At 30.9% G+C, this 144179-nt stretch overlaps 7 protein-coding genes, 6 long non-coding RNA genes and 1 pseudogene across 23 annotated transcripts in view; 7 read left to right on the forward strand and 7 right to left on the reverse strand.

Annotated features, from left to right (window-relative positions):
• The first annotated feature begins 1178 nt into the window (after positions 1 to 1178).
• Positions 1179 to 3217, forward strand: LOC126840037 (uncharacterized). Its single transcript, XR_007686021.1, has 3 exons — positions 1179 to 1421; positions 1750 to 2448; positions 3008 to 3217. It is a non-coding gene; the product is annotated as an uncharacterized LOC126840037 (long non-coding RNA).
• Positions 3218 to 6026: 2809 nt separating this feature from the next.
• On the forward strand, positions 6027 to 11343 carry LOC126839985 (glucosamine-6-phosphate isomerase-like). The gene is made up of 6 exons (XM_050575459.1): positions 6027 to 6150; positions 8407 to 8535; positions 8600 to 8701; positions 9853 to 10035; positions 10127 to 10311; positions 11269 to 11343. The coding sequence occupies exons 2-6, from the start codon at positions 8412 to 8414 to the stop codon at positions 11341 to 11343; spliced, it is 669 nt and encodes a 222-aa protein (XP_050431416.1). The 5' UTR covers positions 6027 to 6150; positions 8407 to 8411.
• Positions 6027 to 79512, forward strand: LOC126840032 (glucosamine-6-phosphate isomerase-like). 4 transcript variants are annotated; one of them, XM_050575526.1, is made up of 7 exons: positions 6027 to 6150; positions 75560 to 75688; positions 75753 to 75854; positions 77004 to 77186; positions 77278 to 77462; positions 78421 to 78594; positions 79330 to 79512. In XM_050575526.1, exons 2-7 carry the CDS (start codon positions 75565 to 75567, stop codon positions 79369 to 79371), a joined length of 810 nt encoding a protein of 269 aa, XP_050431483.1. In that variant the 5' UTR covers positions 6027 to 6150; positions 75560 to 75564; the 3' UTR covers positions 79372 to 79512. The 4 variants fall into 4 exon arrangements, with proteins under 4 accessions (XP_050431483.1, XP_050431481.1, XP_050431482.1 ...); XM_050575524.1 differs by lacking the exons at positions 6027 to 6150; positions 75560 to 75688; positions 75753 to 75854; positions 77004 to 77186; positions 77278 to 77462 and adding exons at positions 46340 to 46481; positions 48734 to 48862; positions 48927 to 49028; positions 50189 to 50371; positions 50463 to 50647; XM_050575525.1 differs by lacking the exon at positions 6027 to 6150 and adding an exon at positions 46342 to 46481.
• LOC126840039 (uncharacterized) lies at positions 16056 to 16740 on the reverse strand. The gene is made up of 3 exons (XR_007686023.1): positions 16618 to 16740; positions 16254 to 16358; positions 16056 to 16149 (listed from the first exon to the last, which is right to left on the reverse strand). It is a non-coding gene; the product is annotated as an uncharacterized LOC126840039 (long non-coding RNA).
• Positions 31383 to 40041, forward strand: LOC126840030 (uncharacterized). Of its 5 annotated transcripts, XM_050575519.1 has the most exons (11): positions 31383 to 31660; positions 31972 to 32075; positions 32147 to 32310; positions 34441 to 34597; positions 34704 to 34863; positions 35011 to 35223; positions 35301 to 35637; positions 35904 to 36104; positions 36971 to 37167; positions 38303 to 38442; positions 38696 to 40041. In XM_050575519.1, exons 5-11 carry the CDS (start codon positions 34811 to 34813, stop codon positions 39274 to 39276), a joined length of 1722 nt encoding a protein of 573 aa, XP_050431476.1. In that variant the 5' UTR covers positions 31383 to 31660; positions 31972 to 32075; positions 32147 to 32310; positions 34441 to 34597; positions 34704 to 34810; the 3' UTR covers positions 39277 to 40041. The 5 variants fall into 5 exon arrangements, with proteins under 5 accessions (XP_050431476.1, XP_050431473.1, XP_050431475.1 ...); XM_050575516.1 differs by having other exon boundaries at positions 34441 to 34863; XM_050575518.1 differs by lacking the exon at positions 35904 to 36104 and having other exon boundaries at positions 34441 to 34863; positions 38696 to 40040.
• Positions 51530 to 53100, reverse strand: LOC126840029 (signal recognition particle receptor subunit beta-like; annotated as a pseudogene).
• On the reverse strand, positions 55528 to 57071 carry LOC126840038 (uncharacterized). The gene is made up of 4 exons (XR_007686022.1): positions 56951 to 57071; positions 56587 to 56691; positions 56392 to 56482; positions 55528 to 55928 (listed from the first exon to the last, which is right to left on the reverse strand). It is a non-coding gene; the product is annotated as an uncharacterized LOC126840038 (long non-coding RNA).
• LOC126840035 (uncharacterized) lies at positions 57334 to 62632 on the forward strand. 3 transcript variants are annotated; one of them, XR_007686019.1, is made up of 7 exons: positions 57334 to 57517; positions 57635 to 58186; positions 59310 to 59507; positions 59595 to 59737; positions 59919 to 60082; positions 60961 to 61219; positions 62342 to 62632. It is a non-coding gene; the product is annotated as an uncharacterized LOC126840035 (long non-coding RNA). The 3 variants fall into 3 exon arrangements; XR_007686018.1 differs by lacking the exon at positions 57635 to 58186 and having other exon boundaries at positions 57336 to 57517; positions 59569 to 59737; positions 62342 to 62628; XR_007686017.1 differs by lacking the exon at positions 57635 to 58186 and having other exon boundaries at positions 57337 to 57517; positions 62342 to 62628.
• On the reverse strand, positions 57895 to 58656 carry LOC126840040 (uncharacterized). Its single transcript, XR_007686024.1, has 3 exons — positions 58629 to 58656; positions 58465 to 58536; positions 57895 to 58088 (listed from the first exon to the last, which is right to left on the reverse strand). It is a non-coding gene; the product is annotated as an uncharacterized LOC126840040 (long non-coding RNA).
• Positions 68450 to 69624, forward strand: LOC126840036 (uncharacterized). The gene is made up of 2 exons (XR_007686020.1): positions 68450 to 68600; positions 68929 to 69624. It is a non-coding gene; the product is annotated as an uncharacterized LOC126840036 (long non-coding RNA).
• A 4866-nt stretch (positions 79513 to 84378) lies between the features above and the next one.
• Positions 84379 to 94420, reverse strand: LOC126840002 (homeodomain-interacting protein kinase 2). 2 transcript variants are annotated; one of them, XM_050575479.1, is made up of 21 exons: positions 94042 to 94420; positions 91417 to 91767; positions 90783 to 91007; positions 90543 to 90635; positions 90224 to 90442; positions 89905 to 90079; positions 89602 to 89822; positions 89350 to 89538; positions 89054 to 89269; positions 88391 to 88594; positions 87659 to 87895; positions 87274 to 87574; positions 87117 to 87205; positions 86933 to 87036; positions 86648 to 86825; positions 86362 to 86510; positions 85660 to 85878; positions 85402 to 85572; positions 85099 to 85305; positions 84860 to 85033; positions 84379 to 84661 (listed from the first exon to the last, which is right to left on the reverse strand). In XM_050575479.1, exons 2-20 carry the CDS (start codon positions 91759 to 91761, stop codon positions 84874 to 84876), a joined length of 3702 nt encoding a protein of 1233 aa, XP_050431436.1. In that variant the 5' UTR covers positions 91762 to 91767; positions 94042 to 94420; the 3' UTR covers positions 84379 to 84661; positions 84860 to 84873. The 2 variants fall into 2 exon arrangements, with proteins under 2 accessions (XP_050431436.1, XP_050431437.1); XM_050575480.1 differs by having other exon boundaries at positions 84381 to 84661; positions 85660 to 85875; positions 94042 to 94419.
• A 4327-nt stretch (positions 94421 to 98747) lies between these two features.
• Positions 98748 to 100747, reverse strand: LOC126839994 (40S ribosomal protein S16). Its single transcript, XM_050575469.1, has 5 exons — positions 100576 to 100747; positions 100354 to 100398; positions 99324 to 99455; positions 99107 to 99221; positions 98748 to 99029 (listed from the first exon to the last, which is right to left on the reverse strand). Exons 1-5 carry the CDS (start codon positions 100612 to 100614, stop codon positions 98884 to 98886), a joined length of 477 nt encoding a protein of 158 aa, XP_050431426.1. The 5' UTR covers positions 100615 to 100747; the 3' UTR covers positions 98748 to 98883.
• Positions 100748 to 103781: 3034 nt separating this feature from the next.
• On the reverse strand, positions 103782 to 108714 carry LOC126839995 (ubiquitin carboxyl-terminal hydrolase 46). Its single transcript, XM_050575470.1, has 9 exons — positions 108446 to 108714; positions 108150 to 108230; positions 106616 to 106832; positions 106310 to 106390; positions 106058 to 106239; positions 105795 to 105950; positions 105583 to 105720; positions 105364 to 105507; positions 103782 to 105190 (listed from the first exon to the last, which is right to left on the reverse strand). Exons 1-9 carry the CDS (start codon positions 108488 to 108490, stop codon positions 105035 to 105037), a joined length of 1200 nt encoding a protein of 399 aa, XP_050431427.1. The 5' UTR covers positions 108491 to 108714; the 3' UTR covers positions 103782 to 105034.
• Positions 108715 to 109229: 515 nt separating this feature from the next.
• The window catches only part of LOC126839996 (protein inscuteable homolog), a 43135-nt gene continuing 8185 nt past the window's right edge, over positions 109230 to 144179 (forward strand). Inside the window, exons 1-2 of the mRNA XM_050575471.1 lie at positions 109230 to 109456; positions 123140 to 123205. The gene's annotated coding sequence lies outside the window, so the exon portion shown is untranslated. The remainder of the gene's footprint in view (positions 109457 to 123139; positions 123206 to 144179) is intronic.

The raw sequence follows: 144179 nt of genomic DNA on the forward strand, positions 1-144179 counted from the left end.
CTGCATGTGGACTTTTTTAAATTTCTTTCCTCCTCTACAACGGAACCGAAAGTAGTCTACGTGACCCTGAGAAATAGTATAAATCAAGAAAAATGACAGGATAGATTGAAGTTGGTGATTTTTAAAAAGTCAAACAATTTTCATAGAAATACATTAGTCTAATGAAATCTGTTTTTCTTTGAGACGCGAACTACTTGTATGCCATCTCTAAATGTTAACTTGTATTACAAATTTTTATGTTTTCGAAAACTTACTATAGTATTCATATAGTTTTTCTGAAATAGACTTACAAAATGGTTTTTGTGAAAACCTTGAACACCTATTTTTTGTATGGAAAGCAGTATTAATTACACAACAGAATTTTGCAGTAACTTGAGAATCTTTGAAAACGCTATTAATTATTGACATACATTTTAACGAGTCAGAAACACAGGCTTAGAGTTTGGACAGCGAGACACATTCATTATTTCATTGAAGAAATTTATATGAATGTTAAGTTATTTGCAGTATGGAGTTTGTAGTTTGGGATTGCACAAGGTTCACTATAATAGATTTAAATGTTTTTTTCAGGCAGTAAACTTATAGCATAGTTAAATAAATTCGCTATAGTCTATTCAGTGAATTCTTAAAAAATACCCTAGAGGAAGTTTCCAGTGTCAATTTAGTTAATTTACTAAAAAAAACTAGTGTATTCTTTACTACTGGGTCAAATGTATAAATGTATGACATCAAACGGCATATAACACAAGACAGTACCAAATGTATTAAAAGATCTTACAATTATTTAAAAATATCAAAAAATTGTTAAAATGAAACTCGAAATTCAAACAATTTTTATTCTTTAATCAACTAATAAGATAATATTCTATAGTGTAAATCATGTTTTTATTATCTATGATATTATCGCACCACCAGATGGCGATAAACATATATTTTCTATTCTGCACTCTCATTTTCCGGACTATTACGTTTCAGTGAATATATAATTACATTTTTTTTATATTTCCGTTATAATATTTTCGTTAAATTTATTTTCTATGTTTTAGTTTCTGGTACGATACTCTTCTGGATTTTTTTCATTTTCTATATTTCAACATTCTGGATACATACATTCTTGTTATTTTTTTTCTGGAAAATTGTATGCGTCCACCGATACGTGCGCCAACGTTATCACTTTTTGTTATCACTAAATAACAATCTTGCTGATAAAAAATACTAAATTGCTTGTAATACGAATACTACAAGAATTTTAAAATGGCAGTTGATTTTAACAACTGGTAAAATGTTATAATTAAATTTAAAACAATTATACCATTGCCTTGCTATACCGACTATTTACCGTCTTGTGGCCAAACCTAATTAAGGCGACGAAGTTTATGATGTACAGCTGCTGTCGAAAATTCAAACATGGAAAAATCTTGGTAGTAAAAATTACATTTTAAAATTGTCGTTTGAATCTCAGAAACTTTCAATAATAATCGATTTTTTACTTGTAACTTTGTAGATATTTAAATTCAAAGTCAATAGTCGTTTGGTTTTTAAAGACAAGTAGCGCAGAGATTTCCTATTAAACGATGTATATTAAATTAAACGAATAAATAATGTCTTAAAATATATCAAAAGAATAACGACAACAGTTTGGCAGAAAAATTAAAATCTTTACAACATTTATTATCGACTAGTTTTTCGTCTTCAACATGTTAATTAGTTAATAATTATTACTAATATATATTTTTTTTTTTTCTATAGATACCACAATTTCCATTGGTGTTTGCAACACCGTGTTTTCTATATCTTCCCTTGGTAATAAACTAAAGATATGGACTGTCAATTGAAATTGTCAAAGTCTTGGACTGTATCGCGCAAACCAAGCCCGAAGCCAATACGCAAACAGTCAATGCCGACGTCCAACCTACCGACCAAGCCAACAGAGATGCCGCCAAACCCATGGACGCACGAACAGTGGCTTTAAATTGGTTATTTTTGCACATTATTCAGTCGTGTCGTTTGATTTCTTCAATTTGTTGACTGTGTCCATTAGCTTTTATATTCATCTATTGTAGTTACTTTTTTATATATACTTCCTGTTAATCCTTACTCTTTCTTGTCAATTTATTTCTCGGCACTTTCCAAAGCCAATCATTTTTAATACTGTATGTTTTTTTATGTTTATCTATTATGTAATGTATTTTGTTATTTCAATCACCAACAACGTCGGCCGCCAAACACTAGGCCCTCTGGCCAGTCTCAACCGTCGGGTACGATCAATGGTTTCGAATGCGTGCAAGACCCTCAAAGACAATCTGCTGTCCGGAATGCATGAAGGCCTAGGCAGTACAGTCCCATTCGAAGCCACAGACGTCAATGCGGCCGGCCGAGCAACAGGAACGCGGTGGCCCGCTTCCGCCAAACCACTACCGCCATCGTGGACGGCGAGTATGAAGCCAGGTTAACGGCCATCGCTATGAGCTTGAGAAGAAGGCACGGACATATCCGGCTTGTACCTCCAGACCTATTTTGATTCATATTATTATTATTGTCATTTGTTTCTTGTTGATTGTTTTGTATAATTATTGTACTTGGCATTTTTACTATTTGTTAATTAATTTACTATATTATAAAATCAAATGTTGCAAATTGTTTTATCGTAACTATCGACTTGTTTGGTATTGTTTTCATGTTCTCTTATAAATCTTTATAAATCTTTGTGAATCTTTAATCAAAAATCAACTTTGCAATGGCTTTTGTGTACAATATTCTAAAATTTCACTGTGACTTGTTTTGTTTTATAAATCTTTATCTAATTAAAAATCAACTTTATCTCCAAAAGCAATGGCTCAACGGTTTCGAATGCGTGCAAGGCCCTCAAAGACAAACTGCTGTCCGGAATGCATGAAGGCCTAGGCTGTACGGTCCCATTTGAAGCCACAGACGTCAATGCGACTGGCCGAGCAGTGGCCCGCTTTGGCCAAGCCACCACCATCGTGGACGCCGAGTATAAAGCCAGGTTAACGGCTATCGCTATGAGCTAGAGAAGAAGGCCCGGACACGTCCAACGATAAAGGATTTCACTATTCGGGGTTTTTACATACCCTTGTGGCTTGTTGTTCTTGTTGATTATTTTGTATAATTATTGTACTTGGCATTTTTCCTATTTGTTAATTGTTTTTAAATCGTTTGTTACCATGTTATTCTGTGTAAATAAAAAAAAAAAATTTGTTAAATAAAATATTTTCCATTTCTTTATGATATGATTTATTTCTTTAGTATAAAACAGGATATTAAAAAAAAAAAAGACCATGTGTACAAAAATGTATACATACCTAGTAGTTTTCTGGAAATTTTTCACTGGATCCATGAAAAGTTTAATACATTTTGTTTTTTGTAAATAATCTAATGAGATACAACGCAGTAGTAATACTTGCCTATTTTAACACGGATGTGTTGACAAATCCTAAAAAAGTGTATATCTGATTCGACAGTACTGTCAACTTGTGATAAACCTAATCCCAGTATAACCTTAGATTTTCTATGCTATTATACAGCAAGCGCTTTCACAAACACAAAACATATATTATTAAATCAAATCCGAAGAAGAAATTCCGTTTTTGAGTATACTTTAGCTGAACCTTTATTATTTGTCTTTATTTAATCCATACACACATCAATCGGGCATTTATGGGTACAACGTATATTATGTCTAATATTTTAGCTGTAGAATTGGATTCAGAGTCATTGGCTTCTAGAAGGTTATACAACGACTTAGGTTTTATTCATAAATTAATAAATGGTAAATTATCCTGTCCAGAATTCCTAAGCAAAATAAACTTTAAAATTCCAACCTTTAATTTAAGAAATAATCGCCCGTTCTTAATACCACAATGCTACACAAACTTAATTAAATATAGTCCAGAGTATCGCATTTTAGATGCATGTGACAATGTACTTAATTTTGATTTTTCTTTTGATTCCCAAATTAAATTAAAAAATATTATATATTGAATAGTAATTAAGCTTACATGTGTTTATTGTGTATATATTTATTTGTTATTATTTCTATTTGTATACCTAATACCCAAGTTGTTGCTGTATATTCTTTTGTGAAACTTTTAATAACTGTACTCGTTACCCATTTGGGGTGTTAAGACTTTAGATAAACAAACAAATATAATAATAATATGTCTGGCTACTATATTATACAATCAAATGTTGCAAATAAACTAACGGTCGTCACGACGGCCGTTGTTTTTTTGTAACTATTGACTTGTCTAAAATTGTACTGTGTATCGTTTTCATGTTTTATATTTCTCTTGTTCTCTTTATCAAAAATAACCTTTTCTCCTAAAGCAATGTCTTTTTTGTACAATATTTTGAAGAACGGGCTGTCAATTGGCATTATGAAAGTGTTAGATCGTATGGCACCCACCAAGTCCAAAGCCGACCAAGCCGGCGAAGATGCCGCGGACGTGCGACAGGCTCTGGATGGGTTAAATTTTGCATGCCAATTAATTATGGTCTTTGTTCATTTATATCGTTTTATTTCTAGTATAAGTGCACTTCGCAATTTATTATTTATTATTTTTTCTTGGTATTCCGCCCACGTTGACTGTGTCCGTTATTTTTTATATTCCTCCATTTTGGTAACTTTTTTATATTTCCTAATAATCCTATGTCTTTCTTGTAAATTTATTCTAAAGCCAATCATTTTTTATACTATATGTTTTTTAATGTTTTTCTTTTATGTAATGTATTTTTATATTCTCATATATTTAATTGCTCTTATGAGTTACGTTATTTTTTCCACCGCATTGGTCTGTTATCATTGTTACAAGCTGTTCTCACATTGTAAAAAATTGTTTCCCGTAAACGCCAACGACGTCGGCCGCAAGAAGTCAGGCTGTCTGGCCACCAGTCTGAACCGCTGGGCACGGTCAACTGTTGCCGGTGCGTACAACGCCATTATTGACGCACTTCTGTACGAAGCCACCTAGGTCAAACCACCGACCATCGAAGCCCATAGCGGCGGCGACGACGTTGCCAGCGGCCCGTCCCAGGAACCCGCCGAAACGCGACCGGCCCAAGAACCCGTACGTAGGACACCGATCGTGGCGGCCCGCTTCGGCCAAAGCACCGCCACGGGGAACGCCGAATACAGAGCCAGGGTCGCGAGGGTAAAGACCCTGAGGCCAAGAGCCTTAGAAGCAAGCAACCGTACCCGGACAAGCCCGTCGACAGAGGATTTTATTATTCCGGTTTCTAACGTACCCTTGTGGCTTGCACCTTCTACCCCCCCCCTTCCCCCATATTTGTTATTTTTACTGTAAATATTTATTTGATTCTACTTAATACTGTTGCCTTTTCTTGCATTTTCAACCTATCCGTTTAATTTACTGTAAATACTTTTGATCGTTAATGTTATTGTAATAATTTATTTTTTTAATAATTGTTTTGTAAAATTATTGTGTTTCCTATATTTTGTTTATATTGTTTTCAAATCGTTACCATGTTATGTTGTTGTGTGTAAATAAACAAATCATTTTTCATGATATAATGAAATATGTTCCATTTCTTTATCGTTGAAAAATACAATAAAAAAAAGTGTACGGATGTTTGATACGTTTTTTAAGATACAGTAAAATAAATCAGATAAAACTATTATTTCAAAATGAAACGATATACCTAATCGTTATTATTTTCTTAGACAGAAATATTATTATATTGTATAATACCTAATATTTTCTTTTATTCGACATCCAATGCTTATAAACACGATAATATAGTATTAATACAATATTAATGTCGATATAATTAAGTAGTTTCTTTAGCGGGCGATAAAGAAAAATAACTTTTGTTCACATAAACGTGTTGCTGCACCGGATACAAAATAATTAGTAATTACTACTATATGGGCACATAGTACACAAACTAAAAAGATAATGACAGAGAAAATAAACATCAACAACCTTATCGGTCATAATAATATACATTGTATTACATATACGTATATAGAATATTACATGTGTTCCATGTCTACAGACAAAGCCGAGCTGAGTGTAGAAGCTAAATAGTTGCCATTTAAATAACACAAGCAGTGACACGCCCGCCTTGAATGCTGCACGTCGTATTGAATTGATATAAGAAATCAAATCGGTAAGAACACTTGAATGAATGCTATTATATTTTTTTTAACACAATAATTCGTAACACATGTAATAAATATGTAACACAAAACTAGAAACATTGATTTAAGGTATGAAAAAATTTCATTAAAACTGTACCTACCTCTTTTCGAAACGTCATTATACATCTTGATGATTATTACTTAACGATTATTACAACAATATCGTAATGTCTATTTCCTCTATTAATTAAACTAAATGTATCGATTAATATAATTATTTATAATTACTCGTCGATAGTTATTGAATCCTAATTACATGGTATACAATTTAGTTGGCTTACAAGTGAAATCCACTTAATCACCGTTTTAATTAAATTATTTTAGTAAATTTAAATTTAATTTCAGTGTAAAAAAAAAATAAAAATAAAAAGATTCAACTCCAAATAACTCATTAACAGCACAAGTCTGTTTAAAAAAAAAATGTTTATCTTTAAATTTGTCAAAACTTTATTCGATACGCTTTTAAGTGTAATGGACCTATAAAGGCTATATTAATTATTATAATGTGTGTTAATAAATTTGAAAGTGAGTAGATTTAATTTAAGGTTTATTTTAAAGTCATCGTTAAGATGTTTTGTATTTTTTTACAATGCTCAATTTTTGTTTAGTTTGAAAAAGCTGCTGTTTTTTAAAGGGGCGTTGTAAAAACGTTTCCTTGGGATACAAAATGTCTAAAATATATTAGATATAGTTGGTACAAAATGGAGTCTTAGTCAGGTTGACCGAGTAAAAATCAATAAACTATAATTTGTTTGCATGTAGAACTTGTTAAGAAAATAATTTTGGTAATTTTTACAGTAAACGCCGACACCAGGCCATATCTGCTATAATACTATGTAGTTAATATTGACCATTATTTTACTGAATTTCTCTTATGTAACATTGTTAGGTGTCAAATCGTTGATTTCTTTATCAAATCTTAGTACGTTACTGACTATTACTTATTTGTGTCTTAAAATAATAGAACAAATAGAAATATATTACACTAATACCTATTCTAACCTAACCTGACGATGCGCAAAATGGAAATTACACTATTTACCAACAATAACAGTATAGTAATTATTGTAATGAAACGTTATTACTTTTAATTATTGTCAAACATTTAAAATATACATATATTTTTTTTTCTAGAAAAAGATTTTAAAACTATTACCTAATATTTATATAAACGTCAAACATTTGTCTAGCTTGCCCATCAATTTTTACAATAGAATCAAATCCGTGTATTTACATTTTTAGAATTGTTTACTCAATTCAAAAGTTCATAGGCCATAATATATATATATATATATATAAAATGTGATACCTATTTTTTTAATCGACCGTTTTCTTTTTTTACAAAACTACTATATCTATATCGGACATTTATTATTTAAGTTTTTTATTAAGACCATTGGATATTATTATGCAGTTGGCCTCATGACACTTCCTCTTCCATATATACACACATATAAAGCACAGCTAGAGCAATTACCATTCACGGCCAGATCCTATGTCAAGTCATTAATAATTGTGTTTATTAACATTATATTTATACCATACCTATTGTTTTTACGATTGAGCTCGGACCCTGTGAGAAAATAAATTATGTAAAAAATTATTGTATACAAATAAATAAAAACTATGCCTAAAAAAGTTTAAAAAATATATTTTTGCATTCAACTACAAAAAAAAAAAACACCTAATTACCGGACTAATAAGTGCACATCACGGTTAAACCTTAAAATTAACATCTATACCTAACTCCTCAAGAAATGTCCATGAACACTTATTGTGCATGTATCGAGTTAGTTGTATAGTTTCATTTTAATTTAATAAACATTTATAATTGCATTATATTTTTACCTTCGATGCGTCGCTGAGTAGGTATTGTATTTACAATGACGTGTTTTTATTTTATTTTTCACATACCTACTATGATTTCAATGGTTGTGCAATTGACAATTAATACAAATATATAGCTCTTGCCAATACACAAATCCAACTAATTATTTGTTGTACGAGTACAACTCGAGAGAACCAAACAGTTAGTGAATTATCAAAGGAATAAGATGTGCATAAGATTAAGATTTTGGCAAAAAACTACCTTGACCTAACTCATCAATAAATAGGGCCTATGACATAGATAGGTACATGTTGCGTTGTTTTGAAATTGTTGACCTATTCCTGTATTATCTGGCTCGGTCACTGTATTTCACAACCTTTTATTTGTCTTTATGCAGCCAAAATGAGAATGATAATAACTGAAAATGCTGATAGAGTCTCGGAATGGGCGGCCAAGTATGTGACCAAGAGAATCAAAGACTTCAACCCGGGGCCCGACCGATACTTTGTCTTGGGTCTTCCTACGGGTAAGTATATAATAACGCACTTTCTTATTTACAAGCAAACCAATTAACTTCAGACCGACTTCAGGTGGAACTCCGCTAGGGATGTACAAGTACCTGATCAAGTACTACAGGGCCGGTGAAGTTTCTTTCAAGTACGTCAAGACTTTCAACATGGACGAGTACGTTGGTGAGTTTAAGTCCCAGTATTTCTTAAGTAGTCTTTCAGAGTCTCTTCATTCCCCATAAAATATCGTTCAGTATATTGATATTAACCCTTCACTGCACGTAAGTGCATAATATATGCATTAGGTTAATTTATATTGGTATTATTTATACAATACTTACAATACTTTCTACTGTGAGCTTAAGTTTATTGATGGCTGCACTGAATAGTGAATTCGTAGATGTGTTGGACCATCTTCTGAGGTTGTCCGTCCAAGACATTTGAGGTCTTCCACAGCTCCTTCTCCCAACTATTTTACCCTGGATTATTTATTGCAATACATATCGGTGGTATTGAAGTTTTCTCGTTTTTATGGTTTTTACTACTTCAAACATTACAATAACATAATACACATCTTAAAAATATGGCCATTTGATTTTTTTTTAATATTATATAACTACTGTCTTATGTTACTGTGTCAAGACTATTTTTTTTTTTGTTTACTATGGAAGCCCTCAAAAAGGAGAGAAATTACATTCTGACCGTTTATGTTTATTCCAGCTGTTATAATAATGGCCATTTCCATTCTTCCGCATTCTAAACTCAACTAAGACAATATTTTTAATTGACACCAAAAACAGTTTCGTTTTCGGTGAAATACATTTTTCACGTTTTCTGCTCAATTCGTCGTTGTGTTGATCTTTTATTGATCCTGCAAATGTTTCTTATGAAAATTATAATGAATAATCCAAAAATATCACTTGAAAAATAAAGGATACATTATTGCATTATAATATAATATATTTTATTGATAATCTCACACATGTCCACAATCTGCTTAACCGCATGAATTGACAATTGTATAAATAATATATTACAATAAAATAAACTTGTTTTAAAAGACCAATCCAATTTCGCGAATTAATTATTAAGTTAATATAATACATTATTAACAAAAAAAAAAAAAACGACACTCAACAACAATCAACGGCAGTTCAAAAAACGACTCTTCTTATAAATAATGTTGTACACCGCTGGACCAGTGTTACCAGCCCTAACAAATAATATTCCATTTTTTTGGAGGGATAATTTTTATCCTGCAATCTCCTACATGTAATAAAACAATACGAATATTGTAATGTTATTAATTTTTTGGACCGTGTCGTCCACGAAAGGCTTGCCCAGAAATCACCCGGAGAGCTACCACTGTTACATGATGACAAACTTCTTCACTCAAGTAGACATAGACCCGAAAAACGCACACATACTTAACGGCAATGCCGCCGACTTACAAGCCGAGTGCCAGAACTACGAACGGCTCATCGAGGAGGCCGGAGGCGTACACTTGTTCGTCGGTGGTAAGTACACACACAGACTTGAGAACTTTTTTTGCTTGATTCGACAACTTTCCGGATTTCCATATAATGTGTATACATCTACCTACCACAGGCATAGGTCCGGACGGTCACATAGCGTTCAACGAACCCGGTTCTTCCCTGGTGTCCAAGACACGGGTCAAGACGTTGGCACAAGAGACTTTGGAGGCCAATGCCAGATTTTTCGACAACGACATCGACAAGGTGCCCAAACAAGCTCTGACGGTCGGCGTGGGAACCGTCATGAGCGCCCAAACGGTAAGCGCGTACATTCAGAGTCCATAAAAATATATCTTAAGCCAGATAACTTTGGCACAACTAGAGGACGCCAAGGAAGTTCGGACTTCCCTGACCTTACGGCCTGAACGAGTTTCGAAAGGAAGTTGAAAACTTCCCTAGTATTATTAGAACGAAATAAACTTGTGTGAAAAAAACAATCCAATTTTGTATATTAATTAAATATGTACGTTATAAACAAAAGTCAACAACACTCAAAGGCAGTGTTCGAAACGACTCTTGGTATAATATTAATAATGTTGTACACTGGCGGCCCTGGTCACCAGTGTTACCAACGCTAACATTGCCAACACTAGCCTCCCCTAACCACCCTCAAGTTAAACACAGCAGGCCATTATATGACAATAGCACAGACAGCAGTTTAGACTATGATGTACAGTTTTTGTACATCTAATATTTAAAAAGTCGAGAAAGAAGTACTGTATTGACTTACTGTGTGTGGTTTTATTTTCTTCAAAATCTAGTACCAACTATACCAGCTAAAAGAAATTTAATGTGCAAGGCAATTATTAGCTCCTTCGTCCAGTAACAATAAAATTCCATTTCAACGGAAATCTAAGTTTATTACAGACAGGTCAGGCATACGAAGAACAAAATATAAACTGTCAAGGTGTAATTTTTGGGGGGTTTTCCTTAATAAAAAGTTTGACAGCAGATTTAATTTGTAAATGTTGCAACCTCTAGATGTACTTTTGGTCTGATTTTCAGACCTTAAGCCGTAAAACTTTACTGAAAAAAAACTTCCACCCAGTTTAGGGGAAAGGATTTAAGATATTTGTTTGGCACTGCTTGTGTCTAAAGACACAGTTTTTCTCCATTTGAATCAAGAAAATGGTGAACTTTTTAGCTCAATAAATAGCATTTATAAACTATAGTTATAATAAAGACATAATGGTTTCTTGAATCATCCGGTTCCAGGTGATGATACTGATCACGGGATCTCACAAGGCGTTGGCCCTTCATAGAGAGCCTATACAATTCTTTTTCGAGTAACGTCTTGATGACTTCCGAACCTTTGGCCATGAGTTTGTCTTGTTTATTACAAACGACTAATATTTTGCTTTTGTTCGAAACAATCGTGTCGTCGGTGATCACTCTGTACAACAGGCTAGCAACGCAAAAGACAGATTAGTTGAAATTTAAATCTCAAAAATTGTATTACACTTACTCTGCTACATCGCATACCGACGTCTGCACGTTTTCCGAATCGACGACGAAAATTATCCCTTAACAGCTCGTCTTGTAAACATCCCAAAATTTACCAAACGCTCGCTCGTGTCCAGGAATATCGACGACACGCAAACATTTCTAAAAACAAAAATTATAATTGTCACAATTAAATCACGTTCTCATAAGTCCGTTTACGTTCAATTGTTAGTGTACCTTGCTGTTTTTGAATTCGCCAATGTTTTCCACCTGCGACGTGAAGGTCTGGACGGCCTTGTTGAACAGCAAGTGCGAATAGAGAGCGGTCTTGCCCGAATCGCACAAGCCGACCAGCAAAACGTCGCGGTAAGTCTTGTTACTCTTTTTCCACAAATACAACAACACTGAAATGTGATTAAATCAAAAAATATATCCACAAAATATGATACAATTTTTGGTCAATATAAATTTGCAAATTTACAATTATCTCTTGATTTGAAAATGTCCTTGTTTGTTAGAAGATTGCATAGCCCATATTTTATTAATCTATGTACTTATTCATTTAATATGGCCATTTACTTAGTGAATAGTTAAATTAATAATTTATGAATAATTACACCAGAAATCGCATAATATGACAATTGATACACATTAATGCGAGCGTATCAAATACTCATCACATAAATGTTGATCTACCCTTGGTATGGTACAAAGATCTTAATTAAATAACTGCAAAACTTCTTCAAACGATTAAACTGTTCCATCCTTTATAAATTAGGTATGGTACCCTCGTGTTTAATATATATTTTTCTGTTCTAGGAACTTGCTTTCTGTTGTAGTTAAATAATTTTTGGATTAAGTCCTGCCGTTTTACGGTGGACAATATTGACATAAAGCTTTTTTTTAATTATTTTAATTAATACTCTGATAATCAGATAGTATAAAAATCTATTAGAAATTAGAATACCTACTTAGGTATATCCATATTTCATTTAGATCTTTTAAAATTATATTTTCATAGATCCATAGATTTATAAGAATTTTTGATATTGCACATTTCCAAACATAAGTAGAATTAAATGTCTAAAGTGATGCTGTAAGATACTAGTGAAAAGTAATAAAATATTTTTGTACAAGCCTGGCAAAGACTTGGCTAATTATCTTTTACCTCGATTGCCTTTATAGAAATACAATTATTATCAATTAGATTTGTTTCTTATAGAAGTGATATTATAACTTTTCTGTTATTAATTCTGCCTACATTCCATTTATTAAGAAATGTATACTTTTCTTATATTATAAAAAAAATAGAAATAATACATATTATAAAATAAATAGATACAATTGCAAGTTGCAGCATCTCATCATATTTATTTATCTCTTATCTCGTTCTCATCGAGATCTGCTGTTAAAGCTCTTTTTGCCCACAATAAGTTTAATAAGTTATAATAAGACTGATTTAAGTATGTTAATATTTACTTAAGATTGGTGAAGTTGTGAAAATTTAAATGATATAAACGTAGCTATGGACATATTTAATGTGAAAACTAATGAGGCTATTTCCAATTCCACTAATATGTATATAATAAAATTGTCAAATCAGAAATTAAAAAAATGAATATCAAGCGGTCAGGTTAACTCTATTTTAACTAAGTGAACATTTAAAAACATTAATAATTAACATTTATAATTGTGTTAGGAATATCTTATACCCCCATAATTTTGGTTAGAAATACTAGATTAAACTAGTAGAAGATAATTCTAACTTTATACTGTTAAACAGTTGTACTTAACTAAATTGTAGTTAACAATGAAAAGTATAAAAGTTGTAGGTATTTAATTTATCATTATTTTCAGGTAAGTGCCCCAATAGTTTTAACAAATGTGTCTTCATTCCTTTACACAAAACAGGAAATAAATAATTGTTCAGTAGTTATTATCTATTATTTCAGTCGGTAATTATAATTACTAGGGCTCTAGTTATAATTACTAGACTGTAGCCATTATAAACCAATATCGTTATCACTGTCTCTATCAAAAATATTTGAAAATCATTAAATCCCAAATAATGAAGTAATATAATATTTAGTTATTAAAACATATTTACATGGTTTTACGAGTTTTTATAGTTGAATTTGAATAAAACTGAACATATGGTTTTCAATATTCAAAACTATTTTAATCTAGATAACTTTAAGTTTAGAGGTCAAAACTGTGTAGAGCTACAAACTTGTGTTTCATGAATTATGATTCATATAAGATGTAACTGCGTTACTATTAAAAATAAAATAGTTGTATACTTTGATTCATTGATAACTGACTAAAATGAAAATATCAAAAATATTGAATATGTTATAAAACTATTCAATTATTATCAAGACATTATTTATATATATCTATAGTTATTAGATAATAGCAGGTATTGTTAAGGGTTAAACTTACTAAAGCTAATTTATTATTTAAATGTTGAATCTATAATTATTTACTACATTATACTATGCATATAAATAAAGATAACGGTATCTGGACTTTATAATACAATTTATATCGAACACATCATTGTATACTCAAAGAGAGTATTCAATATGTTAAACATCCTTCGTTTAAACGTATTATATAATATCACTTAATACAATACACAGATACAAATCACTCGTTATCGAGAGTAAACGTGTCTATGAGAACAGATTTAGAAAAAATACATTTGGTTTACTTTTACTTTATTGTGTCAAAAACTACATCTAAAAACTAATGCATTTCTAAATAATAAAATTATAAACAAATATATACTATATACTAAGTACGCTTTGTTTTTTTATCATAATTAAATATTATTTAATTAAAAATTATCAAAAAAGTAAGTGGTTATTAAAACATGTTTTCAGTTGTAAAATAACACAAACAAAAATGTTTTGAAAAATAATTTTACCTAATTGAAATTATTATGAGAGAAAATTAGTCAATCACACTATATAATTAAGCTAACCAAGAAAAAACAACTTTTATTTCTAAAAAACAATATAGACTTCCTGTCTATCAGGCTACCTATAGTAACACAGTATACATTTCAGACCAATTTTATAATTTATAAAGTACAATTCATAAAGTTAGATAAGTCATTTAAATAAATAATAAATAGTAATAATAGAAATAATAAATGTAATAGTTTAAAACACATAAAATAATCTGGTAAAAAGTATAAATAGTATAAAATGATACTTAAGTAAAGATATTTTTTAACTAAAAATGTATATATTATAAACTAAACATCAAAATTTACAAATGTATAATTACTTGGTTTAGCAAAAAAAAATTGTACCGTTTTTTTTTTTTAATCTAGGTATTCAAAATTTTGACTACACAATTTTTCCTAACAACATCAACATAATTTCACAACAGTTTACAAATTTTCAATCTTTCAGTTAGGTCAAGATATTTTTACAATAAATTAATATTTTAATGTTATTAAGGTAAGTAAATATTAATAAATAAGCAAATACAGAAGCTACATTTATAATTTATTTGGTAGGCTAATAATTAAGTTTGTCAAAATTGTAATAGTAATATACTGTTAGTATCGTTAAACTAAAGATACTTGTATTGACACTTAAAGTGTAAAAATATTCAAACAATAATACAAGTATTAAAAAAAAAAAAAAAAATTTAAACAATCTTAATTTTGTTTTAATGTAGTTGAAAATTAAAAATATTTAGCCAAATGAGATATCAGTGTAGTGGTCATAAATACAGTACAGTTTATATGGACGTTGAAGACAGGATAATAAGTTATTCAATAAATAAACAACTGAATTACAGTTGATTAATAATAAATTATAATGCGACTTTTTTAAATAAAATTAAACAAAATATAAAGAGATTGGAGATGATACTACGATGTTTAACAGCAGGTAAACAGAAATACTGGGTGGCGTTTATACTGTTAGTCTGATACAGAATATTCTTCCAGGGGTTTTGCACAAAATCCAATTAACTTCAACAACAAATATTCAAATATAGTGTCAAAAATCCGTCATGGATTACAGTGTCCATGGAGAAATATATGATATGTCCATTTAATCTTCCTCTGGTTACATTCTAGCTGAAAAAACAACAAATGGTTAAATAATATTAATAATAATTATAATATAAAACCAATTTAAAATGAATTACTAATGTTAACGTTTGTTAATTGTGAAGTTAAAATTAAATATAACGAAAATTGATAATGACATTTTTTTATACCATTCAACTTAAATTATCTATCAATAACACTTGGAAGAGTGATTTCATGAATAGACTATATTTGTGACCGGTATATATCAAGTGGACCTAGTTTGTTATCTCATACCAATGAAACGTAAGATCTACAAGTAAATGCAATTTTTCTTGTACAAAAACTAATAATGTTAGAAAATAGTAAATTAAATTATTAAAAAGAAAGATAATTTACATTTGATTTCTTTTTTTTTAAATACCCTATATTAGGGTGTTTTAGATTGATATTAAACTAATTTTGTATCAATATTTGTATTAATACTACAAATCTAGAATGTTTTCCTTACCTAGTCTATTTAGACAAATGATAAAACAATTATTTCTTCCAGTTAGTGTCGAAGGAGAACTGTTCAACCAGAATCTTTGACTCATCTTAAACTGAAAGATATATTATTAATAAATAAGTTAAAAGTTGAAATGTAATTATTAAAATAATAGAGATTAAATCAATTAAAACAATTTTACAAAAAATAACTCCATACCTGTTACCACACTTAATCAGACTAGAGATAGTTTCAGGAATCGAACCGCTCTAATGAATAAGCATACCGATAAGCTTTTTATGACTTCAGACAACTACCATCATACTGTAAAACATAATTTACTTGTATTAATAGTTTTATTTAAATAGGATGTAATAATATTGTCACACAAATTAGTACAATATAGTGTATGTATGAACTTTGTCGCTAGGTACTATAATTGATAAATATATTATGTAATTCATATTAAATATTGCAAGTTTATATTATGTGAAAATAAGAGTTTTGAATTATGAATTAAAAAAGAATTCTAATAAAAATAATCATTTAATATTAATAAGAAACGAAAGTAAATTTTATTTACCAATAATTATCGTTGTCGTCATATGAACTAGTTGGTTTTTTGTCATTATAAATGTATCGTAAAAATGTGTACTATTTAAGAAAATATAATATATTTTAACACGGTTATTTTTTTTTATCATTTGAATTATTGCCGTTTAGTTCTAAAGATAACAGTTAACTCTGATAAACGTTAGTTATATTTTAGTTACTTTTATTCTAATAGAATTGGCAGACTGATAGAATGTGATTTTATATTTTGGTATTTCTGGGTTGGTCACGCTGATAAAATAAAAATTGTGTTATCTTTTGGAAGAACTCTTATCTCTTATCATTTTTTGGAAGAACTGCCCTGTACAGGGAGCACGACACGGAGCCACTCGACAAGGAGCCACTCGACAAACAGCCACCGAAAATCGACACGGAGCCACTCGACAAACAGCCACCCGAAGAGATACCAACATGTACAATATTTATGTAAAATGTACGATTATTATTTGTGTATGTTGTGCGGCCGACACCACATATTATAACGGAGTAATAGCAAAAAATGTAATTTCCAAATTGTATATCAATAAAAATAAAAACAGTAACTTTGTAGAAAATATTATATTTTTATTAAAACCCCTATTGTATAGTAGACATTGTTACTATGTTCATTGTAAACATTTCAATTTACTCAACAGGATTTATTGTTAACTCATGCTATTAATAATAATTATTGTTTCTAAATACTTTTACTCTATTATTATAAATAATTATACATTTTTATATTATTGATACTTATTTATTAATATAATACATAGGTAAAAAAATGATGTATATTGCAACGATATTAATTGAATAATATTTTAACTTGCTTTCATGTATTCCAATTAAATTACAAATATATTTTAAATATAAAACAAATGAAGTTATTGAACATTGTTTAATTTGTGTGCATTTTCATGAGTATCGAAATGAACGATCCATGTATATATTATATATACAACTAAAAAGTATTTGATAAAGGTTTTTACTTTTTATTGACTTAGAACTAATTATTAAAAACTCAGAAGCAGAGGGTTAGAATTAGATAAATACCGATATAAAAATCCAAAAAAAGTACATTTTTAGCTAATTGGCAAATGTGTATATTTTCCACCCATTTGGCTTATGCTATAGGCCATCTATATAAATTTGATTTTTTTATCTGATTAATTATTTCTATTTTTATTATCTATATATATATATAAATGAATGTATGTGTGTGTGTCCCTCACAATTTTCATCAGAGTTTGTAGAAAAACAGCATTATATATTTATTTTGTGTTAATATATGTAGAATCATAAAATATAAATAAATAACCAAATTATAACAAATGATTAACATGTATTGCTTTATAATAGCCCGTAATACTTTATAATATTAGCGGGCGCGATAAAACATTAATATTTACTACTAAGTCATCCTCAAGTCTCAACAATGTGCATCGGGCGAGCCAAAAATTGTTCATTGTTCGCTATAGCAAAATCCCAATTAAGTCAAATATTAGCGTGATGAAATTATGATGCAAAAAAAAAAAGGACCACGACGGGCGGGAGGCAGGTAGACGAGGAATCTGATGATAATTGAGCGGCGATCGACGGACGAAGTACCCAGCGGGCGCGGGTAGACGTGCAGTGCCGGGCGCGCACGTATGTCGATTTCGGCGAACTTTAAAAGCCTGTAACTTCCAAACTAAGTGCGAGCGGCGCAAATTTTTTACATATTCGTAATCAACATTAAAGTACTGTCGATTTAAAAAAATAATCGAAAAAAAGGGTGCCCGGTAAAGTAGATTTATACCATAATTATTTGTAATGTTCTAACTATATTTTGTTTTTTTTCCAACTATGTTCAAAATTTAAAAACTATAAGCCAAGTGGAAATAATTTAGTAAACATTTTTTATAAACTTGATTATATTAATTTAGTATTTTTCTTTAATAATGTACAATTGTTTCTAACTTTAATATTAAAATAACTTGTATGAAATCCGTTGTGTTCATAATATGTTTACTATTAGTTTTTATTCAACAAATGATTAATATTATATGTTTATTACTGCTGATAATAACTTTTAAAAATAAACATGTACATAATCATTTTAGAAAATACATTTTTGTCAAGGCTGTTAGAATACTTAAGCCAAACAATTTTTTTTTTATTAAATTGTGGTCAATAATAAAATAAATTTTAATAATTATAACATTAAAAATAGATAAAACAGTAAAATCATCAATTTTTTTAGTAAAAACTATTTCCTTGCAGTCTTTTGTTAAGTACCTGCCACCGCCAACGTGTTGAACCATTATATTTTTTTTTGATAGCTCGAATCTCATAATTATTTAACATCAGTGATGGATGGCCGCAGTTGGTAACCAACCGTTAGTTTGTATAAACTTGACCATAGTAAACTTAGTAATATTAACGTTTCGTTAATAACTTTTTAACCGTATGAGACCCACTTCGCGTTAATTATAATATCACACACTAAGTATCAATAATTTTGTGAAACCCTTGTGTACTCTATGCACATGTATAAAAACATCTAGATAATGCAATCGACAACGCCAATACACATGTCACTTAAATTTAAGTTATAGCTAACTTTTAACTTGTATATTATAATAGTGTGAAATAAGGAAGTCTGTGTTTATAAATATAAGTTTAATATATTTGAACTTTTTTGTTGTTTGTGCATTTATACATAATATCTTTGATTAATGATAATTAATGATAATATTATGTATATTATATTATAGCACCTGAGTTAATTTGGATTGTTTTTAAGAAGTCATGTGAATTTACTACTCATAAATTCGTTATAGTTTGACTTGGTTTATATTTATTTTAATATAGATTGTATTATAAACTATTAACTATTAACTCCAGCCTTCCCCTTGTATCTGACCTTGTTTACACATAAACTGGAGTGATCTATTTTATATATTAGCTGGACATTAGTGATAAGTCTGATGAGTGTATCATATCTAGATCCAAAAGAACCATACCGGTTATTTTAGACCCCAAAAAACTTCTGCCGGCTTAATAATATATAAACATTTTATTCAGCATCGGCAAGGCGCCAGTCTACCATAGGTTGTCCCTGTTTGAATTTACTATTGTGTAGCTAAGTATAAACAAATACTAACAATTAAGCATTGGAAATAAATAGTATATATGGAAAAAAAATGTCAACCACAAAATAAAAAATAGCTGTATATTTCAATAACAAATGGAACTTATCACAGATGTTATAAAAATAGCGTAGACAGTAGACACAACGCGGTCACACGGCACGCGTAACAGTGTTTTTGTATACTATTATAATTTATAACTTATAAGGTTCTGTTCAAATAATAAGTGTCAGCTAAAATACGTTTGATGACATTATTTTCGACTTAAATATTTTTCGGCTATTATATTTTCGGTTAATATATGTTTTGGTTCTAAATTTTTTCGGAATTATTATTTTCGGCATATATATAACGTGATAACTATTACACAGATATGAAAATATATAATACAAAATTAAATCATATTTAACTATAATTTATTATTGTGTTATTGCCTATTGGAAGTTGTAAAGTATTTAAGTAAATGTGTTTAATTTTATTGTCGGGTATCGAATAGTTTCGTATGAGGTATTCACGATGTATTGTTTTAAATAGATGGGTATAATACATCGGTATTAAATAATTAAAAAAAAAAGTATAATTTCATTGAAATTTGATCAATGAACATTCTGCTTTACTTATTATAAAACGTGTAAGGATGTTTTGAAAAACATTTTTTTTACAAACTCAAGAGACAATTTATTGTTGGTAAATTATCACTATAATATAATATTGTAAATATTGTTTCATATACTTTCAGTTTTTTTTAATATAAATTTCAATAATAGAAACTGATTTGATTATAACTTAAATAAAAAAACTCAAAACAGGAGACAGGTCACACAGTGAATTAAAAATAGTTCAAGCCTTATTGCATTAATTATGAAATGTACAAGTTTTCCCCTTTAAATAAACAATAATAGCCGCACAACATACACGAATAATAATCGTGCATTTTTTATAAATATTGTATATTTTGGTACCCCTTCGAGTGGCTGCTTGTCGAGTGGCTCCGTGTCGATTTTCGATGGTTGTTTGTCGAGTGGCTCCGTGTCGAGTGGCTCTTTGAGGTGTAACCCCTGTACACGTTACCGTTGTCGTCACCGATACGTGCGCCAACGTTATCACTTTTTGTTATCACTAAATAACAATCTTGCTGATAAAAAATACTAAATTGCTTGTAATACGAATACTACAAGAATTTTAAAATGGCAGTTGATTTTAACAACTGGTAAAATGTTATAATTAAATTTAAAACAATTATACCATTGCCTTGCTATACCGACTATTTACCGTCTTGTGGCCAAACCTAATTAAGGCGACGAAGTTTATGATGTACAGCTGCTGTCGAAAATTCAAACATGGAAAAATCTTGGTAGTAAAAATTACATTTTAAAATTGTCGTTTGAATCTCAGAAACTTTCAATAATAATCGATTTTTTACTTGTAACTTTGTAGATATTTAAATTCAAAGTCGATAGTCGTTTGGTTTTTAAAGACAAGTAGCGCAGAGATTTCCTATTAAACGATGTATATTAAATTAAACGAATAAATAATGTCTTAAAATATATCAAAAGAATAACGACAACAGTTTGGCAGAAAAATTAAAATCTTTACAACATTTATTATCGACTAGTTTTTCGTCTTCAACATGTTAATTAGTTAATAATTATTACTAATATATATTTTTTTTTCTATAGATACCACAATTTCCATTGGTGTTTGCAACACCGTGTTTTCTATATCTTCCCTTGGTAATAAACTAAAGATATGGACTGTCAATTGAAATTATCAAAGTCTTGGACTGTATCGCGCAAACCAAGCCCGAAGCCAATACGCAAACAGTCAATGCCGACGTCCAACCTACCGACCAAGCCAACAGAGATGCCGCCAAACCCATGGACGCACGAACAGTGGCTTTAAATTGGTTATTTTTGCACATTATTCAGTCGTGACGTTTGATTTCTTCAATTTGTTGACTGTGTCCATTAGCTTTTATATTCATCTATTGTAGTTACTTTTTTATATATACTTCCTGTTAATCCTTACTCTTTCTTGTCAATTTATTTCTCGGCACTTTCCAAAGCCAATCATTTTTAATACTGTATGTTTTTTTATGTTTATCTATTATGTAATGTATTTTGTTATTTCAATCACCAACAACGTCGGCCGCCAAACACTAGGCCCTCTGGCCAGTCTCAACCGTTGGGTACGATCAATGGTTTCGAATGCGTGCAAGACCCTCAAAGACAATCTGCTGTCCGGAATGCATGAAGGCCTAGGCAGTACGGTCCCATTCGAAGCCACAGACGTCAATGCGGCCGGCCGAGCAACAGGAACGCGGTGGCCCGCTTCCGCCAAACCACCACCGCCATCGTGGACGGCGAGTATGAAGCCAGGTTAACGGCCATCGCTATGAGCTTGAGAAGAAGGCACGGACATATCCGGCTTGTACCTCCAGACCTATTTTGATTCATATTATTATTATTGTCATTTGTTTCTTGTTGATTATTTTGTATAATTCTTGTACTTGGCATTTTTACTATTTGTTAAATAATTTACTATATTATACAATCAAATGTTGCAAATTGTTTTATCGTAACTATCGACTTGTTTTGTATTGTTTTCATGTTTTCTTGTCTTATAAATCTTTATAAATCTTTGTGAATCTTTAATCAAAAATCAACTTTGCAATGGCTTTTGTGTACAACATTCTAAAATTTCACTGTGACTTGTTTTGTTTTATAAATCATTATCTAATTAAAAATCAACTTTATCTCCAAAAGCAATGGCTCAACGGTTTCGAATGCGTGCAAGGCCCTCAAAGACAAACTGCTGTCCGGAATGCATGAAGGCCTAGGCTGTACGGTCCCATTCGAAGCCACAGACGTCAATGCGACCGGCCGAGCAGTGGCCCGCTTTGGCCAAACCACCACCATCGTGGACGCCGAGTATAAAGCCAGGTTAACGGCTATCGCTATGAGCTAGAGAAGAAGGCCCGGACACGTCCAACGATAAAGGATTTCACTATTCGGGGTTTTTACATACCCTTGTGGCTTGTTGTTCTTGTTGATTATTTTGTATAATTATTGTACTTGGCATTTTTCCTATTTGTTAATTGTTTTTAAATCGTTTGTTACCATGTTATTCTGTGTAAATAAAAAAAAAAAATTTGTTAAATAAAATATTTTTCATTTCTTTATGATATGATTTATTTCTTTAGTATAAAACAGGATATTAAAAAAAAAAAGACCATGTGTACAAAAATGTATACATACCTAGTAGTTTTCTGGAAATTTTTCACTGGATCCATGAAAAGTTTAATACATTTTGTTTTTTGTAAATAATCTAATGAGATACAACGCAGTAGTAATACTTACCTATTTTAACACGGATGTGTTGGCAAATCCTAAAAAAGTGTATATCTGATTCGACAGTACTGTCAACTTATGATATACCTAATCCCAGTATAACCTTAGATTTTCTATGCTATTATATAGCAAGCGCTTTCCCAAACAAAACATATATTATTAAATCAAATCCGAAGAAGGAATTCCGTTTTTGAGTATACCTAAGCCTAACCTTTATTATTTGTCTTTATTTAATCCATACACACATCAATCGGGCATTTATGGGTACAACGTATATTATGTCTAATATTTTAGCTGTAGAATTGGATTCAGAGTCATTGGCTTCTAAAAGGTTATATAACGACTTAGGTTTTATTCATAAATTAATAAATGGTAAATTATCCTGTCCAGAATTCCTAAGCAAAATAAACTTTAAAATTCCAACCTTTAATTTAAGAAATAATCGCCCGTTCTTAATACCACAATGCTACACAAACTTAATTAAATATAGTCCAGAGTATCGCATTTTAGATGCATGTGACAATGTACTTAATTTTGATTTTTCTTTTGGTTCCCAAATTAAATTAAAAAATATTATATATTGAATAGTAATTAAGCTTACATGTGTTTATTGTGTATATATTTATTTGTTATTATTTCTATTTGTATATCTAATACCCAAGTTGTTGCTGTATATTCTTTTGTGAAACTTTTAATAACTGTACTCGTTACCCATTTGGGGTGTTAAGACTTTAGATAAACAAACAAATATAATAATAATATGTCTGGCTACTATATTATACAATCAAATGTTGCAAATAAACTAACGGTCGTCACGACGGCCGTTGTTTTTTTGTAACTATTGACTTGTCTAAAATTGTACTGTGTATCGTTTTCATGTTTTATATTTCTCTTGTTCTCTTTATCAAAAATAACCTTTTCTCCTAAAGCAATGTCTTTTTTGTACAATATTTTGAAGAACGGGCTGTCAATTGGCATTATGAAAGTGTTAGATCGTATGGCAACCACCAAGTCCAAAGCCGACCAAGCCGGCGAAGATGCCGCGGACGTGCGACAGGCTCTGGATGGGTTAAATTTTGCATGCCAATTAATTATGGTCTTTGTTCATTTATATCGTTTTATTTCTAAAATAAGTGCACTTCGCAATTTATTATTTATTATTTTTTCTTGGTATTCCGCCCACGTTGACTGTGTCCGTTATTTTTTATATTCCTCCATTTTGGTAACTTTTTTATATTTCCTAATAATCCTATGTCTTTCTTGTAAATTTATTCCAAAGCCAATCATTTTTTATACTATATGTTTTTTAATGTTTTTCTTTTATGTAATGTATTTTTATATTCTCATATATTTAATTGCTCTTATTAGTTACGTTATTTTTTCCACCGCATTGGTCTGTTATCATTGTTACAAGCTGTTCTCACATTGTAAAAAATTGTTTCCCGTAAACGCCACCGACGTCGGCCGCCAGAAGTCAGGCTGTCTGGCCACCAGTCTGAACCGCTGGGCACGGTCAACTGTTGCCGGTGCGTACAACGCCATTATTGACGCACTTCTGTACGAAGCCACCTAGGTCAAACCACCGACCATCGAAGCCCATAGCGGCGGCGACGACGTTGCCAGCGGCCCGTCCCAGGAACCCGCCGAAACGCGACCGGCCCAAGAACCCGTACGTAGGACACCGATCGTGGCGGCCCGCTTCGGCCAAAGCACCGCCACGGGGAACGCCGAATACAGAGCCAGGGTCGCGAGGGTAAAGACCCTGAGGCCAAGAGCCTTAGAAGCAAGCAACCGTACCCGGACAAGCCCGTCGACAGAGGATTGTATTATGCCGGTTTCTAACGTACCCTTGTGGCTTGCACCTTCTACCCCCCCCCCTTCCCCCATATTTGTTATTTTTACTGTAAATATTTATTTGATTCTACCTATTATTGTTGCCTTTTCTTGCATTTTCAACCTATCCGTTTAATTTACTGTAAATACTTTTGATCGTTAATGTTATTGTAATAATTTATTTTTTTAATAATTGTTTTGTAAAATTATTGTGTTTCCTATATTTTGTTTATATTGTTTTCAAATCGTTACCATGTTATGTTGTTGTGTGTAAATAAACAAATCATTTTTCATGATATAATAAAATATGTTCCATTTCTTTATCGTTGAAAAATACAATAAAAAAAAGTGTACGGATGTTTGATACGTTTTTTAAGATACAGTAAAATAAATCAGATAAAACTATTATTTCAAAACGAAACGATATACCTAATCGTTATTATATATATATATATCAAATGTGATACCTATTTTTTTAATCGACCGTTTTCTATTTTTACAAAACTACTATATCTATATCGGACATTTATTATTTAAGTTTTTTATTAAGACCATTGGATATTATTATGCAGTTGGCCTCATGACACTTCCTCTTCCATATATACACACATATAAAGCACAGCTAGAGCAATTACCATTCACGGCCAGATCCTATGTCAAGTCATTAATAATTGTATTTATTAACATTATATTTATACCATACCTATTGTTTTTACGATTGAGCTCGGACCCTGTGAGAAAATAAATTATGTAAAAAATTATTGTATACAAATAAATAAAAACTATGCCTAAAAAAGTTTAAAAAATATATTTTTGCATTCAACTACAAAAAAAAAAACACCTAATTACCGGACTAATAAGTGCACATCACGGTTAAACCTTAAAATTAACATCTATACCTAACTCCTTAAGAAATGTCCATAAACACTTATATTGTGCATGTATCGAGTTAGTTGTATAGTTTCATTTTAATTTAATAAACATTTTTTTTAATTGCATTATATTTTTACCTTCGATGCCTGGCTGAGTAGGTATTGTATATTATACAATGATGTGTTTTTATTTTATTTTTTACATACCTACTATGATTTCAATCATAACTCTTGCCAACACACAAATCCAACTAATTATTTGTTGTACGAGTACAACTCGAGAGAACCAAACAGTTAGTGAATTATCAAAGGAATAAGATGTGCATAAGATTAAGATTTTGGCAAAAAACTACCTTGACCTAACTCCTCAATAAATAGGGCCTATGACATAGATAGGTACATGTTGCGTTGTTTTGAAATTGTTGACCTATTCCTGTATTATCTGGCTCGGTCACTGTATTTCACAACCTTTTATTTGTCTTTATGCAGCCAAAATGAGAATGATAATAACTGAAAATGCTGATAGAGTCTCGGAATGGGCGGCCAAGTATGTGACCAAGAGAATCAAAGACTTCAACCCGGGGCCCGACCGATACTTTGTCTTGGGTCTTCCTACGGGTAAGTATATAATAACGCACTTTCTTATTTACAAGCAAATCAATTAACTTCAGACCGACTTCAGGTGGAACTCCGCTAGGGATGTACAAGTACCTGATCAAGTACTACAGGGCCGGTGAAGTTTCTTTCAAGTACGTCAAGACTTTCAACATGGACGAGTACGTTGGTGAGTTTAAGTCCCAGTATTTCTTAAGTAGTCTTTCAGAGTCTCTTCATTCCCCATAAAATATCGTTCAGTATATTGATATTAACCCTTCACTGCATGTAAGTGCATAATATATGCATTAGGTTATTTATATTGATAATATTTATACAATACTTACAATACTTTCTACTGTGAGCTTAAGTTTATTGATGGCTGCACTGAATAGTGAATTCGTAGATGTGTTGGACCATCTTCTGAGGTTGTCCGTCCAAGACATTTGAGGTCTTCCACAGCTCCTTCTCCCAACTATTTTACCCTGGATTATTTATTGCAATACATATCGGTGGTATTGAAGTTTTCTCGTTTTTATGGTTTTTACTACTTCAAACATTACAATAACATAATACACATCTTAAAAATATGGCCATTTGATTTTTTTTTAATATTATATAACTACTGTCTTATGTTACTGTGTCAAGACTATTTTTTTTTTTTTACTATGGAAGCCCTCAAAAAGGAGAGAAATTACATTCTGACCGTTTATGTTTATTCCAGCTGTTATAATAATGGCCATTTCCATTCTTCCGCATTCTAAACTCAACTAAGACAATATTTTTAATTGACACCAAAAACAGTTTCGTTTTCGGTGAAATACATTTTTCACGTTTTCTGCTCAATTCGTCGTTGTGTTGATATTTTATTGATCCTGCAAATGTTTCTTATGGAAATTATAATGAATAATCCAAAAATATCACTTGAAAAATAAATGATACATTATTGCATTATAATATAATATATTTTATTGATAATCTCACACATGTCCACTATCTGCTTAACCGCATGAATTGACAATTGTATAAATAATATATTACAATAAAATAAACTTGTTTTAAAAGACCAATCCAATTTCGTGAATTAATTATTAAGTTAATATAATACATTATTAACAAAAAAAAAAAAAAACGACACTCAACAACAATCAACGGCAGTTCAAAAAACGACTCTTCTTATAAATAATGTTGTACACCGCTGGACCAGTGTTACCAGCCCTAACAAATAATATTCCATTTTTTTGGAGGGATAATTTTTATTCTGCAATCTCGGGAACCCACAAATTACCAGAATAAAATCGGCCGGAACGATAGAAATCCAGAAAGTAGTATTGACTGAATTTAAAAATTGCAGAATATAAAGTTATAGAAATACTATTACAGAAAATCAGGGGTTCGGAATTCGTTCCTATTTGACTCATTTCTCTTTTATGTTCCGGAACAAATACCCGGAACTCGTTCCTCAAGATATTCGTTCCGGAGCAAATACTCGGAACTCGTTCCTCGAGATATTCGTTCCGGAGCAAATACCCGGAACTCGTTCCTCAAGATATTCGTTCCGGAACAAATACCCGGAACTCGTTCCTTGAGATATTCGTTCCGGAACAAATACCCGGAACTCGTTCCTTGAGATATTCGTTCCGGAGCAAATACTCGGAACTCGTTCCTCGAGATATTCGTTCCGGAACAAATACCCGGAACTCGTTCCTTGAGATATTTGTTCCGGAGCAAATACTCGGAACTCGTTCCTTTGATATTTGTTCCGGAGAAAATAAAATGTAATTGTTCCTTGTCATTATTAATAATTTATTAATGGAGCAAAATGTATTTGTTCTACGTATTATGTTGTTTCGTTCGAGTTTATTGAAGGTGCACATTTTTTTTGTTACTTTATTCTTTGTGTGTGGTATTTTAGAAACAATAGACACATTAATGTAAGTTAAATATTAATTAATTTAAGTTAAATGACACATTAATGTAAGTTAAATATTAATTAATTTAAGTTAAATGACACATTAATGTAAGTTAAATATTAATTAATTTAAGTTAAATGTTAATTAATTTACCAAAAGATTATAGTTAATGCATTTAATATAACAATCAATGTTATTTTCAGTGTACATAAATGTATATAGTATATACATGGTGAAAGTTAACAGAGCTATTATAATATATTTTTACATACTGAGAAAAATGTATGCAACTAATCCATCAAAACCATCAGTTCTTTAATCATAAATTAAACGCAATATTAATGCGTAGGTATTTAAGTTTATTTTTTTCCTAACTTAAACCTCTTATAACTTTTAATATAGTTATCCTAATCTATTATATAATGGCTACATTGGCCGAACGCTTCTTTTCTACTGCATGTCTATAGCAAGTTATTTTCAAATGTATATGTAGATACACCATTAAGATAATATTTAGGTACTATATCAGTAAATAATAACGTTGTGTAAATGCATTAATATTGTTATTAACCATATAAGTCGATCTACATTCAAATCTGTTATGTTATTACTATGCAAATTTTCACAACTTACTGTTTATAGGTTATAAGTTATAACAGTAGTTAATTTATTTTATTTATGAATCCAGTTATTATTTATACATTTATTATTCAATCCTTATTGAATATTTTAATTATTTATTAGGTCTTTTTAACTAGCTAATAGTTTTTATCCTTAGAGTAATACAGGATGATTATTTTATCATGAACCACTCAGTATCTCATAGGGTTTAATAAGAAATTAAAATTTATTTTTTCATATTGTTTTTATACAATGTGATCTCAATTTTTCACAATTATTTTTGTTTTTACCCCCCTCTCAACTAAGTTTTTTTGATAGCAACTTTTGAAACTTAAATGGTAACGTATATATTTTATTAACTTTTTAAATTGAGAATAATGTACTAAACATTTTGACTGGTCGATAACCAGATTAGGATAACTATTTTAAAAGTTATAAGAGGTTTAAGTTAGGATGGAAGGGAAAGTGCGGTTTGGAAATGCGCCCAGATAAAAATAATCTTACATTCCTCCTTTCCTCCTGTCCTAAACTTGAAGCTTCATCACAAGTTGAGAGGGGGGTAAAAACAAAAAAAATTGTGAAAAATTGAGATCACATTGTATAACAACAATATGAAAAAAAAAAAATTTTAATTTCCTATTAAACCCTATGAGATATTGAGTGGTTCACGATAAAAGAATCACCCTGTATATGCTGTGTAAAAAAAATACACTGAAAATTAATCATAAATAATTAGCCAAAAAAATATTAAATTAATATAAATTAAGTGTTTTTTAACTTTGCAAGTTTAATTTATGATTAAAGAACTGATGGTTTTGATGGATTAGTTGCATACATTTTTCTCAGTATGTAAAAATATATTATAATAGCTCTGTTAACTTTCACCATGTATATACTATATACATTTATGTACACTGAAAATAACATTGATTGTTATATTAAATGCATTAACTATAATCTTTTGGTAAATTAATTAACATTTAACTTAAATTAATTAATATTTAACTTACATTAATGTGTCTATTGTTTCTAAAATACCACACACAAAGAATAAAGTAACAAAAAAAATGTGCACCTTCAATAAACTCGAACGAAACAACATAATACGTAGAACAAATACATTTTGCTCCATTAATAAATTATTAATAATGACAAGGAACAATTACATTTTATTTTCTCCGGAACAAATATCAAAGGAACGAGTTCCGAGTATTTGCTCCGGAACAAATATCTCAAGGAACGAGTTCCGGGTATTTGTTCCGGAACGAATATCTCGAGGAACGAGTTCCGAGTATTTGCTCCGGAACGAATATCTCAAGGAACGAGTTCCGGGTATTTGTTCCGGAACGAATATCTTGAGGAACGAGTTCCGGGTATTTGCTCCGGAACGAATATCTCGAGGAACGAGTTCCGAGTATTTGCTCCGGAACGAATATCTTGAGGAACGAGTTCCGGGTATTTGTTCCGGAACGATTACAACAGGGAGTCATGAAGGAACATGTTCCGGAATTAGTTCCGAACCCCTGAATATAAAACAAGAAATTAAAATTCCATAATTTTTTTTACACCGAAAATACTTATGGTGGAAGGTAGAATACAATAAAGTTCGATTAGAGAAACTAAAAGCATGGAGCGTGTAAATTTTAGAAATTATTATCACAGAAAAAAAAATTTTCGTTTTATCAAGTTTTGATTAATCACAGTCGATATACATTATGTTTATGATTAATATATTGTAAAGTTCCAGCAGTCTGTGGCCTTTGGATACTTTAACACACAAGTGGTTGAAGAAGGAAGATGGATGTTTCGTAAATAAAGTTAATACTTTCAATAAAATAGGTAATATATGTATTCCAATATAAGCATTTAAGTTGATACACAGATAATAAAATAAGTGCTTGTTGCAGGTATTGTCATAATACGCGGCCAAGAACACTTCTAAGGTGCTGTGGTGAAACGGCTGGTATTTACGCAAAATGTCCATCCGGTTCGGTGGAAGGAGTCCTTCGAATCCCCGCCTCGGTGACCTTTTCTCAGTTGTGCAAGCGTTAATCCGGGTTGTTGGTGAATGGCCAAGTTGTCTTCTGCTAAGTGCCTAACATTGTCGGATAGATACAATTTATGTGTTTGTTTGTGCGTTTTTACAATCTTTCAGTTGTACAAAATATATAATTTGCATAAATAAATTGGCTTTTACAATTTATAATTTGGATTTTACAATTTATGACGTTGTTTACATTTTGGTTATATACAAAGTATAGAATAACTCCTTTCGGTCGTACACATATTAGTATTCAAGGAGAAATCGGTCATGACGTAAACATGGCTGGACTTAGTAACATATTACAATATTATTAATGGGTTATTACCCATTAATGTATGGCCTAAAAAACTGCACAGTGTGAAAATGTTGGAGAGGGCTACATAAGTCGTGAGGGACTTATCAGTGACGTAATTTGAGAACACGGGCTACGGTACAAATATTTTTAGCCCCCTCCAAAAAAATATAGATTTTTTTCGACTAACAGATATAATTATTTCAACTATTTTGATTACTGTGGTCGTTTTTCCGTTTTGCGACTTAACGGCGACGGACCCTTTGACACGAGGATAGAAGAGAGGGGACGGTGCTGCAACGGCTGTGCCTATAATTTTTACGACGCCGGTACCCGGGGCTTAATTTTTTGGAACTTTCTGGAAAATTCTTAATTTAATATTAAGGTAATTGTATACTGCACCAAATATTTAAAATAAATTGAACTATTTTTTACTTTTATTTCTGCTTTCATGCGTTGTTTACTAATGCCCATAAATGCTAAAATACTGATTATTATATCATTCTTTGGGCTTTCCATATTTAACTCATTTTGTTCACTTTAAATGTGTTTTGTTAAGTTTAAATTTTACATTTATTGTAAAAAACTCGTTTTTCAGAATAGATGTTATGAAATTTGTTAAAAGACTCATAAAGTTTCTCATATTATTATAACTATTTTCTATTTTTTTGTACTATTCAAGACATCTTCTTTTAGGTTTTGAGGTCATCAAAGAAATGTCCCTTACAAAATATTATTGTTTGTCCATAAAATACCGTTTTGGAAAATTCACTATAATTAAACAATTGTCCAAAAAAATTGTAAGTGAATAGCAACAATGTTAAATGTTAATGTAATGTCTGATTTTTATACTTTTACATAATTTATGTAGGTAGTATTGAAATCACTAAACAGCAACATGCTAACACCATTGGAACGATACGTCCCATTACTTAAAAATAAATTCAAAAGCGATTAAAAATAAATACAGAGTATATTAGACATCACTGGGTCCGGAACTACATTCCAATACTAATGGCTATTTATAAAATTAATGTAATAAATATCATAGTAAATATTTATTTAAAAGTCATACCTTGGTGGGGTACAGACAACCTTATTTTGGACGTAAACTTTATAGTATAACCATTTATTTGTTGAGTGCAGTCGTTTACAAAACAATTGCCTGTGGACTATCTACATACCTGTGTAATCTGCCTATTAACTACTCTTTAAGGTGCTGCAAATCAACAATTTATATAAAAAAAAAAATTTATCATAAAATTATGTGTATAATTTAGTATAGTAATAGTTATAAGGATTCTTCACTATTTTTTTATTAGAATATTAAAACCTCTATTAGTACATTTATATGATGGCGAGGAAAATCGATTTGAAATTAAAATGCATTCATGTCATGTAAACACTTTAAAACGGTTTAAAAACTTCAAACCATTTTCAAAATTAAAACGCTTGTGCTATGGAGTTTAAGAAATTATAACAGTTTTAAACGTGTAAAACGGTTTATAAATTTGACATATGACCGTGGCTTTTTCATTCTGCATTTTTATTATCAATATCATACTAGTTATCAGTTTTCATTAAAAATGTTCACTAAATCGATTAATTATACATTTATATGTATATGTAAACGGATAATAGGTATTAAACTAAATCGTTTTAAGAAATTTAAAAACTATTTAAATTCAAGCCGTTTTAACGCTATCATATAAACGTAGGTACTATATGGCTCCATTACAAATATTCAATTCTCAAAAAAGAACCTCTCAATACAAAGAATTTTTTTTAACTACTTGAAAAATATATTGTGAACTTGAACTAGATTTTGTCGATGAGCTTTCTTCAAGAATTTTAATAATTAGGACGTTTTCATTTTATAAACTTAGTGTACAGCCTAAAATAGTTTTGAAACTAAAAAAAGTCCTCAAAACGGCATTGAATAAGTCTTGGATTATTTTATTAATGTCAACATCATTTTACCTTTGATGCGATAGCTGGAAGACATTTTTTGATATGTGTTGTTTTTTTGTGTCTGAAGCAACGATAATTTTTATTCCTGTGGACCAAACCCATCAAAGATTTTATTTGAAAGTGATTTTGCCATTTGCTAACCCCTGTTTTTGCAACCGTGAAACATGACATTTTAAGGGACATCTACATACTATAGCATTTATTAAAGCTCATTGTATAGGCAATTTTTCACTAAAACTTGATGGTTAACTAAAATTTGTCAACATGTATAATTCTTACACAGGAAGGCTGGATAAATTTTAATATTTATCTTTTTTAAGGGGATTCGATACCGACCATTTGTTTTGTATAGATAATATTTAAGAAAAAAGTGGTTTTAATGAATTTCGACCGTGTCAATTAATTTACCGGTTAATTTGTATTAGCTTCGTGGTAATATTTTTAATTTAAATCATTTTGTCTATGAGTAAAAGCCATTTTAGTTAGTATAATATACATTTTATTCTTCTATCGCACAGGCCGAACCAGTGATCTTAGTAGTAATCTGAAAACAGATTTGAATTCGTTATGAAGTAAACTTGGGATTCTACGAGGTACTTTTTTGATATATTTTTCTAACTATGAATGAGAAACCATTGAACATTTTATAAAATTTCAAATATTTAAATCAAATTTGGAAAGGGTTAAAATTAAAAATTAAAAAAGTGCCTCGTAGGATCCCAAGTACACTTCATGACGAATTCAAATCTGTTTTCAAATTATTTATCGGATAACCGGTTCGGCCTGTGCGATGGAAGAAAAATGATGTGTTTATACTGAAAAAGACGGCCGGTATCGAATTCCCTTAACTTATACACATACAGGCTCTATTTATGTACATAAAATCATGGTTTTACTTCGACCAGTACGTTCTTAAAAATAATCCGGTTTGATAATAATCGATACATCAAGGGAGATCTCCAATATTTGTTCAATAACTATTGTCGGATTTAGATAGGATATTATTGCGATTTAGTCGTCTTTAAAGTACGGTAAAATTAGATTAAGGGGGTTTCCATAAATAAGTCCGTAGTTTGTATTGACTACAGACTAATAAACCATATCAGTTTCCGGCGATGGCCACGGGTCGTACATTATTTTTAATTTTACTGTTGTTGTTATCGTATGTTTCCAAGTCGTTGTTTCTAATAATAGTCGCGAAATACATTGGAATCCCAATATTGCAAGTGTATTGGAAGGGAAGGTATGTGTTATCGACATACACTGGACAGCCCGCACCCACCACTTAACTGACAGAAGGATGTCAAGCGTGTACGGTGTTACAACTTGCAATAACACCCTTTTTTTACACGTAATTATTAGTTATGTGTATCATCATTTTTTGTATGAATCATACAATTTTATTTTATGTATATTTTTATATTTTATTGTAGAAACTTTGCAATTTTTAATTACAGGTATACTTTTATACATTATTTTTATATTTAAATTGTATATTTTAAATCATACGACCGTCAGCTGGACGCTTTCTTTCAACCTTATAATTATAATACAATTTTATATAATGGAACATGGAGGTTTCATTTATGACAATTTGGGGAAGAAAAAAGGCGTTACGTAAGTACCTAATTGAAATTCACAGGGACAATAATAAAACACACTGCTCTTGGATTACTTAAGGGCCAGTTTTACCCTGTAGATTATTGTAAAATAGTAATACAATATTAAATATTTGTACCTACATAATTAATCGTTTATTTGTAGTTACTATCAATGTGCCAAACGAGGACTCAACTTCTGCAAGGGTTCATTGAAAAAATCGACTGATGGGACATTAATTATCATCAAACCCCATAATGGACATGAAATAAGAGACAATAATGAGATGTTAATTAAATCTTTTAGATTGATTCTAAAAACGCGAGCCAGTAAAGAAAATGGTTTATTAAAATTAATATATGATCAAGAATCAGAAAGGTATCTTAATCGATATTGTCTACTTGGTTTATTTTCATATATTTGTAAAACTTATATACAATTTTTTATTTTTTAAGGAATCCTGAAGCTAGCAGTCTCTATTCTTGGGCAACAGCTGAATCTATAATGCGTATAGCGAGAAGGCACTCTCTTCCGAAATTACCAACTTCTTGTACTGAACTGGCAGTTCTTTTTGAAAATGGAACACTTCCACGATATTCATGCTGTAATGAAAGCATATTTAAGGGCTGTGTGCTATGTATTGACGGTCACCAAAGTCTAATATTTGCTTGCACTGGTTTAATTCAATTAGTAGCGAATGTTGAAGAAATACACGTTGATGCTACATTCAAAATTGTATCCCCAAACATGGGTAAACAATTATTAACTATTCACTGTATGATTCAAAACCATGTAAGTTATTTTAATATTTCACATGTTTATATTTTTTGTGGATTACGTATAATTATTAGTTAAGAAAAGAATATATTTATACAAAAATAAAAATGAATACAATTTTTCTAATTGCAGAAATAGAAAGTACCTATGACAACTATTTTTTTGGTTAATAACTTATATAGAAAACAAATTGTTTAGCCACTCATACACATAAGATTCCTGGAATCTTAAATATTTTTTATGTTGTGTTTAATTGTAATTTTATGTATATATTTGTTTAGTCCATACCTGTTGTATATTGTTTAATGGAATCAAAATCAAGGAATGCCTACATTAGTGTTTTAAATTTTGTGAAATCGAATATTGTCCCAAATTTAAACCCATCTGTTATAATAACTGATTTTGGGACAGCCCTTCGAGATACATTAATATCATTATTTCCCCAAGCAAGAGTTGCTGGTTGCTGGTTCCACCACAATCAAGTAGGTTATTTGATAAATAAGTATTTTTTACATCTTGATCATCTCTATACGAATGTCCGGTAGAGCCATTCTCTTTGTTTAGGTTAGCTAAAAATATATTTATCAGTTTTAATTTATTATTTCATATAATTCTACACTTTTACTAGTCGAAGTGTAGAATTTGCTAATTGATTTTGCATGCTATATTTGCAGAATTATTTCACTTCATATCCCCTGACTTCAAATAATAATATGCTACCATATTTATTTAGTAATAATTTGAGATATTAATAATAAGTAATAACTGTATGTAGTAGTATAGATAAATATCATGATGTTATTCAGTAAACATTTTATATTTAAATAAAACTGTTTAACTGATGTGATTATTGTGCCAATTTTATTATTCAAATTTTACTGAAAACTTTTAAAGATTTGCCGTCTAAGAAAATAACCCTGTATTTAAAAAAAAAAAATTAGTCTATATCAAACATTGTTTCCGTGAAAATCGCTCAACAAATATTAACCTGCTCAATTTTTCCCACAATATTCTTAGCTTCTTTCATGATGTCATATACAGTGATTTTGCAAAGATGTTTGGCAGAGTTAATCGTTTTTTATTATTATAAAGTTAAATTCTGTTTCGGTAAAGGTAATACTAAATTATCTTGGATAACATCCTTCATTATTAACAGATTCCATATTATTAAATACATAATTTGCTTATTGTTTATTTCATAAGTACCTAATAGGCGTATGATTGTAATTAGACCTCGATATGTTTTAAATATAAAAATAAAATAAATTATAAATAATAGCAACAGTAATAATAGATAAGTAGATAGTAATAGTATGATTGAAGTAATTACTATTTTCTATTTTTACAGGCGGTATGGAAAAATATGAAAAAAAAAGGATTTCTCCATTTAATAAATACTAATGGTCAAGCATTAAAAGCTTTGAGAATGTTGTTTGCTTTGCCATTACTACCTGCTGCTGATATAGAGAGAGCGTATGAAGTCATTCGGTTATTTGCCATTAATCATCAAGTTCCTATGACTAGTTTATTTAGTTATTACCGAAGGTAAAATTTTACTTTTGATGTTTTTTTTAAAGAAATAGTATCTGAATTACAAGGGTTTCACATTCATGCTATTTATTTTATCTTATATTCGAGTTTTAATGTCAATTAAATTTGTTGGAAAGAAAATTGTTACATAATAACTAATCATTTTTTATGTTAAAATATTAACTTATCCTTATTACTAGACCATTGATGAATTATATTTAATATATAATTTGCAAAGAGGGTAAATTCATCATTAGGTATTTTTTACATTTTTTCAATTATTCTCTGTCTATGTAATCTACTATTCCTGAAAACCAAATTTAATACCTACATAAATTATAAATTAATCATTTTTTTATTATTTCCAAAAACTTTGTTTGTTTGGACATACAACTTTCTGAAACTGGTCGACTCTCCTCATATTACAGTAAATGGCTGTAGTAATGAGTATTTAGTTATAGTACACTGTCATCTTTTGTTTATATAAACCAGATGTGTTCTCCGGCTTTGCCTGGGCCTAAGCAATATGACAATTTTTTAAATTTGATCATAGCTAACTGAGTTTGCTAGTTGCTGAAGGCTACAATGTATACCATTGTCGATTGATTTTAATATAGAATTTTCAAGTACAAATAGTTAATTCAATGATCTGGTTCTTAAGGTTGTAACTTGCGTACAATATATCCAAAGAATAAATATAACGTTCGGGGGTTCAAGATACAATTGTAGCTATTGATTCAAGTTTATTCATTTATAAAAAAGAACCTCTTTAAATACATATATTATAAAGTTAAACTAAATTTTCATATTTTCAATACAGTTGTATTTAATTCAGGGAAAGACAACTCTGCTTTTTATTTAATTTTGTTTTCACTTTAATTGATGCTTCATTTATTTATTCCATTACAAATTACTTCAGGAATGTTCCAGGACTTCTTTTTTTAAATTTCCAAAACTCTGTAGAAAAACTTGAACATTCTTGAAGAGTTAGTGTAGCAATTAGGACACTTACCTTACACATTTGTGCCTCCCACACCCACCCACGCAAAGCCATTGTAACCAAACTCTATTATGAATGGCTAACTGTACTTACTACTAAGTATTATATAATAGACAATTATTCTCTAAGCCTAAATCATTTATCTTGCAGTTATTGGATAGGACAAGTTGGTGTTCACGTTTTTTCTGTCCATGGACTATCAAGGCGCACTAATAACAATGTGGAAAGTTTTCACAATAGTTTGAGACTAAAATTATCAGTGGCGCATCCAAACTTATGGATTTTTCTTAGTAAGCACATGTGTAATTTAATACTTTAATTATTTTATAAAGAAACTTAATTAAATATAGTAAATGAATAAATATTTAAACCCTCAACCATAAAAAGATAAACTCTGTGTATAAATATATTTCGGCAACAGTGTTGTCACCTTCAGCGCTCACAAGATGACAACATTTAAATATTTATTTGTTTATTATATATATGTATAATCATAAGTTGCTTAAAGTTTTTTCTAAACTTTATTAAATTGTGTGATTACAGATCAGTTAGCTCGTCTAAGTATGAATTACCATACAATAGTGAATCAGTTGTCAAATAATATAAGGCCAACAAGAAACTATAGAGTAAATTATGTTATAAACTCCAATCGTATAAAGAATGCAACTAGCCAATATTCTCAAGGACTGATGAATATGTGGCAGTTTTTGCAAATATGCTCTCACACTACTACTGCTTATGAACAACGTCAGAGAAATTGGGCATTACAGGCAGAGATCAATAGCAACCCAAATGCTTATATACCTCTTTCAGAAGATAACCGGATTGATGATTCTGCAGTAGCTGAAGAATTAATTGCTAACATACCTGTAGCCATTTCTGAGGGTGCAAATGAAACCGTAAATATTGATGACAATGATTCGCTTGACGATGAAAGTAGATGTGTGACATGTTTGGTGAGGACGCTAAGGGAAACTCCAATAAGGTATATGATTACTCCATGTGGGCACGCATGGATATGCAATAGCTGTATGCTGACAATTCTTAGGTCTGACCCTATAGTAAAATGTCCTGTGTGCCGTCAAAGCAACAGTCATTTTCAACGTGTATTTTTTACCTTTTAAAATTAAGTGCTATTATTTTGTGCACCCACTAATAATAAATATTTTAGACTTAGCAAAAGAGACATTAAGGTTTCAACATAATGAATAAAAACTATTTTTTACTCGTAACATTACAAATAAATCATCAGAATCATAGGTTTTATCATTGACTATAAATATTATAGATGGCCCACCAAGACAATTTACAGTTCTGGACGTCGACAAGGGGTGAGCCCTAAAGTATCGTTTTAAATAAAAATGATACTATTAGCAACCACCCCGTGTCGACATCCAGAACTGAAAATTGTCTCGGCGGGCTATCTATGATATTTATAACTAATGGTATAATGAATTGATGTTTTGATAAATTTTTATTTTTTTGTATTATTATTCCTATTATTATGGAACTAATGTGCTTTTTACAGTACTTTTGTTTAATTTTATAATGATAGTGTATCCATATCAGAATAAAACTGAAAAGTTGTATGTGTTTAAAAATGCATTGTGACTAAATATTTAAAGTCTCGTTAAGTATTTTATTTATATGAATTGTTTTAGTTATACAAGATTTGGTATAATGCATTGATGTATTGATACATTTTTATTTATTTGTACTATTATTCCTATTATTAAAGAACTTATGTGCTTTTTAAATGTACTTTTGATAAATATTATATTTTGTTTTTTTATAATAATAGTATATCCTTAACAGAATAAAACAGAAAAATTGTATGTTTTAAAAATGCATTGTGACTAAATATTTAAAGTCTCGTTAAGTATTTTATTTATATGAATTGTTTTAGTTGTATAAGATTTGCAAGTATCACACTGTATTTTTTTTACTACTTTTTTGGGTACATAGCCTATAATATATACATATACCATTTACAAGTTTACTCAAATTAAAATAATTAACAGTACTCATGATCAATCACTTGGTTTAATTTTTTCTGAACGTTTCGAAGATAACAATTTTTAAATCAGTATTATCAAACATGCTACAGTTATCAGTAATAAATGAATATATTTCATTGTGGAGCGCTACACCCTTTGGTTGAAATAAATTGCCTGCGTGTGGACTTTTTTAAATTTCTTTCCTCCTCTACAACGGAACCGAAAGTAGTCTACGTGACCCTGAGAAATAGTATAAATCAAGAAAAATGACAGGATAGATTGAAGTTGGTGATTTTTAAAAAGTCAAACAATTTTCATAGAAATACATTAGTCTAATGAAATCTGTTTTTCTTTGAGACGCGAACTACTTGTATGCCATCTTTAAATGTTAACTTGTATTACAAATTTTTATGTTTTCGAAAACTTACTATAGTATTCATATAGTTTTTCTGAAATAGACTTACAAAATGGTTTTTGTGAAAACCTTGAACACCTATTTTTTGTATGGAAAGCAGTATTAATTACACAACAGAATTTTGCAGTAACTTGAGAATCTTTGAAAACGCTATTAATTATTGACATACATTTTAACGAGTCAGAAACACAGGCTTAGAGTTTGGACAGCGAGACACATTCATTATTTCATTGAAGAAATTTATATGAATGTTAAGTTATTTGCAGTATGGAGTTTGTAGTTTGGGATTGCACAAGGTTCACTATAATAGATTTAAATGTTTTTTTCAGGCAGTAAACTTATAGCATAGTTAAATAAATTCGCTATAGTCTATTCAGTGAATTCTTAAAAAATACCCTAGAGGAAGTTTCCAGTGTCAATTTAGTTAATTTACTAAAAAAAACTAGTGTATTCTTTTCTACTGGGTCAAATGTATAAATGTATGACATCAAACGGCATATAACACAAGACAGTACCAAATGTATTAAAAGATCTTACAATTATTTAAAAATATCAAAAAATTGTTAAAATGAAACTCGAAATTCAAACAATTTTTATTCTTTAATCAACTAATAAGATAATATTCTATAGTGTAAATCATGTTTTTATTATCTATGATATTATCGCACAACCAGATGGCGATAAACATATATTTTCTATTCTGCACTCTCATTTTCCGGACTATTACGTTTCAGTGAATATATAATTACATTTTTTTTATATTTCCGTTATAATATTTTCGTTAAATTTATTTTCTATGTTTTAGTTTCTGGTACGATACTCTTCTGGATTTTTTTCATTTTGTCGTTACATTTTCTATATTTCAACATTCTGGATACATACATTCTTGTTATTTTTTTTCTGGAAAATTGTATGCGTCCACCGATACGTGCGCCAACGTTATCACTTTTTGTTATCACTAAATAACAATCTTGCTGATAAAAAATACTAAATTGCTTGTAATACGAATACTACAAGAATTTTAAAATGGCAGTTGATTTTAACAACTGGTAAAATGTTATAATTAAATTTAAAACAATTATACCATTGCCTTGCTATACCGACTATTTACCGTCTTGTGGCCAAACCTAATTAAGGCGACGAAGTTTATGATGTACAGCTGCTGTCGAAAATTCAAACATGGAAAAATCTTGGTAGTAAAAATTACATTTTAAAATTGTCGTTTGAATCTCAGAAACTTTCAATAATAATCGATTTTTTACTTGTAACTTTGTAGATATTTAAATTCAAAGTCAATAGTCGTTTGGTTTTTAAAGACAAGTAGCGCAGAGATTTCCTATTAAACGATGTATATTAAATTAAACGAATAAATAATGTCTTAAAATATATCAAAAGAATAACGACAACAGTTTGGCAGAAAAATTAAAATCTTTACAACATTTATTATCGACTAGTTTTTCGTCTTCAACATGTTAATTAGTTAATAATTATTACTAATATATTTTTTTTTTTTTTCTATAGATACCACAATTTCCATTGGTGTTTGCAACACCGTGTTTTCTATATCTTCCCTTGGTAATAAACTAAAGATATGGACTGTCAATTGAAATTGTCAAAGTCTTGGACTGTATCGCGCAAACCAAGCCCAAAGCCAATACGCAAACAGTCAATGCCGACGTCCAACCTACCGACCAAGCCAACAGAGATGCCGCCAAACCCATGGACGCACGAACAGTGGCTTTAAATTGGTTATTTTTGCACATTATTCAGTCGTGTCGTTTGATTTCTTCAATTTGTTGACTGTGTCCATTAGCTTTTATATTCATCTATTGTAGTTACTTTTTTATATATACTTCCTGTTAATCCTTACTCTTTCTTGTCAATTTATTTCTCGGCACTTTCCAAAGCCAATCATTTTTAATACTGTATGTTTTTTTATGTTTATCTATTATGTAATGTATTTTGTTATTTCAATCACCAACAACGTCGGCCGCCAAACACTAGGCCCTCTGGCCAGTCTCAACCGTCGGGTACGATCAATGGTTTCGAATGTGTGCAAGACCCTCAAAGACAATCTGCTGTCCAGAATGCATAAAGGCCTAGGCAGTACGGTCCCATTCGAAGCCACAGACGTCAATGCGGCCGGCCGAGCAACAGGAACGCGGTGGCCCGCTTCCGCCAAACCACCACCGCCATCGTGGACGGCGAGTATGAAGCCAGGTTAACGGCCATCGCTATGAGCTTGAGAAGAAGGCACGGACATATCCGGCTTGTACCTCCAGACCTATTTTGATTCATATTATTATTATTGTCATTTGTTTCTTGTTGATTATTTTGTATAATTATTGTACTTGGCATTTTTACTATTTGTTAATTAATTTACTATATTATACAATCAAATGTTGCAAATTGTTTTATCGTAACTATCGACTTGTTTTGTATTGTTTTCATGTTTTCTTGTCTTATAAATCTTTGTGAATCTTTAATCAAAAATCAACTTTGCAATGGCTTTTGTGTACAATATTCTAAAATTTCACTGTGACTTGTTTTGTTTTATAAATCTTTATCTAATTAAAAATCAACTTTATCTCCAAAAGCAATGGCTCAACGGTTTCGAATGCGTGCAAGGCCCTCAAAGACAAACTGCTGTCCGGAATGCATGAAGGCCTAGGCTGTACGGTCCCATTCGAAGCCACAGACGTCAATGCGACCGGCCGAGCAGTGGCCCGCTTTGGCCAAACCACCACCATCGTGGACGCCGAGTATAAAGCCAGGTTAACGGCTATCGCTATGAGCTAGAGGAGAAGGCCCGGACACGTCCAACGATAAAGGATTTCACTATTCGGGGTTTTTACATACCCTTGTGGCTTGTTGTTCTTGTTGATTATTTTGTATAATTATTGTACTTGGCATTTTTCCTATTTGTTAATTGTTTTTAAATCGTTTGTTACCATGTTATTCTGTGTAAATAAAAAAAAAAATTTGTTAAATAAAATATTTTCCATTTCTTTATGATATGATTTATTTCTTTAGTATAAACACAGGATATTAAAAATAAAAAAGACCATGTGTACAAAAATGTATACATACCTAGTAGTTTTCTGGAAATTTTTCACTGGATCCATGAAAAGTTTAATACATTTTGTTTTTTGTAAATAATCTAATGAGATACAACGCAGTAGTAATACTTACCTATTTTAACACGGATGTGTTGGCAAATCCTAAAAAAGTGTATATCTGATTCGACAGTACTGTCAACTTGTGATAAACCTAATCCCAGTATAACCTTAGATTTTCTATGCTATTATACAGCAAGCGCTTTCACAAACACAAAACATATATTATTAAATCAAATCCGAAGAAGAAATTCCGTTTTTGAGTATACTTGAGCTTAACCTTTATTATTTGTCTTTATTTAATCCATACACACATCAATCGGGCATTTATGGGTACAACGTATATTATGTCTAATATTTTAGCTGTAGAATTGGATTCAGAGTCATTGGCTTCTAGAAGGTTATATAACGACTTAGGTTTTATTCATAAATTAATAAATGGTAAATTATCCTGTCCAGAATTCCTAAGCAAAATAAACTTTAAAATTCCAACCTTTAATTTAAGAAATAATCGCCCGTCCTTAATACCACAATGCTACACAAACTTAATTAAATATAGTCCAGAGTATCGCATTTTAGATGCATGTGACAATGTACTTAATTTTGATTTTTCTTTTGATTCCCAAATTAAATTAAAAAATATTATATATTGAATAGTAATTAAGCTTACATGTGTTTATTGTGTATATATTTATTTGTTATTATTTCTATTTGTATATCTAATACCCAAGTTGTTGCTGTATATTCTTTTGTGAAACTTTTAATAACTGTACTCGTTACCCATTTGGGGTGTTAAGACTTTAGATAAACAAACAAATATAATAATAATATGTCTGGCTACTATATTATACAATCAAATGTTGCAAATAAACTAACGGTCGTCACGACGGCCGTTGTTTTTTTGTAACTATTGACTTGTCTAAAATTGTACTGTGTATCGTTTTCATGTTTTATATTTCTCTTGTTCTCTTTATCAAAAATAACCTTTTCTCCTAAAGCAATGTCTTTTTTGTACAATATTTTGAAGAACGGGCTGTCAATTGGCATTATGAAAGTGTTAGATCGTATGGCACCCACCAAGTCCAAAGCCGACCAAGCCGGCGAAGATGCCGCGGACGTGCGACAGGCTCTGGATGGGTTAAATTTTGCATGCCAATTAATTATGGTCTTTGTTCATTTATATCGTTTTATTTCTAGTATAAGTGCACTTCGCAATTTATTATTTATTATTTTTTCTTGGTATTCCGCCCACGTTGACTGTGTCCGTTATTTTTTATATTCCTCCATTTTGGTAACTTTTTTATATTTCCTAATAATCCTATGTCTTTCTTGTAAATTTATTCCAAAGCCAATCATTTTTTATACTATATGTTTTTTAATGTTTTTCTTTTATGTAATGTATTTTTATATTCTCATATATTTAATTGCTCTTATTAGTTACGTTATTTTTTCCACCGCATTGGTCTGTTATCATTGTTACAAGCTGTTCTCACATTGTAAAAAATTGTTTCCCGTAAACGCCAACGACGTCGGCCGCCAGAAGTCAGGCTGTCTGGCCACCAGTCTGAACCGCTGGGCACGGTCAACTGTTGCCGGTGCGTACAAAGCCATTATTGACGCACTTCTGTACGAAGCCACCTAGGTCCAACCACCGACCATCGAAGCCCATAGCGGCGGCGACGACGTTGCCAGCGGCCCGTCCCGGAACCCGCCGAAACGCGACCGGCCCAAGAACCCGTACGTAGGACACCGATCGTGGCGGCCCGCTTCGGCCAAAGCACCGCCACGGGGAACGCCGAATACAGAGCCAGGGTCGCGAGGGTAAAGGCCGTGGCCAAGAGCCTTAGAAGCAAGCAACCGTACCCGGACAAGCCCGTCGACAGAGGATTTTATTATTCCGGTTTCTAACGTACCCTTGTGGCTTGCACCTTCTACCCCCCCCCCCCCTTCCCCCATATTTGTTATTTTTACTGTAAATATTTATTTGATTCTACTTAATATTGTTGCCTTTTCTTGCATTTTCAACCTATCCGTTTAATTTACTGTAAATACTTTTGATCGTTAATGTTATTGTAATAATTTATTTTTTTAATAATTGTTTTGTAAAATTATTGTGTTTCCTATATTTTGTTTATATTGTTTTCAAATCGTTACCATGTTATGTTGTTGTGTGTAAATAAACAAATCATTTTTCATGATATAATGAAATATGTTCCATTTCTTTATCGTTGAAAAATACAATAAAAAAAGTGTACGGATGTTTGATACGTTTTTCAAGATACAGTAAAATAAATCAGATAAAACTATTATTTCAAAATGAAACGATATACCTAATCGTTATTATTTTCTTAGACAGAAATATTATTATATTGTATAATACCTAATATTTTCTTTTATTCGACATCCAATGCTTATAAACACGATAATATAGTATTAATACAATATTAATGTCGATATAATTAAGCAGTTTCTTTAGCGGGCGATAAAGAAAAATAACTTTTGTTCACATAGACGTGTTGCTGCACCGGATACAAAATAATTAGTAATTACTACTATATGGGCACATAGTACACAAACTAAAAAGATAATGACAGAGAAAATAAACATCAACAACCTTATCGGTCATAATAATATACATTGTATTACATATACGTATATAGAATATTACATGTGTTCCATGTCTACAGACAAAGCCGAGCTGAGTGTAGAAGCTAAATAGTTGCCATTTAAATAACACAAGCAGTGACACGCCCGCCTTGAATGCTGCACGTCGTATTGAATTGATATAAGAAATCAAATCGGTAAGAACACTTGAATGAATGCTATTATATTTTTTTTAACACAATAATTCGTAACACATGTAATAAATATGTAACACAAAACTAGAAACATTGATTTAAGGTATGAAAAAATTTCATTAAAACTGTACCTACCTCTTTTCGAAACGTCATTATACATCTTGATGATTATTACTTAACAATTATTACAACAATATCGTAATGTCTATTTCCTCTATTAATTAAACTAAATCTATCGATTAATATAATTATTTATAATTACTCGTCGATAGTTATTGAATCCTAATTACATGGTATACAATTTAGTTGGCTTACAAGTGAAATCCACTTAATCACCGTTTTAATTAGATTATTTTAGTAAATTTAAATTTAATTTCAGTGTAAAAAAAAAATAAAAATAAAAAGATTCAACTCCAAATAACTCATTAACAGCACAAGTCTGTTTAAAAAAAAAATGTTTATCTTTAAATTTGTCAAAATTTTATTCGATACGCTTTTAAGTGTAATGGACCTATAAAGGCTATATTAATTATTATAATGTGTGTTAATAAATTTGAAAGTGAGTAGATTTAATTTAAGGTTTATTTTAAAGTCATCGTTAAGATGTTTTGTATTTTTTTACAATGCTCAATTTTTGTTTGAAAAAGCTGCTGTTTTTTAAAGGGGCGTTGTAAAAACGTTTCCTTGGGATACAAAATGTCTAAAATATATTAGATATAGTTGGTACAAAATGGAGTCTTAGTCAGGTTGACCGAGTAAAAATCAATAAACTATAATTTGTTTGCATGTAGAACTTGTTAAGAAAATAATTTTGGTAATTTTTACAGTAAACGCCGACACCAGGCCATATCTGCTATAATACTATGTAGTTAATATTGACCATTATTTTACTGAATTTCTCTTATGTAACATTGTTAGGTGTCAAATCGTTGATTTCTTTATCAAATCTTAGTACGTTACTGACTATTACTTATTTGTGTCTTAAAATAATAGAACAAATAGAAATTTATTACACTAATACCTATTCTAACCTAACCTGACGATGCGCAAAATGGGAATTACACTATTTACCAACAATAACAGTATAGTAATTATTGTAATGAAACGTTATTACTTTTAATTATTGTCAAACATTTAAAATATATATATATTTTTTTTGCTAGAAAAAGATTTTAAAACAATTACCTAATATTTATATAAACGTCAAACATTTGTCTAGCTTGCCCATCAATTTTTACAATAGAATCAAATCCGTGTATTTACATTTTTAGAATTGTTTACTCAATTCAAAAGTTCATGGGCCATAATATATATATATATATCAAATGTGATACCTATTTTTTTAATCGACCGTTTTCTATTTTTACAAAACTTCTATATCTATATCGGACATTTATTATTTAAGTTTTTTATGAAGACCATTGGATATTATTATGCAGTTGGCCTCATGACACTTCCTCTTCCATATATACACACATGTAAAGCACAGCTAGAGCAATTACCATTCACGGCCAGATCCTATGTCAAGTCATTAATAATTGTGTTTATTAACATTATATTTATACCATACCTATTGTTTTTACGATTGAGCTCGGACCTTGTGAGAAAATAAATGATGTAAAAAATTATTGTATACAAATAAATAAAAACTATGCCTAAAAAAGTTTAAAAAATATATTTTTGCATTTAACTACAAAAAAAAAAAACACCTTATTACCGGACTAATAAGTACACATCACGGTTAAACCTTAAAATTAAGATCTATACCTAACTCCTCAAGAAATGTCCATGAACACTTATACTGTGCATGTATCGAGTTAGTTGTATAGTTTCATTTTAATTTAATAAACATTTTTTTTAATTGCATTATATTTTTACCTTCGATGCGTCGCTGAGTAGGTATTGTATTTACAATGATGTGTTTTTATTTTATTTTTCACATACCTACTATGATTTCAATGGTTGTGCAATTGACAATTAATACAAATATATAGCTCTTGCCAATACACAAATCCAACTAATTATTTGTTGTACGAGTACAACTCGAGAGAACCAAACAGTTAGTGAATTATCAAAGGAATAAGATGTGCATAAGATTAAGATTTTGGCAAAAAACTACCTTGACCTAACTCCTCAATAAATAGGGCCTATGACATAGATAGGTACATGTTGCGTTGTTTTGAAATTGTTGACCTATTCCTGTATTATCTGGCTCGGTCACTGTATTTCACAACCTTTTATCTGTCTTTATGCAGCCAAAATGAGAATGATAATAACTGAAAATGCTGATAGAGTCTCGGAATGGGCGGCCAAGTATGTGACCAAGAGAATCAAAGACTTCAACCCGGGGCCCGACCGATACTTTGTCTTGGGTCTTCCTACGGGTAAGTATATAATAACGCACTTTCTTATTTACAAGCAAACCAATTAACTTCAGACCGACTTCAGGTGGAACTCCGCTAGGTATGTACAAGTACCTGATCAAGTACTACAGGGCCGGTGAAGTTTCTTTCAAGTACGTCAAGACTTTCAACATGGACGAGTACGTTGGTGAGTTTAAGTCCAGTATGGTCCCAGTATTTCTTAAGTAGTCTTTCAGAGTCTCTTCATTCCCCATAAAATATCGTTCAGTATATTGATATTAACCCTTCACTGCATGTAAGTGCATAATATATGCATTAGGTTAATTTATATTGGTATTATTTATACAATACTTACAATACTTTCTACTGTGAGCTTAAGTTTATTGATGGCTGCACTGAATAGTGAATTCGTAGATGTGTTGGACCATCTTCTGAGGTTGTCCGTCCAAGACATTTGAGGTCTTCCACAGCTCCTTCTCCTAACTATTTTACCCTGGATTATTTATTGTAATACATATCGGTGGTATTGAAGTTTTCTCGTTTTTATGGTTTTTACTACTTCAAACATTACAATAACATAATACACATCTTAAAAATATGGCCATTTGATTTTTTTTTTAATATTATATAACTACTGTCTTATGTTACTGTGTCAAGACTATTTTTTTTTTTTTTTACTATGGAAGCCCTCAAAAAGGAGAGAAATTACATTCTGACCGTTTATGTTTATTCCAGCTGTTATAATAATGGCCATTTCCATTCTTCCGCATTCTAAACTCAACTAAGACAATATTATCAATTGACACCAGAAACAGTTTCGTTTTCGGTGAAATACATTTTTTACGTTTTCTGCTCAATTCGTCGTTGTGTTGATCTTTTATTGATCCTGCAAATGTTTCTTATGGAAATTATAATGAATAATCCAAAAATATCACTTGAAAAATAAAGGATACATTATTGCATTATAATATAATATATTTTATTGATAATCTCACACATGTCCACAATCTGCTTAACCTCATGAATTGACAATTGTATAAATAATATATTACAATAAAATAAACTTGTTTTAAAAGACCAATCCAATTTCGTGAATTAATTATTAAGTTAATATAATACATTATTAACAAACAAAAAAAACGACACTCAACAACAATCAACGGCAGTTCAAAAAACGACTCTTCTTATAAATAATGTTGTACACCGCTGGACCAGTGTTACCAGCCCTAACAAATAATATTCCATTTTTTTGGAGGGATAATTTTTATTCTGCAATCTCCTACATGTAATAAAACAATACGAATATTGTAATGTTATTAATTTTTTGGACCGTGTCGTCCACGAAAGGCTTGCCCAGAAATCACCCGGAGAGCTACCACTGTTACATGATGACAAACTTCTTCACTCAAGTAGACATAGACCCGAAAAACGCACACATACTTAACGGCAATGCCGCCGACTTACAAGCCGAGTGCCAGAACTACGAACGGCTCATCGAGGAGGCCGGAGGCGTACACTTGTTCGTCGGTGGTAAGTACACACACAGACTTGAGAACTTTTTTTGCTTGATTCGACAACTTTCCGGATTCCCATATAATATGTATACATCTACCTACCACAGGCATAGGTCCGGACGGTCACATAGCGTTCAACGAACCCGGTTCTTCCCTGGTGTCCAAGACACGGGTCAAGACGTTGGCACAAGAGACTTTGGAGGCCAATGCCAGATTTTTCGGCAACGACATCGACAAGGTGCCCAAACAAGCTCTGACGGTCGGCGTGGGAACCGTCATGAGCGCCCAAACGGTAAGCGCGTACATTCAGAGTCCATTAAAATACATCTTAAGCCAGATAACTTTGGCACAACTAGAGGACGCCAAGAAAGTTCGGACTTCCCTGACCTTACGGCCTGAACGAGTTTCGAAAGGAAGTTGAAAACTTCCCTAGTATTATTAGAACGAAATAAACTTGTGTGAAAAAAATAATCCAATTTTGTATATTAATTAAATATGTACGTTATAAACAAAAGTCAACAACACTCAAGGGCAGTGTTCGAAACGACTCTTGGTATAGTATTAATAATGTTGTACACTGGCGGCCCTGGTCACCAGTGTTACCAACGCTAACATTGCCAACACTAGCCTCCCCTAACCACCCTCAAGTTAAACACAGCAGGCCATGATATGACAATAGCACAGACAGCAGTTTAAACTATGATGTACAGTTTTTGTACATCTAATATTTAAAAAGTCGAGAAAGAAGTACTGTATTGACTTACTGTGTGTGGTTTTATTTTCTTCAAAATCTAGTACCAACTATACCAGCTAAAAGAAATTTAATGTGCAAGGCAATTATTAGCTCCTTCGTCCAGTAACAATAAAATTCCATTTCAACGGAAATCTAAGTTTATTACAGACAGTTCAGGCATACGAAGAACAAAATATAAACTGTCAAGGTGTAATTTTTGGGGGGTTTTCCTTAATAAAAAGTTTGACAGCAGATTTAATTTGTAAATGTTGCAACCTCTAGATGTACTTTTGGTCTGATTTTCAGACCTTAAGCCGTAAAACTTTACTGAAAAAAAACTTCCACCCAGTTTAGGGGAAAGGATTTAAGATATTTGTTTGGCACTGCTTGTGTCTAAAGACACAGTTTTTCATCATTTGAATCAAGAAAATGGTGAACTTTTTAGCTCAATAAATAGAATTTATAAACTATAGTTATAATAAAGACATAATGGTTTCTTGAATCATCCGGTTCCAGGTGATGATACTGATCACGGGATCTCACAAGGCGTTGGCCCTTCATAGAGAGCCCATACAATTCTTTTTCGAGTAACGTCTTGATGACTTCCGAACCTTTGGCCATGAGTTTGTCTTGTTTATTACAAACGACTAATATTTTGCTTTTGTTCGAAACAATCGTGTCGTCGGTGATCACTCTGTACAACAGGCTAGCAACGCAAAAGACAGATTAGTTGAAATTTAAATCTCAAAAATTGTATTACACTTACTCTGCTACATCGCATACCGACGTCTGCACGTTTTCCGAATCGACGACGAAAATTATCCCTTAACAGCTCGTCTTGTAAACATCCCAAAATTTACCAAACGCTCGCTCGTGTCCAGGAATATCGACGACACGCAAACATTTCTAAAAACAAAAATTATAATTGTCACAATTAAATCACGTTCTCATAAGTCCGTTTACGTTCAATTGTTAGTGTACCTTGCTGTTTTTGAATTCGCCAATGTTTTCCACCTGCGACGTGAAGGTCTGGACGGCCTTGTTGAACAGCAAGTGCGAATAGAGAGCGGTCTTGCCCGAATCGCACAAGCCGACCAGCAAAACGTCGCGGTAAGTCTTGTTACTCTTTTTCCACAAATACAACAACACTGAAATGTGATTAAATCAAAAAATATATCCACAAAATATGATACAATTTTTGGTCAATATAAATTTGCAAATTTACAATTATCTCTTGATTTGAAAATGTCCTTGTTTGTTAGAAGATTGCATAGCCCATATTTTATTAATCTATGTACTTATTCATTTAATATGGCCATTTACTTAGTGAATAGTTAAATTAATAATTTATGAATAATTACACCAGAAATCGCATAATATGACAATTGATACACATTAATGCGAGCGTATCAAATACTCATCACATAAATGTTGATCTACCCTTGGTATGGTACAAAGATCTTAATTAAATAACTGCAAAACTTCTTCAAACGATTAAACTGTTCCATCCTTTATAAATTAGGTATGGTACCCTCGTGTTTAATATATATTTTTCTGTTCTAGGAACTTGCTTTCTGTTGTAGTTAAATAATTTTTGGATTAAGTCCTGCCGTTTTACGGTGGACAATATTGACATAAAGCTTTTTTTTAATTATTTTAATTAATACTCTGATAATCAGATAGTATAAAAATCTATTAGAAATTAGAATACCTACTTAGGTATATCCATATTTCATTTAGATCTTTTAAAATTATATTTTCATAGATCCATAGATTTATAAGAATTTTTGATATTGCACATTTCCAAACATAAGTAGAATTAAATGTCTAAAGTGATGCTGTAAGATACTAGTGAAAAGTAATAAAATATTTTTGTACAAGCCTGGCAAAGACTTGGCTAATTATCTTTTACCTCGATTGCCTTTATAGAAATACAATTATTATCAATTAGATTTGTTTCTTATAGAAGTGATATTATAACTTTTCTGTTATTAATTCTGCCTACATTCCATTTATTAAGAAATGTATACTTTTCTTATATTATAAAAAAAATAGAAATAATACATATTATAAAATAAATAGATACAATTGCAAGTTGCAGCATCTCATCATATTTATTTATCTCTTATCTCGTTCTCATCGAGATCTGCTGTTAAAGCTCTTTTTGCCCACAATAAGTTTAATAAGTTATAATAAGACTGATTTAAGTATGTTAATATTTACTCAAGATTGGTGAAGTTGTGAAAATTTAAATGATATAAACGTAGCTATGGACATATTTAATGTGAAAACTAATGAGGCTATTTCCAATTCCACTAATATGTATATAATAAAATTGTCAAATCAGAAATTAAAAAAATGAATATCAAGCGGTCAGGTTAACTCTATTTTAACTAAGTGAACATTTAAAAACATTAATAATTAACATTTATAATTGTGTTAGGAATATCTTATACCCCCATAATTTTGGTTAGAAATACTAGATTAAACTAGTAGAAGATAATTCTAACTTTATACTGTTAAACAGTTGTACTTAACTAAATTGTAGTTAACAATGAAAAGTATAAAAGTTGTAGGTATTTAATTTATCATTATTTTCAGGTAAGTGCCCCAATAGTTTTAACAAATGTGTCTTCATTCCTTTACACAAAACAGGAAATAAATAATTGTTCAGTAGTTATTATCTATTATTTCAGTCGGTAATTATAATTACTAGGGCTCTAGTTATAATTACTAGACTGTAGCCATTATAAACCAATATCGTTATCACTGTCTCTATCAAAAATATTTGAAAATCATTAAATCCCAAATAATGAAGTAATATAATATTTAGTTATTAAAACATATTTACATGGTTTTACGAGTTTTTATAGTTGAATTTGAATAAAACTGAACATATGGTTTTCAATATTCAAAACTATTTTAATCTAGATAACTTTAAGTTTAGAGGTCAAAACTGTGTAGAGCTACAAAATTGTGTTTCATGAATTATGATTCATATAAGATGTAACTGCGTTACTATTAAAAATAAAATAGTTGTATACTTTGATTCATTGATAACTGACTAAAATGAAAATATCAAAAATATTGAATATGTTATAAAACTATTCAATTATTATCAAGACATTATTTATATATATCTATAGTTATTAGATAATAGCAGGTATTGTTAAGGGTTAAACTTACTAAAGCTAATTTATTATTTAAATGTTGAATCTATAATTATTTACTACATTATACTATGCATATAAATAAAGATAACGGTATCTGGACTTTATAATACAATTTATATCGAACACATCATCGTATACTCAAAGAGAGTATTCAATATGTTAAACATCCTTCGTTTAAACGTATTATATAATATCACTTAATACAATACACAGATACAAATCACTCGTTATCGAGAGTAAACGTGTCTATGAGAACAGATTTAGAAAAAATACATTTGGTTTACTTTTACTTTATTGTGTCAAAAACTACATCTAAAAACTAATGCATTTCTAAATAATAAAATTATAAACAAATATATACTATATACTAAATACGCTTTGTTTTTTTATCACATATTAAATATTATTTAATTAAAAATTATCAAAAAAGTAAGTGGTTATTAAAACATGTTTTCAGTTGTAAAATAACACAAACAAAAATGTTTTGAAAAATAATTTTACCTAATTGAAATTATTATGAGAGAAAATTAGTCAATCACACTATATAATTAAGCTAACCAAGAAAAAACAACTTTTATTTCTAAAAAACAATATAGACTTCCTGTCTATCAGGCTACAGTAACACAGTATACATTTCAGACCAATTTTATAATTTATAAAGTACAATTCATAAAGTTTGATAAGTCATTTAAATAAATAATAAATAGTAATAATAGAAATAATAAATGTAATAGTTTAAAACACATAAAATAATCTGGTAAAAAGTATAAATAGTATAAAATGATACTTAAGTAAAGATATTTTTTAACTAAAAATGTATATATTATAAACTAAACATCAAAATTTACAAATGTATAATTACTTGGTTTAGCAAAAAAAAATTGTACCGTTTTTTTTTTTTAATCTAGGTATTCAAAATTTTGACTACACAATTTTTCCTAACAACATCAACATAATTTCACAACAGTTTACAAATTTTCAATCTTTCAGTTAGGTCAAGATATTTTTACAATAAATTAATATTTTATTGTTATTAAGGTAAGTAAATATTAATAAATAAGCAAATACAGAAGCTACATTTATAATTTATTTGGTAGGCTAATAATTAAGTTTGTCAAAATTGTAATAGTAATATACTGTTAGTATCGTTAAACTAAAGATACTTGTATTGACACCTAAAGTGTAAAAATATTCAAACAATAATACAAGTATTCAAAAAAAAAAAAAAAATTTAAACAATCTTAATTTTGTTTTAATGTAGTTGAAAATTAAAAATATTTAGCCAAATGAGATATCAGTGTAGTGGTCATAAATACAGTACAGTTTATATGGACGTTGAAGACAGGATAATAAGTTATTCAATAAATAAACAACTGAATTACAGTTGATTAATAATAAATTATAATGCGACTTTTTTAAATAAAATTAAACAAAATATAAAGAGATTGGAGATGATACTACGATGTTTAACAGCAGGTAAACAGAAATACTGGGTGGCGTTTATACTGTTAGTCTGATACAGAATATTCTTCCAGGGGTTTTGCACAAAATCCAATTAACTTCAACAACAAATATTCAAATATAGTGTCAAAAATCCGTCATGGATTACAGTGTCCATGGAGAAATATATGATATGTCCATTTAATCTTCCTCTGGTCACATTCTAGCTGAAAAAACAACAAATGGTTAAATAATATTAATAATAATTATAATATAAAACCAATTTAAAATGAATTACTAATGTTAACGTTTGTTAATTGTGAAGTTAAAATTAAATATAACGAAAATTGATAATGACATTTTTTTATACCATTCAACTTAAATTATCTATCAATAACACTTGGAAGAGTGATTTCATGAATAGACTATATTTGTGACCGGTATATATCAAGTGGACCTAGTTTGTTATCTCATACCAATGAAACGTAAGATCTACAAGTAAATGCAATTTTTCTTGTACAAAAACTAATAATGTTAGAAAATAGTAAATTAAATTATTAAAAAGAAAGATAATTTACATTTGATTTCTTTTTTTTTAAATACCCTATATTAGGGTGTTTTAGATTGATATTAAACTAATTTTGTATCAATATTTGTATTAATACTACAAATCTAGAATGTTTTCCTTACCTAGTCTATTTAGACAAATGATAAAACAATTATTTCTTCCAGTTAGTGTCGAAGGAGAACTGTTCAACCAGAATCTTTGACTCATCTTAAACTGAAAGATATATTATTAATAAATAAGTTAAAAGTTGAAATGTAATTATTAAAATAATAGAGATTAAATCAATTAAAACAATTTTACAAAAAATAACTCCATACCTGTTACCACACTTAATCAGACTAGAGATAGTTTCAGGAATCGAACCGCTCTAATGAATAAGCATACCGATAAGCTTTTTATGACTTCAGACAACTACCATCATACTGTAAAACATAATTTACTTGTATTAATAGTTTTATTTAAATAGGATGTAATAATATTGTCACACAAATTAGTACAATATAGTGTATGTATGAACTTTGTCGCTAGGTACTATAATTGATAAATATATTATGTAATTCATATTAAATATTGCAAGTTTATATTATGTGAAAATAAGAGTTTTGAATTATGAATTAAAAAAGAATTCTAATAAAAATAATCATTTAATATTAATAAGAAACGAAAGTAAATTTTATTTACCAATAATTATCGTTGTCGTCATATGAACTAGTTGGTTTTTTGTCATTATAAATGTATCGTAAAAATGTGTACTATTTAAGAAAATATAATATATTTTAACATGGTTATTTTTTTTATATACGTGCGCCAACGTTATCACTTTTTGTTATCACTAAATAACAATCTTGCTGATAAAAAATACTAAATTGCTTGTAATACGAATACTACAAGAATTTTAAAATGGCAGTTGATTTTAACGGCAAGCTGCCATAGGTTCCCAGAGTCATAGGTTCCCAAGCCATCTTATAGTATATTTTTTCTTATCAATAACCAGGTTCTAACCACAAGGCTGTATTTAAATATTGTGATAAAATAATTTTCATTTTTGTTATGTGATAAAAATTATAAGTAATAAAAAAAATATTATTTATTCGAATAATTTTGAATATAAATTACTATTGTGCTATCATTCTTACTTTAATTTTATTGTATAATTTCAATGTATTTAACTGTTAATGATGGACGTATCAGCTCGTGTTATTATACTAATACGTCTTTAGCCTTACCATTTAAGGCTCATATTGTATAGTGAGTAATCATAATAACTATAATTTAATAATAAAAAGTATTAAAATGTTATTGAAATTACATCAAATATGAACTCATGGGTAGGGACCCACATAAACCTTTTCTGGCTTATTATAGGAAATTCGGATGAACCGGGTAGTTGTTATCATCAATTACTTCACACCACACCCTATGCAATATGCGCTACCATACACATAAAATATGCATTGCACCTGACAGGCAATTTCGCCTGTTCTGAATTTGAAGGGATTACCGATAGTTTTTGCTCTAATGTCCAGAAAGACAAAATGCAGTTTCTACAACAGTAGAAAAAAAGAAAAAAATTACTTATACATTAAAAAATACTGTTTTTGAACCAGTTAAGGTAAAATCTTTTAATTTATTGTTAAAGACATCATCGAATGATGCTTTTTGATCAATTGAAGAATACACTTGTTAACTCCATCAAAATCACTTGAATTATGATGATTGTACAAATTTATAAGAGCTAATAAAATAAACAAGACTTCAGAGGCACACCAATGTAGTATTTTCATATAAGTCGGTAATAGTTTTCAGTTGTCATCAATATCTGTAAACAAGAATCATTAATTTAATAAGCTTTATGGAGTACAACCTTTAATTTTCTTCTAAGCAGCACTTCTACATAAGTACGACGTCTACAACTAGGTATAAATATTTAATGAATAAAAATAATACACTTTTGGGGGTTGTTGAAAATTAAGGTGCTAAGCTTCCATAAATGTACCAATGATAATATTTATAATGTATTAAATCAAAATCTTTAACACATTGGCTATTACAAGAAGGTGAGGATAGTTACGCTCAAATATTATTTTATTATGTTTTTTTTTATGAAATAAAAGAAAAAGCTCTGGTAGTCAATGTCTTAAAAAAACATTTTCAATGTCAATAAAAGGATTTCAATATCAGTTATTATATTTTACCTCGGATCATATCATCAATGTCGTTAGGTTCTACATCACTGATATCAAAATCATCATCATCATCATCAGATCCTGAATTTATCACAATAATAATAAATAAAAATAATTACAATTAATTAACTACTAAACATCTTATTTAAATAATAATGTTAAAGATAACATACCAAAGTCCTGATTATCAATTTGTAGATCAGCGGCCTTAAAAAAAATAATTTTTTGAAGCAATTAATAATAATAGATAAAAACAGATTTTAATATTTCCCAAAAACTAAAATCTCAAATCTTATAAGTGTTATGATTAATTGTGAGACTTAGTTTGTATATATTCATCAGTGGCCTGGTAAATTTAAAATATAGGGGACAATTTTAACTTTATCGTTTTAAACACACCACCCCTATACTTCCAATGAGAGCATCTAAAAATCTCAAGAGGGAATTGCCTTTAAAATCATGTTTTTTGTACCACTGTTTTTCATTAGCACAATTGTTAGATGTAAAATTAACTTACATTATTTTCGTGATTCGCAACCTCTGGGATGTCGTGTTCATCGTCTGTAAATAGTTCAGTTTATTATTTTAATACCTAATTTTATAAATTAAAATGCACATATACTAATATTTTTAATACACAAAGAATATTGACACTATGGTAATATGATTGATATTTTATATTATTTTAGTACTTAATTAATTATATTTTATTTATTTAAAAAAAAAATTGTTAAAAAAATACGGAAAACATAATTTAAAATAATAATTGAAGAATTTAGGATTAAATGTTATATTTTAATTCTTTAGTAAAATGTAATGTACAATTTTATATAGTACTTTCTTACTTTGAATAGGTGCTGGCACTCCAAATTGTGGAGTTGTATGCATGCAGCTCACAAGAAATTCAAATATTGTCAGTTGACCCATACCCAACTGTCTTTGTGCTCGCAAAATTTTGTTGTTTTGTTGTTGCCATATTACAGGTTGATCCCTATGAATTTCGATTCCATCTCTTGCTCGCCTTATGTCTTTAGTAATGGCTCCAATATATGGTAATAAACGTTCTATAATATAATGTTTAATTTTATGAATTATTATCTCACTGAAATAAAGTTTATTACTTTTCTTACCAACAAAAGACCAAGGTGATGGATTTGGATGCGTGAAATGGCTCATCAAGGTCCTGTGGCTCGCTTCCAAAATATTATTTGTTCTATCAGTACGCCCATGTACTGAGAGAGTAACAGGGCCAATTTCTGAAAAGAAGAAGTATCATGAATAGGTATGTGTATAAATGAATGTCAGTGATATTTATCTTTAAGTAACTATATATTTCAACTATAAATTAGTACAACAATAATAATTTATTTGCAATGGTACCATTTATCCAAAAACGCCTATAGTACATGAAAAAATTTCTAATTTTTTCTTGATGCATTTGTAATTCCTGTTTATGTCCATAGTCAGGTTCACCAATTTCAATAAAATCTACCAGTCCATTAAAATGATTGAAAATGCAGTTAAATCCATCAACAATGTCTTGGGATGGTAACAAAGGCAATGCCATTAACATGTGGACAATTTTCCAGAAGAATGGATTTGTCTTGGCTAACTCTGTCAGACCTAAGTAATAATAACAGTATTTTTAACTTATCTAAATGATTAAAAATGTATTTTTAATAATTATTAATATATAAAATATTATATGCTCATCTGGAGTATTATACAGAATTATGTATTTAACAACTAGTTTTTCCTCTTAATGCATAATTAGTTTACATAAAAGTTTATATAAATTAAATATTCAAAGTTAAATCACAAATGTAATATTTATCTAAAAATTCAATAGACACATATATATATATATATATATATATATATATATATATATATATATATATATATATATATATATATATATATCAGATTTTTATTTTCTTTAAAATAATTACCATCAGTTTGCACACGTTTCCAAACAGCTTGGCCCAAATGAAAAAAACAACCACTGTGCCTACAATTCGGGAAATGTTCTTCAAATGAGCTAATTATCGCCCTTTCAAAATCGCTCATTACAGTGTTTGGGTTCCAGGCTGGTTCCAATTGCTTTAAAAAGCTAATTATTTTATTATAAGCAGCTGTAGTCTTTCTGGACATAAGTGCAAAAACTATTGGAAATCCCGTCATAATCATAATTATAGTTCATAATTAAAGCATAAGTTGTAATATTACAGTATGTTAGTAAATAATTAATTATTATACTTACATAGCCAAAAGATTTTGCCATGATGACTAGCATCTGCTGGCACTGTTGTCCAAATAATGGAGCCGCATCAAAAGTTCCGTCAATATAAATATCAGGACTTTCCCTGAGCAATCTTAATATTTTCATGAGTAAAATATGTTAATAAACTAATATTAGCTATTTGTTTAAAACGTTTGTTATACACCCTAATATACAATACACAGGTAATTTCTAAAGTGATGGTTTTTACCTTCTGGTTTCAGGGGTAATAAATATAATTGAACAACCTTCTTCGCCATGTCCTCTTACTGTACCAGCATAAATATTTACTCCCAAGATAGCTGCTCTATCACGATATGGGCCATCTAGCTGAAGACTAAACTCTTCCATTGATTGCGGATTTTGTGGTTGACCATCTTTCCGAAATCTTGCCATTGTTCTACGAAGGCTTTCATAGCGGTTCACATTAACATCAACAAATGTTTCATTTGTGGACATCTAATATTCAATTAAATACATAAAGTATGTTTCATTTATTAGTCTACATAAGTATTATGTTACACACTTTTTAATAAAATTTAAAATCTTTTAGAAAATACAATTTAAAAAAAAAAAAACAGAACAGTGAAGTTGGGGATATTTGTTTGGTTTGTCAACGTTAAACGATAAGACCACGTGTAAAGAATATTCCATACAAATTTGGAACTCATTTGACTTTTTTTCAAAAAGTTATAAAGCGCCTTAATCTTAAGTTACAAAATGTGTACACTTTTAGAGTGTTTTTACGATTTTGAAGGAAAAGAGGTGATATTAATATTTGGCCCATTAATGTACTTTTTACATGCAAAATCTTGGTTATAGGTTTAGGGATTTAAAAAATATTTTGGGTCCGGAATCAAAAATCAAAAATACATCATTGTAAAAACAATACTTTCCCAGCTCTGCATTGGCGCTAAACTTATATTTTATCAACTGTCAATAGAATAATGATTATAATTATAACTTATTGATATCAATTATATTTTATATGTTGTTTTTAACTAAATGTCAGATTATAAATTATATAAATTTAATAGAACCTGATTATAAATAACTCGCATTGGAGTTAACTCATTTTGAGCTCTTGCATTAATTTGGTTTCTAAACCGTCGTATAGGCACTTCATTATTATGTCCATGGTTATGATTTTGTACCAAAATCATAACATTTGGTGTTTCTTGGTACACTTTTCCTCTTGCTGGGCATCTATAAATTATTTAAGTAATTTCATTCATAGTACATATTGCATATCTATCAAGCATTAGTTAAAATAGAAATAAGAAGAGATCAATTTTATTCGGAAAGTTTTTCTAATAATTCAATATTAAAATTGAACTCAAAGGTATTGACTGGGTTTTCTATTAATAGACAGAGGAGTCCTTTGTATATAATTTAAAAAAAATACCTATTTATAAATGTATTATCTATAGCCATTTAACCAAAAAATCTACAAATTCATAAGAGCTGGAATTAATACGATGCTATACCTCCTGTTTATTAATGAGTTAGGTGTAGACAATTTTTTTTGCAACCTTTTTTTTTAAAGGTTAAACTGTGATGTGTAATTATTAGTTCAGTAATAAGGATTTTTTTTATGGTTTTCAGACTATCACAGCATCCTTGACAGCATCTAAATAACATAGCTACACAGAATGCATTTTATTCAGTCCAGAGTGGTTTTAGAGCAAAACCACCTATAATAAAATCAAAAGATAACAACATTTCAAAAACAATGTGATGGACTCACTCATTCTGACGTTATGCTTGTATATGTGTGTTTATTTACTATATTAATCGTATTGTAATAATCAATATTGTGTTAGTTTAATTGTTCAAAATAGTATTAACATTATTATTATTAAAAGTGTTGTCTTCCACTCTAATTTTTTTAATGTTAATGAAATAAAAAGCTATTTTTTTAATAATTAATACATTGTATATTATTTAATTTAAAAAACTTTTCATATAATTTACATTTTTGTATGACAATTAGGATTAGGCACGTTAAAAATTTAAATGAAATATATATATTAAAAAAAAAAGATGGGCTCTATTTTAAATATAATTTTAACTCTCTAATAATTTTTGTGCCTATTTACATTCTTACTATAAATACAAATACATATCTATTAAGTTTCTTAGTTACTTACTTAGTCACAGATTTATAAAGTCTACATCTATAGGTCATTGGATTACGATTTTTATGATGATTCCAATATATAAAACCTAAATCGTCTTTTTCAATAACTTCGTTTTTCCTAAGACCTGGAACTCGATTTAATTGTCTTATTTGAGCCATTATAATATTTAAAATTTTAAATAGTTTAGAAAAAAATTAGTAATAAATGTTAAGTATAAAATAATAATTATGTACGTTCTTTCAGCAAAAGTATAAAAACACTCTTGAAAATGAAATGGTTATTAAGTTATGAACTCGGGTATAAACTTAACCGGGTACTATCTATTTTTATAGGTAACACGTTACACATCAGAAACTCAATTAAAAAAAAAAGATTATTGTCCCTTAAAATTCTAGGAACCTGTCTGGGGTCCAATAGATTAGTAAATAATGTGTATACTGTCTAGACAGCTAAGTTCAATTACAAGTATTAATAGATATTTATTTATTTATTTATTTAATAAAGTAACGCCCCGCAGGGAGCAATGAGTACAGATGTAATACAGTAATAACATTAAACAACTTTAACATTAACACAATAAACATTTAACAACCTTATTAACTAACACATATATCAATCACATTAAATTTAAAGCACTTAATTTTAATTTACATATATTATCAAAGAAAAAATCAAAATTAGACAATTTATTACATATAGTTAACATTCTACATATAGGGCTATTTATTACATAATTCTTTGATTGATGCTCAATTAAAAAAGTATTATTGTGCCGATTGTTTACACTAGGCACTGTTATGCCTGGAGGCCGTGTGAGGATGGAAGAGGGTAGGCAGAACAGAATTAACAACCAAAAGTTAGTAATAACTTTTAATATGAATATTAACTATGAAACGTTTATCAACACAATGTAAAATAACAGTTAAGTATTGGACAATAGGGCACTTAATAACAGGACGTTGAGCTGTAGAATACTAGACGACGTCTGACCGATTTAGCCCTGTTCGCAGTGAGTACTTATAGTGGTCGGTTGGCCCTGGACGGTGATAGTTGGACACATAACTAGACCATTGATAGAAGTGTTCCTGGATGTCGTCATATGTAGAACGCAGAGACGTAATAGTATAATAGTACTTAAGTCTAAATAAGAAGTTATTTCAGATAAATGTCAATATAGGGATTGTTATCGCCGTATGGTTGTAACAAGTAGAATGGACGTGAAGGCTTTTGCGTTACAGCACTAAGCGAGATACTCTCTCTAAAAGTTCCGGGCTATCAACATATCCGGGCTATCAATTTTAAAAATAAATAGAGTATCCATATAAGACCGTATATTTTTTAACCAGACAAGGTTACAGCGATTTTCAATGTCGTCAATTGGGTGACCTTCATATTAATTTTAAGTGCTGCAAATCTTAAAAATTTTCTCTGGATTTTTTCAATTTTATCAATAAGACCGACCTGGCCACCGACCCAAATTCCAGGCCAGACCGCACTAAGGCTGAATAAAGTACTGAGAGACACCCTAAGTCTTTAAATTCACTACAGTTTCGTTTAATAAACCCTAGATTGCGGTAGGCTTTAGCACACATTGAGTGGATATATGTGTAGAAAGATAAGTCGGTAGACAGGATGACACCCAAGTCTTTAATGTTACTGACCATTTCGAGATTTGCTCTATTGACTACATACCTATTTAATATCAGGCTATATTCTCATGTAACAACTTTTTATTAAGTTTAATAAGTAGATCTTTATAAATTAAATCTATTTTTACAAAGGGTTTATATTTAAATAATTAACTGACATGGTAAAAATATGGTGATCATTTTAAAATTAAACTTATAGAAGGTCCTTGTACTTATTTTAAGAATGTATAACCTTTTTTTGGTGTGTATTTTAAGTCCGAACTCCGAACGATATTTAGGATGGAGAAATATTTCCTCTTAGGTTTTTTTTAAATGTTTATCCTTATCACTGTTGAGACTAGCGTGTTATCATTTGACACTATTATTGCAAATTTTAATATAGAAATTAAAAAAAAAATATTAAACTACCGAGAATATCACTAAAATGTAATACTTTTATAGATTTTATAAACTAAGCCGTTATGATATAATCGTTTAATATTCAAAAAGAAGGCTTGACTTGTCTTATTAATGTGATGATAAAAAAAACGTACTGGAATTAGGAATATGAATTACATATGTTAAGTCATCCCCGTACAATAAATTTGATTTATCTTAAATGACTCTTAATTAGACCTCCGTCATCGGCGATCTGTATATCCAGGATAAAAATAATACTACACATAGTAATGTCACACTAAATAAGAACCTGTGCAAACATTTAGCACTCAACGAAGTCTTGTAATGGGTTAAATTAAGATTATCGAATTTAAATAAGCTGCATGATTTAAGTTATATACATTCATTTAGTTAATACATTATAAAATGTATGCGTTACACTAATATTGAACCAAATTTGAAAAAATTTTGACTTGGAATGTATATCAGGTCACTTTTTTGTGAGCTTGATTGCCCGATTCTGAAATATGGCACTGTTGTTTAGGATCTCCATACTGCTTCTAATTCTATGCAGCTTGAAAGGGTTCAACAAAAGTTTTTGTAGTTTGCAAGCCATTTGTTACACATTCCATGTGAAGATTTCTTCCTCCAATGCGGACCCTTCCTTTCTAGACTATTTTTTTAAACTTATAAATTGTAAGTTTATATTGAGTACTTATAGGTTTAATTTTTATTTTTATTTGTAACTCCATGATGAATTCTGTATTATATTTTTCTGTAATCAAGGACAGTATCAAGCCCGTTTATATTCTAATAAATAAATAAATTGTAATATGGTCATTTTTCATTTTTTGAAACCAAGGTATACAATATACCTAATACTTGGGCTTAAATACCTTTAGGTGAAAGCACAACATTAATTAATAGGTAGGCACTAAATTGCTTACTGGGCTTTTGTTCGTAACAGTGCAAGCGGTGTAAACAACATATTATTTTTATGTATTTATACAGCGTATGCGCTATACTTAAGAATACGTGTCTGTATTAAATAATAGTGGCGTACTTAGAATTTGTCATATGATTGATCTTCAATGGGTTATCTAATCTTGTCCAGACTCCTGATTCTGTAATATGTATAACTCTCTAAAAAATTATGCTGGAATAATGGATTATGACTTATGACCACGGTGAACACTTAGTAAACTTAGTTACTTTTTAAACAGATCAGAAAGAACTTCATAACAAGGCACCAGCCTAATAATACAATACTTATTACTAATTAGGTGTGCTACGTAAAAGTTTAGGTCAAGTAAGATGTAAGTACGACCTGTAGTCTGCACTCACTCACAATGTACATTATTATTCATAATATTTGAAACACTTTTACATTGATTATACATACATTTAGATTATGTAGGTGTAGTTAATTACTACGTATTTTTAACTCTCGGGGTACTACTAAACAACCATAATATTTGCGCCTATGTGAATCCCTCTAAAAAGGTTCAAAATCTTTTATTACTTCATAATGATATTCAAATTGGTAATGAACTCGTATAATTTTAGTCTGCTTAAACAAAAATATTTTAAGGAATATTGTGGAAAAATATGCTTGTAAAGGAAGTTTCAAACTTCCATTAATACACAAATATATTAAACAAGTGATAGATTTCTCTACATAGTATTGTAACGATGGCTTTTGCCTGACTTATTATTAGCAATAATATTATTGTGCATGGCTGGTAGCTATCGTTACTTCCAAACCAAATCTATGGAGTCTCTAATAATTACCTAATCAATTCGGCATCTTTTTATATTTTTGTGCGTGTCACTCCGCCTGTTCTTGTCTTCGGATACCAAGGACCCTAGGTACAGGTTTCTATACATTTTATACTTATTGTTTTCCAGCTATTTTAATATTTTAATCGTTAACTTAATTTCTATTCGGCGTTTAGCTTTTCTAATTAAATAGTATTGTACGTTGCAACTTGAGAGTTTAGTTAATTCATAGTTTAGTTCATTTTAGTTCATTCAAGGTACGACCGGCCCTTTTACTCTTCGGGCGGTTATATAAATTTATAAAGAGTCTCAAGGATTATTTCAGGGTAGATACTGGTTAGCTTCCTGTCCCGGCTAGGGTCCCTCGATTTAGCCCTAGAAGGCGGACAGTCATGAGTGCGGTCCACTCACCGCACTGCACCGTAACAGTATATGAAATTGAGACTAGCTGTTAGGTACACTAGACTCAGAATATCTGAACCTTAACTGTGTGCCTGTATAAAAAAAATAATAGGTTAACCCCACTAAAATAGATATGTTCGTTACAGACTTATACAGTTTATATTTTAAATTTTAGTGGTCCTAATATATTTTTTTTGTAGAGTATACAAATAATAATTTGAATCTTTTGTATCAATGTGTGCATTGTGTGATCATATTAAGTATTTATTATTTTATTTATTAGCACATTAGTTATCAGTATTTTATTTTAGTAGATATGAGGGGCACAAAATATATATAATATGATACTATACATATTTAAATAAAATAAAATTTAAAAGTATTTAGTTATTTTAAATTTAATTAAAAAATATATAAATGTGTTTATAGTCAATTTTCACATCATATAATTAATTTACGACAGTCGAAACTCAAAATATTATTTTAAGTATTAACAAATATTATTTCCTCAATTTTAATTAAAACTTGTATTGATATATTTTTATGTACATACAATTATAACTAATACATAGAAAAACTTTATAAGAAAATCAAAAACATCATTATGAACAATTTATATTATTTAATAAGAATTTACTAGTATTATTACTCTTAACTAATATTTCACTATTGTTTTCCCAAAATGTTAAGTGGAGTGAAGGTTTTTCATTCATTTATTCTAAACTTCTCTACATATACATTTTCTTAAATTAGTTTTATAATTATAATTAATAATACAATTTGTTATATTTTGTATTTTATATACAATATGTCATATTTCGTCCATAACCACTGTTTTTAACATGAATTCCCCTTCACAGATCAAACTTAATTGATATTAAACAAGTTGTAATATAATAATAATAAAATTCATCTAAATTATGTACTCTAACTTCAATGTCCTTCAGATAAAATCACCCAGGATGGCCTACATTTTCTAGTTTCTAGCTGTTCAGTCTTACTCTTCTTTAACTTATATCTGTTATTGCGTTTTATGTTAAGCAATACAACCAATGACTCAAAATTTATTTACAGTAGTCTTATGAGTGTTATAATTGTAATCAATGTTATATTCCACATAAAGTTTAGGACATTTTATAAAAATAAATGAAGACATGAAGTGTGGTTTTATAAAACAATAAAATAGCAGTTTATGAAAATTGTTTAGTATATTTAATAAAAATATAAAAAATATTGAAATATTTACTAAATAAAATTAAGTTTTTTTTGTGATGATAACCGTGTGATAACATTTTGTGATAACAGTGTGGTAACCATTGTGGTTATTTATGACTCTGGGAACCTATGACCGAATGCCGATTTTAACAACTGGTAAAATGTTATAATTAAATTTAAAACAATTATACCATTGCCTTGCTATACCGACTATTTACCGTCTTGTGGCCAAACCTAATTAAGGCGACGAAGTTTATGATGTACAGCTGCTGTCGAAAATTCAAACATGGAAAAATCTTGGTAGTAAAAATTACATTTTAAAATTGTCGTTTGAATCTCAGAAACTTTCAATAATAATCGATTTTTTACTTGTAACTTTGTAGATATTTAAATTCAAAGTCAATAGTCGTTTGGTTTTTAAAGACAAGTAGCGCAGAGATTTCCTATTAAACGATGTATATTAAATTAAACGAATAAATAATGTCTTAAAATATATCAAAAGAATAACGACAACAGTTTGGCAGAAAAATTAAAATCTTTACAACATTTATTATCGACTAGTTTTTCGTCTTCAACATGTTAATTAGTTAACAATTATTACTAATATATTTTTTTTTTTTTTCTATAGATACCACAATTTCCATTGGTGTTTGCAACACCGTGTTTTCTATATCTTCCCTTGGTAATAAACTAAAGATATGGACTGTCAATTGAAATTGTCAAAGTCTTGGACTGTATCGCGCAAACCAAGCCCGAAGCCAATACGCAAACAGTCAATGCCGACGTCCAACCTACCGACCAAGCCAACAGAGATGCCGCCAAACCCATGGACGCACGAACAGTGGCTTTAAATTGGTTATTTTTGCACATTATTCAGTCGTGTCGTTTGATTTCTTCAATTTGTTGACTGTGTCCATTAGCTTTTATATTCATCTATTGTAGTTACTTTTTTATATATACTTCCTGTTAATCCTTACTATTTCTTGTCAATTTATTTCTCGGCACTTTCCAAAGCCAATCATTTTTAATACTGTATGTTTTTTTATGTTTACCTATTATGTAATGTATTTTGTTATTTTAATCACCAACAACGTCGGCCGCCAAACACTAGGCCCTCTGGCCAGTCTCAACCGTCGGGTACGATCAATGGTTTCGAATGTGTGCAAGACCCTCAAAGACAAACTGCTGTCCAGAATGCATGAAGGCCTAGGCAGTACGGTCCCATTCGAAGCCACAGACGTCAATGCGGCCGGCCGAGCAACAGGAACGCGGTGGCCCGCTTCCGCCAAACCACCACCGCCATCGTGGACGGCGAGTATGAAGCCAGGTTAACGGCCATCGCTATGAGCTTGAGAAAAAGGCACGGACATATCCGGCTTGTACCTCCAGACCTATTTTGATTCATATTATTATTATTGTCATTTGTTTCTTGTTGATTATTTTGTATAATTATTGTACTTGGCATTTTTACTATTTGTTAATTAATTTACTATATTATACAATCAAATGTTGCAAATTGTTTTATCGTAACTATCGACTTGTTTTGTATTGTTTTCATGTTTTCTTGTCTTATAAATCTTTGTGAATCTTTAATCAAAAATCAACTTTGCAATGGCTTTTGTGTACAATATTCTAAAATTTCACTGTGACTTGTTTTGTTTTATAAATCTTTATCTAATTAAAAATCAACTTTATCTCCAAAAGCAATGGCTCAACGGTTTCGAATGCGTGCAAGGCCCTTAAAGACAAACTGCTGTCCGGAATGCATGAAGGCCTAGGCTGTACGGTCCCATTCGAAGCCACAGACGTCAATGCGATCGGCCGAGCAGTGGCCCGCTTTGGCCAAACCACCACCATCGTGGACGCCGAGTATAAAGCCAGGTTAACGGCTATCGCTATGAGCTAGAGGAGAAGGCCCGGACACGTCCAACGATAAAGGATTTCACTATTCGGGGTTTTTACATACCCTTGTGGCTTGTTGTTCTTGTTGATTATTTTGTATAATTATTGTACTTGGCATTTTTCCTATTTGTTAATTGTTTTTAAATCGTTTGTTACCATGTTATTCTGTGTAAATAAAAAAAAAAAATTTGTTAAATAAAATATTTTCCATTTCTTTATGATATGATTTATTTCTTTAGTATAAACATAGGATATTAAAAAAAAAAAAGACCATGTGTACAAAAATGTATACATACCTAGTAGTTTTCTGGAAATTTTTCACTGGATCCATGAAAAGTTTAATACATTTTGTTTTTTGTAAATAATCTAATGAGATACAACGCAGTAGTAATACTTACCTATTTTAACACGGATGTGTTGGCAAATCCTAAAAAAGTGTATATCTGATTCGACAGTACTGTCAACTTATGATATACCTAATCCCAGTATAACCTTAGATTTTCTATGCTATTATATAGCAAGCGCTTTCCCAAACAAAACATATATTATTAAATCAAATCCGAAGAAGGAATTCCGTTTTTGAGTATACCTAAGCCTAACCTTTATTATTTGTCTTTATTTAATCCATACACACATCAATCGGGCATTTATGGGTACAACGTATATTATGTCTAATATTTTAGCTGTAGAATTGGATTCAGAGTCATTGGCTTCTAAAAGGTTATATAACGACTTAGGTTTTATTCATAAATTAATAAATGGTAAATTATCCTGTCCAGAATTCCTAAGCAAAATAAACTTTAAAATTCCAACCTTTAATTTAAGAAATAATCGCCCGTTCTTAATACCACAATGCTACACAAACTTAATTAAATATAGTCCAGAGTATCGCATTTTAGATGCATGTGACAATGTACTTAATTTTGATTTTTCTTTTGATTCCCAAATTAAATTAAAAAATATTATATATTGAATAGTAATTAAGCTTACATGTGTTTATTGTGTATATATTTATTTGTTATTATTTCTGTTTGTATATCTAATACCCAAGTTGTTGCTGTATATTCTTTTGTGAAACTTTTAATAACTGTACTCGTTACCCATTTGGGGTGTTAAGACTTTAGATAAACAAACAAATATAATAATAATATGTCTGGCTACTATATTATACAATCAAATGTTGCAAATAAACTAACGGTCGTCACGACGGCCGTTGTTTTTTTGTAACTATTGACTTGTCTAAAATTGTACTGTGTATCGTTTTCATGTTTTATATTTCTCTTGTTCTCTTTATCAAAAATAACCTTTTCTCCTAAAGCAATGTCTTTTTTGTACAATATTTTGAAGAACGGGCTGTCAATTGGCATTATGAAAGTGTTAGATCGTATGGCACCCACCAAGTCCAAAGCCGACCAAGCCGGCGAAGATGCCGCGGACGTGCGACAGGCTCTGGATGGGTTAAATTTTGCATGCCAATTAATTATGGTCTTTGTTCATTTATATCGTTTTATTTCTAGTATAAGTGCACTTCGCAATTTATTATTTATTATTTTTTCTTGGTATTCCGCCCACGTTGACTGTGTCCGTTATTTTTTATATTCCTCCATTTTGGTAACTTTTTTATATTTCCTAATAATCCTATGTCTTTCTTGTAAATTTATTCCAAAGCCAATAATTTTTTATACTATATGTTTTTTAATGTTTTTCTTTTATGTAATGTATTTTTATATTCTCATATGTTTAATTGCTCTTATTAGTTACGTTATTTTTTCCACCGCATTGGTCTGTTATCATTGTTACAAGCTGTTCTCACATTGTAAAAAATTGTTTCCCGTAAACGCCAACGACGTCGGCCGCAAGAAGTCAGGCTGTCTGGCCACCAGTCTGAACAGCTGGGCACGGTCAACTGTTGCCGGTGCGTACAAAGCCATTATTGACGCACTTCTGTACGAAGCCACCTAGGTCCAACCACCGACCATCGAAGCCCATAGCGGCGGCGACGACGTTGCCAGCGGCCCGTCCCGGGAACCCGCCGAAACGCGACCGGCCCAAGAACCCGTACGTAGGACACCGATCGTGGCGGCCCGCTTCGGCCAAAGCACCGCCACGGGGAACGCCGAATACAGAGCCAGGGTCGCGAGGGTAAAGACCCAGAGGCCAAGAGCCTTAGAAGCAAGCAACCGTACCCGGACAAGCCCGTCGACAGAGGATTTTATTATTCCGGTTTCTAACGTACCCTTGTGGCTTGCACCTTCTACCCCCCCCCCTCTTCCCCCATATTTGTTATTTTTACTGTAAATATTTATTTGATTCTACTTAATACTGTTGCCTTTTCTTGCATTTTCAACCTATCCGTTTAATTTACTGTAAATACTTTTGATCGTTAATGTTATTGTAATAATTTATTTTTTTAATAATTGTTTTGTAAAAATATTGTGTTTCCTATATTTTGTTTATATTGTTTTCAAATCGTTACCATGTTATGTTGTTGTGTGTAAATAAACAAATCATTTTTCATGATATAATGAAATATGTTCCATTTCTTTATCGTTGAAAAATACAATAAAAAAAAGTGTACGGATGTTTGATACGTTTTTTAAGATACAGTAAAATAAATCAGATAAAACTATTATTTCAAAACGAAACGATATACCTAATCGTTATTATTTTCTTAGACAGAAATATTATTATATTGTATAATACCTAATATTTTCTTTTATTCGACATCCAATGCTTATAAACACGATAATATAGTATTAATACAATATTAATGTCGATATAATTAAGTAGTTTCTTTAGCGGGCGATAAAGAAAAATAACTTTTGTTCACATAAACGTGTTGCTGCACCGGATACAGAATAATTAGTAATTACTACTATATGGGCACATAGTACACAAACTAAAAAGATAATGACAGAGAAAATAAACATCAACAACCTTATCGGTCATAATAATATACATTGTATTACATATACGTATATAGAATATTACATGTGTTCCATGTCTACAGACAAAGCCGAGCTGAGTGTAGAAGCTAAATAGTTGCCATTTAAATAACACAAGCAGTGACACGCCCGCCTTGAATGCTGCACGTCGTATTGAATTGATATAAGAAATCAAATCGGTAAGAACACTTGAATGAATGCTATTATATTTTTTTTAACACAATAATTCGTAACACATGTAATAAATATGTAACACAAAACTAGAAACATTGATTTAAGGTATGAAAAAATTTCATTAAAACTGTACCTATCTCTTTTCGAAACGTCATTATACATCTAGATGATTATTACTTAACGATTATTACAACAATATCGTAATGTCTATTTCCTCTATTAATTAAACTAAATGTATCGATTAATATAATTATCTATAATTACTCGTCGATAGTTATTGAATCCTAATTACATGGTATACAATTTAGTTGGCTTACAAGTGAAATCCACTTAATCACCGTTTTAATTAAATTATTTTAGTAAATTTAAATTTAATTTCAGTGTAAAAAAAAAATAAAAATAAAAAGATTCAACTCCAAATAACTCATTAACAGCACAAGTCTGTTTAAAAAAAAAATGTTCATCTTTAAATTTGTCAAAACTTTATTCGATACGCTTTAAAGTGTAATGGACCTATAAAGGCTACATTAATTATTATAATGTGTGTTAATAAATTTGAAAGTGAGTAGATTTAATTTAAGGTTTATTTTAAAGTCATCGTTAAGATGTTTTGTATTTTTTTATAATGCTCAATTTTTGTTTAGTTTGAAAAAGCTGCTGTTTTTTAAAGGGGCGTTGTAAAAACGTTTCCTTGGGATACAAAATGTCTAAAATATATTAGATATAGTTGGTACAAAATGGAGTCTTAGTCAGGTTGACCGAGTAACAATCAATAAACTAAAATTTGTTTGCATGTAGAACTTGTTAAGAAAATAATTTTGGTAATTTTTACAGTAAACGCCGACACCAGGCCATATCTGCTATAATACTATGTAGTTAATATTGACCATTATTTTACTGAATTTCTCTTATGTAACATTGTTAGGTGTCAAATCGTTGATTTCTTTATCAAATCTTAGTACGTTACTGACTATTACTTATTTGTGTCTTAAAATAATAGAACAAATAGTAATATATTACACTAATACCTATTCTATCCTAACCTGACGATGCGCAAAATGGAAATTACACTATTTACCAACAATAACAGTATAGTAATTATTGTAATGAAACGTTATTACTTTTAATTATTGTCAAACATTTAAAATATATATATATATATATATATTTTTTTTGCTAGAAAAATATTTTAAAACTAGCTTGCCCATCAATTTTTACAATAGAATCAAATCCGTGTATTTACATTTTTAGAATTGTTTACTCAATTCAAAAGTTCATAGGCCATAATATATATATATATATCAAATGTGATACCTATTTTTTTAATCGACCGTTTTCTTTTTTTACAAAACTACTATATCTATATCGGACATTTATTATTTAAGTTTTTTATTAAGACCATTGGATATTATTATGCAGTTGGCCTCATGACACTTCCTCTTCCATATATACACACATATAAAGCACAGCTAGAGCAATTACCATTCACGGCCAGATCCTATGTCAAGTCATTAATAATTGTGTTTATTAACATTATATTTATACCATACCTATTGTTTTTACGATTGAGCTCGGACCTTGTGAGAAAATAAATGATGTAAAAAATTATTGTATACAAATAAATAAAAACTATGCCTAAAAAAGTTTAAAAAATATATTTTTGCATTTAACTACAAAAAAAAAAAAAAACACCTAATTACCGGACTAATAAGTACACATCACGGTTAAACCTTAAAATTAAGATCTATACCTAACTCCTTAAGAAATGTCCATGAACACTTATACTGTGCATGTATCGAGTTAGTTGTATAGTTTCATTTTAATTTAATAAACATTTTTTTTAATTGCATTATATTTTTACCTTCGATGCGTCGCTGAGTAGGTATTGTATTTACAATGATGTGTTTTTATTTTATTTTTCACATACCTACTATGATTTCAATGGTTGTGCAATTGACAATTAATACAAATATATAGCTCTTGCCAATACACAAATCCAACTAATTATTTGTTGTACGAGTACAACTCGAGAGAACCAAACAGTTAGTGAATTATCAAAGGAATAAGATGTGCATAAGATTAAGATTTTGGCAAAAAACTACCTTGACCTAACTCCTCAATAAATAGGGCCTATGACATAGATAGGTACATGTTGCGTTGTTTTGAAATTGTTGACCTATTCCTGTATTATCTGGCTCGGTCACTGTATTTCACAACCTTTTATTTGTCTTTATGCAGCCAAAATGAGAATGATAATAACTGAAAATGCTGATAGAGTCTCGGAATGGGCGGCCAAGTATGTGACCAAGAGAATCAAAGACTTCAACCCGGGGCCCGACCGATACTTTGTCTTGGGTCTTCCTACGGGTAAGTATATAATAACGCACTTTCTTATTTACAAGCAAACCAATTAACTTCAGACCGACTTCAGGTGGAACTCCGCTAGGTATGTACAAGTACCTGATCAAGTACTACAGGGCCGGTGAAGTTTCTTTCAAGTACGTCAAGACTTTCAACATGGACGAGTACGTTGGTGAGTTTAAGTCCCAGTATTTCTTAAGTAGTCTTTCAGAGTCTCTTCATTCCCCATAAAATATCGTTCAGTATATTGATATTAACCCTTCACTGCATGTAAGTGCATAATATATGCATTAGGTTATTTATATTGGTAATATTTATACAATACTTACAATACTTTCTACTGTGAGCTTAAGTTTATTGATGGCTGCACTGAATAGTGAATTCGTAGATGTGTTGGACCATCTTCTGAGGTTGTCCGTCCAAGACATTTGAGGTCTTCCACAGCTCCTTCCCTCAACTATTTTACCCTGGATTATTTATTGTAATACATATCGGTGGTATTGAAGTTTTCTCGTTTTTATGGTTTTTACTACTTCAAACATTACAATAACATAATACACATCTTAAAAATATGGCCATTTGATTTTTTTTTAAATATTATATAACTACTGTCTTATGTTACTGTGTCAAGACTATTTTTTTTTTTTTACTATGGAAGCCCTCAAAAAGGAGAGAAATTACATTCTGACCGTTTATGTTTATTCCAGCTGTTATAATAATGGCCATTTCCATTCTTCCGCATTCTAAACTCAACTAAGACAATATTTTCAATTGACACCAAAAACAGTTTCGTTTTCGGTGAAATACATTTTTCACGTTTTCTGCTCAATTCGTCGTTGTGTTGATATTTTATTGATCCTGCAAATGTTTCTTATGGAAATTATAATGAATAATCCAAAAATATCACTTGAAAAATAAAGGATACATTATTGCATTATAATATAATATATTTTATTGATAATCTCACACATGTCCACAATCTGCTTAACCGCATGAATTGACAATTGTATAAATAATATATTACAATAAAATAAACTTGTTTTAAAAGACCAATCCAATTTCGTGAATTAATTATTAAGTTAATATAATACATTATTAACAAAAAAAAAAAAAACGACACTCAACAACAATCAACGGCAGTTCAAAAAACGACTCTTCTTATAAATAGTGTTGTACACCGCTGGACCAGTGTTACCAGCCCTAACAAATAATATTCCATTTTTTTGGAGGGATAATTTTTATTCTGCAATCTCCTACATGTAATAAAACAATACGAATATTGTAATGTTATTAATTTTTTGGACCGTGTCGTCCACGAAAGGCTTGCCCAGAAATCACCCGGAGAGCTACCACTGTTACATGATGACAAACTTCTTCACTCAAGTAGACATAGACCCGAAAAACGCACACATACTTAACGGCAATGCCGCCGACTTACAAGCCGAGTGCCAGAACTACGAACGGCTCATCGAGGAGGCCGGAGGCGTACACTTGTTCGTCGGTGGTAAGTACACACACAGACTTGAGAACTTTTTTTGCTTGATTCGACAACTTTCCGGATTTCCATATAATATGTATACATCTACCTACCACAGGCATAGGTCCGGACGGTCACATAGCGTTCAACGAACCCGGTTCTTCCCTGGTGTCCAAGACACGGGTCAAGACGTTGGCACAAGAGACTTTGGAGGCCAATGCCAGATTTTTCGACAACGACATCGACAAGGTGCCCAAACAAGCTCTGACGGTCGGCGTGGGAACCGTCATGAGCGCCCAAACGGTAAGCGCGTACATTCAGAGTCCATAAAAATACATCTTAAGCAAGATAACTTTGGCACAACTAGAGGACGCCAAGGAAGTTCGGACTTCCCTGACCTTACGGCCTGAACGAGTTTCGAAAGGAAGTTGAAAACTTCCCTAGTATTATTAGAACGAAATAAACTTGTGTGAAAAAAACAATCCAATTTTGTATATTAATTAAATATGTACGTTATAAACAAAAGTCAACAACACTCAAAGGCAGTGTTCGAAATGACTCTTGGTATAATATTAATAATGTTGTACACTGGCGGCCCTGGTCACCAGTGTTACCAACGCTAACATTGCCAACACTAACCTCCCCTAACCACCCTCAAGTTAAGCACACCAGGCCATTATATGACAATAGCACAGACAGCAGTTTAGACTATGTTGTACAGTTTTTGTACATTTAATATTTAAAAAGTCGAGAAAGAAGTACTGTATTGACTTACTGTGTGTGTTTTTATTTCCTTCAAAATCTAGTACCAACTATACCAGCTAAAAGAAATTTAATGTGCAAGGCAATTATTAGCTCCTTCGTCCAGTAACATTAAAATTCCATTTCAACGGAAATCTAAGTTTATTACAGACAGGTCAGGCATACGAAGAACAAAATATAAACCGTCAAGGTATAATTTTTGGGGGGATTTCCTTAATAAAAAGTTTGACAGCAGATTTAATTTGTAAATGTTGCAACCTCTAGATGTACTTTTGTTCTGATTTTCAGACCTTAAGCCGTAAAACTTTACTGAAAAAAAACTTCCACCCAGTTTAGGGGAAAGGATTTTTAGATATTTGTTTGGCACTGCTTGTGTCTAAAGACACAGTTTTTCTCCATTTGAATCAAGAAAATGGTGAACTTTTTAGCTCAATAAATAGAATTTATAAACTATAGTTATAATAAAGACATAATGGTTTCTTGAATCATCCGGTTCCAGGTGATGATACTGATCACGGGATCTCACAAGGCGTTGGCCCTTCATAAGGCAGTCGAAGAAGGTGTCAATCACATGTGGACAGTGTCAGCGTTACAACAGCACCCCGACACGCTTATATTGTGTGATGAAGAAGCCACGATGGAATTAAAAGTGAAGACTGTGAAATATTTCAAGGTACTTAGTATTTCCACGTTAATGTCTTATATGTTATCCCTCTAAGAATTCTATCAATAGTGCACTTTATATTGAAACAATATAGGCATGACCTAATGGGCCAATAAACCTGCACCCAATATAATAAGTTTAATTTAAACATGTTCCAAGTTTCCTGTATAGAAATCGAATGCTCCAAAAAAGTTATTTACAAAATGTTGAATACAGAGTGATTGGTTAAAAACAATACATTAATTTTCTCTTAAATACAATTTTGTAGTTTTTCTTTTTGGGAACACTTTAATTTGTGCTATTTTTTAAAAATATATTAAACAAAACTCTGTCTTTTTTTTTTGTCCTGAGCTCCATCAACTTTTGAAACTTCACAATAATTTGCTGTAACTATCCAAAACCGGTAATCGACCAGTCAACAGTTTCAGCAAATTAGTCTTAACATAAAAATTTGGTTAAATAATGTTCCATTTAAGTTTCAAAAGTTGACAAGAGCTCTAGAAAACACCAAGAAAAAGGTAATAGAAGTACATTTAGTAATTTTATAACATTGTAGTGTCTAAAAAAAAAACTACTATTATTTAAAAGAAACTGAGTCGCTTTGTCCTTAACGGATCACCCTGTATGAACTTTTTAAGACTTCTGCAGCTGTAGGTTCTTTCGTTAGCCATCTGCCAGATGGGTTTACTTGGATAGTAATATTATCGTTGGCGTTACTCAAGTCAGTTTATAATATGTTTGCAGGCACTTGGCGCTATTCACGAGAAGCTTATTGAAAACAACTGAGAACTCAAGACTATACCAGGAAAAAAATATTCAATCATACAAGTGTAATAATATATCTTACTATTAGCCAACTCAAAATAGGACTTATTGTAGTCACGTTTTATTCACATTGTAATATAATTTCTGAATAGTCGAGCATAATCTGTGGCATTCATCAACTCCTTAAACATATGCATATTATATTTGTTTGAACATTATCAAAACAAATAAATGTTCACAAAATATAATTTATTTAATCCTTGCGGCAATTTACATGCTAATAACATATTAGAAATATATATAAATATTAACAATACGACAAAGAAGAACATTGCAATACATAAATTATAAACAATTAAATAAATACATCAATATTAAATTCAATTAATCGACTCAATGCGATAAATTGGTGGGCAAAACAACTGTAGTTTGACTCAGCCTATCTCAAAAGGCATGGTGGCAATTGTCGAGCAGCTTCCGACGGTTGATCAGCAAGCGTTGCCCTGTTAAAAAGATGGATAAAATTAAAAATTAAAATTGCAACAGACGTAGCTTGCTTTACGAATAGCCAAGAAATAGTGCAAAATAGGAACACAATAAAGCATCCATAAAACCACAACTTACCGATCATCCTTCTTCGATGGACTGGACAAGGCGTCCACAAGTCCCGTAAACCACGCTTACTGCTACCGTACGACACCAGGGCTTTCGACAGGCAATTGCCTCGACAAATGCCTTAACCATATAACAATAATATTTATTAAGAAGTTATTACGGTAATAACCATGTATGGATTAGACACAATAAGGATGGTTGGTTACACAATTAAAACAGGACCAGCCCGTTATGGTAGGATGATAAAAAAAAAATGCCGTCAATTTTATATAAGTGCATACTTTATTTATATATTAAAATTTTTTTTTGTTTTTTTTTTTTTTGTTCCAATAGGTTAAATACCCTAAAACCAAAATCATGCAGATGACAATAAATTTGATTAAAATACAATAATGATGGATGGTAATAATAATAATATTTTAACAATAAAAATAATATAAAAGCAACATCGCTAATTAGGTTAACTCTATAAATATATATATATCGTAAGAGTATTAATTATAAATATATATATTTATATATTATATATAGTATATAGTATAAAAACAAACACATATTAGAGCTATCATCGTTCAGTACAAAAATCATACGTGGTCAACCTAGGAGTGGTAAATAAAACTACGAAAATTCCTAATTAACTAAAAATAATTATACCTATAAGGGGGGGGGGGGGCGGGGGGAAGTCGGTAAGAAAAAAGAAAAAAAAAGGAAAAATACAGTTATTATTTAAAATGAATACAATCAGTACACGCTGTCAGATTATAAAAAAAAAAAAAAAAAATGAACGAACTTTATTAAAAACAAAAATGATGAAATATGTGTCGACAGTCTTTTACACACACACACACACACACTTAGCGAGCGCGGCCACGCTTAACAATCTGAGGTATAAATTTACTTAACAAATATCACAGTAGTTGTACATAAGTGTCATTTTTTGCATTTCTCAAGTAACATAACATATATTCTATATATATATATATATATATATATATATTATGTTTACAAACATATATTATGTTTATGTTCAGTTGATTGTATTCGATTTATGGTTTTTTAAAAAAAAGGAAAAAAAAAATTAATATTTTAAAGAACCGTCGGGGTTCGATTGAAAACGATAAACGTAAAAGGTCAAAGAAATCACATTAACAATAATAATAATAATAATATGTAAATGTAATAAAAAATATATTATCATAAACTACAACCATCGTAGTCTCGTTACGCTTTATCTATTATATATAGTACATATGCTCGCTTTAACCCTACGTTTATATATTATTAACTCCTTGTACTGAATGGATTACATTTAATAAAGATATAATATATGTATATATATATATAATTTTGCTTAGGAAAGTATTTACTACTAATAAGAATGCACACGGTCGCACGCAATAAGACCGTAAATAAGAAAATAGAACAAATTCAATTTTGTTTTTAATGAAACAACACATGCAACGCTTTCAGATATTACGACGATGAAGTTAGTATATAACGATAAAAAAGTGAAAAATTAAGAATGAAGATTAAAAAAAAAATGATGATGATGCATAAATATAATATACAAATAATCAGAACTGAATAGAAATAAGAAAAATGTACTTTTTGATTGTATATATATAAATTAATTACTATTGTTTTGCGACTTGAATAATAATTATAAAAAAAATTAGCAAAAACGAAAAACAAATTACAATATGATATACTAATTGTAATAGATTATAATATTATGTACAATAGATTAAAAAATCTAACAAATAATTACTAATATTATGTTATATAGTTATCAAAAATATATAAGTAATTGTAAAAAGATAAATGAAAAAAAGAGTACAAGACGTTCAATAGTTATGGTTTTATAAATACTTTAAGCTAACATTCGAGTTATGTTTATATAATATTCGATGCGTGTAAAATAAACGTGTAACGATTATTAACAATTAAAATCGTTTGAGGTTTAATTGTTGTATTGTTTTAATAGGTAAATTTTGGCATTTGGCTAAATCTATTTAAATCCTCGAAAATGACCATCTAGTTTTAATTGAAATTTATAAAAAATAACAATATAGATTATATTATTATGAATTGTTATTGTTGTAGTCGACTAAATTCACAAAATTCTTGGTCTTTCACAAACGATAGAGTAAACGCTTATCGATAAATTTAAGATCTGAATAATAACCAAGAATTGTAAATAAGTACATGTTTAAATGTAAATATAAAATTATTTATAAGGTGATTTACCATAAATTACATAAATTTTAATAAATCAATACACATTGTATGTTGTTTTTTAAACTATATTATTTAAATTGACGTTAAAAAAATTTATATTAACCCTGTAAAGTATAACAACAAAATATGTTTTTCGTAGGATTTAACTAAATTTTGCTGTACAATTAAAATGCAAACGTTGCATAAAATTATCGTAATACAAATATTTACTCATAAAAAAGCGTAAAAAAAAAGCCGAATTAAACCGAAATGTTCGTACAGTTTTAATTCAATAAATTTGTTTAAATCTTATGGCAAACGGGTATATATGTATATATGTATATTTTTTTTTGCTCATATTATTAGTTAATATTATATTTTATATACTATTATTTCAATCAATATATTTACTAAAAAAAAATTCCTCGTCTAACAAAATACTGACCGGATATTAATTTATGGACTAAATTAAAATTTATGTTAGTGTTAGTAGAAAATCATCCAACTATATAAATACCCCGCACTTAATAAAAAAATAACTTTTAATACGTAATTGTTAATACCAACCTTACAGAGAAAAAATTCAGCGATAAATTTACATAAAGTGGATATTTCAATTATCTATTTCTCAATAGTTTCATTACAATATATTTTCTTAATAATACTTTTACATTATACATTGTACATAGATTTGTTATACGATTTTAATAAAAAAAAAAAACTACCACTTATAACACTGTTGAAAAAGTTTATAAATAAAAAAAATTACGATTACATAATTGGCATTTAATTGACAATAAATTATTTTTGGTGAATTATATTTTTTGTACCAACTACTGCTGTTAGTAGTTGTAAAAAAAAAAAATACTAACACGTAAGCCCGATTTTTAACTATTTTAATATTATCGTTGTTATTTATACATATATATAATAGTATTTAGTGTAAAAAATATATACTTTCAATAATATTTTGTGATTAAATTTAACCCCGGGAGTAATATAATTCCAAAAAAAAAAAAAAAAGCTTACTTCGTAATAAAATAGTAACTTATAAAATTCGATTAGCGTAGTACATAATAAAAATATCCCGTTAACTACCTAAAATCTTAGTTTATCGTTAAAAAAAAAAAAAGTATTTAGTCAAAACTGAATAATTAGTTAAAAAATAATATTAGCAAAACATTTTTTTGTTGGTCGATTATTTATATATTTGTACATATATATATATGTACTATAATATTATGTTTGTTAATAAAAATCCACAACCTCTTTAAGACTGATAATAAAAATAATATTAAATAATAAATATATATATATATATACATATAAACAATATTAGCATCGATTAATAAAATAATAATAATAATTATTGATTATTTTAGCCAATAAATTAATTATTTACTAAATGTAAAAAATGTAATATTATACTGATATATATAAGAGAACTTCAAAACTAATAGTGACATAATATTCCATTATCGTATATTTAAGGCTAAACACAACTAAAAATAAAAACAAAATATTTACTACTAATAATCTCTAACCCTATATATCACCCATATTGTTAAATCTATTTGCTAATTTTGTAAGTATATAAAACCAATGATGTGTCACTTGAAACACGATAAAGCACACGACAATACATAATATATAATAAGGCCAATAATAATGCCATTTTTTTTGTTTGTTTTAATTTTATACATGTTTGTATATAAATAACTCCTAACGATTATCATAATATATTAAAATAATATTGTAGTTTTATATAAATATACATATATAGTATTTTATGTAATAAAAATATATTTTATGGATATACTGTCCTTCTTCTAATAACTATAGTTTAAAGTAACAATAATAATATTAATAAAAAATAGTTTAATAAGTAATAATGTCTCACTAATATTAATTTTTTTTTTTTTTTTAAGTTACTATGTTAAAGTTATGGCATATTATTGTTTTATTTACACGTTTATATTTTAATTCGGCATTTTTATATTAACGCAAATGTATTCGTAAAACCATTGTACATTTCAAAAAGCCGTTCGTGTATGTACAAAATTAAAAAAATATATATATTGAATGAATGAAAAAATTGTTGATCAAATTGCAATACGTTAAAAAAAAAAAAAAAAAAAAAAATGTCAATTCGAGCATCTAATTTTTATTTCTCCTTTCTTTTTTTTTATATATATATATTTTTTTTAAGTTAATAAATGAGTCTGAAATGTCACAATATTTGGTTTTCGTTAAGACTGTGTGCAACGAATAATTAGTTTTAAAATAGTAACATAATAACAAGGAGAAAAAATAGTACTATTCAAAATTGAAAAAATAAAAGTAACATATTTACATAAAAGAAAAAAAAAAGACACTTTAGGTGAGTACAGGATCTGTTGTTAACATATACAGAGGCCTGACTTTAACGACTAGATGATCATTGTTGTTAAGTAGAGGTGCCATTAATTTATTGTCAGACCTAAGGGAAAAACAATAAATTAATAATATGCTTGTAACAAATAACTTTGGTGAACTAAAAAGTACTTTCGGACAAAACAACAGTGATTTTTAAAGCCTGTTAGGTGGTTTTGCATCTGGTTTTGGATTTTACTACTCGTCTCTTTCGTGACTCCATTAATTGTACTTTTTTAAGGATAAAAATAAAATAACAACTCACCCCTGTGATAAACCCTACTCGGCAAACCACAACGGTTGATACTGATGGTGTGTTTTGGCAGGGCTCAAGTAACCGTACACCGCTGTCGGTTGCATGTGAGCCGGCAACGGATGGGTAGCGTGAGTTGTAAGTATGGGTCTTGCACTGGCGTGATGAGCCGGCGGCGGAATAGGACTGCAGACAAAACAACAAACATCTTAAGATTGGTCTAGAATAGAAAAATCCAAATGAACACTTACCCAGCGGCAAACGCGGCGGCAGGAACTTGTTGAGTCGGCAAATACGCAGCAGCAGTTGGCGGTTGTCCAGTCGTTACGTAAACCGCCTGTCGCCGGTAGATGTCGCTTTGATGATACAAGGGTTGACCGGCAAGAGGTGAAAGACCACGGTTAGTCCCCAAAGCTTGTGGCGAAAGATGTGCCGCGGTGTAGTCTGGAACGTGGCTCCTACGAAATATTAAGACAATAGTTAACATCACATTTTAAATATTTTCAGTTCCAAGTGAAAGAGAAGCGAGACACATTTAACTATTATTGTCGTACCTGTAAGCTTGATGTACAGGAATTGCTTGCTGGGTCCAAGCCGTCTTTGGAGCAGGTATTAAATGAGAATCCCTACTAGAATGGGCTACAGGAGGTTGTAACTGATAGTCCATAGGGTTAGTAACGTTGCGCTTGTGAGCTGACGGAATAGCATACGATATACGTTTATCGCTAAAAACACAGACAATAGTATTTTATTTTAAGCTAATTTTATTAACTGATTTACACTTGAATAAATAATAGTTATCCCGAGCTTACCCAGCGTAAACAATATGTTGGTCGTGCGGTGAAACGTAATGATAAGGATCTTTACAGTTTGTTCCACTGCAATAATATTCGATAGCTTGAGGTGGATCTTGTTTGTTCGTGCCTGTCGAATTGAAAATATCTTGACTCTGATGTGAATGCTGCACTTTAGACACCATTCTTTTCAGTTGCGACTGAGTAATTGTATTGCCGATATGTGAAGAAGAACTGCTTAATGTAAAAAAAAATACATATATAATATAATTTTATGTGAAACTGAAAGTTTTAACAATTTAAAAGAATAAAGTGTATCTCTTAGTTACACAAGTTATAATAATATTCTAAGGATCATCAATGATATCGATATTACTATAAGAAAAAGTTTCTCCACATTTCTCCGTTTAACTTCCATTGTAACGCACCGATTTTTGTAATTCTTATAAAAAAAAAATGCATTTCTACCACATATTGCTGAAGCGTCGACACAATTTCGAAGTCATTCGATCCACGTAATCGTAAACTATTGACGTCGACCTTAAAGGAGATCACAACTTTCCGACATTAAATAAGTTTGAAATATAAACTGGTAATTGGTGGTGTATGTATGTATAATTTGTGATAAATCGTAATCGATGCAGATTTTTTAAACCGTCGTGACCCTTTTATTGTATAAAATATATTAAATTTTCAATATAAGTATATTATAATACACACCTATAATGAGGTTCGTGTTTGATTTCACTGGGCAATTGTGGCATGTAAATTGATTGTTGAGAATTGCTGTTGACCGAAGAATGCTGTGAATATTGGCCATTTAACTCTACACTGGAGGGGCTATTGTGACAAGCAATATATTCTCCGTTCTAAAGAAACGTATGATAAATTTGACAATTAATAATCAAAGACTATAATATAGTATATTATTATGTTCATGTTTTTTTTTTTTTTTAGTATATATCGTAATAGATATTTGATACATTTTAATAAAAAAAATTCTTACCTGTATATTAGAGTTCTTTGACTGAGGCTGATAAATGACCGGAGTCGAACGCATGTTCTGAAGTTGTTTCGGATGATAAGGAACATGTTTCGATAACACTTGTTCTTCGTTATCACTCTCGCCAACCGTCAGGCAAGATATTACATTTTTACGGTTCATTTTCAAGTTCAATTGAGCTCTGGAAAAATATAATATAAATAAATACATATTTAGAGAAGACATCATATACATTGCACGTTTAACAAATCCGATCATTATTATTATGTGTATGCACTATGCACATACCCCTTAGTCGAAGCTTCATCTTCGCTATCAGATATTGTGATAACAGATACAGCAGGAGATGGAGTATCATGAATCGTTATAGTGTGGTGTTGTCTGTTTTGCGCCTAATAAAACGATAGAAAATTCAAAGTGAGCAAAATGTACAAAATCAGTATTTTTAATGCATTTTCTAACAACAACTCACTGTTTGTTTGTAATTAGGAGAAGGCTGATGCCAGTTTGGAACATTGTCCAAAGTTAGACTGCCTCTGTTATTTCTTCCTTCATACTCGACTAAAATTACAAGTTTAATTATATAGTTATTTATTCGGATTTTTTCTCTTATATATATATATATTTACCTTGTGGAGGTGTTCCTTCCTTTACTCGTTTTTTAACCGGACTCAGTTGATTAGTGGCACTTATGACCGTGTCTTTCTTGTCTTGTCTATGATGATGATGGTGGTGATGAGCTGGCGGGGCTTGTTGATGATAACTCGACAGCGAATGATGATGGTGGGGCTGAGATGCGCCTATATGTGCCTTGTTCGAACGCGATTTTCCGTTGTTACTGGAACTGCCCCATATCGTTCCGACCATTGTAGGGCTTTCCAGCAGACCATCATATACATCGGTTGTGGTAAAAGCCACCGGGCGCTGTTCCTAAATCGAATAAATCGTAATATTATTTGTTCAACAATATAATATCTCGTTTGTATTCAACGCTAATAAAAAAAATAAAATTACTTGAAGTATAGCAGTAGCAGAATCCACAATGAGCGGTCTAGGAACTGTTGCTGCTGCCCAATCAGCTGCAGCTGCTGAAGCCGGATGCCACGCAGCCGATGGCGCTCCTGCCCCGGGGGGCTGTACAATAGTCATCTGACGGTGGTGAGACGCAGGAGGTGCGGGCCACGTAGCTATCATTTGACGACTACCATCGACCATCGATACTGGCACATACTGTTGTTGGCCGCCACCAGGCTATAACAGACACGATAGATTAAATTGTTTTATCTCTTAAAAGTGTATACATAATATATACTAATTATCAGTAGTGAGGAGATAGCATGCTTTTTAGTAGTGATGCCACAATAGCACCTATTGTCAAAAGAAAATGGTAACCTGTTGTAAAACAAGTTATAAGTGAGCAAGTTAACTTGACAAAAATGTGTACGCTAGTCGCTACTTCAATTTAAAATTTAATCTATATATATTTTAGATACATAACATGAAGATGACATTTTTATTAATACAAATGTTGAACTTTTTTTTTGAATTGTAGCAAAAAAATATACCTATTAAAATGGAGTCGTAATGTAGAAATGTAAATTCAACATAAGTGTGGTGTGTTCACCATAGAAAACTACTTAAAAATTTTTTTAGTTTAGCAGTGCTATTAAAAAAAAAAAGCTATTCCCCAACCTACCCCACTACCTCCGATATAGTAAAAAAAGTGTTTTTTTAGTATTTAAATACCTGTTGCGTAATCAGACTGGCCGAGTGTTGAATTTGGAGCTGAGAAGGATGAGGTGGAGGTGGCATGACAGTAACGTGTTTTGGGGGCGATGTTCCAGTTTGATATGCTCCAGGACCAGCTGAACAAAGTATCGAAAGCTGATGATGCTGATTTGAGCTGCCACTATATTGGCGAGCCATTGACCGGCTGTTATATAGTTGGTACTAAAATGTATTTATTAAGTAATTAATATTAAGAATTTAAATATGTACGAATAAAGAACTACTTGGTTTATTCAAATAAATCAAAACTGAACCCCACAGTGTCATAATGTAATTAGTAACTAAGAATTTTAGTCCAAACTATTTTCAGGTTAAAGTAAAACATTAAATAACTCAAAAATAGACTGCAACCAGACTCGTGGAAAATGTTTGAGCTAGAATTAACTATTTAAATCAATGTATGGTCCGAGTAGCCCCCTACCGAAAATTATACTTCAAGCTACAGTTGAATACCTAAACCCCCCCCCCCCCCCCCGATAGTATTTTAGTATTATACACAGTGCCAGGTTTATTAACAGGGGACAATTGGCCATGTGCGGCGGCAGTTTAGCTTAATGCGCGGCACTAATTATACAGAATGAATATAACTAAAAATATTTCAAATACTCCAAAGGCACTAACCTGATTATTAAAAGTAAGCGTGACATTAGCATTCCCATTTGTGGCCGGGACCAGAACAGCCGGACCACCACTCGAATGATGATCGGGCAATGCACGTCGACAAACCTCCATCATTTGTACACTAGCTTTAACATTGTCACAACGAGCAAAATCAACTAAATGCGCCAAAGTGACAAACGGATGTAAAAGAGCTGTATTGGGATGTATTCTGTTGGCCTGTATAATTAAAATTAAAAAAAAAAACATTGATAAATAGTTCGAAATTAAAAATAAAATGCAACGTTTTAAGTAATTACCGGATCCATGGATAACATTCTCTTCAGAAGATCAATAAATTCTCGCCTGTCGGCCTTTTCCGCTAAAAGCTCACCTCCTTCCAAATCTGTTGGCACGTTTACTTGTCCAATGTCGTCTAGACAGTTGAAAATGTACTTCCTTGCTTCTTTGGACTTTATCCCAGTTTCAGCTTCGTGTTCTTCCATAATCTAATCAAGATCAATAAAAATTAATCCGATATTTAGTTCAACAACAAATTAATATTAACTTACCTTTAACCTCCAGTTGTTTTGGTAAGTAACGTCTCTGTAGAAAAACTTGGACGTTTTAGAAGCATTCGTCAGCATATCTAAATTGGGCAAATTCTGGGTCTGACAAATGTAGCGTATTTGATCGTACTCAGATGAACCTGGATACAACGGCCAACCCAAAAACAATTCCGCAACAACACATCCCAAACTCCACATATCGATTGCCTCACAAAAAGGTAAGCCTAAAATAATAATCGTAACAATACGTTGAGTTGAAGTATACTTTTTTAGTTTACTTTTGTCAAAAAGAAATTCGCTTCATACCTAATATGATTTCTGGAGCTCGGTAATATCTACTCTGCAAATACGTGTTACATACAGCCTTACTTTTATGCGACGCACTACCAAAATCTATAACTTTAACTCTGTAGGGTTGCCGAATAGGATCGACAAGCATGATATTTTCTGGTTTTAAATCTGCATGAATAAGTCCCAAATCCTGGAAAATTTGTCAAACAAAAATGTATTAATATGACCCCATAATAACAAGAAACCAGCCTTATCATTGTACGGCAAGCCATTGAGATAGCGAACCAAACAAGAAACATATTATTGTATTCTGGATATAAGAGTTAGTATTTACCTTCAATTTTAGTAGAGCAGTTAACACTTGTTGTAATATTGGCCTGATAAATTTCAATGGTAAAGGACTGAATTTATTTTGCTTAAGAAAATCGTACAAATTTTGTTCCAACATTTCAAACACCAAACATGTATGATTTTTATGTTGGAAACATTCGTAGGCACGAACGAAATTGTACTCGTCTGCATTTTCTTGGCTCAGTCGTGATAAAATGCTCACCTAAAAATCACATTAATATTGTTATAACATACATATAATGTCTGGTAGATGTTGTTGCTAATGTCTACTGAACAGTATATAACATTAACGTAACGCTTACTTCGATTTGACCTTGCCTAGCGTATGATGGATGATTTTTTAATATCTTAATCGCAACAATTTCGTTTGTCCCTTTTTTCCAACATTTTACAACCTAAATAAAAAAAAAAAACCAAAAAAATTATAAAGTGGTCCATGTGTCTTTTAAATTACCAAAACATTTTTAACATACTACAGATGATGATATCTAGCCAACATCGTAACTTTCAAATTAACAACATTATTATAAATATATATTTACCTGTCCAAAAGTGCCTCTGCCTAGAAATTCAAGAACTTCGTACTGGTTCGTCATCGAGTACAATACTTCGTGCTGAACCAACTGATAGTCACCATCAGCCCCCTGTTTCCCTTGTTGCCCCGTTGTGGTGGTCGTATTAGTAGTGGTCGTTGATGTAGTATTTCCTCCTCCAGCTCCACAACTAGACTCTGCACCATTGGTTACGCCATTTTCACATGATTTGCGCTGTAGAATTACAATAAAAAAAATATTTAGTTAACTCTTGTTTATTGCCACAAACAGTAACATTTATCAAGAACAATATTTATCTCAAATTTTTATACTCCTAGTTAGTAGTTTTATAAATACATCGTAAAATTTTTAATTGCAACTTTATCGTGTTCATGTTTAAAAACTCGTCAAATTTTTTATTATTATTGGAACTATTACATTCTTAAACCGATGATTCAGAAAAATTACAGATAAGTGGTACAATGCACAAATCCAAAGACTAATTTTATAAAAAAGACTAATCACTTTGTAATGGTTTAAGTAAAGAAAAAATAATAATTTAAATAAGAACTTCAAAGTATGCACTATTATTTCCTTTCGAAACAATTTATGATAATTATTTAGCTATGTAAATAGTCAATACCTTTTGTCCACAGCGTTGATATGTGTCCAGGAGCTTGATAGTTGATGCCCTTATGAAATTCTGATTATGGGCAGATGTCGGGCTGGCCTTTATGTTGGATGGAGCATTAGAAGTACCATGATGTTTGCGATATTTGATTGGTTCATACGAGACCAACTCAACAATCGGTTCGTAATGGTGGTGTAACGAACTTAGTTTGTATTTGTTGTGATGGTAATTTTCTGGGCCGCAAGCGGCGTTATGTAATTGGTCCAGCTTGCGTTTTTTGTGATGCGTAACAATTGCAACACTATCATCAGCCACCAGCCGTTCTGAACACAAACCTTGTGATTGACTGCTGTACATGTCACTCTAAACGAAAAACAAATAATTTCAATTTGATTTTATTTGATAAACTGTACACGAAAACTAAATGTTGATTTGGCTGATTGTCATGGCTATTAATCTAGCGTTGACCAAAATTCAAACCAGTAACAATAAATGTATGCATAATAATATATTATAAAAGGACTATACTTAAAAATGGTTTAAATAAATTTTTTAAGGTTTTCGTGTTTCAACTGACTTATTATTGATGTCTATTATAGGGCAATAGAGTATATAAAATATTTATTTAGGCTAATTACACTTAGCTTAAAAGATATCAATTATTGCACATCATACAAATTATTAATTATATCATAGGTCATATCTAAAACTGTATTTTTTTTTTATAACTCTAATTAAATATTAGTTAGATTATTTTGAAAACTGTCGCATAATTTTTGAAACCAATATGACAAAAAAAAAAAATAACGAGGGAGATGTTGTAAACAAATTGTCGACTACAAATACTAATCCCTTAAAATTATTACAATAATGCTACCAATAAGCAGTATAATAAATCAAAAAGTATATTTTTTTATGAAAAATCAATAAAATAATACAATGAAAATAAATATAAATTTTGAAAATGCCTTTAAATTTACATTAAACATCGTATTATTATAAATATATGACACAAATTAACAAACGCGTAAAATAAACATCTATGTAATGTAACAAAATTGTAAAATTAATGAAATATGTAAACGTTAATTGTGAGAAACGGCGCAAGTCTAAAATCACCAGTATTAAGGAGACAAAAGAACTTTTAAATGTTTTATAACTTATGCTCTATTTGCACATGAAATACATAAATGCAATTCATTATCTAATGATAGCGAGCTGTTGGCTGACGGACGAAAGGCTAGCCTTCGCTCTAATTCCGAAGCACTCACGAATGAATATATATAGTTACGTTAGTGCTTCGAAATTAGAGCGTAGGCCCACCTGGACTCCACTTTGGTAATTTTGTACTGTGCTTGGTGTGGACTGTACTGGTTAAAACTATACTTGGTCTGTACTATACTGATATGGACTTTTTTTATTTGTTTTACTTAATGCTGCTGTTTGAGCTTATATAAAATACTAATTAACCAAAAAAAAAAATGACACGAGGTGATGAAATCAACATTTCATCAATAACATTTTTGAACTTGACAAATAAATAACTGATAACGGAACCCTGCTTTTAACCCACCATAGTACCAATCACATACAATTATTTCAGATCTATAGAGCGGCTAGTCGAGTAAATCGGTCCAGAGGAAAAAAAGTTATTGTGTTTACATACAAAAAAAAACACGCATCATTGTAAATCCGCATCAAAGTTAACAAGGCAAACAACAATACATTTTAAAATAAATACTCGTCTTTTATTTGTAAGGAGTTTAGTTATTTGATTTATTTTAAATATATATTATATAATATATTATCATTATCTTCGATAAGTAACATAAGTAGCAGAATAGCAGTCTGTCAAAAAGATAAGTACTATAAAATGCCGATAACATAGAAAAAATATCGAATAACAAGATTACTGGTAAATTACCTAACTCTGTCATTAATGTTACACACTTTTTTTCTAGAGCATTTTGTTTTAATAACCGATTAATGTGTAATTTTCATCTACAAATTTAAAACGATGTTCATAATGTACGAGGTACACTTATGTTAGAAATTGATATGGAAGCTCTTGATGACGTGCAAAAAACGATCCTATGAATTTTGTTTACAGTCAAGACGGTTTTTGATAAAGCACTTAACGTTGAGATGATAAACTTGGCCATTAAGCATATACAGCACACGTCTTCGACGATAATTCTAGGTAAAACACACGATTGGCTATCGAAGATCACAATCTCTGCGTGAACGAGAAAAATGTCAAAATTCGAAATGAATATAATTTAGCTTGAATTATTAATGATTTTTGAACACTAATAATGGACGACCACGATAGGGAGGCCTTGCGCGTAAACAACAGTTTTGAGTAAACCGACATTTTAAGTGGGTGGCCGGAAAACGGATTAGTTTTTCCCGGATTTATCCACTGTTCTCTAGATAATATTATGCGAGCACCGATCCCCGGTAGGATATAAAAAATAACAATAATCGTGCCAGGGTAACACCACGTCGACGGCGGCCTTTCCATATTGACCTCGTTTCTCAATGGATGTCGGGTAATATTTTGTCCGTCGTCGTCGTCGCCGCACGCTAGTATATTATGCCGGTGTAAAATAATAATTATAATAATGGCCGGCTTACCTGGGACGGAATTTGTAGTATGACTGGCCAGAACAAAATATTTGCATTATTTTCCACAGGCCCAAGCGGTCGACACGCGCAACGTTTTCATCAATTCATAGCCATATTGTTCCTCCACTGGCTCGCGGTGCTCGTGTGACGCGTTCGCGGGACACAGGGCGATAGTAGCGCGGCGGACAAACGATCAACGGCAGCACGAGGGGGGGTTTTAGAATTTATTATTTTGGCTAATATTCTGTTGGCTTTTTTTTACGGCACAAACTTGGTATTAGCACCCTGACTAGTCGGACAAATACACAATCCGTGCGGACGTGACCATGGCCGAACGATATGTCCCGGTGGTACGAAAACAAAACTGTTTCTGAAACGCACAATACGTCCGTGGTGGATGCGGACGGAGACGGGAGGGGCGGTGTGACAAAAGAACGCAGAGAGCTGCGCCGCAGTGTTGCACGCGCGACCAGCGTTAAATTTCCCACCGCCGTCGGCGCGACATCGACGTCTACGGCTGCTGCACACGGTAACAGCTCGTTCGTTTGATGATATTTTGATTACGGACGAAATCACAATACCGTTGTTTTTACCATATACTATGTATTTTATTGTGTTTAATTTTATGCAACACCTTTGCCAGTAACTCGTTCTACAAAAACGCACACATTACAATTTTACACGGTTGGCGTCACCGTTATAATCCTTTCCCTCTCGCTCGTCCTCGAGACAGTCACGGTGGGGAGCCGCGAGCAGCTGCTGCCGAGTGATCGCGCGCCGGCACGGAATAACCGGAAGGGAAACTTTGGAAAAAATTACACGGGTTCTTATCCGGTTAGGTTATATAACTAGGGCAGAGGACTTCTAGCATTTTCATATAATATGTTTTGCGCAGCCGTATAAAAAGGCCAACCATAAAGAAATTTGTTTTAGATTATGAGTCATGACTAAGCCAAATCTGTAATTTTATGTTGCATATTTAGGTCTTTTTTGCTTTTTGAGACATTTTTAAGTTATACATGATTTTAAGGGGGATTTATACACTAATTACAGTATAATTAAGTCAATAAATAGTCAAAGTTTCATTTAGCCAAAGTTTTTATTCATTTATTGGTCGTGAACTCATAGTATAACATATAAATATAGTTAAATTTAGTCAGTAATTGTTTTTTTTTATTTAAAATTTTTTAATTAAAGTAATTAATTTGTTTAATTAAATCGCAAAAAAAAATGTTTAAAGCATATAAATAGTGCATATTTTAGGGTTTTTAAGTGCATAAGTGCTTGCATATTTAATGTTTTTTTAGAGCTACAAGTCCTCTGCCCTAGTTATAATCATAGACCTATAAAGAATTTGTATAGAATACAATTGGTTATAATAGACGGAACACAGAGCAAGCATGATAATAATAATTGAGTTCGTGATCCGTGTAAAAAAAAATTGCAGGTTTCCCTTCTGGTTATTCTGTGTTACCAATGGCGGACCATACGCATAATGATTTATGCCAAAAAAAAAATTGGCCAAAAATATTTTATCGAGTTGAAATGAATTTAAAAACAATTTTACCGCAGTATAAAATATGTTTATATTATTAATTAATTTTAACAAAATACACATTGGGCGATTTCAAAACAAATCCGACATTAATATATTCTGATATTTTCTCATTTTTCGTTCAATAGAATATAACATCACTCAGTTCTGCCACGCGAATGGTAAAAGTAATAATTTACTAATAATGGCGACATTTTTTTCGTTTTAAAAATCATTATTAAACAATAAAACAAACAAAAATTATTACTTGACAACATATATAGATTTACACATAAATATTATATTACCACAATATATAGAACAGGCATTACTAAACTTTTAGCACATTATTTAGGGAGGAGTCAAGAGAAATGCTCTTAGAATGTTTGTTATGTCTCAAAATACCTACTTGAATAACAAATTTTAGTATTTTTATGGTATCAAAAAAAAAAAAAATATATATTTTTACTTTTTACCAGGAAATGATCATTGATAAACAGCATAAACCGCAAACCACAATAATTCTCTCGACTGACAAAATTTAATTTATTTATATTATTCAAAGTATACACAATACAGATTTTTGTATTTCAACAACAAGGTCGAAAATCAAAATGATAATTTGTAAAACATAAAAATTACATTTCACGCTCTACTATAAATATTGTATAAGTGTAAAATAATAGCAAGGTCTTTTTTCATTTGGTTCTTAGCAATTTTGTTCTACATTTTTTTTTAGAGTATAATTCTATTTTCAAGTATGAACACTGTACGTCAATCAATAAATCCCTCTACTTCAATTTATTTAATTATTTATTGTGACATCGTTCGTTGTTGAAAACAAACTTGACTCTGATAATGAAACAAGTACTTCAGTCTTTATATTGGAATTGTGTATGACAAAACAAAAATGTATTAACAATTCTTTTATGCACTTTAGTTTGTAGAAAACCAGATGGTGCGATGGTTTGTAAACGGATAAGGACAACATATTGTAAAAATATTAGAGAATGTGTACTTAGTATAATATTTAGGTCTCGCACAATACAATTATTTAAAAATATCTTTTAGTCGAACCATTTGTAACAAGTGTTCGACAAAATATATTGTAAAATATCATACTTTAGTTTAAAGAAGTTAAAAATGAATTGTAAATTTAAAAAATAGCTACTTATCTGAATTGTGTATGTTTTTATCTCTCTCTGTACCGACCAATTTCTTCTTGGCTATGAAAAATATAAAAAAATTGGCTACACATATCGCGTTGCCTCAAAATAGGTTTTCCTAAAAATTCTTCCTTAATTCAAATGGAAAAAGACATTTTCTTGGACTCTTAGAAATTAAGTTCAAATACATTTACTGTATCTAATCGCCGTTTACAGTTACAACATAAAAAAATTACATGCAATTGAAGGGTAACCTACTGGGAAAAACCAGGAAAGTCACTTTTTACAAAATGGTAATTTTGTTGTTATAAAATTGGTTTTGATACAAAACAAATGTGTTTTTATTTAAGCAAGATTATAAACAAAAATTTAACACTTTTTTAAAAGTTTTAAGTAATTACTTTAACATGTTTTTCTCGAATTAAAAAAAGTGGCTTTGCTGGGGTTTTCCCCGTACCCTGTTAAAATAATCAATATTTTGAAAGTAAAGTGTATTTTAATTAGTGGTGCAAATTATCATAATTGGAATTTAAATAAATCGACTACACTTACAGTAGGACTCATCACGCTTGTTTATTAATTTAATTTAGTTATTTTTATATTTTATTTCAAGGTTTCAAGTTAGGAGGGCCTATACTCAAGGCAGTATATTATCAAAATAGTTCATATTGGTAATTGTATAAATTTAATTGCTACAAGTTGTTGGCATATTGTTATCCAATTATTCGGTTGTGTTGCTTTTATAGTTCATAAAAATTGTATAAACAAAAAAAGTCAGACCATAAACAATACAAAAAAAAAAAATTGTTAAAGACATCTTATTTCCTTTGTGTAATAAGATTACATATCAAAATTAATACCAATTGCAGCATACCTAATTGAGTGCCTTCTTCTTTACTCCTTATTCCTATTATAAACTCCTCTCTAGCTTACTTTACAATATTTTATATCTTTTATCATTTTTTAACAGAAGATACTAATTATACAGCCTTCCAACTACTGCAATATTGATATGGATATTTAAACACCTTATTCCAAAAGATGATCTAGGCGTTTTGAACATTTTTTTTTATGTTATAAAATCTATTTATTAAAATTATACATTTATTTTACATTGAAAAAACAATCCTGAAATTGGCTGGAGAGCGATCGACCCGCTCTGGTTGACGTTAAAATATAAAATAACGACCTTCTGTAGTAAAGACAGTTTTTCAATTATTGTGATTACTTCTTTAATAATAATATATTTAAGTTTAAAATATTGTCGTTAGCGCCTTCATCGTCAAGTGTTGGTTTATTGCTATTTTGTGCATAGTAATATAAAGATCAAAATTAAATAAAGACTCTTTAATGGTTCTCAATATCAGTCGTAGGAAAAGTATTTAATTATACTGCTATAACGCAGCACCTACACTTTCTCAATATTATTCTACATAAAAGGGTTCATTATTTTTAAATTGCAAGCGTAACAACTGGAGAAAACCGAAATTTAAATAGGTAGACCCTATTTTATCCCATTATGTCTTAGCTGTGTACCGCTGTCTAGGTCAACATTTTATTTTCCTCTTAGACCGTTAAAAAAACATATTTATAATAAACCTCGGCCAATATGAAATTCGCACTAAAAATACGCATACGAAGCAATCAAATATTTAATGAGCAGTAAGTTGCCAATGCTGATCGATAGTATTAAAAATGTAATCACATTATCAAATCCATCTGTAATAATAACTATTGTTACTTGTTTTTTTATAGAAACTTGACTTTATACAGTGCAAGTGCAAATAGGAGAGGCCCGAATAAGAAAATAATAATAATAAAAGATATATTAATATATATCAACCCTTAGCCTTTTAAATGGAACGTTTACTAAATGATTCATCCTTTATCATTACATTACAATTCATTAGTTCGGCTAAAACACTTTATCGATAGTATTTAAAATGGTAAATAAACTGTTCATACGCATTTAGTTTCCCGATTTGATCTTAGAATGCATCTTAAGTTCTATAAACTATTTTTGGTTATGTCGTTTACTTTTAAAATTGTCAAGCAATTTCTATCACAAATAGTATCCAACCCAAGTAATTTTTTTTTTTTTAAATTTACATATATTTGAGGTCAATATATATATAATATAAAAAAATAAAGTTAACGGTATGATTTCTGGTATCTGGCACGAGCTCCTGGACCGCCAAACTTCTTAGGTTCACAACGTCTTGGATCAGCTACCAACAAAGTCCTATCGTACTGGATTAAGATGTCTTTAATTTCTTTCTTACTGGCTTCATCGACATCTATGATAAGAATTAACAAAATAGGTAAAAATATATAGATATTTTTAAATCGTAAACCATCACAGATTAGCTCTTACATTTTTGATAGTACGAAACTAAAGCCTTGGAAATTGCTTGCCTGATAGCGTAAATTTGAGCTACATGACCACCACCGTTTACTCGAACTCGCATGTCAACTTCACTGAAACGTTCCTAATAAACAAAATATACATTTTTAATAAAAAAAAATTATTTTCAACTATAAAAATAAAATAAACATCATGTTGTGGCATTTTGAAATGTTTTGCTTCTAACCTTTCCTAACAACAAAATGGGTTCTTGAAGTTTGTATTGAAGTACTCTTGGTTCAACCATGTCTAATGGACGGCCATTGACTCGGATATTACCAGTACCACTTTTGCAGTATGCAACGGCTGTAGCAGTTTTCTGTAAACATAAAACGAGTTGTTAATTAGTAATTTATAATTTGTTAAGCCTATAATAATTAACCTACGACTAGAGTTGTGAAACACCAAGGAATCATAAAATTTAAGCTTGTACATAATATTATGTAGATTCGGATGAAATATTTTAATTTATTATTATTGATTAAAGAGAAACTGAGAGAATGTGGAGAAGATAACTACTAACTAGAGAACAATCATTCAATAGTTGTTTACCCTACTAAGAAGAACAGCATTATCTTCTGATAACAGTTAACTTACATATATTTTAAAGTTTAAAATAACAAAGCTAACAACTTTCTTTCACTATATATTATATTACTAATGATATTTTGGTTGTAACACTTGTTATTTTCAAATAACTTTTAGATGACTAAATTTTTGACGAAAATTATCATTTTAAGTTACAATTAAACACCAAATGAACTTTGTACTACAGTGACCGAAATAATTGTTTTTAAAGCGTATGTAAAACGCTACCATATTTGTAAGCTATGTACGAGTAATACAGCGTACTATATTTTAAGGGAACCAAAATATTTATATTGTATATTTTGTAAAAGGGTTGTGAACCGATACACTCATGTAACACCACTATATGTATAGGAGAGAGATTAAACCAGATACTAAATGTTTACACAACACTTTCTCTGAAACTCAATTGAGTTATTCTAATACTACTTAATATATATTATTTTATACCGTAAAATAGTTTCTTTCTATAACTGTACAAGATTGATAAACAACGTTTGACAGCATATTTTAATTTAGAATACGTTAAGTAAACCCAAAAGGAATATTATAAAATACTAGTTTCAAAAAAAAATGCTGTTCACTGAATGACTTAAAAAATAAATAAAAAGATAACAACCACAACATACCTTACGACCGAATACTTGAACACTTTGTGCCGGGGTTTTCTTGACCTAAAATCAATACATCAGATACATCATTAATTAAACGATACAAAACTGTAGTAATAAGTCAATGTATATTTTTTTTAAACAGTACAATATCATGACAAAATACACGTGTGCCACAGAAATCGAAATGTCTTGGAATTTTATCGACACCATTAGTACGAAATATAAAATGTAAATTACCTTTGGTTTCTTTACTTTGACTTTCTTTTCTGCAGTCATTTTGATGGATTTATTTAAAGTGACAATCCAAACGGTTTACACAATTTAGAAAAATCGGGCAATTTCAACCCAGATGAAATGACTGCCTAAAAAAACGAAACGCGAAAGAGTCGATCGTCAACAATACGGCGATAATTGAGGTTAGGTTTCATTCGAAATGTTGTAGTCTGCGGATAAGCGAACAGTGTAGCCAACTGCGTCTGGCGCGTAGTATTTAATTCGGTAGATTTTTTTTTTTAATTCGCCTACACTGTCACGGATAAAATATATTTAACGAACTGAAAAAGACATTTATTTTTGTTATTATTTTCATGTAAACAGTGCCGGCGCTAGGTATTGGGCACCCAGAGGGGGGCAAAATCCGTGCCTCTAGCATTTTTCAATTTCAGGCTTTAAAAAAAAAAAAATACTGTTTTTTTATCGAATTTTAAACATAAAAAATAATAATAATATTAGGGTATTCTTATTATTTTTTTTATTATAATGTGTTAACACAAAATTATTTACAAATTATAAAATCGAGACCAGCCATAATAATCTATGTTTTTACATTAAAAAATGTTTTTATTAATACATTTTGAAAATTGTTCATGTTTAAAAACACTATAATAGGTGCTTATAGTTATATCAAGTATATAGCCTAGGTGACTTGGTTGCTCAACTGTCCAGCTGTAAAGCTACAGGGTTGGGGGTTCGAAACCCAATAAAACATAATAAAATACATAGGATATACTTTGTAGCTCGGGGAAATGTCCATAATATTTATTAATAGCTAAAGATTTTTAAGGGGAAACTCAGTTTCAAATTCTCCTATAAAGGGCCTCCACTGAAAACAATACATGGTAAAACTAACCTTGATACGAACGCAGTACTTATATTATAAACCGAATTCTAATAATAATTTCATAAAATGAAAACTTACTTACTAAATCGCTTAAAAAAATCTTTCTTACACGTTCAAATGTGAAAGATAATAATAGATAATCAAACAAATATTTTAAGAATACAACTCTTGCCCCTTCTATAACATAATATTTATTTTTTATTTTTACTATAGTATATTACAACTTTGCGTGTACTGTCAAAATATACCTCTCTTGAATTTAGATACCTATTGTTTTCTAAATAACTGTTTAGGTAAATACATAATATTTTGTCATAACACTTCATGAAAATCATTGAATCATATTAACGTTATACATTTATAGTGTAGAATAATAGAACTAAAGATTTATAGTTTTTATTTAATGTCAATGTATTTCACGGTATTAAGATGTTAACTAAAAACCGCGGGGCCCGTTAAAATCAAACAGCGCGGGGCCCTGGACATATGTCCCATTTGTCCTCCCCTAGCGCCGGCACTGCATGTAAAGCATTAAACCAAGGTGGATTTCATCTTAAATCCAACCTTGCATTAAACATTTAAGATTCTTAAGGGGTCGAAAAACCGCCAAATATCTATACAAATTTTGTACAAATAAAGACTAGTGCTGCAGTCAAGTCACTTTTTAAGTATATATGCTTTAAACATCTTCTCTATGGGGACTAAAAGGTGGATTTTTAATTTTCGTTTTCAAAATTGTATTATAAACGTTTTGAGTATTTATACTTTTTAAATCTAACTAATTTTCCAATAGCTACACCGAAAAATCGCCATTTTATCTCCCATAGAGGAAATAGTAAGCTTCACATAAAAGAAAAAAAAAATTTAATCCGTCCCCAACGCAAACGCCAGTAAATGACTTGTAAAAAGGTAATTTTTTTATAAGACTTTCGACCAACTCGAAGAAAAATAACATTAAAAGTTTTATAATTTGGATAACTTAATATTTTTCAATTTTTGTCATACGTTACCATTTGTTTGTCGCTTAATAATTAGCGCTTTTTTGTTCCCATTACATTGTTTTATAATAATGCATAAAAGTTATTTGTTTGAAAAAAAAATTAAAAATTTTACATATGATTCTTGAAAATAACAATGACACAAAACACGTTATTTCAGCCATTTAAAAATCTTATAAGCACAAATGTGTCCTTGTGTATTTTGCTCTGCTAAAAATTAGTAAATTTACTCGTTAAAAAAATTTTTAGTTACGGCACTTTGGAGGACAATATTCAAGTAAAGTATTTAATGCAATACAAATGTTATTTAAAACATAAAATAATAAATAGTTTTACGTTGTCACGCTTTAGATTACCTTGTTTACTTTAAACTTTCACTGCGTTAGAAAGAATCGTTCCTTAATCATGAGAACTTACTTCAAAGTGATTGTTTTAAGTGTATTATAACAAAAAAAGGTTTATCATTGCACAAAAATAAAAAATATATTCTGTTGGACTTACCTTGTCTACACTTAAAACGCTATAATAAATATAATATAGTAATATTGTTAACTGCCAAAAACATTTTTTCTCGAAATTTTAGTCGATAGACCTAATGATGAATTTTAGAAGAAAAAAAATAATTAATCCTGGAATATATTCTCATTGGGTACCTGTCAAGTTGATTAGTCAAATGTGGAAGTCCAATGTTAGCATGGTGACCGTTGACAAAATCATGTCAGAATCTTAAATGTTACAATCCGCTAGTAAATTTCATAATTGCTTATTAAACGAGTGATTTATAAGAAAAATTTGCAATAATATTAGCACTAACTTTTAATTAGTTTGATTCATAGGATGCACTCAATGAAGTCATTTTTTAAATCTTTATTCTTCAATATTTTACTCCCACGTAATAATTATGTCATCCTAACAGACATGACTAGACTAACCTAAGTTATCTGAAAGTGAACATATTTATAAAATAAACTTGAGTGTCTTTTAACTTATTTTAAAAATACTTCAAACTGAGATTGGAGGCCTGAAATAATCGAATAAGAATTTTATCAAACTGGCTGTGTATTTGAAGAATCGGGTGCAATAATTAAAAAGTTAATTTACCTATTCGAAATATCTGTTTTAGCTACACATCAAAAATCAAACAAAACATAGTTTTATCTAATATAATCTAGTATGGCAAACAGTTTATTGTATAATATTATAACACCATACTAATTTAGAATAAAAAAAACAAACACAATTCCGGAAAAATCAAGTACTAGTTTGGATTTTTTAAAAAATGAGTATATTTATAATTCTTTTTTATTTTTATAAACAATAAAATATATTTCATCTGTAGTTTTACATGTTCATAAAACTTCATAGTAACAAACAAAACAACTTTAAAATTCCAACATTATGTCAACTATACACTACAGGTCAACACTGTACACTATTAATGCTATCCATTATATTATTCATTTAAACAACATGTTCAACAATTTATTGCTTACATTACACAAATAACTCTAGGATTATCATTATTTTCGATTTTAACTATACTTACGACAAACAATAATTTAATTATCCGAATCTTAATTAATATATGAGTATTTTTAATTAGCCAATCAGCTTAAGTATTATAAAATAAATCAAATCAGTAATTAGCTCGTGAGTAAAAGAGCAATGGTAACTTTTAGTCAAAAAATAAATTTTTTTTATAAATGCGTAAAATAATAATCTTTTTTTTTTTTCTACAAAAAGCAGTTATTTTTTTTTATAAATAACACTATATATTATGTTGAGAAATTCAAAATACAACTCATCAAGTTACCATCAATGTTTTAAACATAAACCGTTGAAAAAGCATAATTTAAAATTTATTTATGATATATTATTACTGATATTACATTATTTTTATAACTTTTATCACAATTTTCAATTTGCATTTTCAGTATGACTTTAGAAATACTGGGAGACTTATAGCAAATGAGAAGTTAAGAGGACGTGTCATTTAATTATTTAAATTACACCGTACAAGTCACTTTGAGTAGTACAAACTACTAACATATGATTAGTTTGAAATTAAAATCGCTAAAAATTAATATTAAATACATATTATATCACACAAACATTTTACAAGTATCAAAAAGGTTAAGAAATGTTTGCAATAAACCCTAACACTGGGAAAACCACATAAAACCCATATTCGTTTGCGTGAATGAATAATCGAGACGACTGAAAGTAAGTTAAGACGACTGAATTATCCTTAACGTTGTTCACCATCACAATGAATTTTAAATAATGGCTAATTTGTTATTTTGGTTCAAATATAAAATTGATTATCTCTCTCTTTTTTTTTTTTTTTAGTCGAATTTTTGATTTATATAATCGTTGATAATAACTACCACTAATAATTGTTTGCTTGACTAACATCAACTAATAAACTATTAGAATTTATTCAATCGGATAAAGTGGAAACATAAAAAAACTATGCAAATAGTCAACAAATTTAAATTAAATAATATCACCTTGGGGGGGGGGAGGGGCATAATCGTGAACGTAATTTATCACTTTGGCTAGTCCGTTGCCAACACACTTATTTATATGAATTTGCTTTTGTATCAGTCGTTGCAGATTTTGTAGTTTCAACTGCATCTCTAGATTGATAAAAAAGTATATAACCAGTTTCTGACGATTTTTGCAGATCTGATGTCAGTCCGTAAAAATCTTCGATCGCCGATTGATCGATTTTCTAAAAAAAATAATACAAATAAAAAATCAGGCTTTGTAATCACGATTAGTCTATTTTGATTCGATTAACTCAAACAAAACAACTAAGGTCGTTAAACATTTTTTCGTTCTATTCAAAGAAACTAAAAAAAAAACGTTTCTCTTTTATGATAATTAAATTTATAGACGACTTACATCCACCATGTCGTCGTCAAATAACAACCAAAAGTCATGACTCTTTACAATGCTGATGTAGTGACCTCTGTTGGGACCACTTCCACAGTGAATAACTACAGCCACAAGATTGTACATCCTGTCTGGATTTACAGCATCGTCAGACTAAATTGAAATTAAAAATATCATCGTTTATAACAAATCCAAATCAAACTTTAAGACAAAAACAAAACAGTTTACCGTATTAAATAATCTGAGTTCTAAAGGAAAAACAACTCTATGCGATACTTTGATGTGTCTATTAAATTGCTCCATGTATTTGAACCGTTTTAAATGCAAAGCTAATATCATTGGTAATTTTTTAACACGCATGCATTTCTGAAATTATTTTCAATATGTTATTGGGTATAGGTGACAAAATTAATTTCTCAATTATATTCAAAAATAACTACTTGAGCTTCTTGATAGCTACAGCAGTTATCACATTTAAACTTATTGTCACTGCACAACATTTCTGTATTGCTAAAACAACGTAAACAATGCGTTATGCTCGTGTTTTGATCTATATCGACTTGAAGATCGAAAAAATCTTCGTCTTTGCTGCTAACCTATGCAATGATACAATCAAATAATGAGTTTTAAAAATGCTTAAATAAAGTAACTTTACACAATATCAATTGTATTTGAGGTAGCTTTATTTAATGCACACACGTACTTCTTCGCAGTTGAGACATCTAGTTTCGCTAGTCAGAATCCCTTGGAATATTTCGTGCACCCATGTTGGATCTTGATTTTGACTGCTTGTACTAGTAATGCTACTCGAGGTGGATTCTCCGTCGACGATACTAGGCGCTATTATTTTGGCTTTGCCATTACAATTAGACTGATTACGTTCAGCTACAATTTTGGTAATACACACGATTTATTAATAATACCGTTGTTGACCTCATTTTTTTTTTACACTTACAAAGGATAATTTCGTTAATATGATTTATCAGAAAGTTCAAAAACTCGTGTGCATCTTGCTGCATATAATTATTGAATTCTTCTGTAAAAAATAGTAATTGTTTATAAAATAATAATATGTAGGCGATCGAAACAAAAAAACAATTACACTATACAAACTCTATAGAAAATAAAAAAATGTATTGACTATAATCAGAACACCACATTAATTAAAAAAAAATCAATTAACCTTTAAACATGTTTCAAAGACAATCGTTTCATACTGTTAAAACAAAAACAATAAGCACCACATTGTAATATGACAAACCTTTTTCTTTTCTCAGTCTATTGATAAATTTCTTTGGTGCAATAGAACCAACTTTTTTCTTTTGAGTTGCAATACTGTGAAATAAGTCGGCCAAACATGTAAGCAAAGTTTCTTTATTTCTCTTGTTGCGAGCTTTATACTCGAGTACTTTGTCACGAAATGGTTTACAAAAATAAAGAGCTTGAAGGACAGAATTACTATAACAAGTATTTCCAAACTGAAAAAACAAAAAATACAACATTTTTAATAATATACAAAAAAAAATCAATGTAATTTTTGGCATTTTGTGCTATAATTTAATAATTTGTTTACTTTATTAATTGTGCCGTAACGGGTACTCGGGTAATACCTGAATTATCGGTGTAAGTTGAGATTGTATTTGAGCTCTGTATTTAAGTAAAATGTTTTTGATACAATTAAAAAAAAAAAACGCTTAACTTTGACGATAAATTGCTATTGGGGTACTTAACAAATCTAATAACAATTTATCTTTTTGGTTTTGTGTATTTTAAAAAAAAAAAACATTTTACTTAGATGTACAGCTTTATATTGTATAAACATTCAGTATTTATAAGATATTTAAATAGCTAAAATAGTGTTGTTTTTTGTTGTTGTAAAAATCCGGATTTAAAAATTCTCATCACTACTGCTTACCAGTTTAATTGAAATGTTACTCTTATTAACTTAAATAGAACGACTTTTATTTAATCCAAAACTTTATCAAATCGATTTACTCTATTCTGAAATGCATGTTAATAACATTTAGTCAATTTTCATTAAAAATATCTGGTTCTACATTAACTCTGTAATTAGTCATAAGTATTACACTGGAGCAAGCAACAAACATATTATAAGTAACACAATTTCGATAGCTTTATCTCTTTAAATATTGTTATTATGCTACTTAAAAACATTAGATTTAGACTCTAGTAAATTTTTTTCTTACATACAATATAATATAAAACATGTAATTTCGTTGTTATCTACTCTATTTGAATTGAATGACTAATTATTTGTGAAATGATTAAATTTATTATTTAATAGCACTATATGACACTATTTCCCCTCCTTTTTATTTAATTAAAGATAAACCATTGATATGGACTACTAGGCCTAGCGTTTTTAAGAGAATGCCAACAGTATATTACTCTGTATTTATTTTTTCAAAGTAGGACAACTTAATGTTCCGATTGGAATTCAAAGGTTTTGGAACAGCTATTCAAAAATTTGGACTATTCCGACTACAGAGAGAAACATCATGTTTCTCTCGAGTCTATCAAGTCTCTGGCCTTATTTTGTAAAGAGGTCCTTACAATAAATAGTTACAAAAATCAAATGAAATTAATTTTTTTTTGTAAAAAAAAACATTTACTCAAGCTGCCCCTTAAGTATAAACATAACTGAACAAAAACAATTCTGTACGTAAAATAAAGAACTTGTAAAACTTGCAACAATGATGGTAATTAATAGATACAGTAGCCTTTCACTTTAATAAATTATAGCTCTTTCTTACTAAATAAAATATTTGACTTACATTGACTAATCCGAAGTAATGTTCATTGGGAGGAAATTGATCCGATCCGATATCTCTTTCGAGCTGAGATACATTACCGCCCTATATTTAAAAAAAAAAAACAAAAATCATAATTAACATAAAAAATTGGATCCTAATGAAATTGCAATGATAAAATATATAAACCAGAATATTTAAGGGAAAACGCCTTATTCATAAAATAATACGACATTACAAGTATAATGGTAATTATTACAAACAACGATGTCATTATTTTCTGTTGTATAAATATCAATTAGGTACACTTAATGAGATACCGTAATAAAATTCCAATTTCTCTCAAACAAACAATTACTGATCATGGCGTCGTCAATGTTGAATTTTACTTATTTATCATTAAATAGATAAGTAAAAAGTCAAACGTTATTGTTGTTTTGAGTTTGTTTAACGTTGGCGATCGATCGAGAGAGAGAGCTTAGTTATGTAACATCCGAACACAGACAAATATCAAGCGGAACTAAATGGTACAATGAATGGTGACTGCCAGCAGATTCGATAGTGTCACACAGTGATTTATCGGATAATTGAGTAAATTAAATATTACCATATTACTGAACGGCTTGGTGGAAATCTAATCAAGCCATTACGGTAAACAACACGGTTTTTGGCGCTATTTCCGACCAACGACGAAATGCGTTTACTTTTAACGTCGGATTGGAAACGGCAAGCGGAACGTGTCGTTACGAATTCATGTCGAGTTTAACCCGAAACGGAAATTTCAAAAATAAAACACACACAGCAAGTCTGCAGAAAGTATTAATTTTTAAGTAGCTACCAATACATTTTCTCATCAATCGTTATCGAACTCGACTTATCGTCGCGTTGCGGAGTGGCGATCGTAATCAACACGGCGATTCAGATAAACACGCCGACGGCGCACAGTGTCGCCAACCGCAACGATGGCCACCGCCGCCGGACAGTGTTGCCAGCCGCGAGCTGTTGTACACACGGTACGCTGGCGACACCTATCGGAGTGCAGTGCAGACGACACATGACACACGGCCGTACAACGTTTTTTGGCGCCTTTAGTTGAATCTTAGCATTGGTCTGGTGTGCTCTGTCGAACGGTCGATCGAATTTTCCAAGAAATAGTCGTATTGCTCGAGTTGTACGTGTGTGCGAAAAAATAAGGGTTTTTACACTGTTTAAACGTTTCAAACATAATTCCGAGATAATCGTATTGTGAACACGGTTTACAGCAGAAATAACGTCCGGTGTCACACAAAAGGAATAATAACAATAAGCAAAGTTGCTCGTCGAAGAGAACGGTAAGTCGAAAAGTTTGTCAGCTAGCAGATAGGATAATAACACAAAATAACCTCGACTGAGTGTACATAATAATAATATGGTTTATCGGTTTCTGTATAATATTCTGTAAAAAATAGTTTTTGAAAAAATAGAACAATCATACCCCATTAATCTGTATTGTAGAGTGCATATTATATTGTGTTATTATCGCCAGTAGTGTAGATTTAATCAATTTACTGAAAATTTGTTTTCCCAAATGTCTTGTTATATTCTTTATATTATACAAATATTGTGTGAAGACACAAAAAAAAAAAATTTTTTGGTAATATTTAAAACATTTATTCATAAAAATCGTGTAGGTAAATTGCAACAATTTAGCTCTTCAAAAGCAAAGTGGTGGAAGTCAAAATTTTTTTAATTTTGTGATTTCCAATTTCATAAATTTCAAATAAATTGACTTACACCGCTTTGCTTTTGACCGGATCAATTAAGCTAAGTTATACTTTATTAATATGCATTTCATTAGAGAACTTATGGTAGTTTGTTATTTTAAGAGTATTTATTTATTCAAACATTTAATATATAAAAATAAACATTTTACTTAAAAAATCTGACGAGTTTTGATTTTGACACATTTCTCTAGATTATCACTCTTTCCATAACTAAGTACTTTTATAATGATAACTATAATTGCAATGTTTTTTCCGATGCTCATTTTTATTATTCAAACTACTAGCATTGTTTAGGATGTAAGAAAATGTTTTTTTTGAAATCAATTATAATATCAATTGGTTAGAATGTTCAATTTTTACCGCCGTTTATTGTATTACATTTAGTAATAATTTACATATTAATATGGAAATTTAAGTATACAAATATTGTGTAATATCTAATAAAGCTTGTAAACTACTTACCTTCTAAATAGGACAATATAAATTACATCAATTCGTTAAATTGTCATAACTTATGTGATATATCTGTTTAACCTTGTCCGAATTGGCAACGAAATTGGAATTCTTATTTTTTTTATCCCAATTACTGGGGTTTTGAGTTAATTGCAAAACTGTAAGTTTTTTTGTAGAATAAAATGATAGAAAAATAGTGTATTAAAAATATAGGTACTATTTATATATAAGCGACACGCCCCCTACTTAATGAGAGGTTCGTTGTCCTGTGGCATAATGAGTTATTATTCATATTGTTTTTCGTGTATTTTACCAGCCTGTTATAACTTCTATTTACAAAATAATTGATTTATTTCTAAATCTCTGTTCGTCAGTTTTAAACCGGCCAATTTTGCCTGTAATGACTACATACATATACTAAAAAAAAATGAATACAAGTCTAAGTATTAAAAAGCAAACAATATTGTTCTACATGCATTTAAGTTTTTTGTCTTAAGAGGGCGTCGCGCCGGTGATTTTCAGTGGTAAAAACATGTTTAAGCAGGCTAAAAATAACTCGCCTAATTCTGATTTTAGAGTAAAAGCACCCATTATAAAATTAAAAGAGAACAATATTCCGGAGGGCAAGACGGTGCTTTAAAAAAAAAAATTCATTTTTTGAAAAGTTACAGGCCTTTAAAAATGTTAAAATAGTCATTATTTCTAAACTATGTATTGAGCGTTATACTTAGAATAACGAAAAAAACGCACCGTCTTGCCCTGCAAAATATTGTTCTCTTTAAATTTTATAATGGGTGCTTTTACGCTAAAACCAAAATTAAGCGAGTTATTTTCAGTCTGCTTAAACAAGTAGAGATGAAAAAACATTTTTAAATCGCTTTCAAGGATGCTGTGATAGTCCAAAAAATAAATTAACCTCCAAAATAGAGTCCTAGTTATTGAACTAATAATTACACATCACAGTTTAACCTTTAAATTAAGATTTTGTAAAAAATTGCCTTATTTTACTCCTTAAAAATGGGCGGTGCGACGCCCTCTTAACACAAGGGTTAATATGTTTTTTATCGAAATAATTCAAAAAAATTAAGTGGATTTTTCTTGAAATCTATTAAAAATGAAACTGTAGAGATATCAAAAAAATAGCTCCTGACCGCATACTAGATACTACAAACATAACAAGGGGGGTTTAACAAAATCACTAATTATGTAACTAGTCCGAGACTTCAGCGCCAAATCTAAAGACACGGATACGTCTGAAAATTATCCACATGATATTTGAATCCATGAAAGGTTTATGACTGTGTTGACATTCGTAAAATATTACTAGTTTTGCGCTTAAAATTACAGGTTTGTGTGTCCTGTTATTTATAGTAGGTATTCTACTCTAGTTAAATTAGCATGTCTTCTTGGGGCTAAAATGTACGCTAATACTTATGAAATAGAGAAAGGAAACGGTTCGAACGCTGGAAAAAAATCGAATATACATAATATACATTTTCGGCATTGTCATTTGGTCAACCAATAACATAGCATAGATTTTCTTTGTACGAAGTGCTACAAGTGTAATATTACCTATATGCGCGCACTGCCACTGTTTAGTGTGTAGTATGGTGGCTACTTAAGGTTTGCGAAATAATAGTAATAATATAATATACATAATATACACTCGCTGTACACACACACTTAAAACCATTAATAAACAATCGACGTTTAAGTGTGTGTGTGTGTGTGGATTGTCAAACATCGTTAGATAGGGGATAGGAACTCGTTCTACAGGACAACACACTCGATTGTGGACTACTATTATTACATTCTGCAGCAATACAATTAAGTCGAATACAAATATGGGCCTGGACGGTATGAATGCATTATAATGCAAAATAACTTGGTTATGATGATTAATTACTTACAGTTATACTTGCATAACTTTCAGCGTCTTAGCCGGTAAAACGTTTGTAGATATGCAGCTTGGCTATGATGTCTTATGTGCTCCACCTATATTATGTATGTGTATTATTAATGGCTAAGAGAACAAATTGTTGAAACATTTATTTGTCTACACAAAAAACAACCGTATGATGTAACATTTTTCTTCGTCGTGCCTTTCAAAAATATGATATTACTCGAACAAAAGTTTGGCCTATAGTATTTATTTTTGAAAATTAAGGGAAATTTTAAACTATCCGATTTTCTTGTCGAACGACAATAATTATTATTATTTCGTGTCAACAAAATATATATGAAATATCATATTCTGTAAACAAAGATGAAAATCTAATGAAACGGATAGGTATATTGTGTTATGTTATTTTGCTTCTTTTTTGTTTTTTTGATATTTGAAGTATTTGTATTTTCCGCGCGATTGATATCAATCAAAAATTGCTGGTAAATGTCAAATGTAAAAAAAACATGTTGTCTGGCTATTTATCATAACAATATATTGTGCTCTCGTAATCGCTATAGCTCTGAATGATGGCGCATTGTAAACGTATCACGTAATCTATCTTGTTCGTCAGCAAAATGGTAACACTAACACTTATCATTGTATTCCTATTACACGAATCTGTATATGGGGACGACTTCAAGTGTGGTTATAGGTACTACCGGCAGTCACACCTGTAGGAAAAAAAAACAGAATTCAGGTAGGTACGCATAGTATTTCACAACATGCACTTGGCATTTTTAAGACTCATCAAATTCCAAAAAAAAAAAAAAATTACTCCTCCCAGACGCTTTTTGGTGTTTTTTTTTTTCTAAGCATTTTTCATGCTATGTCATTAAATTTTACAGTCGGGATTAAAACATATTAAATTTGAACTTATAATGAAAAATGGAGTAACACGCTTAATCAGTACTTATGATCTAGATTTTCTATTAAACATTGCGTATGTTATCCGGAATTATTTTACGTTAAATAATTTTGACAATGTGTGTTGTAGATAAACATTTATATATATATATATATTTGTAATAATTATTATAGATGACCTATGAAATGCCAAACTACTTATTTAGCTGATGTAAACACTTGGGTAGACCCGATTGAATGCAAAATTAAGCCGTACGCGTGCGTTATATGTGTATTTATGGTAGATGTGCCAAAGTATTATAAACAGGAAGATTTGTTTGTTTTTCTATGGAAATCTAAAAATATTATGCAACAATAAACAATTTCATAACATTGTTACCGATTTTGTTTTACCACAAGACGCCAACTTGTGGCTTAAGTTTAAACACGCGACCGTCTATGTTTGTTTGAATGTAAATTTGTTTTTAGTATTTTTTTTTTTTTTTTGCTGAGGTAGATCCTCATACACGGCCAGTACTATGATTTCCGCCTTCCTTAACCTCTGTGGCATGTCCACAGACAAGAAAACTTGACTTTATATCGTTCGACTTGCGGCTTATGCTTTAGGATTTCTGTAATGGTCACCAGCTTTAAGGTTTTTATGGAGCACAAATATAGTAAATGGTTACCTAGAGTTGTAGTGGCGACTTACATGATATGGTGTGACAGAGATAAGTACTTTGGGGGCCGTAAACGCATGATTCGGATGGGTCTAATTGATTACCAAATAATTAATATGGTTCTTGCGTTGAAGACGTTTCCAATGTTGGGGGAAAGGGTGTGAACTACACATTACTATAAATTAAAAATATCATGTAGCATAATTTTATTTATGAATAAAAATAATATTCAATACATGTCAAATTGAACATGTTTAATCGGTCTAAGCAATGATAAACTTATAGGTAAATATACATTTATGTATGTTTATATATTTATTATAAAATCAGTAACTGTTATCGTTGCCAACGGTCAACTTGGTTTATCCTCTTCATCCATACATAACTCTTTTTTCATTTGCAACAATTCGGATAACATTATACGGTTTGGCAAGTTCAGTCTGGATGCTCGAAAAAATTCCAAGACTTTGCAGATTGTTTTGTGACAGTGAAGATCTTAATAAGTTTTTTTTAAATTGATTTAAAACTCTGGGAAAAAGCAACGGTGACAGTTTGTTCGTTGGTAGATCCGGCTCTGGCGATACTGTAGCTCGGTTGTTTTTATTGACAAATAGTTTTTTTTTTTTTGAATCCAATAAATTAGTTTTTTTACTCCAAAAGCGTGCCCAATCGGCAACAGAAATATCCGGTTTTACACTTTTTGCTTGCACGTTTATTCGGTACGGCGCAGCTTCGATGATATCATATTATTATGGAAGAGTTATCTGACAATAATAATCGTTTTTCAACTTGAAAGCCCGTCTATTGTTTGCATCACGAACGGCCATTAAAAAAAAAATACCATTCGATAAAAGATCTTGACGATTCGCATAGAGCACGCGTACACGATATTATAATATGTATGTATGTACATGATAAAATATATTTTTTACGTCGTAGGTACACTTTATTTTTTTGCTCTTAAATCAATCGATTAAAAAAGTATAAACAACACAAATAATTAATAATCATCCACCGTGTGTGTGTGTGAATCGTTGAAAATATTTGTACATATTTTTTTTCTTTAATGCGCATTCTTTAACGGTAACGCGGGCGGCGCTTAATACAAGTACACACCTTCTTTATTATTATTATATATATGTTACTATAAGCAATTAATACACGTATACGTCATTTGTTGTTGTTTATTTAATTTTTTTATTATTATTATTATTATTGTACACTATAATATTATACAAGATTATTATTGAGCAGGAAATTATATAGCGGTTGTGTGTGAACCCGAAGACCACGATAGATCATGATTTTTTTTCCTTCTTATTCTTAAATAATGTCGTCGTACGCAGTAGGTACGCTATCACAAGGTGTACCTACGTCTTATCGTTAAAACAAATATGATATGTATTTACACACGTATACTGAAGAATTTCTATCGCCCGTTGTCGAGAACAGACTGGCATACTTAAATTTATAACTTCTACCGACCGTGCTTGATATAGGTAGGCAATATAGTAATTACTATTAACGGCTATTGTACTTTTTTTAACAATTTTTTTGCACGTTTAAAGCGCCATATCGAGAATTATATTGTAAAAAAAAAAGTAATAGTTTTTTTTTGTAAAGCTACGCTCGATGAGTCATGACGAAGAGTTTAACGCCAATGTAATTAATACGCATAATAATAATACACTTTTTTTTCCATCATACAAGCATGCGGGGCTTGTTCATTATATTATCTTGTGTAGGTACCGTACAAGAAACCCGCAGACGACCGATAGCTGCCGTTGTATAATATGTACACCTATGATTCGCCGGCATTTCAGGAAAAAAATAATATTATGTTGTTAAACGTTTGTGGGAGGATCGCGTTTGTTTGTTTGTCGTATAAATCAGTCTAAAGGAGATTCTGTGTAGGTCTATACATACATATATATATATATATATAGTGTATCCACTAGAGTCTAGAATCTCGAGGTGCATGCAAATTATGCATTTGTATTCTCGATTTGCATTTTGCGGTAATAATATAGGTAATATCAACTATCCCCGTGGATGTAATCACATGTTTTTAAAACCGTTACAAATAGTACTGCAGGTACACTACCAGTATACATGTAATTATAACGAACGTCATGATTTATTTCGTTGGAGAAATAACGAGAAACCTTTGAATAGGACGTCTGAGACTGGAATTGACAACAATAGCGCGACTCGTATGTATGATCGACTATAGAGTTATTTTATTTAGAAAACATCTGCAAAAATACGTCTTGCCGTTAAATGGAAACGATAAGGAGCTCGTCGCATTCGGATTTTTTCAAAAACTCTGCCCACCCTGCTCGACATGGGCTTTTGGATAGCTTTCAAAATCGGAGACAATTGGTTGTAATTTAATGTCACGCGTTACTTGGTCGGAATACTAAAAGTAACATGTGTGGAGCTTTCCCATACTTGCCGTGGGTTCATTACTGTTCATTGTCTTCCAAAAAAAAAAAAAATGGGGGAAAACACTTGACCCCGCGTAATCCTTTATTTCGAGGGTTATCAATAACTGCGATTCGCCTCGGGGAATACGGATCACTACGCGGTCGCCCAAAGAAAAATACCAAATGTCATCTATATTATTATACACGTTGAGCACAAGCTTTACACAACACCCTCGTCTAGTTGTGTCTGTAGCCCTTCCGTTGAAAAAAAAAAAGGGTCCAACTTGGAGGATCATAAAATTATGTGTGTATACAATGTACATATAATGCGTATGGAAACGGTTCAGTGGGTTAGTGGATAAAACATTAATCTTTTGAAGTGTGTGGTCCGTTTATGAACCTTCCCATGCTGCGTGGGGCGATCAAAATAATATACTTATTATTAGGTATAATCATAAAAGTATTATGCGGTCGGTTTCGGTTAACCGGTGCGTATGCAGTAATATTAAACACTAAAATCGATAAAATTAATTTATTGACACCCATAGGGTAAAGTGTACAAATGTACATTTAAACAATATAATATAGATGCAGATAATATTAATACAATGGCATTAGAACAAAAAATACAAATTTACGATAGCGAATTATTAACTGTAATTTTTAACTGTTAAACTGAGTCAAAAAAAAGAAATCATAATCAAGAATTTTATATGCAGAGGAGAGGAGGCGATATTTTTATTAAATGGTACTAAAAAGGAGTGCTTGATCTCGTAATGATATTAGGAACTTTAAATTTTACTAACATGAGTAATACAGAATTCTGCGAGTGTTGTCATTAATTAATTTCAAAGATTCTATATTTAACTTACATGAAACATCATTGATTTGAATATTTGAATATTATTAAAAAGAAATACCGCCAGGCAAATATTTTTGACATAGTGCGACTTTCGTATTCAAAAACACATCTTGACAAAAACCAATAGCTTCTTGCTATCGCATCGAAGCTAACAAAGATAGCCTTAGACTTAACGTTTATTACGTAACTTAATTGTAGCCTTTAGGAGTATATCATATCATTATATTTGTATACGTGTTATTGAGTACATATTATTACATTTTTAATAATAATACTATATAATTTGTTGTTTGACAAGAAGTCGTATTTAAAACACCAACGGAGATAATTATCTATTATTATATACCAGTTAATTGGCGATCAAATTATCCTACATATTATCTAGTCACTGTGTCCAAATACATTTTAAACGGTTGTGTGGCTCGAGAGTAATTATTATTATTGAATATTCGTGTGCAGACTGGAGTTTAATAGTATAATAGTAGAACGTGTACAGCGAGCGCGGGTGCTGTTGTTTATTCAAGTTTTATTTTCAAGTGGTCCAGTCTGTCCATTTTGTTTTTGGCATAGAGTCTCATTATAATATTATTATGTTTGAACATGTGTTTTATGGCGAGCAACGTGTGCATGATAAAACGGCTATCTCGGTAGCTTTGGTAAAAAAAAATACCCAAGTTAAAAAAATTGAATAATATTTTTATCAATAAAGGGGCCGTTTGCGGTCCGAGGTTGAACGTCCGATAAACGATCACCGATCACGAATATAATTCAAACGATTCCACTCTACTGGTGGTACATGTGGATCACATAAATCTCGTGGGCAATGCTTAAGTACACACGGTTCAGCGTTTGTTTTACTACCGTAAACAATGCGTGCCCCTTGTTCGTTGTGTACCACTGATCACAGCATATTTTTGTAGACAATAATGACGTGTATTAATAACATTTTTGTACGGTCTAGTCCGCAGAGTACGGTATGTCGACCACTGAATTTAACCAAACCATGAGTATAGTTTAATATTGCACGAAAAATATACTTTATGGCTGAAACATATGAAAAGTATACCGATAAACGTTGACAAACCAAAAAAAAAAAAAATCATAAACCCCTTCCATTAGAAGCGGTGAACATTTTTTGCTTTATTTTTTTTTTTTAGCTTAAGGTTTAAGATCTGAAAATTAGACTGAAGATTGGGCTATGACATTTTTCTTAAAAATCTGTAGTTTATTAATTGTTTTATTTAGGAAACACTAAAAAAATTGCACTTTGGCCGTAGTCAGTTTCTACAATCTGTCATTTTTAAATGTAGTCAAATTCGTATAATAGTTTATTTTATCATAACTTAACAAACATTTATTTAAATTCAATTAAATTGCGAAGTCAGGATACATTTTAAAAGTCATAATAAAGTATATATTGGTAGAGTAGTTTTGTTTACATCACTCTTATTGTACACAATCCCGTTTATGATTTAGTAATGTTATTTGTGAAAAGAGTCAAATTCGTTCAAAATAAAACTCTTACAGTCAGTTAAAAGGTAATTTTGAAAAATTGGTATTCACATATTTATATAAGTATATAGTGCATAAGAATAAAAATATTTTCAAGTAAAATTGTATGTGATAAAAGGTTATTTTTAATTTCATGAAAATTCAACTTTTTGGACTAAACCCATTTTCATAGGCGACTAATCATAATTCTTACCTTCAGTTTTCAAATTATTAGATAAAATATAAAATTTGTTGAAAACAAAAATATTCTAAAATAACAAATACCAACAGAGTGTGAACAATGTTCACATTTTATACGTACAAATCAAGGATTGGGGCTTGAATTTTTGGGAGTGCTAATTTTGAGTCTGGGAAAGCTATAGAGTCCCCTTAGCACCCCCCTAGTTGCGCCAATGGTCCTTTGGTAAATAATATGTAGAAATTATTTTGAACATTTCGATAGAAGACTGCAGTCATCCTACAGTGGTAATACTGGTAGATACAGGTATAGTAGATACTATGTTATATATTACCTACGACGTTAAGACGTCGTGCAGTGGCTTACAAGTTTGCTGGTTGTTAACAATAGGTCGAACCGTATATAAATGAATGAATGACTCAACTTGCTTATACACATTCCTGAATCCGCAAGGCCGGCTGTTGTGATTCAACCGGTAAAATGTGACTAAACCAAACATAACTTCCTCTTTACCTATACGGCATAGGTAATAGATGTATATATAAATATACGAGACGTGTACGATAAAATATTATATTATTTTCTAGCATTCTTGTTTAAACGATAGTGGTTTATTTCCACTGGGCGTTTTACGCATCGTGGTAGCTGTTTTGCATGATAATATCACTTCACATACCGATAATAATAATATGTAAACCAGATACTCTATATTGACATCATTATCATAGCCGTGGCGACCATTTCTAGGCAAATCATTGTGTACACGCATTTGAATTATTTTCAATATCATATAATTATTGTTCTCACATAATTGTTGTCAGAATACCGTTTATAGATTATTGTAAACGACAAATATAAGTGTTGTTATTTTCTTAAAAAAAATCTTTCAATTCGCTTCGAGACGACGGTATAATTGTTTTTTCATAATACCAACTAGCCAAAGAATTATTGCAACATCATCTCTAATTAGTTAAAACTCGTTTCGTACAAATAATAATAGTTTTATAATGACTCGATTGACCAGTGACGCGACAAAACACTTTTAAGGTCACGTTCACGCCATTTTCCTTTATCAACCCTGCCCTCTAAAAATTATTATATCATTTTTATAAACTGCGGATGTGTAATTTAAGTGGCGTTGCAAATGACTAGTATTAAAAAAAAAAAAAATAATCTTAATTTATCTACTTTACTCGCAGGAAATAGCTACACCCCACAAAATACATAATGTGTAATTTACCTAAGTCTTAGACAGTAAACTTAACTGGGCCAACCACAATGTAAGCTACTGAAACAAAGACTTAAAAAAAAAAAACAAACTAGCTGATGAACAAGACCAAATATTTCACAGTAAAACACAAGATCATATAAATCCAAACAAGTTTGTAACTGATCGCTAGGTGGATTGCTTCTTTTATCAGGTATTCGCGTTAACAGTGATTTATCCGATTTACTCGTTGTATGTATTCTATGTGTACAGATTGTGAATAAAAAATGTATGATTATAAAAAAAAAAATAAAAACGTTTATTAACCGTCCCTTCGCCGCGTTATCGAGTAGATGCGCTCTACACGCGGGATAGGCAATTAATTGGAGATCCACATACATACGGTGGTGTAAAGGAAAACAGCTGGACCGTAAAAAAATGAATAAAAACACAACAGATACACACAAGTCGGTTATATAATTTTTGGCGCGTGCCGAGCTCACCACAGCGGCTGCTGCTACTGCCGCTACCCTTGTGCCACGCGCCCGTTGGACGTTACGCATTGCGAAGATCTAAATGCACACACACCCGTTAGATCTACGGTCGAGTAGATTTACATTCATGGTCTCTTGAACCCGGTGGATCCAACGGGCGCCAGATGTCCCTCTAAGGTCTTGCTATAATACACGATTAATCGTCCGACAGAACATAATTGCCGCCTATAGGCTATACACACACACACGCACACACTATAAAAACGCCATAAACTCGCAGAAATCTATCTGAATCTCTCTCTAAAAAAAAAAAAAAAAATTTAAATCATCTAACTTTGCTCTTTTTATTACAAATGGCCAATTACTATAACGAGTTGTGATGTGTATAAATATATATTTAGTGATTAAATTTAGTTTCGGAAAGCTGTTTGTGTACTTTTTGCCCGAAATAAAATCAATATTAAAAACGACAAGAGAGAAAATCTCAAATTATTACCTACTTTTTTACATTTTCGGCATAATATGCAAAATCCTATTGACTATTAAATATATATATATATATAAGTATATATGTACCAGCTCATGTACGCCATCAAAACGTATGAAGACTACTCGGCTGTTAAAAATCTTTTGTTTTGTAAATTGTTGTAAATTTTACACCGAGAAAACGTTATACACACTCGGAAGATGCATGGATTGAACCTTAAAATTTGATATTTAAAATACAGTATTTTTTTTTAGAGATTTTATAACAATTAAACTTTTTAAACGTTTTTCTATGATACTTGTTAAAAAAAACATGTTTTTTTATTAGTGATCGAGATTTGTTTTTCCGACAACATTAAACACAAAATGTGTAATTCAATGAAATTAAACTATGTAAAAAATATAATATATTAAATATTAACTTTTTATTTGCTCTGTATTTAAGATCAAAAGAAGCGTTAGATAAAATATCATTTTTGTCGTTATAAATCTTGTCCAGCGGCCAGCTTTTAAGAATTTTGTAAATAGTCTTCTTTATGGATTATAAAAAAAAAAATAAATAAGAATTATTAACGTTGGTAATGCTATCGAATAATCGGATGTAGAACGCTGTGCGTGTATGTAGGTATTAGAATTGAATACCGGTGCAATAGTTTTTTTTCCAAACATCCCATGGCCGTGTAACGGTTTTTCTCGCCCCATCCAAGCGGTGATTTAAGGGTGCGTGCACCGTTGTTGTCGGCATAGTCCCCTTTCAATTATTTACCATAGGGTACAGTGATTCCCAAACTTGCCATAAACCGGGCACCGACCGTATAATATTTTTTCAACGTCGATCAAAAATATAAATATATTTAAAAAATTAATTGAAATTAACGGTAAAAAACGGTAATAGAATGACGTGTTTTATTACCGTTTTAAATACCATATGATCCGAGTGGAAATAAGCTCAACTGATTGACGTTAGACAGTTCCGATTCAATTGTCGATATTAAACATTTAGGACAGTGTGACATTTGAAATATCCGAATAAATTTAAATTATTACCAATTAGTTAACGTTGTGTCCAAAATTTTCTTCCAATACTTATATCCTTTTATACACAGCCTGATAATATATATTGTATGTAACAATACATTTTTTTTTTTTTTGTTATACCTTAGAACGAATGCGGGTATCTTGGACGCGTCTTAGCAGTTATAAAATTGTTAATTAACACTATAGGAATATAATATCTATCTTGATTTACACATTTAACGTTTATTTTCCCCGTTTCCGCCGGCATGACTTTTACAAGAAAAAACCGATTTAAATGTTAAGTATCGTTACACATATCCAGTATTATCTTGTTGTATATAGTTGCTATGCGACATGCGGGGTAACGGTCGTATCCGAATTATATATTATAATAATATTACATATATATATTCAAGTGGTGTGGTATTTTTTCGTTTTGTACCTGCACAAAACTACATCGATGGTGCACTTTGTATCGTTTTAAATATGGTAAAAATATATAAATGAATTTTATTAACGAGGGTCCGAAACAAGATATTTTATTGAGCGCCGGCATACAGCCTTGCTCGCTTGTACATGATAAATTCATAATAATATGCGACATCCGTTACGTTAAACAGCTTAATATAAATCTTAGGGAAAATATGCCACAGTATAATGTTGTGGACTTAACACACACACACACAAGATGGTAATCTTCGATCGTGGATAATCTGCAATTGCACAATCAGACATTACAATATCTTTTAGTAGCAATCGTTCATAGCAATCCTTCACGTTTGTTTTCTACACTCAATAATGTTAACATATTTTTCCTGTGAATAATAATAATTAGCTTAAACGTGGCAAAGGTGGTTACTCTGTATAATGAGGGTACAATATACATACCTAGCTCGGTTAATAGTCGGTTGTCTAAACGGAATCGCACAATAATTACAAAATTTTATTATCGTGCGATCCGTGATTTTCGCTGTTGCCAATTAATACAAGGTGCAATAGAATAGTACCTATAAATGATAATTGCATTTTGTTTTTAATCACGCTTATACAATATGCCTATGCAATAACAGTGCATTATTGAATACAACACACCCGTTTATAATTATTGTTTTAAGTATAACATAAATTGTTGTTGTTTTTTTTTTTAGGTCAGATATTAATACTGCTCGAGTACCTGTACGCTATCTGCAAGAAATGCCGTCATGTTTTTATTGGTAAGTACTAACAAGTAATTAACGTTAAGCGTTAACCTACCACTTAATTATAGCGTTCATATTTCAAGTATTGATGATAATCGATCGATGCGCGTCACTATTTCGGTAATGAGATATATTTACAAATATATCTGGTAATCGGTTATAGGTACTAATATGCGTTAAAAAAAATACAAAAATAAATCATTTTCAACGTTTTAGACGGTTCTCAAAGACGAGATTTACATATTAATATTGATTCCCAAGGATATTTTCTTCTGCATAAGATTAAACCAAACAAATTTATTTATGAGACTCTATTTCCGTAGTGCAATTAACATACCCGCTTCAATATAGTAGCGGTTCGTTTTTTTTTTTAACCTTTTCCTACAGACAAAATTAGAACAGTTTAGAAAACTTTGTAGAATACTGATAACGTACTGATAAACTTTAAAAATTCCGTTTCACAGCAAAAAGTGATTTTAATTATTTTTTTTTTTTTAATATGTTTTTACCAAGTAGATATATAACAAGAGTCTTATCGAGTATATATGTATTGGACGGTTTAATGTGTTCCATTCGTTTCAAAGTGATGATAACGAGTAACCTAAAGATTTGTCAAGTGCATCTGTCGAGTTGACCATCGCACAATCAACTGTCATGTGTGTATATATCAACAATTTATTCGGATTTATAATAACCATGTTTTTTACGCATAATAATAACCGGTTAATATTTTAATAACGCTTGATCAAACAGCATAGAAAAAAAATCATACATGCATACGATACCTAAACTGTATCTCATAATATACAAATGGATGATCTCGTTTTTCTCGTCTTGAACCGGGTTTGTATATAAGATAAAAAACTGCGACAGGTGACATCGGTGTAAGAAAACCACCCAGCAATAATGTAACAGTTTTGTAGACCGAAGGAAAAATACGAATAAATAGTAATATCTCAACGTTGCTGCAATTACTAATTGGCCAACACGTTTTAAGATTATTCGGTTTTAAAATTATTGCATCGTCCTCAGTGTGCATAGATTCACGCATCCGCAGGTGAAGGGTGTTCATTTAATTACTTTAAAGAGACCGAACCAGTTTTAAAATTATCGATTAACTCTATTACATGCTAGGTATTTAGTTTAACATATTTTAATTGTATACATTACTTGTATTTAATTTATAATGCCATAATATCACGCTTGTAGTTTGTCGAACACTCGTTTACATTAAATCATAACAACGTAATCGTAATGTATACTTATAAGCGGCTCGATTAGCAAATTTTCAAATTTTTATGGAGGTATTTAATTGATTTCAAGGCCATTGCGTTGAAAAATTGAGTGTCTAAATTGTTACTACTTTTTTATACTCAATACTTTCCCATGCACGTGGTCTGTGCGTTTTTATTTTTATTTATTTAAAGTTTTAACACCCCAAAGGTGTAATGAGTACAGTTATTAAAGCTATACAAATAGAAATATTTACAAATAAATAATATGTATACAATATATGGAAATCCATAGCAAACGGTACGGTTTTGATTAAAAAAATAAACAGGTCGTTTTCAAGACATTTATATTTTGCCACTAGCAAGTTTTGCAGCAACAGAGAATTTAAACATAGTATTTCTAATAAGAAATTGTGCGTTTTAGCTTATTATTTTTTTTTTTGACGCCAATCGGTCCGTCGCACATTAAGAAATGGAACATTTATTTATCATGAAAAATAATTTTTTATTTACACAGAATAACATGGTAACGACTTGAAACAAAACAATAAACAAATAGGAAACATAAATTTTACAAAATTATATAAATGATTAACAAGAATGAAAATGCCACAATATTAAATAGAATCAAATAAATGTTTAACAGTAAATTTAACAGGTATGAGGGGGATGTTTATTTTCTCTGTCATTATCTTTTTAGTTTGTGTACTATATGCCCATATAGTAGTAGTTACTAATTATTTGTATCCGGTGCAGCAACACGTTAATGTGCACATAAGTTATTTATTTCTTTATCGCCCGCTAAAGAAACTACTTAATTATATCGACATTAATATTGTATTAATACTATATTATCATGTTTATAAGCATTGGATATCGAATAAAAAAAAATATTAGGTATTATACAATATAGTAATATTTCTGTCTACAAAAACAATAACGATTAGGTATATCGTTTAATTTTGAAATTGTTTTATCTGATTTATTTTACTGTATCTTAAAAACGTATCAAACATCCGTACACTTTTTTTATTGTATTTTTCAACGATAAAGAAACGGAACATATTTTATTATATCATGAAAAATGATTTGTTTATTTACACACAACAACATAACATGGTAACGATTTGAAAACAATATAAACAAAATATAGGAAACACAATAATTTTACAAAACAATTATTAAAAAAATAAATTATTACAATAACATTAACGATCAAAAGTATTTACAGTAAATTAAACGGATAGGTTGAAAATGCAAGAAAAGGCAACAATATTAAGTAGAATCAAATAAATATTTACAGTAAAAATAACAGATATGGTGGGGGGGGGTGGGTAGAAGGTGCAAGCCACAAGGGTACGTTAGAAACCGGAATAATAAAATCCTCTGTCGACGGGCTTGTCCGGGTACGGTTGCTTGCTTCTTAGGCTCTTGGCCACGGCCTTTACCCTCGCGACCATGGCTCTGTATTCGGCGTTCCCCGTGGCGGTGCTTTGGCCGAAGCGGGCCGCCACGATCGGTGTCCTACGTACGGGTTCTTGGGCCGGTCGCGTTTCGGCGGGTTCCTGGGCCGGGCCGCTGGCAACGTCGTCGCCGCCGTTTTAGGCTTCGATGGTCGGTGGTTTGACCTAGGTGGCTTCGTACAGAAGTGCGTCAATAATGGCTTTGTACGCACCGGCAACAGTTGACCGTACCCAGCGGTTCAGAGTGGTGGCCAGACAGCCTGATTTCTGGCGGCCGACGTCGTTGGCGTTTACGGGAAACAATTTTTTACAATGCGAGAACAGCTTGTAACAATGATAACAGACCAATGCGGTGGAAAAAACAACGTAAATAATAAGAGCAATTAAATATATGAGAATATAAAAATACATTACATAAAAGAAAAACATTAAAAAACATATAGTATAAAAAATGATTGGCTTTGGAATAAATTTACAAGAAAGACATAGGATTATTAGGAAATATAAAAAAGTTACTAAAATGGAGGAATATAAAAAATAACGGACACAGTCAACGTGGGCGGAATACCAAGAAAAAATAACAAATAATAAATTGCGAAGTGCACTTATACTAGAAATAAAACGATATAAATGAACAAAGACCATAATTAATTGGCATGCAAAATTTAACCCATCCAGAGCCTGTCGCACGTCCGCGGCATCTTCGCCGGCTTGGTCGGCTTTGGACTTGGTGGGTGCCATACGATCTAACACTTTCATAATGCCAATTGACAGCCCGTTCTTCAAAATATTGTACAAAAAAGACATTGCTTTAGGAGAAAAGGTTATTTTTGATAAAGAGAACAAGAGAAATATAAAACATGAAAACGATACACAGTACAATTTTAGACAAGTCAATAGTTACAAAAAAACAACGGCCGTCGTGACGACCGTTAGTTTATTTGCAACATTTGATTGTATAATATAGTAGCCAGACATATTATTATTATATTTGTTTGTTTATCTAAAGTCTTAACACCCCAAATGGGTAACGAGTACAGTTATTAAAAGTTTCACAAAAGAATATACAGCAACAACTTGGGTATTAGATATACAAATAGAAATAATAACAAATAAATATATACACAATAAACACATGTAAGCTTAATTACTATTCAATATATAATATTTTTTAATTTAATTTGGGAATCAAAAGAAAAATCAAAATTAAGTACATTGTCATAGGCATCTAAAATGCGATACTCTGGACTATATTTAATTAAGTTTGTGTAGCATTGTGGTATTAAGAACGGGCGATTATTTCTTAAATTAAAGGTTGGAATTTTAAAGTTTATTTTGCTTAGGAATTCTGGACAGGATAATTTACCATTTATTAATTTATGAATAAAACCTAAGTCGTTATAAACCTTCTAGAGGCCAATGACTATAAACCCAATTCTACATCTAAAGTAATATCTAGAGAGACACGACTTTTTCAAGTTTATTAATTAGGTTTGAGTTTTCAATTGAATTAATTGGTAGATAGAATTTTAGGTCATCGGCAAATAATAGATATTTACATGATTTGAAGGTGGCTCCAATATCATTTATAAATATAATAAACAACAGAGGGTCGAGGGTGGCCACCCTGTGACCTAAACACATATTACTCCATACTTTTATGTATTTCAAATAAATAACAGAATACAACCTATTGATAGAGCAACTTTGGCGTTAGTTTAGTAACACTTTTAGTATAAGACCGTTTACTCTGTTCAAAGTCTAAGGAGTTATACTGTTGTAAATAAAATCACATCCGGCTTATAGTCTGTGGCAAAGCACTACGCCTCTTTTTAAGGACTCCTTCGAAAGGCCCGAAGTCAAAAATAATAATTTTTTATTTGCACATTTTATACCTATGCCAATTAAATTATTTTGAATTGTTACAAGTTTTAACATTGCCTATTGACACTATTTTCCGGGGTTCACTTGTTGTAACCGTTGCTGCTGCTACTGTACGACAATCGACGGTCATTTAATATTGTGTTTAAACGCATAAGACTCCTTCCGGTCCATTGTTCTAACATTGTGTGTAATTAACCCGTGGCGATACGGCTAATCAAGAAAAGTTAACGCGTGCTACCGTAGATCGTGCGATTCGTACAACCATAAGACGTATTCCCACACAAAGCCCGACTATTAGTGTGTTTGTGTTTCTTTTTTTTAAATGCCTACAATTAATAATCGTCACACACAGCGGTGAGTAGTTTAAAAAAAAAATCCTATGATCGCCCCTCGTGTTGACGGTGTGGTTTTTATTCTCTATTAATTTTCTCAACGCCCTTTTGGATAAATGCCTGTTTTCCACTCGGTGTAAACAGTGAGTTGTACTTGCGACACGTTTGATATGTAACAATGAGATGCCATAATTTACAATTGCACAGCACTGCTTCGTGGTCGTCAGTAAAATATTATACTTACACGATGCACGAGTACGTTATCTATACTATACCTCTTAATCCCCGGCTCGTTATGTTTTATGTCCCCGAGATTATTTCCCGTGGAATAATAATGCGGGTTATATATTATACAAAAACAATTTGTATATTTTCTTGGATTTTTTTTTTTTTGTTGCAAGAATGCAACACACTCATAGAGTTATGTAGGTATATACCTACACCTATAGTAACACGGGACCGTTTGTTGTTTGCATGACAGAAACTCAACACTTTATAGTTTTCTCGAGTCTGGCCAGGAGTTATTATAGTATTTAGCACTTACATATATAGATAATACCGTGTACGGTGGTTTAATGTAATTCAATACCTCTCGCCTGGCATTATATATATTATATATTTCTGCCAAGAGAAGCCATTTTCGTTTAATCGTTAAATTAAAATGCCCTCGCTGATTGTAGGTAACCTACTATAACAATATGGTTATTGCAATCGTTCAATGGTCATTTCACAGTGCACACACACACAATATGGCTGTTAGGTGTAACCTATTATAACTGCGGTGTATGTAGGTAACAGGGTGACATTCCGAAAAATTTGACGACCAAGAGAAAACAATAATGGCCATTAAAATATAGGTAAAATGATACCGCGTTTAGAAACGGTACACAATGCTTATGTATGCGACGCACGCAATTTTTCTGTATACTATAAGCCTATTAAATAATAACATTAATTTGTTAATCAGTCCAATATATGAACAAATGAATAGTTGGTTGTTTGTTTATTTTTTTTCCGCCTATTGTTTTGTTTTTTAAAAATTACTATTTGGATGTTTTTTTTTTTGATGTCTTGTTTGTATTTCATTATAATGCCATCGACGCTGTTCAAAATAATATGTATTAAGAGGTCACACATTTGGTTGTTTTCTTTAAATAATTTACAAAAAAAAAACTTGATTAGTACACCTAATAGGTTAGTGTTAATATCTCGACACTGCAATATATTTACATGGACTTATTACAAAAAATAATTCAAGTATGTTTTGCTGCAGCTGTACTGATGTGTTAAATTCTTTGATTGCAGTATCTAAATCTAGATTGGACCGATCTTGTTTAAATATTCATTAGAAAATACCCTTACCAAGTCAGAATCTTTTATTATTAAACAATTAACAATGTGTTTATATTATGTACAACTTTAAAGTTCTGCAGTGAATGAACTATACCTCAGATAGAGCTCTGAAACTCTTCACTGCACTTGTTGTACATGCCAAGGTGACAATAAAACTCTAATTAAGAAAATCTGTACATCTAGTAAGCTTAGAACCAACTTTCTATCTCCTATAGTGCAGTTTTATTTATTTTATATACAATTGTAAATAGAGAGCCTATATAATATAAGCTCTACAATACAGGTTCTCTGGTTGTAAATAATTAAGATTCTACTGTAACGCCCAAGGTGCGCATCCGAATAGAATACTGTATAAGTCATAGGCACGATTGGCTTCTTAACTGGACACTTGTAAAAATCATCGCGTACGGCCGAGTGACTTGACTGCTTGGATTGTATTATTTCGTAGGCTTATAATTAATAAAATATAATATTATTATCATGTATACCGTCGTTGACTTGGTCGGTGGCTCATTGTTCGAGGCGACCGATTGTGATTTCCAATGTATTATTATTACTATAAACCTTGTAGTTATTATTGTATTTACATTTCGTTCTTCTTCTTGGTTTTGTTTACTTTGATACGTGGATATATACATGGGTTTGGCATGCCACCGCACAGGGTGGTACATCCGATGGAAGACACTGTTTTTTTATCTTCATACCTTATACGCGAAGGAAGTACAGACTTCGTTTGAATGGGAACTTTCGAAAAATGTTAACCCTTGAATTTTGTAATTGTCATCAATCTGTGGACTATGACTGCATAGATATCACATTACCGCCCCTTACAGTATTGTCATAAGTCTTGAAAACCAATAGCTGACATGAACCGCTTGTCTGTTATTGTCTAAAAAACATTGCATTGTGTTAACACCCGTTGGACAATTTTATGGGCTACTGGTGATTGGATTGTTTTAAAAAAATTAATGTCTACACATTTAAGAAATTAAAAACACACTTGTCGTTCGGTGTAAAAGTGATTTTTTTTTGTAAATTAACGTGTACTGGGAAAACAAATACAAGTATTGATTCGGCGTTTGTTGTTTTCGCATCATTTGTATGGAGTTGCTTCTATTTTTTGACGAAAGGTATGACTGAATGTTATTGCCGTTCAGCAAAAATATGTATATTTTAAAAAAATTGGACTGGAATATTGTTGATATTTTCCCAGAGAATGAGAACTGGTGTTGTACATCAGACGGATCACCCTGTATATGTGTGTGTGTGTGTGTATGATATTATTGTATAAGGAAGAGGAAGGATTCGACGATGGTCGCGTACATGTCCGGCCGGTGTCGCAGGAGAATGGACCATTGTTGGCGCGGTTGGGAACAACGCGGGCGAGAGCAGAATTCATAATGAGAGCGGGTGTGTTGCCCTTTGAAAAATGTGCCGAGCTACTGTCACCACAGCAGTCGGGCAGTCACAGTGGCCGTCGTCGTTATGTGCAATAAGATAATATTTACCTTTTTAAGATGCGACACGAAAAGGCAAAACCGACCTCTTGTCGTTAAAATCAAATTTTGAGTTATCGGTCCTTCCAAAATTTCTGCAACTAAATTCTCTGAACACTCTGAGACCAGAATTTCGTTCTCCTGCCTTGAAAACTGGCCGAGTTATGTATTTGTTTGAAATGTTATCATTTTACACACTCCGTCAATGAAACTTGACCAAAAAAAAAAGTGCCTCCTTAAGCAGATAACACACATTTTCCCTCTTAAACATGTTTCCAACCCTGATTGGCCTCTCCTGCGACAAGAGGTCCCTTTTGCCATTCAGCCACACATATGTCGATCGATTTAGCCCCAAGTGGTGTATTTACAGGTGGCGTCCAGGGTGATACCTACAGCACACAGCCTTTAGTTTAAGTTTTGCAATTTTCTTTTACTTATTCTTACCCGGGTTAGGTCCCTCGACGGGGCGGCACCGGTTGGCACAGCAGTCGATCGTTTCCGGTTTTTTTTGTCAAAATGCACGTATACAGGTGTCTGTGCGTAAAGTAACTGAGTAAACATTACATCAAGGGAATTCGCCGGCGGTATATTATGTATGTAGAGGTATAGAAAAGGTGTAATATAGAAATCGGTCAACTTATAAATTATCACTTTTTTTTTGCTTAAATTATTATTACGGAAAAAAAACCCGATTTCTATATTATATTATAATATATTATATGGTATAATATTGAAAGCAGCTGGACCGACGACGGTTAAAGCGTAAATATATATTATATGTATAAACCGTAGGGGATGATTATAACATTAGGCTTAAATTCTAGGGTAGAAACGGCAAAGGTCTGATTTTTTTCCCCGATAAAATTATAACAATTACATATTTAGCGCGGTATATTTAACGGACAGCAATTATAATTATAATAATCCACGTGGAATGCAACAGTGCACTCCAAAAAGAGGGGGGTTATGACCCCTTGTACCCTCTGAACACATTAATTATTATTGTCAACCTGTATCGATGATAATCTGTAAGTACAGGGTGATTCGTTAAGGACAAGACATTCGCTTTCTCTTGAATTAATTTCAATTTTATAGTTTTTTTCTTTTTGGGGCGCTTTAGTTTATGTGGTTTTAAAATATAAGAAAATATTCAAATTTTTTATTTTTTTCCAGAGCGCAGTTAACTTTTGAAACTTAAACGAGAACGTATATATTGAGAATTAACTTTCCAAATTAAAAATAATTTACTGAAAATTTGGACTGATCCAAAACTGGTTATCACAAATTCAATTAAACATTATGTATAGATTACCATTTAAGTTTCAAAAGTTAATAGAGCTCTGGAAAATAATAAAAAATAGGTAAATACTTGGTAATTTAAAAGTATTGTAGATCATGAAATATAGAAACATATATTTGTAATAATTGATCATTTTGCCTAATTTGAGTATATTGTGGAAATTTCTGCTCCAACGTGAAATTTCAATGACCCTGTATGTATTCAACAATATTTATTTATCTTAGAAAATCAAATACGGTTCTCTTAGTTTGCAATGTGCACTCGTCATTGCTACTCGAGACTCGTTTAACGAACGGTTTGGATCTCATCCAAACGCGTTTCAACATAATATTATTATGATTAATTTTTTCAAACTTGTATTCCCGCAATGCAGCAGCAGACAGCTATTACGTGGCTCATTATCAAAGTTTATTTATGTCGTGTGAATATCGTTTGTAACAAAACAGAAACCGTTTTTTAAGCCTTGAACCCTGTCATAGATTGCCGCAATTGACACTCCATAATAACCACACCCTGTGTGCTGGGAATGTCAACCACGGTGGTAATCTATCGAGGGACTTATGGGAATGGGATGGTCGTTACATAGCATTGGCACTCGGTGTGGTTTTCTTCAAATGTCATCGTGCTGGTGGAGTGCTAAAATGTCACATTGAACATTGACTCCTGTATGATGTGGACAAATACAATATTATTATTACCAGAGAAGTCAGTTACAGTTTACAGTGTCAAGTCTTTAAGAATCATAAAGATCAATAAGTACTTGCTTGTATTTATTAAATTCTTGTTACGCCAAATCATAAATCATTTTTTAATATTGCACACAATAATCTTTGCAATACCGGTGTAATAATATATCATACTAAAGTGAAGCTACGGTGGTAAATCACGTTATTCGACTGTTAAGTTCAACCTACATAACATGAAAGTCTTATCATTAGCATATTTTATTATGTAAAAAAATTGTCTGCTGTTGTTCAAATATGGACGATATTTGTATTTTAAATATTTTCTTAATTTCGCTGTGCAATATAACATTTAGTAGTATACTAATTATTGACTTTCAAATTTTCTAACCGGTTAACCGATTCTGATTATTAATTTTGTTAGGTCCAGCGGCATCGCATCCCATTGTAAACAAATATATTAGAAAAATAAAACGTAAAATCATTTGCGAGACCAGTTCTGAGAATCTCGCATCTTATTGAGTTAGTCAATCGAAAACTTTCGATTTTTTTCGATAAAAAAATAAAGACAATTTGATGTCTTCATCTCATTTAATCTTCTCGTTTACTAGTTTAATGGTTTCCTCTCTAGGATTTTATTATCGACACCAGTGACGACGCGTTGAACCACCTAATAAAAATATTAATAACTGTCCATCTTTTTTTTTATTCAAACCGACAAAAAATATACACATATTTAGTTTCATCGATCGTATAACATAAGATCAGAGAAAAATCTGCCCAATCTAGATCTTGCCTACTCGCAATGTACCTACCATTTAATAATAATAATATAAATTATTACTGATCACCACTTCCTGTACAATTAATCCTTTTGACATTAACAACATAATAATATGAAGGGCATATTATGTGTTTACACGAGAACGTTTTGAAAATCTTGATTATAATAAAAGATTTAAAAATTTTCTTCACCTGCAAACCTAAATTACCTAAATGTGTGATCATTAAGTTGAAATTTTGTTTTTGAAAAGTGACTTTTCCTTTCCACGATACGATACGCGTTTCTTGTAAATAATTTAAATAAATTTTATCATTTGTATTTTTTTTTGTAAGATTATAATTCAGTATTTATTATAATATCATATATATATATATTATGTTTGTCCATAGCGTGGGCGTTGTCGTTCGCCTAAACAAATAGTATATAATATATATATATATATATATATATATATATATATATGTATAAATGCATGTACCATCTCAGCACTAAAAAAACAGCAAGCCGGATTGTTGGAAATGTTTTTTTTTACATTTTTTTTATTTTAAAGAGGCCGTTCTCAGTATTAATTATTTCGATGCGCGACTATACATGGTCGTTATGTCATTATGGATCTTCTAAATTATTATAAACTGCGCGGCTACACTTGAGTGGTTAATTAATTTTCCATGACCGACCGTGGTCGAGCTCTTCAAAAAAAAAAAAAAACGTTTGGCGGTACCCACGGAGGAGTTCTGTGGGTTCTCGTTATGTTATAAGGATAAAAACGTGTACTTAGCAGTTAGCACTCGCACGCTGACGCATGATCAATGGCTTTTATTATTACCAAGGACGGGCTAAGTCGGCGCAAAACCCACAAAATATAGGTAATGACCGTACAAAATGGACATAAACGTGTATAGTATTAGGCTTAAAATACCTAGTAATAATTATAGATTGATGAACAAGCGCGGTAATATTTATGATGTAAGCGAGCCGGCCATTAATTTGGGTTGCCAATACAACACCAGCATACTAATCACAGCCGAATGACCTTTTTTGAAGACGAGGAAAAATAATAAATAAATTCATATAATAATAATAATAAAACAATTGAACATTGACATTTTTAAGTTGTACGATGGGAAACACAATTGTCAATTGATTCAAGTAGGCAACATTGCCCACTGCTAATATCAGAAACATTAAAATACAAATAATTCAAATTCAAGTGGTAGTTAATAGTGTACAGCGGTATCTTTTAAGCAAATATTTACTGGATCACACATTAAAAGACACTATGATAAATCGATGGCGTTTATCGCACCATTTGCATCACAATGATCAACGACCTCGACAGATATGAGCCTGATATTATAACCGAGTTGAAGACAAATTAGATTTAATCAGTGCAAAAGTTACTATTCAGCATTTCAAATATTTATTTCCCTTTATTTTGTCATCCTGTAATATTGGTTTCGCAAGCCATTGATCCTCTCTTCCTTTACAGAACAATAGCCGTAATAAAAATATATCAATATCGATCACCGCTTTATGACCTCCGCATAAATGTCTAATGTCACAAAGGAAAATTGTACTAAACAAACCGATTGTAAAACATTGTATTCCTCCTTGAAGTTTATTTATACTTACTTTTTTCTGTTGTATGCATAACCGGTTTCAGTAAGAATACAGACTTATAATGCAGCATAAAGGCAAACAAAAATATATCACCAAACTGTCTGTAGTCCGCCAAAGAGTGCAGGAAGGATGACAACACAACTGTGCATAATTATATACTAATTAATAACTATTGTAATATTTATACATATTATTATATTGGATATTCAGAAAAATACTTTCATGTAGACAATACATCGGAATAGGATCTTTGGATTTTTCTGTGATTGGTATTGGGATCAAACGACTATCTATATTTATATATTTACTTATAGACAAATTAAGCTTAAAGGTACATTTTGAAATTGAATTTAGATAGTGTCATTTACAGTTATATTTGGCAATTTATTTCAGCCCGTGTATAAAAGATTGCACGTTTAAATTATATTTATTAGCATTGGTCAATATAAGAAGCGTAGCCCAATGCTATAGCAAGGTATAATATTATAAACTGTAAATTATTATCATATTAAATAATAAAACTGTTTATTTGCTCGTTGATGGGCAGACAAGTATCGGCTGTATAAATGTCTATACAGACATTTGACTAGATAATGGCTATTATATTATTGTAGTGACTGCTATAGGCGAAAGACGAAGACGGATTCTATACAATGTAATATTGTCATATTGATGTCATTAAACTCGCAATATTCCTCTTCGGCGAAAATATAACCGTTGTTTTATACGAACGATAAAATGGAATATTCAAATTTCTTTTAAATTCCTTCAAAATTCGTTTAATCAGAAAAAAACTAACGGTGCTTAACCTTTGAATTTTCCAGGTTTTCAAATGGGAATTTTAATCAATGGGGTAAATAGTCTTTTAAGCCTTAAACCCCTTTAATATTTACCCTTAAGACCCCCCCCCCTAATTTCTTCTATTTCTATCGCCTTGCGTATAACCTTAAATATAACCAGATAGTGTACTCTAAAAAACTTTACTAATCTCAGGTCAGTATGACCAAAAAAAAATAATCCTTTTGTTTAATGTGGACAAAGAAATGTTATCAAACATCAGCTGTAATGTTATCAGTTATCACCATCAACCATCGTTAATCGACTACTTGTTATCAGTATTTCTTATCAGTTTACGTTGTCATTGTGAATAGTGTGTACAATAATTTCCACACTATAATTTAGCCCTACTGCGCATTAAGTATTAAACCAATTAAAAATCTATTGTTCTTACTATAAAGTGCACTACCTACTAAATGGTTTTAGTTAATCTGCGGTGTAGGATTTTTGGTTGTTATGAGATTTAAAACGTTACTGTCACTGTTGCTGTAGGAGTGCACTTGTACATGTATGTAATATGACGAAGTGAAAAATAATAATAATAAATCGAGGGAAAAAAAAAATCCAAAATAACTGCATTAACCGTAATAGCAATAATGGTAAAAAAAAAAGAAAAAAGAAGAAGACTAGCTGCGGTCTCACCAGCACACGTGAGGGCCAAAGACCTCCGATGGACTGCCGAGATGTCTCTGTGTGTGTGTGTGTGTGATGTATTTACACTTGACCAACAATATATTGTCTTGTCACGCCGAACACAGGAGACACGGTCCTATATACACGTTGACTATTATTGGTTTAGCACTTTTCAAACGCGGTAGCCTATGAATAATAATTTCATAGATAATAGATGAAAAGAAAACCATCGTTTTTTTTTTTGACGGACAGACGAATATTAGCGCGCGGCTGTTTAACCGCTCAACAGGCCGTTTCGGTTCAGATATTATTATTATTATTATTATAAAAAAGGCATTTAATATTATACCGTAGGTAGGTATATATATAGTTATTGTAGTCGTTTTGCATATAGGTACAATTCTCACGGTATGGCTTTCCGCCGAGTTCTTATTAATTATTATACAGCGATCTCCATTGAGAATATTATCCCAAAGGGTTACACAGAAAATACAGTTCACATGGTATAGGCAACGACACGCGTCCTACGTACCTTGGATCTCCATAACAAGACGTGGGTGTACGAGTGATAACGTTTACATTGAAAAAAAAAACAAATATTTTTAAAACTATGAAACAATATTGATTCGGCCGGAGACTTTAACGCTTGGTCGTTGTGTAACGCTATGTAGATTCAATAGCCGGTATGGGAGACATTCGGAGAACTCTGATCGCAGATAGGTATCACAATCGCGGTATCTAATAGTGCTACTGACGGCGAACTATATTTCAAGAACTATGCCGTTTGTATTTATTTGTTATGCCTGCCTACACTGGCGTTAAAAAACGAAAAATCCGCTAAATTCTAAGAATACACACAGCGTGCTTGCGTTTTTAAGATGTTCGATAAATATATATCACGTGTAAAATTCAAATGCGGCAAAGAAGGATGATTTTTAGCGTTTCGTTTTAATGTGTATGTATCATGTCTTGTTGATAGCATCGTCGTTTGTTGCGGTGGGCGTTAAAGTTATTATCGTTTCATATACGCATGACTGAACGATCTGTCGGCGCTGATACCTTCGTCATTTCGAGATACACAACAGCTTACGGAATCCACTTGTCGGATAGGATTTGTCCAGCAGACTTCATTGTTGAGGTCCAGTCAGTTTTTTTGCCTGAGTAACTTCAAGACTTCGGTAGGTATAAGTCATAACAGCTATCATTCAACACGGAAAGGCCTCGACATTGTGGATATTGTTAACTTTTTCCATTTAAAATCTATTCAAGACGGTTCAAGATAATTGATTGTTGTTGTTATCCCTTTTAAAACAATTTTGAAATAATATACACAGCTAATAACATTTTTTAATTTAAATTTTATTATTATAAACGGGTTAACACCCTTTGTTAAGTAATAGTACAGTAAAATCTTAATTTAACAAAAAATCAGAAAAAAATAGCTAAAAACTAAAAGGAAAACAATAATAAGAGTAATAAATAATAAAGTAATAGTAGTTTTTAACATTGTCAATAACAACTATAAAATAAATGGTATCAATAAATAAATAATTAGTAACATATTTTAAACTTAATTAAACATTAGTTAAATAATATATACAATTTAAATAACGACCAGACTCAATGCTGCAAAAATCTATATGATCAGCAGTAAGGTGCGATTGGGTATATTAAAATTAATCATATATAATAATTCAGGAGAATAAGTATGACCATTTAATAAATAGTATAAAAACCTAATGTCAGCAACATTTCTCCTTAATTCACAATTTGTGAAACCTAGTTGAGGATTATTTGGACATTATAAAATTCTCTTGCAATGGGCATATTTAATTTATAACATAATAATTTAAAACATTTATATTGAACATTTTCAATAATATTTTTGCATCAAGAATAACTAGGTGACCAGACGATTGAGCCAAACTCGAGATGAGATCTCACTAGAAAAAAATACAATGTTTTTAAAGAATTAATATTTTTTAAAATTACTCGTATTCCTATTTATGAATCCCAACATTTTAAACGCTTTTTTAATTACAGTATTAATATGTAATGAAAATGACACGGTGATGATCATTATATTTTATAATTATAACTTATAACATTATCTAAACGAGAGAACGTAATAACACAACATTTATTTACATTCAGTGGAAGGTAATTTTGACGACCCCAAGTGACAAATTTGTCCAAATTTGACTGTAAAATTAACGTGTCGGATAGAGATTTAATAGGTGAAAATATTTTAGCATCATCAGCAATTAGAAGAATATTTACTAAACACGTCTTATGTTTCTCTCCCTCTATTTCTTTTAGTCGATTAATTTTTTAACATTTTTTTTATCTTCATTTATGTCTACATAAACTGTCTCGCCTTGTGATTGGACATAAGTCTGTGGTTTTAAATATAAAAATATATATATATACATACTATAGCTGTTGTACTCACCGTTTGTGTTCGCCTTATATGTACGAATGTGGTGTAGGTACCTCGCACTGCTGGACCAACACATTTTTACCGTAGTAACACATACGATAATGTGTAAAAATGTGTATAATATACAAATACAAACGATAAAAATCATTATCGCTGTTGACTGGGAGGCGAAAAAAAAATAATAATAATAAACGCATGGTTGTTGCTACAATGGCCTAAACGTAACGGGTCTTAACGTGCTGCGAAAGGTATTCATTGCAAACCCTTTTTACACGGCCTATAGAGAATATAATGTAATATTTTTCAGAAACGCGATTTCGCACGATATGTACCCGAAGCGTACATACTCTATATGTACTACACCTATAGGTGCCTACCGTACGCATAATAACATTATACATATAGAAATATAATATAATAAAACATGGAAGCTAAAAAAAAAAAATCGGTGTCGTGATGCCACTCGGGTATTTATTTCAAAACGAAATTCCTTTGGAAAACGTATTCGCATTGGCACATGACCATGATAAACATGCGCATCATCATCATCGCCGTCTTATAACATGTGTGTGTGTGTGCTACTCAAGATGTTTCAAGTAATGAGTGTGGCACTGTAAAAAAAAATACCCAGTTTCCCGTGACTAATCAAAATATGTTTAATTTTGCTACTACTTTACTACTCGTAGTAAAAATTAAAACATTCAAATAATTATTATTGCTCTTCATTTGCGGCGCGATTACATTGGCCGCGCGTTTATCGCATAATATTAAATGGATAATATTTTACCCGTTCGGTTAAATGTCAACCATAAAGTGAAAGTCCTCTATACTTTCTATACTAATATTTATTATTAGTAAAACAGATAGATCATCCTATATTGGGTAAATTATATTGATTCGGTTGTCTATTTTTTTGTTGTCAGAATTGCACAGATTAAACGAAACCATTTAGTAGTGCACTTCGTGGTGAAACAATAGATTTTTGATTGGCTTAAACTTATAATGCGATAAGGCCAAATTATAGTGTCGAAAATATCGTACACGCTATTTACAATAATAACGTAAACTGATAAGAAATACTGATAACAGGTAATCGATTAATGATGGTTGATGGCGATAACGTTACAGCTGATCTTTGATAACACTGTACAACGAAAGGATTATTTTTTTCATTTCTTTATCACACTCACTTGAGATTATTAAAGTTTGCTTAGAATTTTTCTGGTCATTTCCTTAAGTTTTTGGATCCTAATACTATTAATTGGGTTAAAAACTGTTGTTTAACTCACATATTATAAAAAAAATCTCTCTCCGTTTTCGGTACAACTGTTTTCATTTTAATGATCTAATTACATTTTAATGCTTTTATTAGACCTCATCTTGTGTACGCTTGACTCCAACTATTTGGAAATAAGGACGTCAAGTCATAGAAACCAAATCGAAGCAATACAAAACAAATTCCTTTCGGTATATCTCTCTCTGGTTATATGAATTATTCTCCAAGTATTAAATTTAAAAACATATTAAAACACAGAAGACATTATACTCATGCCGCGTTTCTTTAGAAAAATGGTTAACGAACGATATTGACGTTTCATTTCTTCTTGTTTGGCTAATTTCCATTAAAGTTTAATATGCGAAGCAAAGACCTTTTTACATCTCACAGTTGTCTACAAATTATTTAGCATGTTCTCTCTTGTAAATTATGCATTGCAATCGGCTGGTAACAAATTGTGTAACGATAATTTATTTATATAATTTTGTTTTGTTTTGTTTTGCCCATAAGTATTTTATGTCATCGCTGTAACACTTAGATTGCCAAATTAGATTTAAAGATGAAATTTGTCATGGGTATATTTACTATAGTTTCTTAAACGGTGAAACGTCTTGAGGACATCTTCGCCAGACAGGCGGGCAAAATTATTATAAACATTTTGCTTTTTTCCCCCTTTTTTAAAAACTACAATAATATATTTTTCGCCTCATTTTGTACGCATAAAATGCCATCTCGTTGGTAAAAATTAAACGCCATGAACTTTCCAAAGGAAAAAAAAATATATATACGTATTCTGTGTTTATTGTTTGAGCGTTTAACGACCTTGCTGGTTGCCGATGGGAGGCAACAGTAGACGTTAAATACCGGTAGTGTAAACACGCATAAATCTCTGTGGTCGTGTCGCGCGGCATTATCCCTATTGGGTTTTTGTGTTCAATGAATGCACATTTCTAAACGAAAGTGACCAAACGTGTTGTGAGATAACACAAGGCGACGGCGGTCCATAACGTACCCCCGGGGCTATCGGTACGGCTTGGCTAGCTAACAGCTAGCCCGAGCGATTGAAACAATCCGCAATAAACCCAGACATACCTTCCTACCTTTTATTTCCCCTCTGCCGTTACACCATAAATACCTATTTGTACCTAATATGTAATGAATAAGCCACGCCCGACAAGAGCGCCTATCGGTCTGTACATTAAGCTATTGTGAAATATATAAACACACACAAAACCACAAGCGCTTGGACGTTTGGACCGTACCAATGTCAGCAGAGCCGAGGAGGTATTGTTTTTGTACCAATTTATTAGTGCAGCAAATTTAAATAGTGCCACCCTCCCCGTTCAAAATCGAGATAAACCCCTAAAAATGGAAAAAAATATCATAAACCTTTCCTTAGAAATGTTGGTGGAACCTTTTTCTTTATTCCCCTTTTTTATGTGGAGTTTTAGGATTTAAGGTCTGAAAATTAAACCAAAGGCAGATCTATAATGGGCATATGACATGTGCAATTGTACTTTTTCTTTTGTCAAGGAAACCCCCCTCCCCCCAAAATGGTAAATTACACATGGCATTCTGTCATTAGGTGACTGTAGGAGATTCGCGGGTGACCAATGACGGAGTCTTGTTAATACAACTAGGAATTTTCTCGGTAGGTCTAATAAAGCAATGATGGCCATGGAGCTACACGTTTTGTAATATTATCTATTTTGCTTGCCAGCCACTTAATGGCTTGATTAGAGGTACGTTTTGGTTCGTTGCGACCTGTTCTTTGCTGGCCGATCTGCCATCCTATTTCGGTTTGCACTAGAATGCGTCCTGGTATTTGACATATTTGAATAGAATTTGCTATCCACATGACCCACAAAGAGGTTCTTACACAGTGTACTTTGATGTACTAGGCCTCGTGTCACTCCGGACTTACAAGCGAAATTCGGGAGGGTTTTCTTCTGGATATATATATGGCGTGTGTACATGTCTAGTGTTCTCGTGCCACGGACATATTGTGTATATTATAATATACATATATTAATGGCGCACAAAAGGGAGAACAATATAAATAGTAATTTATGTATACAAAACCCAGGCCCCGAGGCTAGTGCGCGCGCCGCGGTAAGAGTTTATTAAAAAAATTGTTTGGCGTTTTTTTTATCGGCCACAGATTGCTTTTTCTTTTGTTTTGGACCGAATCTTTGTACGTGTATACCTACACATAATGTGGTCTAATTGGAAAATACTCTTGTGAGCTCAGAGGTCGGCCTGACGGACCCCAAAAGTCTTGGGTATCACGCTGTGCCGCCCCGTACATAATATTATTATTGAGAGCATCTTAGCCGGTATACCGACCAGCTATACACACCTCCTAGACGGTCTCGGGTACCGGTGCAATGCACAACGTATACAACATGACCACGATCCACGGGCATGTATAAAAACATTATTGTTCTTCTTCTTCTTCTTCTTCAGTGCGACAGACCGTACGTAACCAATCGGTATAAAACACAACGGTAGGACAATGTGAACGGCCGTGCATGTACATATTATTATTATAACATTATTATCATCATCGTCCGGAGACGACGCAGTATATGTAGGTACAGTTTTTCTGGCAACGGTTTGATGCGGGTAAGTTGTAACCCTTCGGTGTAAGAAGGACGAAAAAAATAACAGTAGGTGTTTCAATACAATATAATACTAAGTTTTCCTATGCTACTATAGGTACCTGATGATTCTTCATACGCCCTATTTTGTAGCTTTGTTGTATTACAATATATTAGGCAATATTCATGGTATTATCTTCTTTTTTTTTTTTACTATTTGCTAGAGCTTTATCAAACTAAAGATAACTTTGTCTAAAAGAAAGTTCCCAAATTTTTATTCCATTGTTTTGGCCATGGTCGTAAAAAGTATTTTTACCATAACAAAAAAAAATTTACTAAAAACCAGTTTCTCCAGAAAAATAATCTCAGCTTTCTGAAAAAAAATATTGATTTGTTTTTTCGAGTAACAGAAAGACTACAAGGTCGAGTTTATAATCTGAAAAGTTGGTTTTTTTAGTGTTGCACAAAATTTGAGAATTTTTCTAATTTTTTTCCAAAAAGCTGAGATAATTTTACATGAAATGTGTACATTTCAAACTGGGTTGGTGCCTTTTTTGTGCTGCCGTTGGTTGCCACGGACAACACATGCCCTTGCCTGCACTCACTACTCAACCGCACTCCACGTGTCATCCTTAATTTCTATTTTATTTTAATAACTTCAAAAATAATTATTCAAATATGGTAAATCAGTGAAAATTATTCTTAATTTAAACAATCAATTCAATGTATAAAATATGCTATCAAGTTGATATAGCTTTAGAAAATAACTGCAAAACGATAAAAACCGGAATACTGGCTAATATTGTAATAAATTACAAAATTGGGATTATTTCAAGTGTAAACTAGTGTAGTATGTTAAAACGATCACCGTGTATATGATTTTTAACGATTAGTGTATATTTATGTAAATCGTGCGTACGGGCAACACGTGTATTTCATTATTTATTTTGTAAGTCCAATGCAGAATAGTAAATTTTGGATTTTATTACAGCACACGGTATTATTGTGGTACGATATTTATTATAGCGCTTAATTTTCGACATGCGTTATTCGAGT

The sequence above is a fragment of the Adelges cooleyi genome, unplaced genomic scaffold (genome assembly GCF_023614345.1).
Source record: "Adelges cooleyi isolate 19-005CV unplaced genomic scaffold, UGA_ACOO_1.1 ACOO_flye_CR_arks_rails_tigmint_CR_PRNA_33, whole genome shotgun sequence".
In the NCBI taxonomy this organism is placed as follows: domain Eukaryota; kingdom Metazoa; phylum Arthropoda; class Insecta; order Hemiptera; family Adelgidae; genus Adelges; species Adelges cooleyi.

Bases quoted from the DNA above. Each gene is read 5' to 3' on its own strand.
- LOC126839985 (XM_050575459.1), top strand. From the start codon at position 8,412: ATGAGAATGATAATAACTGAAAATGCTGATAGAGTCTCGGAATGGGCG. The intron at 8,536-8,599 runs GTAAGTATATAA...GACCGACTTCAG, and splicing joins TGTCTTGGGTCTTCCTACGG to GTGGAACTCCGCTAGGGATG. The intron at 8,702-9,852 runs GTGAGTTTAAGT...CGTCCACGAAAG, and splicing joins CAACATGGACGAGTACGTTG to GCTTGCCCAGAAATCACCCG.
- LOC126840030 (XM_050575516.1), top strand. From the start codon at position 34,547: ATGTCAAGCGTGTACGGTGTTACAACTTGCAATAACACCCTTTTTTTA. The intron at 35,638-35,903 runs GTAAGTTATTTT...ATATTTGTTTAG, and splicing joins ACTGTATGATTCAAAACCAT to TCCATACCTGTTGTATATTG. The intron at 36,105-36,970 runs GTAGGTTATTTG...CTATTTTTACAG, and splicing joins GCTGGTTCCACCACAATCAA to GCGGTATGGAAAAATATGAA.
- LOC126839994 (XM_050575469.1), bottom strand. From the start codon at position 100,614: ATGACTGCAGAAAAGAAAGTCAAAGTAAAGAAACCAAAG. The intron at 100,399-100,575 runs GTAATTTACATT...TATTGATTTTAG, and splicing joins TCAAAGTAAAGAAACCAAAG to GTCAAGAAAACCCCGGCACA. The intron at 99,030-99,106 runs GTAAGAGCTAAT...TTCTTATCATAG, and splicing joins AGTTTCGTACTATCAAAAAT to ATGTCGATGAAGCCAGTAAG.
- LOC126839995 (XM_050575470.1), bottom strand. From the start codon at position 108,490: ATGATCAGTAATTGTTTGTTTGAGAGAAATTGGAATTTTATTACG. The intron at 105,508-105,582 runs GTAAACTGTTTT...ATTTCAATTTAG, and splicing joins AACTCAGATTATTTAATACG to TCTGACGATGCTGTAAATCC. The intron at 105,191-105,363 runs GTAAGTCGTCTA...TATTTTTTTTAG, and splicing joins TTGACGACGACATGGTGGAT to AAAATCGATCAATCGGCGAT.
- LOC126840002 (XM_050575479.1), bottom strand. From the start codon at position 91,761: ATGTACAGCAGTCAATCACAAGGTTTGTGTTCAGAACGGCTGGTGGCT. The intron at 87,896-88,390 runs GTATTTAAATAC...TGTCTGTTATAG, and splicing joins CCAGTCTGATTACGCAACAG to CCTGGTGGCGGCCAACAACA. The intron at 86,826-86,932 runs GTATGTGCATAG...ATATTTTTCCAG, and splicing joins GATGAAGCTTCGACTAAGGG to AGCTCAATTGAACTTGAAAA.
- LOC126840032 (XM_050575526.1), top strand. From the start codon at position 75,565: ATGAGAATGATAATAACTGAAAATGCTGATAGAGTCTCGGAATGGGCG. The intron at 75,855-77,003 runs GTGAGTTTAAGT...CGTCCACGAAAG, and splicing joins CAACATGGACGAGTACGTTG to GCTTGCCCAGAAATCACCCG. The intron at 77,187-77,277 runs GTAAGTACACAC...TACCTACCACAG, and splicing joins CGTACACTTGTTCGTCGGTG to GCATAGGTCCGGACGGTCAC.